General features: G+C 41.3%; 2 protein-coding genes and 2 non-coding genes across 20 annotated transcripts; 1 reads left to right on the top strand and 3 right to left on the bottom strand.

Moving 5' to 3' along the window:
* Positions 1–4,173: 4,173 nt before the first annotated feature.
* LOC125768842 (protein GDAP2 homolog) lies at positions 4,174–45,135 on the bottom strand. 11 transcript variants are annotated; one of them, XM_049437052.1, is made up of 15 exons: positions 45,112–45,135; positions 27,720–27,798; positions 27,157–27,416; positions 26,322–26,464; positions 26,006–26,138; positions 25,753–25,862; positions 25,446–25,685; positions 22,614–22,738; positions 21,489–21,586; positions 18,894–18,917; positions 11,609–11,767; positions 8,822–8,975; positions 8,595–8,734; positions 8,258–8,456; positions 4,174–8,184 (listed from the first exon to the last, which is right to left on the bottom strand). In XM_049437052.1, exons 2-15 carry the CDS (start codon positions 27,792–27,794, stop codon positions 8,128–8,130), a joined length of 1,917 nt encoding a protein of 638 aa, XP_049293009.1. In that variant the 5' UTR covers positions 27,795–27,798; positions 45,112–45,135; the 3' UTR covers positions 4,174–8,127. The 11 variants fall into 11 exon arrangements, with proteins under 11 accessions (XP_049293009.1, XP_049293010.1, XP_049293004.1 ...); XM_049437053.1 differs by lacking the exon at positions 45,112–45,135 and adding an exon at positions 44,963–45,052; XM_049437047.1 differs by lacking the exon at positions 45,112–45,135 and adding an exon at positions 32,672–32,712.
* A 3,504-nt stretch (positions 45,136–48,639) lies between these two features.
* On the bottom strand, positions 48,640–48,711 carry Trnae-cuc (transfer RNA glutamic acid (anticodon CUC)). The gene has a single exon. It is a non-coding gene; the product is annotated as a tRNA-Glu (tRNA).
* Positions 48,712–49,034: 323 nt separating this feature from the next.
* On the top strand, positions 49,035–49,107 carry Trnam-cau (transfer RNA methionine (anticodon CAU)). The gene has a single exon. It is a non-coding gene; the product is annotated as a tRNA-Met (tRNA).
* A 5,883-nt stretch (positions 49,108–54,990) lies between these two features.
* Positions 54,991–107,428, bottom strand: LOC125768844 (terminal nucleotidyltransferase 5C). 7 transcript variants are annotated; one of them, XM_049437065.1, is made up of 4 exons: positions 107,127–107,428; positions 103,860–104,796; positions 90,717–90,800; positions 54,991–64,225 (listed from the first exon to the last, which is right to left on the bottom strand). In XM_049437065.1, the coding sequence occupies exon 4, from the start codon at positions 64,181–64,183 to the stop codon at positions 62,306–62,308; it is 1,878 nt and encodes a 625-aa protein (XP_049293022.1). In that variant the 5' UTR covers positions 64,184–64,225; positions 90,717–90,800; positions 103,860–104,796; positions 107,127–107,428; the 3' UTR covers positions 54,991–62,305. The 7 variants fall into 7 exon arrangements, with proteins under 7 accessions (XP_049293022.1, XP_049293018.1, XP_049293017.1 ...); XM_049437061.1 differs by lacking the exon at positions 90,717–90,800 and having other exon boundaries at positions 106,849–107,428; XM_049437060.1 differs by lacking the exon at positions 90,717–90,800 and having other exon boundaries at positions 107,127–107,426.
* Between the last annotated feature and the right edge of the window lie 13,169 nt (positions 107,429–120,597).

Genomic DNA, 120,597 nt, shown 5'->3' with positions numbered 1-120,597 from the left:
ATGGAGACTATGCTCAATAAGAGTATCAATAAGAGTAAGCGGACGATGTACGACTATTTACTTTGGATATCGCACCAGCGAACTACGAGCGGACATCAACGGACATTATCGGTTATCAAACGACGTGGCATTCACTATGCTTGGGAAGAGCATGAAGCAGTTAAGTGCACTAGCAATGATGAACATAAAGAGTTTCGAGGATTGGATAACTGGAATCGCATAGCAGCTGACCCATCAAAAGATGGCAACAAAATTCAGCTACTGACGGAAGGACACCCGATCACCTAAACTCTCGAATCACTGCAGTATCTGAGAGTCGAACTCTGACACACACCGCATAGCAGTTGCCACCTGAAAACGGTCGGCATTAAGGATCATGAAGACAACCGTACAGTTGTCAAATAAGCCTGGTTCTAAGAAGATCACTCGTCAACATAATCTATAATCATCCTCTATGAGACCGCATTGTGGGTGAGAGGGATGCTACCCAGATAGATGCATCGCACTGCTATTCAAAGATCACATTGTGTGCTACGCTCCTGCATTAATGGAGGGGGAAATCCATTGGAATTACAAGTTCTAAGCTACAGGCGGATAGGATTGAGAGGCAAGTTGCGGAAATGTTGAAGCTTCGGCAGCAGCATTGGACAACGACAGTGAAACAACCGTCGACAGACGATAAGGCTAATACCACACTCCTTATTTTTGCAGGGCTAAAAATAAACAGCTCGATTTCTTTTTAAACCAGCATTTATCCTGAATGGGTCTCCAAATTGCGCAATCTGTACCAACGCCGCGGAAGATGTAAGAGGTGAGCTTCGACGACAACCGCAACAGAGTCAAACCTAACAGCAACTTAAGAGTAATCCTTCTCTGCAAAGAGTGCTTTTAGGTTCAGGTTGAACAAACGGATTAATGATTTTTAAGCTTTTCAAAGATGTAGAGAAAAATATAATATTTAGAGCAATAGCTATACCACCGTTCGTGGTTGTTCATCTTTTGGAGGTGTTCTCCTTGTTAGCAAGAAATAATTGTAAGTGCAGCTTAAATTCTTTAGGTTATTCCAATTTTATACTCATAATGATGACTATTGAATCAAAATGAACTTCCGAAAACTAGCGGAATTGTTCATTCCCGAGTCTCGGATGTTTCCCTTGGGCATCAAGTTGGAAAGAACACAAGATTAGCCGCCACTCTGCCACAGATCCTACAATTCTGATCTGCTGCAGATTATTCTCATCCTTGTCATTCTTACGTACCTCTGTTGGAATCCTGACTGGTTGCTACTTCACCTTCTACACAATCTGCAGCCAATGCGGGATCCTTTTTTATGATTTTTAACTGTATTTACCAGAAATGGGACAAATGGCCGATCTTGTAACATTAGGGGGCATATATTACCAGGCTACAAAATCCGGAGGCAGATGTGGCAAGGAGCCCGAGTACCGATGGAACGGGATCCAGCCAAGCTGCAGCACATCGTCGGCGAACTTTTTCCGGTGCAACCGCCCATGGAATGGCCCACGGCAACAGGATTGACGGACGAGGACACGGCACGGGATGCCGTTACCGAGGACGAGCTGGTGAGCATTGCAAAATCGCTCAATCCCCAGCGTGCCCCAGGAGACGACAACATTCCGAACGTGGCCTTGATTGCGGCGATGACGGCGTTTCCACGCGTCTTCATGAGAACGTTCCAGCATTACATCGATTCCGGCCACTTCCCCGTCGAATGGAAGAGGCAACGGCTAGTGCTGTTCTCGAAGGCCGGGAAACCACCCGGAGAATCATCGTCGTACCGGCCAATCTGCCTGCTGAGTGTTCTGGGAAAAGTATTGGAGCGACTCATACAGCGCAGACTTACGGAGCATCTGGATGCAACGGGCGGTCTCGCTGATGCCCAATACGGATTCAGGAAAGGACGCTCAACCATGGATGCCATCAACAGGGTGATTGCCAACGGAAGGGTTGCGCTCGACAAGAAGCGCAGGGGCGATCGACTGTGTGCGATGGTGACAATCGACGTGAAGAACGCCTTCAACACGGCCAACTGGACAGCGATCGGAGCAGCTCTGCAGCGAAGGAACACGCCACCGTACCTCCAGGCGTTGCTGCGGAACTACTTCACGAATCGCACGCTCCACTACGAAACGGATGAAGGAATGGTCTCGTTACCAGTATCGGCAGGTGTCCCGCAGGGTTCGGTTCTAGGGCCAACACTGTGGAATGTTATGTACGATGACCTTCTTCGTTTGGAGCTGTTCGGAAAGCGTGCGGACATTATAGGGTTTGCTGATGATGTGGCGTTCACCCTTATAGGGAGGGACCCGCAGGAAATCAGCAACCTTGCTACGAGGAATCTGGAGACGATCGAGCGTTGGATGGATGGAGTGGGATTGAAGCTGGCCCATCAAAAGACCGGCTACATGATCTTCTGCACTCATCACAACCCGCAGGTAGGTCAACTACGCGCGGGGGGACACACGATCGTATCCACTGAATCGCTCAAGTACCTGGGGGTCGAGCTCTGCCGCAAACAGCACCACGGTCGGCATTTGGAGAAGGTTTGCAGCAAGGCATCACGTATCACGAATGTCTTGACCGCTCTGATGCCGAATAAGTGTGGCCCAAAAAGCAGCAGAAGGAGACCCTTGGTTAACGTTGGGAATAGCATTGTCCGTTACGCGGCACCATCGTGGGGACGGACGCTTCTTCAGAAGGACGTTCACCGGACCACGGTTCAGAGGACGCACCGCACAGGAGTTCTTCGAGTGGCCAGTGCCTTCCAAACGGTCTCCTACGATGCCGCTTGCGTGGTCGCAAGCACTATCCCGTTAGTCCTTCTCCTAGAGGAGGACATCCGCTGCCACGACGAAAAGGTAGCGAGGGGAAGTCCAGGACCAGACATACGAAAGCGGCAAAGGGAAGAGACCATGGGACGCTGGCAACAACAATGGACAGCCGGAGCGGGGCAGCCGAGATCGCCGGGGATGAAGACGAGGAGAATTATCCCGGACATTATGTCCTGGGTAAATCGTAAGCACGGAGAAATTGATTTCTATCTCTCTCAACTCTTTACAGGGCATGGGTTTCTCCGGAGCTACTTCGTCGAAAAAGGCATCCTCGACGGCTCGCCAAACTGCCCGGTGTGTGAACACCAAGTGGAAGATGTCGACCACGTAATGTTCCACTGTCCACGGTTTGCTCGAACCCAACACGAGATGCAGCAGCAGAGCCACACCCGCTTGACGATAGAAAATCTTGCAGCGGAAATGTGTGCCAACAGCAACACATGGGAAGCAGTCCGGACCGCCGCAAGGACCATCTTCAGACACCTCCAAGTGAGATGGAATGAGGAAAGTCCACCTACGGCCAGACGGAGACGACAACAACGCCGGCGGAACACGGAACAAACGGGACAGCAACAGCTACCGCCGTAACCGCACCAAAGGATGACGACAACGGAAGCAGCAGCAGCAGCAACGAGTAACCAGAGCAGCAGCAGGAGCTAGACCCCACCGGAAGTAGCGGCTACGGACGGGCGGAATTAAGCAGCAGCAGCGGAAGGAAGGCACGAAGCAGCAGCAGCAGCTGAGACAACTAGGACGGATGACGCAGTAGCAGCATTGGAAAGCAGCAGCGCGTCAACAGGATGGGTGCATCGCACAAACGTTCCTGCATGGAGTACTACGCACATCAAGCGCATCGGCAGGGTTCGGATCAGGTCGAGGAGTGGTTTAGTTAGGGTCCCATCGGCTGCCGGGTCCGCTTCTCGGGCCCAGCGTCACGATGAATCCCACATAACCCATCTCGGAGGGATTGGTTTGTAGCCGCAAGCCGCCCTTCGAGGTGGGTACCTTTTGAAGGTTCCCTCCCCGTTAACAAAAAAAAAAAAAAAAAAAAAAAAAAAAAAAAAAAAAAAAAGGGGGCATATATTACAGGCGGTATTCAACATCGTAATTCCTTTTAAGTTTGGTAGCCTGGAGTTGGTGAGTGAAAAAATTATTCACCTATAAGTCATCCTTACCGACGATCCTAACAGCAGGAGTTCGTTTTGCGTATGGTAAATTGTTTGTTGAATATGAATGAAACTTTTTTCCTGCAGAATAAATATTTTTCACATCAAACTCGTCATCTTCATTCGGATAGTAGTAAACAAAAGGAAGAAAAACATTATTTTTCCAATCAACCAAATATTTAATTTCTCTGAATCACACTCTCAAATCTTAAAGTCTCCCATCTTATCCTTCTCCTCGTTCAATGTCCTGCCTGTGCAGGCATGAATTTTTAAAACGCATTCGTGCTTGAGCCTTGTTTGTTTGTGTTTAATATCCTGCAGCAGGAACGATTCAGATTTGTCGCCTTAATGCGTGGCTATAAAATAACACTTACTGTCCCCATTTCGGTGTTAAATTGAAACATGAAATTGAAAATTAAAAAACCGCTCACTAAGCGAACACGTGTCACGTGTGTATGTACATTGTCGATAAACCGTACCGTTTGTCCGCACTGTCCGTCACTGTCGCGTGTGTGACACCTCCGGTTTGGCCTAGTGTGCTGACAACAACAACATCAACAACAACCAAAATAACGAACTTAAGTATGTGTGCCTGTTCCGCGGGGGTAGGTTGAATGCCTGGGGAAGGATATCCTTGCATTGCTCTGCTGCCGTCTACAACAACTTCAAACACCGTTTGCACCGTAAACTAGCTACTGTTTCGCTCTGCGGTGAAATGTAATATTCATATCAGTGTGTATTTGCAGGGTCTATAGTGGTTTTGTGTTTGCTTTCTTTTTTGCACCTCCCTAAAGGAGCCGGGACATTGGTTCAACAGGTTAAATAATCTTTCTGTGTTCTGCGTTCCGCCCTTTCGTGCCATGATTTAAGCTACAAACGTTTAACTATAATAGTTGTTGTGACACGCATTGACGGATTCAACCCATGCAACTACCAACTTCGACTACTCCATCCGATTGGGATGACAAATTTGACTTCCGCTTGCTTAGTACAAAACAAAACAATCAATTGGTGTTTGCTTGGTTCAACTTTGCGATTAATATTTACGTTTGCTATCTGTGTTGCATCTATGTTCAACATTGTTAGTTCGTGTTAGGCTGGCGTAGGCGTTTGATTTGTCGTTCATTTGTTTTTTGTTTTTGCTACAGCGACGTCGAGGAACTTGTCTCGCGTTGAATTAACGTTTGAATTTGCTTAGCGCAATGTTTTTTGTTTTTTTTTTTATTATTTGTTGCATTTCATGTTTCTTATTCTCCATTGTGGGATACATTTTTTCTCCCGTCTTTCGTCTCATCTCCAAATCTTACAAACAGCATGGAATTAAAGTTTTTCGTTTCATGTTACTCTTGCTTTACCTAGCGCATTTACCACTACTTTGTTTCGCTACATAAGCCCTGAAGAAGAAAGGTTGTTGGTTTTTGTTATGTGACGCGATGCATTTGTATGATTGTACGTGGAATGAAGATTTTTTTTTTGTTATTTGTTGTTCATCTGAATTGGTTTTCCTGTTTAACGATGCTCTCTTAGCACGATAAATTTGTTAACCTTGAAGAAAAATTGGCACATTCAATGTACGGTTTCGAACAGGAATGATACACATTGCGTATAAATCCGCTTTAAAAAGCGGTTGGAAAAAGTTGAGTGCCAGAAGTTAGAAACAGTGCCACCATCAAGAAGATGTTGAATGTTACACTCTGTACAAAGCCATCGAAATTTTGCTTTTTTTCCTTCCTTTTGTTTTTGTATGGAGTAAAATAATCTCATGAGCAAACGTATCAACCCATATCAGAATATACTTATGCTTTAAATTTAGTCAAGGCATTTGCAGCAGATGTCCTGATGCGTCTGCTAAAGCTTATGGATTTTTTGTGTGTGATAATTGTTTTCAATTTTTAATGACGAACTCACTACGAAAGTTTGCCAGAAATGCTTTCAAAGCAATGGGAACAATCTAGTTAAATAATGTTTTATGTGTTTGTATGTGTGTAAATATAGAACAAAATCTCTTATACTTCTTGTCTGGGAAAATCAGGCCTAAATAGAGATAAAAACTAAACACACCATTTACAGGAGAAAGAGTATAGCAGTATTGTAATAATAATGTAACTTTACGCAAACAGTAACAGCCTACCAGCGGGGGTTGGTTTAGATTGCATTAGTTTGCTATACGATGCTTGCTGGGTGGTCGACCACACAGAGCCCCTTGCGTGCATCAACTTACTGTGATTATATGTCCCTAAAACTTTAACCGCGATAATTAACAGCATTTTCCTAGAATCGCCCATGTGGATTACGCCTGGATGTCAAACTAATATGCTAGCATTACTCATAAATCTGTATGTGTGTGTTTTTTTTTTCATTATACATTAGTGTAGGTATGTATATATGTATCAACTTGTCTATTGCTACTACGCGTTTGTTCTCTAGTCTCGCTATACTAATATACTCTTTGCTATAATACTTTTCCTCTGCACGTTACCGTACATTAGCGCTCTCTGGAATGAAGCGTACCATTCGCCATCGTACTGCTCCATTTCCCAAGCTCGATCCCCACATTTCCAGGTTGTTATTTTTTTCTTTTGCAATTTTAACAGTACGCAAAATATGTCTTTATATCTTATGATCTCGTTCACGATTTGTGTGAAGCTGTACGCTTACGTTTCATTACGCACTGACGCTACACCCAAAACCGACCGAAAGTGGATTTGAAAATCAAAAACAACGCAGCACTTACTACATTGTAGCCTAAAAGACTCCTCTAGTTTACATCCGTACGCTTTTCTTGTCGAAAGACACTCCGGGCGGGGCAAATGGAAACGATTATCTATAACACGTGGTCGTTTTCTCAAAAGCTCATGTTAAACGTAAAGTTTTAATATGCACAACTATCGTGTGCATTAAGATTGCTATACTTTAGTTCTTTTGTTTTGTGTGTGTTTGGGTTTTTTTTTGGAGTGAGTAACAGCGGGTTGCCCGTTTAGTAAAATGTAATTACAATTTGGCTTTCCATGCACAGCAAGCCTACGCATCTAAATCGAAAGTCAGTAAGTAAAGGAAGAGAACCTTCGAGGATAATAAATTCGTTTAACACTGCACGGGCGCACAACCGCAGTTGTTGTTTGCCTCTCCCTACTACGGCTTCGCACGGTCAATAACAACGATTCAGCTGGTTCTCATAATGAGAACATGGCTGAAACAAGTGTGTTTATCTACGGGTACATGGGTCCGGGTAACGGGTTCGTTTTCACACGCTACACATTGCTTCTCAATATATGGGCAGATGCTTACCATTGCATCCTCTACGCATCATCGACTGTGATTAATTTCGCTGCGTTTAGCGCGATGGGCGAAGGCTTCGGTTTCTATTTAGCATTGTATATGTACTGAGAGTATTGCGACACCTATGCACCAGTCCAGGTGTCGGCTAAGTGATAAATAGTGTGTACGTCTCTTAATAAACTTCCATTTTGTTGCCATTGGCTGCGCACGGTAAAACACTTTCATCGTGTAATGTTACAATAATAAAACAAAACATACCAGCACATCAGTTATCCCGTTTTGTTACAATGTAGCTTTTCTTCCGATACTAACAACATCTGCCTGTTTGCGAAGAGTTGCATTGTTTTTTTTTGTTGTTGTTTTATAAATCGATAAGGTTAGAAAGGTAAACGTTATTTACTGGTTTGATTTGATTCAATTTTTCTTACAGTGGTAACCGTTTTTGCGCGGACACACATTCACACATTCACAAAACACCTAACAATGGTTGGAAGGGAAGCAAAGATTTCGGTTTCAGTTCCTCCTATCATTAGTAATTAGTTTGTGATAGAACAGTATAATAAGTGGCTCATTGTAGTGATGCATTTCTCCCCAATCCCTGTTACCTTGAGATCGCTAGGAAAGGGAGGCCAATTGTTTCATATCGCCACTTTCATCGGGTGGGAAACGGTGGTACCGTCGTTAAATGCGCTCGGAGTTTTGTTCGGTTCGGTAAGTGTTTTCTCTTGGTGCAAAAAGGTGCATAAACGCCGTACACTTAATCGATTCATTAACAACCATGATCGGAAGGTGCACTACGGGAGAGGAGATTATTGACGTACGATGTTAGCTTAGGATGCTGGCGAGGATGTGTTTGTGATCGGTTGGAAGTAGTGTATGCCATTGGTCTGGAATTAGAAACGAATAGTAGATCGTCAATCTAATTTACAAGAGTTCAATATTTCCTATGACACTACTTACCGCCATATCATACTCGGTAATGTACGCAGGAATTTCGAGCTGATCCTTTGCGATGGCCGAGTACAGATGTTCAACGCCTGGGAGCGAATGCACCTTCGTCTTGATTGCCGGTGCCATAAACGTTGTAAACCACCAGGTCATCATCTTCGTCCAGAACGTGGGATGCACAACGTAAAAGGCTTTCAAATTTTTCTTGTACCTGGTAGAATCAGAGCACAAAAAACGGGATCACATTATGTACACACGGTTTATACTTTCGTTCTAGTTGATGCAATCGTTTCATTGCCGGAAATCAAATAACCCTTCAAATAACCGGTTGATGGTGACCTCCACTTACTTGTAGGGCAGTATACTGTAGACGTCCTTCAACCACTGCAGAGATAGGTAGTTGTTCGAGTTCGTCAACGTGTGGAAATAAGCGATCACGTAGTCGCCTTTAACGATCGGATCGAGCAAATGAATCAGGTAGAGCAGGGCCTGGGATGAACAAAACAAAAATCAATTTAGTAAGTTAGGAGAGTAAAATCAGCAACAACAAATATATTAAAGTTTTGTTAAACATACCTTCTCTAGGTCGATATTGTGAGCAGGGAACCATTTGCCGCAGAAAACTACCACGGGTCTACCGAGCCTGTCTACACCACTCTGATAGAGACAGCCGATGCCCGAAACTTCCGACAGATCTTCCGTTTTAGCGCGTCTCAACAGTCGTTCGTATCTGCAGAATCAATATATGTGCAATCGAAAGAAAGGAAGAAAAAACACACATTTAGTGATATGGTCGAACAGTACTATAAAGTAAAATTTCATAAATCAATGATAAAATGTTGAAACTATTCAATTTATTTTCAATTTTTGTTACTTGTTGTTGTTTTAATGAATGGAACTTTTTCTCCATTCACAGCTTTAGCATTAGCAACTTGGCAATTAAATTGCGCCGTTAATTTGCTGCTTGACTGTAATCATTACTGTTTATTTATAATCATTGCTGCTGCACAACACACGCCTCGAGCAATCAATTCCAAAGCTTTAGCGCTTTTTTTCTAATTGCAGTCGGGTGCAATAATAAGCGGTAGGCTCCCGTTCATCCCACCCGGGGGGTGTACTTACATAAACAATACTGTACGCCATCAAGAACAGGCTCTGTTTCTCTCGCCAGACTAGAATAAATCATCCATGGAAAGCTGTGGGTGACGCTCGAAATGTTCCAGTCCTGTACAAGGAATGCTTATTGCAGCCGCATATAAATGGTGCATTTCATCAGAACAAGCCTGTTTCAAGCTCAACCGTGCTTGGCGTAATTTAATCAATTACGTTGACCTATTTTGCAAACAGTACGATTCATCATCAACACAACCACCCGGTCGGGGATGGTGGAGAGTTGTTAGTGAGTGAGATAGATATTACAGCAAAACAACAACAAAAAACGCACATCGTCTAGAACATCCTCCAGGCAAATCCAGAATCCCCAAACACCGGAACGCTGCTCGTTGTTGGGTAATTTAATCACCGTATTCGTCCGAATGCGAATGCTTGCAAATAGTGGGAACTGTTTTCCATCCTTAGTGTAGCATAAACCTCGCTCGCTTCGCTCTAGCTCCCCAAAGGGCAACACTTGAGCGCCACTTCCTCTGCACAAATTCCACATGACAGCCATCATTTTCCTGTTTGCAAAACTAGATTTGTTGCTGTATTTTATATTTCACTTTTTAATGATTGCACCGCTGCAGCATTTGTTAAGATCGTCTACCCCGGGACCGGGTAGCGAAAAGCTTTGAAGGGTTTTCTGACAGTCACTATCATGGTGGTGACACAGGTGGAGGCGCGGACGTGAAGTGAAATAATTAGGCGAAACGTGACCACCGTGTTGTGTAGTGTATTGTTGTTGATACGCAAAAGGTGAAGGTTACAATGTAAGAAGACAACAAAAAAAGGACAACCTTTCTTATCTTCTCCGCTCCGCTCTACCGAGCCTGTCAGTTTCAATTTTGCATTGCATAACTCTTTGAACCTACGTACGTTCCGTACCCTGCTGAACTACCAACCCAAGCTCGGGCAGGAGCTGCTTTCCATTTCCAGGACAATCCCACCAGGAAGGATTCAATCGCAAGGAGCGCAACAGCACCGAACGGCTAACCGTGGGCCATGAAATAGCGATCGATTGCAAAACTTGCTTACTCACCCATTGGCCGTACGCGACCTTTTGGGGGCCGTCGACGTCGTTTGGTCTACGGTTCGGTCATCATTTAACCCAGGCACAAGCATCCGGTCGGCACCGGACCGGTACGGTATACAGTAGGCAGTAGTGACCGGATGTGTGGTTTCATGCTAAAACTCCACATCTACCTGCCACTTCCGTTCAAAACCTTGAATTGTAAGGGTTGTAAGCGGGTAGCAAGGATTCAGAGAAGAAGGGCAAGAATGGTTGTGAAAAACTAGTTTCCTCGTGTGCTGATGTTTTACTAGCCGACACGAAGCACAAACCGTCGTAGAATGTTTGCGCATTTGAATCACATTTTCAAAAGTGGACCCCCCGTGTGATGTCCGTGATTTCATTGTAAATTCAAACAAAAACATTATAATTTTACCCTAAAATCAGGCGTAGGTCACGCCCATTTTGCAGTGTCAACTTTAGCTGTCTATTTATTTAGGACTGAGGATGAAATTATTTCTAATATTTTTTTCTTTTAATCCAAAAAGGGGTTTTCGTAACGGTTACCATTACCCATGAACCATTTCGATACAAAAACTTGTCGTTTTAGTTTTAATTTTACGATTTAACACTTACTGATTTTTTTATTTTATTTAGCGCACAAGTTTGTACTGCGTTCTTATCTCAACAGCTGTCTGTATGAGCTAACGGTTGAGTAAGTGTTTGTATCACGCTAAACGTTGTCTACCAATAATCGTAAACTTGCTAATGAATTGATAATTGTTCACATTAGTCATCAGCCTTTTACTTTGTCATTGGTGACCAAGAGTAAACAAAGCTACAACATTCTACCGTTGCGCTAATGCGTGCGAACGAACTAATGTAAAGAAGAACTATTCTAAGCAAATGGTTTTTAGAAAAAATAAATAAAGTTTTACTTTTATATGCAAATAAAAGATAAAACTTAGGTAAACCTGTATGCTAAGAAAAAAGCCAAACATATATGCTAACAAACTTTCACAGAGAAACTTGACAAATCGGAAAAGCAAGTGAGAACACAAAAAAAGTGAAAAAATATAGAAAAAAAGTACATTCCATACAGAGGATAAAATGGAAATCAAAAGCCAAAAGCTAACAACAAAAAGGGAAACAGCGTTGCATAAAAAGCTACGGTTTGTTTGTAGTGCAGCAGTACTAACAGGTTCTCCTTTTGCCATTCGCTCTCATCGAGCGACGAGTGGTAGTGTTTCATCAGCTCGACGTACGTAAAGGAACCGTCTAGAATACGGGTCCGTTTGCCGACGTGCGTGGCCAGGACATGGCCGATCATCTCCGGACAATAGTTCTCTGTGGTCGTACTAGAAGAGAGAAGAAATCCGTCTCAGTAGTGCGGTAGGGCGAATATTTGGCGAATATGCGGATAAGGATGCATCGGCCAACGATGCTAGGAAGGGAAAGGGGGCTTTGAGGGGAGCGTCTTGGCTGTCGTTCCCATCCCGCTTCGCTACATCGCGCACATACCACGCAAATGGTGGCCTGAAATGTTAAAGGAATAGAAACATTAAAGCAATAAAGAAAAACGAACAAACGAAAATCAATAGAAAGCAAACCAGATGAAACGATCGCTGGCCTCAATCTAACAACGCGACCAAGAAGACAAATAGAGACATGCACTAATCACCTGAGTGTGTATCGATTTCAGAGCGAGGGATGAAACGTGCAAGTGAAAAACATTTTTTTTACATTTCACAAAACAAGTGACATCAAACCCTAGCAGGAACGCTTTTAAGGCGAGAAGAAATACTAAACAAAATACTACTAAAGATGAGATGATTTCGGCATCCATTTCCCTAAGCTTGACCTTGACATAGAAACGGAAGATGCAATAAGAATTGGCAGCTGGGGTAAATGACAGTGGGGAATAAAAAAGATAGTTGACAAGAAGGCAATTAATCTTTCCAGCGTATTGTACGCAATGACGAATTACCCTTGGAAAGTAAAATCGTTCGAGAATGGTAACATTTTTTTCACAACAATTGCATGTGAAAAGTACCTACAGGAAGCAACAGCTGCACTCCACAAACCACAACCAAGCCTCCCGTTGTCTGGTTTGGGGAGGTTGGACAAGCGCTAACCAATTTCAGCCTGTCGTCCTTCGACTGGAACACGCTCGGATCGCTCGCTTGAAGGACGTTTTACATGCTACCTCGTTGGAAGCGCCTCGCTGGGCCAAGAACTCCCGCCCAGTACATGATGCTGATTTATGTGGCTCACGTACACGATGGATGGACTTTTGCGTTACCATCGTGCCAACCTTCGCACGCTCTTTCTCTTGCCGCGTAATCATCGAACGCAATCGATCGATTAATGTTTCCGAAGTGGTCAGATAAGGGAACTCTCTTACGACAATACAACCAGATTGTGGTGTAATTGCGCAGTACGGTGGATCATTGTTGAATGATCCACTTTAAATTCGTTTTTATCGTTGTATGCACATTGCTTAATTTTTTTATCAGATTGTTAACCACTCCGGGTACATTAAACAAGGGGAAATTGTTGTTTGGATAGAAACATTTATAGCCCATGGCGAGTTTAATTTTTAAAGAAGCAGCTTAATGATTAAATAATGTTATCTCTTGTCTGCATCTTCAATTAATAGTGAGTAATATTTTTGTATCTTAGTTTAGTTTTATTCTAAATTTGTATAACTATTACATAAATGTTGATACGGTACTTAATTTTTTAAAATTTCTACAAGAAGTGTTTAAATTTAAGAAAAAATATAAAGACGGAAATTATATTCAGCAATTATAAACGGACGATCTCCAAACGGAAAATTGTCAAATCAAACGGTTGACAAATTGGTACAATGGAACGACGATTATTCGTGCAGGTACACGGTTCATATGCACAATTTATTTATTTTTATTTTTATACATACATATAAGTGTATACTGTGTGGAATTATTTTCCATCTGTCGTTGCAAAAAAAAAACTCTAATTTATAGTCGAACTTGAACAAATTTTATCATTCATAATGGCGGCCTTTATTCTGTCATTTCGTTCGTTCGGCAGAGTTCGAGCCTTTAGAACTGTTATTTGGTGGCATCCGAACAGTAGTACAAACTGTAGGAAAGCTTCTATTAAAGTGAATATGATGCAAAAGTCCAAATTAATGTTCATGTTTAATGATATCTTTATTTAGCATGTGTTGTTTTCAACAATTAAGTAAACACAATTCTCTCCTTTTCACCAGTTATGGCAATGTTTAACATTTCCGAAAGCTCACGAGTTTAGACGATAGTTCCCACCCGTGCCAAAACGAATTAATAGGGGGTTTTTCCAATCCAAAAGTGTCATACAATATAGGCTTTTGTCAAACGTAACAACTAATTATTGTTCTCTTTGCGATGATTATTTTTTGAAATCCCCCAACACGAGCTTATTTTCAGAACTTCCTCCATTGGTGCTGCTACAAGCCAGTTTTTGCAAACGTAAGGAAGCAGTAAAGACACGGGTAGGTCATGGTGAGATTTCACCGACACCTATACCTATCACGTTTCCGGTACACAATGCGTATGACGGTCGAAGCCTTCAAGTGGAACGCACCCAAAACCGTTGCTTGCATCCCCAAACGTGCCTCACAACGAGGAGAATGTCACGTTTGGCGTGAAAGGTGGCGGTAAAGCTAACCTACGACACACACAGACACATCGCATTGAGTGTGAGCAATATTTGTCTGGACCATTTTTGGAAGATTATTTTCATGCCCTTCCTTCACCAAAAATTGGGATCCACAAAATGGACTTAAAATTAGGGTTTTGCAGTAGTGCAAATGAGGCTTTGTGAGAGCGAATTTACAGGGATCAATAGGAAAGAAAGGGAAATTATAAAATTATTTTCAATTGCGCATTTTGCTGATTTTTTTCCCAACGCAGCAAAAACAGCCAATTACCTCGTGTTTTGTTGGTTGCTGTCCATTTAAACACAAATGGATGTTTTCCAACAGGTTTTGCAGACGATCTTGAACATTAGGGGGCATAAGGTGGTTGTGGCTGCAAAGGGTAATATGCTCCACTCGATCATTACCATGTTTAGACTAAAATGTTACATTTGGACACACTTTCGAGACTCGTGGCAAAACACATCGTTCGCAGCAGGGTTTGCCGGTTCGTTGGGCGCGCGCTCACGTCTTTTGCCAGTTCAGTTTGCGATGCCGTCGCCGTGAAGGTATTTAACATCGGCTGCCTAATTAGGAAATCGGGTTTATCGCACCACACCAACCAACAACAACAACAACCATTACTAAGCACACAGCAAATTCGATCATTCGTGTGTGTTTGCCTTTAAAATTGGCTCTGCGTAATCTGCGGGTGCCAAAAAGGGATTCGACAAATATTATAAAACTGCTCTCATAAAGTAGAAAAACTGTAACATCATAATAGGTGATAAACATTTTTTTACATCTCATTCGTATTTCTATAAATGATAGTGTACCATTGCAACTTTAATACCCTTAAAGCATTCCTCTCGGAGAAAACCGTCTCATGGTGGTGAGGTATGGCGATAATTCCAGTACACTGAAGGTCTTCGATCAAATCTCATTCCCCCCAAACATTTAAAGAAAGATTTTTCAATTACGTGACAAGTCCTAATTATCATAAAAACAGACAATAAATTAGGGGACTTTTAAGTCTGAAAGAGGAGTGAAAAAGCATTCCATTAAGTTTAAATACACCTGTAATATGTACAACTGTCCATTATAAATGGTGTTTTATTATTTGTGTTCCCTATTTTCGGTTATCCCCGTATCAGAGGGATCTTGAACACATTCTCGCAAAGCAAAAGAAACACACAAATTCAAAGCAGAACGTTGCACTGAATAATATAAAATTTATTCACGTACCTTTTTTTGAAGGCAACCGTTCTGCATGCTGGTTTGCTTACTTATAAGCCTTATCCCTTTTCGTAAGGGAAATGGTGAAAAAAAAAACCAAAATATGGATCACCGTATTCATTTTCATTTCCCAAAGTAATTTCACCACAACCAGTTTCCAACGGGTCTTGCCGATTTCTCTGGGCCACCGTATGGACCACACAAAGGGCGGTTGCCGATGTGCAGTGCAATGTATTATTAATATGTGTTACCTCGTGTTTTTTTTTTGTGTCGTTGACACAACCATTTGCAGATGATATTCAATATCCTAATGGATGTTTGCTGCGTTAGCTCCGCACATCGTCCGGTTTACCGCGTACCGCCACAATGAGTGAAGTACCAAACATGATTCATGAATATCAGCAAATAATGATACTGGGCCCTTCTCATCAGGACACGAAATGGGCGATATATTGCGTCTTGGGCGGTGGTGGGGGCGAAGCATAAAGAAAAGCATGACAAAAGCGACTCCAATCCGTACATACTCATGATGGGTGGCGCCTTCTAATCGGACGCTCGTACGAATCCACTTTCTTATCACAACTGCATTTTCCTTGCCTGGCGTCGTTTCGCCTCCGGTTGTACCGGTGTTAAGGAGAAAACATTCATAATCATTTGCCACTTCGATCGATCGGTTGCGTGAAGCTATTCGAACAGAAAAAACGGTTGGCTCGGGGCCATTGGTTGCACTAGAGTGTGCCCCATCAGAACTCGGGTTTATTCGATTCATTTCCAATGCCTCCAGAGAGGAAGCGCGATATAGATTGGCACTGATGCATAGGTTATTTTTAGACGCCAGAAAATTGTGTCTACCCCTGGTTTCCCTTGCGATGGTTCTTCCTGGAACCGGTACCCCCAACCCCAGCGTGTTTAGGAACAACTATTGGCTGTATCTTTGGTTTCGGTTCTCACCTTTCCTCCGGTGTTTCGATGTGTATTTGGTCCACCTGGATTTCGGGCGGTATGCTGATGGTCGCATCGCTCAGATCGATCGATTCCATTGTCACCATTTGGGCCATGTTTACAATAGCAAGGCGATGGTGATGAGATGGATAAATATAAAGAGGGATTTTTTCCTTACTCAGCAGAACTCTTTTTAACACCACAAATACACCTTTTTGCTAAAACAACTATTTCATACAGCACTCTGTTTATCGTTTATTCACTACACCCGATTGTTTTTACCGTGGTTAAGGAAACAGATTTTCCGGCCGGTAATTTCCCGCACAAAAGACCGATATTCCCGAGCCCCGAAAATTGCTCAATAATTGAACAGAGCAGAGCAGAAAACTGTTGTTCCGGCACGCAAGAAGATGTAGCTCTCGCTGCTGTATTTTATCCCAAAACAGATTTAGAATCTTTTGGTGAAAAGATTTAGCGGCAAACTGTTTCACTTTCGATTTTTCAAACACACTTTCGTCGGCTTCCGGCTTTAGGGGGAAACACAGTGAATGTACGCGCGTTGTTGGGATCGTTTGTTGTCGGGACACTGTTTTGCGTGGTAATGCACCGTAACGATTTTATGCTCGAAAATAGCAATTCACTCAAATGCCGGAAAAGCGTCGCCGTTGGTAAAGGGAAAACTGATACATTTCCTCTCTTCTTTCACTTTCAACTTTTCTCGCTCACTTCAGATTGCTATCGTGAAAACTACGAGCGTAATGAGAAACGCTGGCGCTCGCTCTCACTTCACACACGGGATGGGAAGGAAAATATCATCGTTTAAAAATAGAATTTTCCTCCTGATCAGCGGGAAAAATCCGGCTGCGGTTGAACAACGGTAGCGCACGGGAGGCAAACAAAAAGAAAAAAAAAATCCGAAAGGAAACAAAAAACGACGACCAGCACTGTTTTGCAAGGACGATGAGATGGTGAAAATCGATGAACGTTTCCCACACGCAATGGTCACACTTTGTTTCACTGTGGCGTTACAGTAGATGTGGTATGATATGTTTGCTGCTAATCGCTGCAATTCCGGTCGTCTCGGGCACGATCATGGAAGAAAAAACACGCGAAAATATTCCACCAAAGCACACAGCAAGCTTCTTAGAGCGGTGGGCAACAGAATGTAACCGCAACCGAAATCACGAGACCAAACGAAGATGCGAAACACACCATAAACGGTATTGAATGTTTCGAGCGCAACTAAAGCTCTCGCCACTACTGCGCCAAACCGGAGGAAAAACTTAATTTCAACTGTTGAAAAGTCGAGTGTCGTTCGTTAACTGACAGCACACACCGTACATGCGATACTAGAAACTGGGGGTTTGCCCATGATCGTCGTTACACCACAGACACCAAATGTTACAAGTTGGCGCTCTCTGGTGAGTGGAAACGCGTGACCCAAGTGTAGTGCCCTCGCTTTCGCACAACAACCCAAATACTAACATATGATTTTGTGTGTACTGTGGTTGCGTTTTCGCTTCTCTCTCTCTCTCTCTCTCTCTTGCTTAAGCCGCCAACATTGAAACGCCAACAGAGAGTAATCGAATCCCATCGAGTTTTGATGTCTTGTTTGTGAGAGAAATCATCTTGTTCACTTCTACTCACTCATTAGTGAGCGGTGAGGTGTACTACCATTGTTTCTCACCATGGAAGGTGTGCTTTTCCTTTTTTATCAGGACATGCATTGAACATATTTGTTCGCTTTTCACCCTTGAACGATGACGTCAGAAAAAGCTTTATGAGAACTGTTCTATTCGTTACACACTGTACCATTTCCCTTCAATCATCTTTCGTATTGTTTTCAAACCATTTTTAAACATTAAAGAAAAAAAAGGTTAACAATATTTCATTTTAAATGTAATCAGTGGTAGCGATTGTATAAGTATGTGCAAAACTGTAAAGCCAATTAAAAAAGCAAATACGAGTTATGAGATATAATAGTGAGTTTTTTTTGCTACATGTTTTTGGTAACGAGATAGAAGAAAATCAGACCAAACATAATAAAAAAACAAACAAACAACAGGAACACAATGTAGGAAACAATCAAATGGATTCAAATGTAACCAGGAAAAAGCAACATTATAAAGCGAGTAGAAAAAATGATGTATAAAGGGCGTTAGCAGAGCAATAATTAGCGACATATTTGGCAAAGATGGAGCTGGCACAAAACGGGAACTCAGGCTAATGAGGCACAGTCACTGTTTGCGTCATGCATCTCGAGAATGGTTCGACGTGAATCGAATACACGGGAAAACAATAAAAAATATTCAAATTTAAAAAAACAAATAGTAACCGCATTCAAATGATGTAATTTTCGATATAATTTGAGCGTCAATGCTAAAACTAATTATTTACTTTGGGACACAAAACAAAACCAAATAGAAACAAATAGGAATAGGGAAACAATTCCATACGACTAACGCTACTGCAAATAGGTGGCCAAACGTTAAAGCTAACTGTCGTGGCTCGTTTACAGCGAGCAAAACACGGTAAAATACGTATGGTTAACTTTACTGCTCTAGGAAGTTATAAAAGTAATAATATACTCGTCATTAGGAGAGAGAGAGAGAGATAAATGGAGGAAAAATTTTGCAAATACTCACTCGCAATCCACCAACAAAGGTGAACTAAACATTGAAGATGTTGGGTGAAAAGTTTGGGAAAAGAAATGAAAAGTGAATTAGTGTGGCCGAAATTGTTGTTTTTCTCTACTATCGTTTGGCAGGCGTACATGTGTATATTATGTTTACAATTTAATAATGAAACTATTTTTCCCGCCAGTTTTTCAAACCAATACATATTATGATGAAAGTTAGTTTTGTAAAAAAAAAACAGTACAGCAAATACTAGCAATACGAAGGATTTAGCGAGCAAGACCGTACAACGAATCAAGGGGAATTGTATGTGAAATTGCACTACACTCAGTGCGACACTTGGTTATCTCTTCCGCTTTGTTAAGATCTCGTTCGCAAACAAATAGCTGCAGCGGTTGTTTCGAATTTATGAACGGAGCAGAGAGAAAAAAAAATAACCCAAACACATTATATGAGCCGAAAGTTTAGCTAGTGACCACACGCGGGTACCAAATGACGCAGGTTTTATGATTATGAGGTATAATCTGAATACTACTGCAGAATGATAACCGTCATATTGCAGATGGATTGGTTGCGAGAGATGATACGGTGGTGTCGCGATTAAATACGTTTTCGGGTCGTAAGCAGTGAGGGATGCTGCATCGTTGCTTTTAAAAAAGTTGAATTCTTTGCCATGTGCTAAATAAGAGATCATACTCTTACAGCTTCGTTTTATCTTTCTACGACAACAATCATTGTCATGCTTGTTGAATTTGAACGAAATACATCACCACATGGGAGTTGTCTATTTGTTTTGGGGAGTTTTGTTTTTGGTTTATCTGAGACGAAATGTTATTTTGCTCTTCTCATAAATCACTTCCATTATTTTTATGTATTTATATATTATATTATACCATGTCGCATGATGCTTTCTTCTACCCAACCCGAAAAAATGATGCGCAATTGAAAGTGGAGGGCAGTTAGAGCCTGCGATATATTTGGCTAAACATTTACGTTACGGGTAGTTCGGTTGTACTACTGAACAGAAAACATGATAATGGGAACCATGACTCAACTAGAACTCCATAAATAGTCGTTACTGGCAACTAAACTATCCTTGAAGAAACATAACCAATGACGTGAGTAACGATAATTAACAGCAACAAGCAAAATGTTGTCGAACGATGACGCAAAGGAAGCGGGTTCATCGATTTCAACATCATGCCCAGCCCTTTTGTGCGGGTGTTACTTATTTTTAACGGAAATACATACTAACGTTCTCACTAACATACAATGCAATGCTTTGAATGTGTCCTAAAAATATCACAACAATATTCTACCCTTCAATTCGTGGATAAGGATTTTACCCGAAATTGAGGTACTGTCTGGGCTGGTTGATTTTATTTTTTCGGTGAAGGATACCGATAAGGGATGAATGGTTCTAGGTCATTCTGGATGAGTGAAAAAAAAACTGATACTATTTATAACATAACAGCGAATCCTAACAAACCGGAAGCGATTCTTGTTCCACCTATGAAAGTTTGCGTCAGAAACTACGTGTTCCATTCTCGCTACACACTGCGTCAGGTGTCAGGGAACGGCGTCATAAGGTTAGAACAACTTATCTTTCTGCTGCCTTTTGTTCGAATCCGTCTCTTCTACTACTAAAGATATTATACTGCACGAACTCGAACTTTCACGCCAACCAACGTAAAGGAAAGGGTCTTGACTGCCGCTACGAGACATGTATAGAGAATAAAATTCAATTATCGACGCAAACACACAGACACATCATACGACATAGCAATGATACTCCAAGCGATCAATGAACATCGATTGAACCATTTCTTTACTGGTCACGAAAGCGGGTCATCCAGAACATTGTCCAGAACAAATCAAAATACTACAGAGTGCACGACGATATGGATTGCATTTGGTGACCATTGTGGATGCAAAGGGTGTGTGTAGGTTAATAATTTAATGCACTAACGGCGAGGCACTCCAATGCGTTTTTATCGGCCTGTCTTGTACAATGTTCCAGTAGGGCAATCAACAAAGCACATGGCCATGGCTTGACCTTGCAGAAGAACCAATGTCTCCTTTTCAAGTATCGTTTAACTCGCAGCACTTATGTAATGACAAAACCCCTATAGGCTCATTAAAAACATATCCTAAAAGCTCATCAAAGGATAATGAAAAGCACACACGCAGCTTAGAGCAATCGACACAGTTGGCGGTGCAGCATATTTGGAAGCTTTCGCGCTAGAGCTTCAAACGGGTTGGCGATAGAAGCTTTGTAGATAAACGCACGCGCCCTACCATGATGGAAGCTCTCGCATATCAAATTAAAAGCTTACGGTGACGGTTCTTATCAGTTCGTTTCGTATTTTAAAGCTAAGCGACATGACAACTGTATCAGAGAAAGCGAAATCTAATTATTCCGTACATATCTTTAACTATATCGGCTTTACGTCCGCAAGGTGCTAGTATACTTCACAGCAGAATACAGTAAATAAAACTTGGCATAAACGAATCGTTCTACAAAGCAATGTAACTGCTGGATAATATAAATCGCTGAACAATTTAAGCAAGGAAACAACGCTAAAGATAGACAAGCTCACTTACCTTTCCTGATGCTCTATTCCTTCCAAGCCATCGTCAAGCACACTTTCATAGACCATACGTGGCCGATCGCCTAACAGACGTTGCCGATCTAAATCTCCCTGTAAGCGAAATAAATTATATTAGTATAAGTCTGTACACGTTGAAAGTAGTAGAATAGAAAGTAGTAGTTGGAATTGAATGCATTTGCTATTGAAAGATCAAATAAAAAAACGTGAAGTTGCCTAGGAGGTACTTTTGCAAGAAATGTAATAAAAGAAAAAAATATTCTTCATTGCAGTTTAATTATCAACAATTTTAAGGATTTGTTTTCATAACAGAACAAAAAGTGTGTTGAAAACTCGACATATACTTGTGAAGTAAGTTTCACATGATCGAATGTTAACTTCACACCACATTGTGAGAAATTAAATGAACTCGAATAGTCTAATTTATTCGTTCTTGAGAAAATTTTTCAAGTCTTTTAAAAAGAAATCGAACGAACGAACTCAAAATTCTTATAGTCTATTTTAAACACATGATTCTAGTAAATAAATGTTACTAAATAAACAATTATCCTAATTCTACGCCTACCAGAAATAAAAGCGTTAACTATCTGCACCTCTAAACCAGGAAAGAAAATTGATCGAAATTCGATAGATTGTACAACATTTAAACTCTAATTCAAAACTTAATTTTGTTCTTGTTAACAAAACCTATTAATTTATCAACAAAATACCGTACTTACTTAGTACTATGAAAAATAGGACTAAAAGCCGCACTTGAATTTTTTCAAGTAGCTGTAACTGTAATTCCAAGTACGTCACAACTGTTTGATGTGGGATTTGAAATGCTGACACTTGTGAAAGGATTCAACAGGTAAATATAGCAATGTAACAGGTAAAACAGAATCTTATCGCTACAGTACGAGCAAATATTGTTCCATGTTGCAGAAGATAGTATAACATTTATCCATTTGGACTTGCTTACTGCGTTACATACAATGCAGGCTTTCTCTATCAATCCTACAATACTGTTCAATTGCTTGTACAAGCCTTCATTTTAAAGGATACAGGTAGCTTGATAATTGAAAAATCGTATCGAAATTTGAATTATTCTTAATACTAACTATACTAAATCATATATTACCTGCATTTGTGTGAAGGAATGAGCTGCACCGGATAGTGGAGCTGCCAGGCTAAGGTTAATATTGCTATACTCCACGTCGGACCCCATTTCCAGATCGTGTGGGCTCGTGTCAGAATCGTCATCGGCTGAAATCGAACGAAATACATTAGCAACGTAAATAAGGATCCATCAAATAACACCAGCAAACGTTACAGGAAAATTCAAACGAATCGTTTATCATTCTGATGACGAAGTTGATGTTCAAGTCTTTTTGCAATTTTGCCGTTTCCGCTCACTACTGATGTCGTTTTGGGTGGCTATTGGGGACAGCAGCAGTCGTAATTTGATAAGAGTAATACTACATTTGTCCACCATCGGAGAACAACACTGAAACCGCGCACTCTGTAAACGGACTAAGGCAGTAAGGCGAGATACGATAACAACAACAACGGCCTCGATGCTGCCAACAACGTCTAAAACAACACGGGAAAAAGTTTCCTTACACGCACCGCCACCTGCTCGGGAGTCAGTGCCAGCGACAAGTGACACAGCGATCGTTCATCTCACCAGCGAATTGATAGCAGACGCCAAAAGAAGAATGCGTTTGCTTCCGCAGAGAGCAAAGATCGCTCAGCATCTCTAGATCTTGTTGCTCTCTCGTGCTCCGGTATATGATGAGCAATACAGTGAGAAGGATCGGTGAGAAATAACATTACTAACATAACATGCTGGGAATGCAGCTATTTTCCACGCAATAATGATAGATTTTTTTTCCAAATTTAATAATCACAACGGTAAACACAAAGAAAACAAGAATTAAACTTCATATCTTTACGTTAAGATCTCAAGCTAACAGCAAAATCAAGCCAAGAAAATGAATCCATGATAACGTGCTTTGCAAATTGCCTAACCATAGGCGCAATCGATGTGTTACCCATTTCAAAGATTTATCGTACGCTGTTTTAACTGTTTTCATGTTCAAAGATTTGTTTCTTTTATCTAATGAATAATTAAACTTAATCGTGAATAATTAAACTATCGAGGGCGGCCCGATGGTACATGTGATAAACGGCGCCAGTCCACACGGCCGGACCGGGTTCAAATCCCATCCGGACCGTCCCCCGTAGCAAGGACTGACTATCCGGCTACGTGGTAAAAATAAGTCTAGTAAGCCAGAAATGGCCGGCGTGACCTGTAAGGTCGTTAAAAGCCAAGAAGAGAGAAATTAAACTTAATATGCAATATTCGATAATGTCTAAAATAATATAGAAAAATAAGAATAAATAGAACCTCCTTAAGATTTCGAGTTGGAAGTATTACAGGACGGAAGTAGATCATGAAACATGATTAATGGGAAATAAACAGTGGCGGATTAAATGGTAAGCAACTTTAGCGGCTGCGGGGGCCTCGTGCCTCGGGGGCCACCCAAGTGTATAAAATTAAAACTATTTTTTCAAGCCAATCACGTTACAGAGACCTCGTTTGTTTTCTCGCATACCGTCCCCAGAAGTGTAATTACACCACCGGAAGAAAATCAAATTGCAACAAGTGTTACAACAAGTGTTAATAACGTTCAAAGTATCTTTTTAGTTACAATCATTTTGTTCCGTAGCAATATGAAGAAGCAACAAGATATTACTCTTCAAGGCATTCACCGACGGATGCAAACATTTGATACGAAGGCATGATATCAGCAAGATAGAAATATAAGGTAAGTCAACACATGCTTATCTTAATAGTTCATCATCAATTCTTGCAGAATAGAGGCAAACGTTCCTAAACGCAAATATTCTTATGTAAAGATATTATGAATGGTGCTATATCATTGAAACCGGATCTTCACCTTCATCTGAATGTGTGTTTATGGTCAAACATTCGCTGTACATATGCATCATGATTACATCAATAGGTTAAATTAATAAAATTACTTTTCGTGATTTGTAAACTCCATTTAATATCATGTAGTGGGAAGCCGATTAGATAAAATTTAAAATGAAAAACAATTACCTATTGCATTAAATGTTCCTCTCCGACAAAAGTAACCTCTTCCTTAATACATCCACAGTATGCCTCTTTCTCTTCGAAAGACTAGCGCTACATAAAAGCACACTGCGTAAATGATTAACTCTTGTCCCGAGCAGCACAACAATGTATTGCATCGATTGCCAGCACAAAGCGTCATATGTCAACCGTAGTCCCGTGTGGTCTTTGGCTATCAACGACGAGCATATGAGTTTTCACACAGTGATGATCGAAAAGTGATAAGAAACCCTTCCCGCTAATGGTTCTAATGGTGAAGTAGTTTCTCTACCCTTTCAGTAACAAATCATGACACATGGACGTATGGTAATGTTTCATGGAGTGTTCTAGACAACAGCAACAACAAAACATAACATCCACGACAGCTTATAAAAAGGGTTAGAACTCATCACTGCTTTACGTATTACGACAGCGATACACCAGGTAATCGGTTTCAATGTTTACCTTTACCATAATGTGTAATTATTCGTACAAGCAATGGCCAAGATCCTTCGACACGTGGCACATTTTGTCTACCTTTCTGTTGATGAAAAAACTGCCACTAAATGATCATTATCCTTACAGACGCTTAAGTGTTCCGGACCAAGAATCGATTTACTATGTGACAATTATGTTAAACAAATGTTTGATGTAATTTTCACAAAAGAACAAGCGTTGTTCTTCAACCATGGAACAGTATTCATAAAGTTACAAAAATTCACCGTTCCAACGTTCCGACGATATGCACCGCACATCATCGATGAAACGATTCGTTTAATCAACTCGATTGTTGCAGGGACACAATGAAATTCGAAGCGACACTGTCGTACGTACCTTCTATCATGACGGAATGCTGTGGGTTGTGAATGATGCGAATTTGACGATCAGCTAGCTGCGGTTCACCATACAGTCCCCCGATGTCCTTCGGCAGTTGCCACAAAGCACTTCGTTCCTCGAACGAATCGCGCGGAAAGTACAGCGGTGCTAGTACCTCGTAGATACTGCGTGCATTAGATTCAAGGCAAACTATCACAATCTCGGCACGGTATTGCTCCAGAAAACGACGTACGGTCCCTAGAAGAAGCAAACATTTCGCTGCTTTAACATGATACACGGAAGGGTACGGTTCTGTTATACTTACTCAATGCTATGTGAGCAGCAGTGTCTGGTGGGAAGTCGCGCTGCACCGAGCTAATATCACATAGGGCTACAGTTCTTAATCCTAGTTCCCTTGCTTTGTACAACACGTTACTGTAAAAAAAAAAAACAGACCGCACGAAGAAGAAAACAAATTCCCGTTAGATTGGAAATTCAAGTCTACCGATCGTCCCGGTCGCCCACAACCATATTGCCGTGGTTGTGCCGCCATTGTAAATGGGTTTTTTTTTCTTTACCGATAACAAGCATGCAGCGTCGCTTCCGATGCTGTCCTGTACTTCTCACTGTATATGGGACCGACGGTGTGAATAATGTACTTCGATGGTAAGAAAAATCCTGGCGTAACACGAACTTCCCCAGTTTTACATCCTATTCCGATAGTGGAGGCAAGAAGAAAAGAAGCGTAACGTTAGACATGTTAGACGAAAATACTTTGTCCACATCGTTAGCGGGCGGCGTAGTCACTAGGAAATGTATACAATTCAATTAAACCCTGCCGACGGATCGGTTAGGTCGATCTCTCGGTAATAACACCGTTGAAGCCATACTTACTTCTTACGTCGTGAACGATGGCCGAAGTAAGTGCAGCACCGGCACGGCCGAAAATTTTCTTCGATACACGATTCTTTTCCGTCAACGTTTCATCCGTGCTATTGGTTATTGCATCGACTTTGAGCTGCGAGATATCACCCTCCCTGAAAAGGAATAGATTCAAAACGCGGAAATTAATCTACTAGCCACTAGAAGATCGATGCCGAATGTTTCGAGGGCAACTGCATCGGTTTTGTCAGGGTTTGGACCGCCTAACAAACCCCTTGTTGCTTGGACGTGACCCTATCCGTAAGTATTCTGACGTGCCGTGCAGCAACGTCAAGTTAGGTACCAAAAACCGATAATGTTACGTGCACTGTACGGCTCATCAAAAGCTGGTGAGCACTCAATGACTTTAACCATTTGGTACGTATCCCGTCCTTAAACTCCCGCCACAAACCAAAAAAGAAAAGTGAGCAAAAATCAATACCTGCCAATCTTGTTTGAATATGTTCCGTTTCAATTGCAAACCAAACCGGAAATGGGATGAGCGAGAAAAATGAATAACACACACACATACACCAGGGGCCCACTCACCTGGAGGGGTTCGGGCACTATGTTTTGGTCCTCTAACCCAAATGAAGGTTATTATTATTCCAAGGACACGTGCATACTATCGTACTTTTAAAAGAAGGCACTGTGCAGCACTAAATTCGACACAAAACGTCGCTTCAGTTTAAACAATACTCCCGGAACCTGGTCGGGTACCTCGGTGTACATTGTTGCAACTAGAAAATGCACCGCAACAGCAAACGTATCGATTCCAAAGAGCCCAGATTTTGCTTAGACAACGTACCAGATTACGAAACGGCTGTTGATCTGCGCATCGCACGGAAACGGACAGACGGGGTGTTTCGGACCGGCTTCAAAGTTCGCTGCAAATTGGCTGTAATCGGTCGGACGTGGACGGGGCTGACCACGGTCGTCTTCCGACTGTTCGCCCCAACGCTTCAGACTGCCTAAGGTGACAAAGTGCTGCTGCTGCTGCTGCTGTTGCTGCTGCTGCTGGTGTTGCTGGTGGCGTGGTTGGTTCGGCAGTCCTCGCGATTCTTGCGTCTATGGTTCATTCATTCCGGGCGGAAGGATGAGTTAGAAGAAATACAAGAAAAACAAGAACAGAATAGAGTGCAAGTTGGTGATGAAGCCTTATAAAGAGCGGGTGCCCGCTAAGCTTATAGTGCAACGCTCAACAGTAGGTCACGTTTGACCGTTGATGTTGAGACGCAAAGTTCGTCCACCGTGCCGATCCATCCTTATCCCACACCCCACAAACAGGTAACGAAAAACCAAAAAAAAAAGAAGTGACCTGTCGTACGAGTTGAACTGAAACTTTATGACAAAAACCAGTGTAATATTTACTTGCGTTAGATGCTTCGCGATTCCTCCTAGTGATGTTTCAATGCTTTCATTGTAGATGTCGGACACTAGTCTCATCGCTCTGCGCGGACACGGTCCCCAGGTATGCGAGGACCCCCCAAGAAATGAGTGAGTGTGGTGAGGTGGTGGCGACCGTTGACGATGAACGTCCGGAGGAAGAAAATGAGTCGAATGTTGGAATGGAATGAAACGAACGCGAAGAACAAAGAGAAAACGACACACATAATGTAGCGAACTGTTTTAGCATCAATTGGGTAGCTGTATGTACAATGAAGGGATGAAAGGCTAAGAAGGTGGGTGATTTCATCTAATTGTGGGTGGTAAAATTGGCGATTTTTTTTTGGGTGACATCCCTTAAAAGCTCTTTAATGGAATTGAATACACAACAAGATGCTACATGATGTTGGAACGCTCCTGTAGCCATCTTCTCGAAAAGGTGGTTATGGGTTTTCCGTATTCCCCCCCGTCCAGTACACCGTACGGATGTGGGGAACTGACGGAAGTTGTGCTATTAAATATTTATCGAATATATGTATAGATATTACAGATGCTTTCGTGCTTTTGTACTTTCGTGCGGTGGCCCGCCGTTTGCCGTTCCTGTGCCGTGTTTGAAGAAGCATTGTGCAGTGAAGTACGCAATATCTTAAGAACCCTTATAAGTCTTAATACAGAACCGACAGGGAGAGAGAGAGAGAGTGGGTCTTAGATACGTTTCAACGTGAAACTACACCAGCTGGAACTGTGTGTGTGTGTGGATCTGGATGTGGTTTGACCTGGTTCATCTCCGCTGGAATTTCACAGATGAATTGTCACTCTTCCTGATTTTGTTCTTCCGTGTTTAAAGAAGCAAAAGCTTATAAAAATGCGTTCGGTATGTATCGGGCGCATAACGATGCGTACGTATGTGCATGTGTCAAATGGTGATGCTGTTGCGATTCTTTGCCTATTAGTGGAGTTCCGATGACGCAAATTGGTCGACCGACACATCACGAGCTGCTAATTCGCGTATGTACAGTAGCGAACGAAACGTTAAACCAGAAGCAGATGAAGATTAAAGATTAAGATTTTCATAAAAGTGCATTAAATATGTACGATATGAAACACTCTGCCAATAGCTTTTTTGTTCTAGGTTCTACATTCTACACATAATTCATATTTAAACATAATTTAATCAATTTTCTACACGAAACGATCTCCACAGTATAATCGTATAATATTAAATGAGCTTTAAAATTTCAAAACATTAAATTAATCTCATTTTACTGATAATAAAATCTAACTCCCGATAGTAAGCAACCTTGATAGAAATTTACTTTTCTTTTACTTATAAGAGAGACTTGATCAAGGAGTTAATTTTGAATAGATTTACGATCTTCATCGGGTATAATTTTTTTTATAAAATCCAAATTTAACGAAATACACAGACATGAAGTTTGCTATTGTCGTGTACCAATATCTATATTTTAAACACCCTCGACCCGATACGCTTGTTTGCTTCTTTGCCTAAATCCGTGCGAGAAATTTAATAGGATGTGCAGCTCATTATCATAGAGCCACGATTTGCAAACAACCTTGATCCAATTAATGCAGGAAAAATTCGAAAGAATGGCGATAATTATTTCCCCAATTTAGAATTGTGAACGGTAAGTTTGGTTAAATTTACGTTAAAAGCTTCTTAGCAAGCATTTTCTAATGAGGCGTTTACGGGGAATTTGCTAAAAAAAACTCGTTTTTCTGTGACTTTTTCTATTTTGCTTTGCACTTTAGAATCAGAAACCGGTATGTTGATCAGAACTGCGGCTGGCTCTGCCTGTGTGTTTGTGTGTTGCTCGATCGCTTTAGGTATTTTGAATGATTTTTCCTAATGAATTGATCACACGACAAAACCGTTTAATTGAAACTAGTTTTAATGCGACCCACTCATTTCCCATTTAGTGGTCCACTTTATTATCTATCTAACTGTGTCTAATCAACCAGCAAACAAATGAATCTGTATCCCCCACGTTTTACCGCTTGGAAGGTAATTTTCCATCCCTTTATGCATTTGTATGCGCGAATGCATCGTTGTTTTGTATGTGTCTCGCGCATATCTGCGTCATATCAATTTGTTTGATCGAACTCACGGCGACATCCGACCGCCATCATGCATCACCGAGATTATACGCCACCACGGTCGGTTGGCTGTGGTGCTGCTGGCACATCGAAACCGTGGCCGCGTCCGATCGTTTGCGCCGTTACTATAGTGTGCGTAGAGCGTGTTTTGGACTGTACTACACCTTCATACGGTGACGAGAACAAAGCATGCGACGACGACAACGCGTTAAGCCGTCTGCACACACCAATAATCCACAACCATATAGCGACGGGGATCACAGCAAGCGCTAGGTGCTGTGCAGAACCGGCCACCCCACTCGGTATGACTAATCCAATACACAACCAAACAACCGTACCGATGTGGGGGTGATGCGTGATGCGATCTAAATGGTAATGAGCAATAACGTCATTTTACTGGCAAGTCCCCCACAGCTTAAACATCGCATTGATCACACTGTTTTGGCAAACATGCGCACTTCGTACCGTTTACTCCGATGGGTGATTTCGATCGCTGCGTCGTCACACGGCGGAAAGGGTAGGGCCCTATCGTATCGAGGCCCTTTTTTTGTTGCTCTGTCTATCGATAACAAATAAACTGAATCACCACACCACACGAGGACAAGAGGTTTTACACGAAAAACCGACTACAATTCACAACGTAACACCGACAACGTTTGGGTAATGTTTAATGCTTTTGCACAGATTTCACGGCACAACACAATCGATCTTAAACCGCGGAATTGCGAAACACATCAGACACACAGCTGTTAGCAAAAACAATGCAAAAGGGATGGCCCGTTACGCGCACTGTACGGTTGATAGGTTGTAGGGAAACTGGCGAAAAAGCAAAACGAAAACCGATTCCGTACGGTGTTACAGGTCGGCCCGTGCTAGACGTTGTCATCGGCTTCTGCACCTATCACAACTACTAGCAATGCTTTGTTGACTGCTGCGTTGCGACCGGTTGTCGAAGTGTGCCACACACTACACCGCACACACTGCATCGCGATCGCAAACTGTGAATTCTGCCCGCAAGTCAGAGCTGTCAAATGGGAGCATATTTGTTTCAGCAAATAAAAAGAAGGAAAGTGAAAGTTGTGCATATCATAACGGCGAAGAATGCCTACTTAGTTTATTTAATACACAAATATCGACTTGCTCTGGAGTTTATAAATTAATCTAACATTTTACGTTTTCATGAAAAGGATTCACACTAATGAAAAAAAAAATATTTCAAATTTTTTACATTAACATGTAGTTATTACACATTTTTTTACAAAATAACTTTGTATGGGTTTGACGCCCCTAATCACCTCACAAAAGGCGAAGCGGCATGGCGACACAACTACGCATCGAAGGCGTTCGAGCTTTGACCCACCACGCGCAAACGATGTCGCTATACCTACCCACGGCTCATTTTATATCGCACACTATCGCACAAGCCTACTTCGATAGACAGAGAGCCGTGGCGGTGCTGGGTGCTCTTTTTTTCTATATACCTATTCTCTCTTGCGCTTTATTGCGCTCTTGTTTCTTTCTCTCCTATAATCGGTGTAGTTATATGTTTTCTGGCCGCGTGGACAGTGTAAAATGATAACGAAAACAACGCCCCAACACATGCACCAGCAACCATGCAGCGATGCACTGATCTTGGCCAATGAAATTCCGGTCGAACGCACTGGGGGACTTTCTTCGCTTCAGTGAAAGGAAGCATAGAAAGTACTTAAAGGGAAAAGTTTTATCTGAAGTAACTAGAATAACTTTTTATACGTTTGTTTAGTCAATTAATTATGTTAATTAAGTATTTAGGGCTCGGTGGTGAATGTGATAAACGGCACCGGTTCTACACGACAGGAGCGGGTATCAAATCCCATCCGGACCGTTCCCCCCACAGCAAGGTTTGACTATCCGGCTACGTGATAAAAGTAAGTCTAGTAAGCCTCAAACGGTTAGCATGACCTCAGAGTTCTTTAAACCAAGAAGAAGAAGAAGTCAATTAATATTGTTAATTTGTTGAAGTCAAAATTTAAATCTAATTTAGGAAATGTAAATACTCTTAACATAAAACTCTTATAAATGAACAAGCTGAAAATGTTTACAACATTAAAAGCAAAAGATAAAAGAGAAAACATAGAAAAGACTACTGTTGGGAAAAGTTATTGTAAACTGAATTGTTCCATGTGAACAGGTGGTTAAGGAACACTTAAAATATTTTACAAAAGTTCTTCAAAACTTTGTAAGTGTAATTAAAATATCGATTTATTAATAAAAAAGTTTAAAATATTTTAATAGTAATCACTAAATTGAGGGTTAACAGTTGAAGCTTTTTTGAATATACTTTTAAACTATTATAACAAAGAAATAACGCTAATAAGTTTTTAACTAAGTGATGGATGATTTAACTTAGTGTTACTAATAAAAGCATATTTCAAATTTGAATTAAACATAACAAAAACAAATACATGTCTGCGTCTATTAACCACAATAATGCTTCAATAATAATTTAACTGCCTATAAATGTGTATCAATATGGCTAGATATTTTACAGCTGTTACGATACGTTATAAAAGTTCTCGTTTGCCAGTTTGGCTTAGAACTAGCAGCACAAGTGTTGCGACATAAGCGATGTTTCAATTCAGATGAAATATGTGACCGCGCGCGCGTGTGTGTCTGTGTGTGAATGCGAGTGTTTTTGGGGTGTATGTGAGCCAGGTACGGAAATTGGGGTGCCTAAGCCATTAAAATTAGCTTGTGCCATTTATAAACGTTCACGTGACGCTGCGAGATGGGATGCCTGCCAGCAGGAAGAGATGGCCTACAGCCTACTAGATGCTACTCACTGATATCCAACGTCACGATGGACCATATTGCGCTGGCCAGCAGGTACGTGATACTTCAGTCTCATGCTCTGTGTGTCTGTGATGGTCTGAAACCGATCCACGCGGTCCACGCCTTCCCGGGAAGGATATTTTAGCTATAAAACCGGACCGCGAGGCGTTTTAACAGCTTGTATCGAACTCCGTTTGCTAAAATTAAATATCAGTTAATTAGCGAGCAGAACTGATTGCGTATCACCGGAGATGAGCAACGGTTTCTGTTGTATCCGTGCGTTTGATGAGAGTGGCCACTGTCAGCTAGCAGGAAAGGAAGTTCTTCATTGACTTGGGGTAGTGTTTTTTTTGTTATCCTGTTTTGATACTGAAGTTGAAGCTACTGAGTGGTAAGTGTTTATATGATTTTTTTTGTATGATAACACAACTAAATATACTCGCCCCCGGGACCATTTAATCGTCAGTTCTGAACAGTACTACATCATAATTCCATACCATAAAATATAAAACTTGGTTTAAAATGTAAATTACAATGAGTGTCTTTCCTTATTCTTGACAGCATTCACATTCTTAAGCAAATACACATTAAATCTTATTAAACTTATTTAACTCCACTTTGTTGGATAAGAAAATCGATCATGCTGTCGCTTCTGTGGCAGCTTACAATAATTCACCAAAGTTCCTGCAGAGTGTTTCAACGCGGTACACATCTTCCTCCGAACAATTTATGGCCAACTCTACTTTTCTCTACTTATTGTCGTTGGTTTGCCGCACCTGATCCAACTCTGGAGTGTGTAACCTTCTTGACCTCAGAAGCAAGGCGCACGGACAACATGGCAAGAAGGTTTGGTCGATAATAACAATATTAAAATTCTTCATTGCTATCCATTGCTCGACCACCTTGAGGCGAAATGGGTGGACCACCGACAAGTTGGTTGTAGCACAAACCCGTTGGTGCAAAATCTTATTTTTCTCGCGTGCCCAACTATAACCACTAACGGTCGGGGTTTTGGCTTCAATGCAAAAAACCCCTTTCAGGTGAACCTGTATAGCTTCCGATTTAGAAAGACCGCAAACATTCACATCACCGTTTTTGGGGAATGAGTTGTGCTTAACATTTAATTACATGTCCGACCACCTTAAAGTGCGTTATTGCGTGTAAATTTGTGTAGAAAAAAGTGTAGCGAAAAACCGAAGAAAACCCGGAATACCTAAATTGCTTGGCAATGAATTTGAATTATTTCTTGCATGTCTTTGATGGGACTTAAGACAAAGAAAGACTTTGCGCTAGTGCATAAGGTTTAAATACTGACAGAAAGATACTTATTTTTAATTATGTTTTTAGATAGACTGGAAATAAGGAAATAAAAAATGAAAATTGGTAACATTATTAAAATTTGTTCCATAACCCATTCAAACCACTAGAGTCCGATGGGATTAAATTAGAAACAAATAAATAAATGAATTCAGAATGTTTCATTTTCTTTTCATTAATTTTGTATTTCAAAGTTGTATTTCTTTAAAAACAGAAATTCGTATTTAAAAGCAGCGGATTTTCGTCTCTCAGCAAAATATTTAAAGACTAAATTTAAAAAAAGGAGAAGAAGAAAGAAGTAGAAAGAACTGTGGCTTTAAATAACTGACCCAAAAATTTTGTAAATTTAAATTGTAAATTTTGTAAATAAAAGCAAAATTATGTTTATATGTGAGTGTATTATTTTGTAAATTGATCTAAAGATGATGCATTGTAGACAATAAAAAATAGGTTGTAAAAAATCAAGTCTTTCTACAACCTAATCAATTTTTTTTTATCTATTTCAAGATTTGTTTGATTATCTGATAGAAGTTCTCTAATTTTCCTATAACACATAAAATAATATCTACCATTAGCCGTCTTACCCTGCTTCAGGTGTTCTTTAAACCACCCACGATTGAATGCTATTAAAGAGCAAGATTCGAAGCCACCTTGAAGGTTCTATAAACTGGCCTATTTGTAATTCCTATTCTGTTACGTCCTCATTGTTCAGAGTGGCAAATTGGGCCTTTAAGCAATTCGGATGTCAAGGCTGTCTGATTGACCAGGCAATAAACTTAACTATTACGAGGTCTTTTCAGGTCTTATTAAGCTTTTTCAATTATAACTTTTTTTGGCAAAAGCCGAACCAATCCCTTAAATTTCATCTACACTATTTTTTTATTCCATCCCACAATATTTAATAAACACAATACCTGTGGCAAACATTTCGCACGTCAAATCTTCAACATTAGAAACAAAAAGGTTAACATATTTAATCGTTATATGAATACCCCCACAGGAATTTAGTGGCTTAGAAATAGGTCAAACAAATTCATATTTGCTGAAGGACATTAGAAAACAAAGGGTTCGGTCCACGCCGCCTGTTTTAGAATTGGTTTCGTGAACATGCAATCATTACATTATTTGCTCGCTTTAATTATAAGTCTTGCTGCCTGCAATTAAACCACTACTTCGCACACTGCATTAGACGGCGAATTGCCTCCATGGGCCGTTTTTAAAGAGTGTTGAATTTTCCCGGTACCGTCACGTGATTTATGCAAAGTAATTGAACGACACCGACAAACCTGCAAACCTGGAAAGCTCTAAGAACAAAGTGTCATTGCAAACCATTGCAAACAGACTTCAGGGTGGATGGATTTCTGCAGTGGTAAGAGAGAATAGAATCAGAAAAAAGTGCCACCAGAGGAAAATGGAGCATAAATTGTGTAAGGATTACTGTGACATTTTCCAGCGGCTATAGGAAACGTGGCACTAACTAAAACACTGACAAGTTCATGAGTAGTTTTTATGGTGATTGTAATCATTCTCTTTTTCATCACCCATTTTTGAATTCCTACCTTCATGGTGCTTCATGTCTTGCGAAGAAACAAACGAATAAGCAAAATCGAAATCACTCAGTGTAAAATTCGATCGATAAATAGTTACATTCCGCCCCTGCTAGGGAACCGTGTCACCCTTTCGTTCTTTTTGTCCCAAGATGTTTGTCTCATGACGCGCCTCAAGAGGTGAAATTTTATCACAACCTCGACACATGTTTTTTTTTGCACATTATACTGTACAGTAATGTGAAACCTCCCACGTCACCAGATTAGGTGTGTGTTTGATATCTGTTAAACACTCCCCATGGATTGTGGATAAGGTTTCGATCGGAAAAGAAATCTTTGTCCTTGTGAACAACATTCTTTACAGCGTTCTTGTTGTGGGTGGGAAAGAGTTCGCAAGTTGGCCACCCAACCCAAACTCAACACAAGACAACTGCACCCCTATCGATTTGTGGTGCTCGTGTTCCTTTCGTCGACTTACCATTTTCGCTGCAGCGTACATGACGCGTTAATGTCAACGTTTTGCGGTAAGCTATCACTCTTGGTGCAGTAGTTCCTATTACCCGTCCAATGGTGGCAGGATGTCGTACGGTGAAAGAAAGAAGCCGGATGTAACAAATCACCGGAACTGTGTCACAAGGACGCACACTTATGGATAAGGATTTGTAGAACGAGGCAACGATGCAATCGGTGAAAAGATGTTGAAGTAGAAAGCAGATTATTATGCTAATAGCTTTCACACGCATCAAGCTGGGCGCACAGACACACACACACAATCCGTCTTCGAGTGACAAGCACTTATTAAAGGGGAAAGTTAATTGTGTGTAATTTTTTATGTCCTCTCTTCACCACGAAGCGTTTCAGTGCGAAAAATGCTCCCGATGGACTTTTTACCGCCTGTAGGGGTGAGCTGTGACTGATGATGCAGCTGCAGGTACGATGCACCTGAGCAGGGTAGCCGTGTACCGAGTAGTGATAATGCATGCAAAAATATGATAAGCAGTTTAAACAAGGGCTTGCGCTCGAGAAGCCTTGGGGTTGGTTGGGTGAAAAACTGTACTAATAAGTTGGTTTGTTTATTTGCGACCGACCTGTTGCCAAGGTTTGCTCACCTTGAACGACATTAGGTAGTAGAAAGGGATTTATAATTTATATAAAATAGTATGTTTTTTATGACTTCTAACTTGATGATAGGGGCGGCCCGGTGGTGCATGTGATAAACGGCGCCCGTCCACACGGCAGGACCGGGTTCAAATCCCATCCGGACCGTCCCCCCGTACCAAAGACTAGACTATTCGGCTACGTGATAAAATAAATCTAGTAAGCCAGAAATGGCCGGCATGACCTGTAAGGTCGTTAAAGCCAAGAAGAGAGAACTTGACGATTGCTAACGTTTGTACGATATCTTTTTTAAAAAAATACATTTCGGCAATTTCAGCAACGGTTTTCGCTGCTTTAGCCATCCGTCATTTAGTCAATAATTTAAAATCTCAATATTTCTTAGGTACTAGATTGCCATATTTCAATAACATCTTTCAAAATACTTTTAAAGTTTTTACAACACGATGGTTTTTGACGAAAGGCAAATTTAAACGCTATTGGCTGAAATTTGAAAGCTTCTACCGACAACTCCCTCTCAATATGAGAACCATTTTAACAAGTAAATTTCTCATAACGAACAAATCAAAATTGTACAAAAAATTTCAATCGTAACGAACAAATGTTGCTTTATGAGCCTAAATTCCGGGAACAGTTTTCTTTGCTGTTCAAAGCCGAAGTTGAAATATTGAAGAAACTATGACCTGCTATGCAATGGTCAGAAGCTGATCAAATCATTCTAACAATAAATTGTAACATTGGCTAATAATTTATAGATGGAATTTTTAAAAAGACCTTCCAACAGTCTGCCATCATCCCATCTCCCAAGAATTTTAAACTGTTACTTATGTCAAGGAAAAAGTTTCTCCAAAATAAAATTTACAAATTCTCAATCAACCAAGGATATTCTGAAGTCATTGAAAACATGAAATGTTGTTTGCTTATATGTTATTAAACAAAATCCTGACGATATTGTGACTCGACTACATGAGTGACGAGTGAACGGCGTATATCCTTCGTAAAACATATTATTTCTTTTTTCGTCAATACAATAACAAAACATTTGACCTTCACAAAAATACATTAGCTACATTGATTAAGCATAAATTTAAAAAACCATATTTTTACAACTTAAATGTTTTATTGTTTCGGTGTTGAACTATTTTTGCAAGTTTCATATAAATCGTATAGAAAATCTCACAACTATTTTTTCGTACAACGATTCAAACAATGGAAAGGATTAAACTCGTTCTAAGAAACTTGACTGTACATTCAATTGGAAAAAACTACTCATCAAAATACGGTAAGTTAAGCATACAAGGCTTCTGTTTGTTTCATGTGTTTATCAACTGTGTCATGTCAATCTTCTGCTGACAAAGTAGTCCATTACTATCGGGGTATCTGTTTAGATTAAATTCCCACTCATGATCACATGTGATTTGTTATGCTGATTGCTTAGCACAACATTATTCTCCAGGATGGCTGGACCTGTCGTTTCCGGGGATAAATTGACTTTATCCGTAACAGAAAATCGAATGGAATGGATTGAACAAAATGGTGCAAATATTATAACATAGCTAAAATTGCTTAAACGTTGTACGTAAGGAATTAAATAAGATTTTATATAAATATATTGTACGATGTATGGAAGATATACATGCATGTTTTATAAAAGAAAATTAAACTGTTTTGTAAGTAATGATACTCATCATCACACTTAATTATTACTCGCCTCGTCGAGGAATAATGCTTGAAAGGATTGTACTGGTGAAACAGATAGATTTACAATTACTGAATAATTTCTGGTTTCGTTGTTCGTACAATTAAATTATATACATATATAACGAACTTCAATATATCCCATTTCGAAATCTACCACTGAATCAAATAAAATTTGAATAGAAAAGCCAAATATTTTACAATTCTGTTTTAGAGATATACTAAAATAAATAAATAATAAAACATTTAAAAAAAACTTAATAATTCTTCATCTTTATTTATGCAAATATGACGACTTTTCATTTATTTGCGCAGAAAATCAAAAGATTGCCCTGTTTGAGAATTCATTTTAGAACATAAGATTCTGATGCGACCAAAGAAATATTTCGAATGTCTTATTTCCATAGTATTGTTTCGAACCCAAAAACGCACTTCAATTGTTATCAAATCAATCCATATCATCCATTGCATCCGATGGGAATGGAATATTAATTGCAAACATCCTAAACTTCCCTAGCTCACTGCAAAAAGTTACCGAACTGTAATTGTTTGCCGTACCATGTAAACGTTATTTTTGCTGCAGAGCAGATTGAGTTATTGCAAACGCCAATGTTTATCTAGCATCGCAAAGAAATAGTAAAAAGTACCATCAGAACCCGCCCTGCCAGTCGTGCGAAACGAAAATGTTTATCGAATAGAAATGTCAAGCACACAAACGGTACCATTTCTCATGCATTGGCCGGAATGCAGAATCCGAAATAAGCTGAAATGGGTAAAGCTCTGCCGAACTTACGGTACAACAACATGGGATGGTCGGAGCTGCAATCATATTTTCCTATCTCTCGTATTCGATCAACATCCTATTCCATTTATTTTAAACAAAAAGCTACCTTCCTGCTATAGCTTCAACCCTGTCTGTGCAGACACATATACATGCGGGATAGTACAGAGCAGAGGTTGGCCTAATTTATCATTCGCTGTTCGTCATTTTGTACAAATCGGTTGTGTAACGAACCAGGGAGAGCTTTTGCTCCGTTGAGTAGGCTTCACTCGTTTCTTTTTTTACCATTGCAAGGCTAAACTCTTTCACTGGTTGGACGGAAAAGGCTCTACAAATACGAATATGGACCTCACATTGATGGCTGTTGGTGGAAGAAGAAGAGGAAGAAGAGTACAAAAAAACGACAAACATAAAGCAAAGAAAACCAACCGTCCTGATGGCGACGTTCTGCTTCATCAAATACAACAGAATTGTACACAAGCATGCGTGCGCGAATGTAAAAAAGGACACTCGCTAAAAGCCGCACCGTCCGGCTCCGGCATGTCTGAGAAGACAACCCAGCATCCATTTGCTTGGATGGTACCGAATGAACCGAGCAGCCTTACGCTTCCCATCCAGCGAAAAACTCAATCTCACTCCCGTCGATACCATTATCGTCTATGTGTATGCATTTTAAATGATGGCCCACAGGAAGATAATCTGTGCCAAACGATGGATGGCGGGACCAAAATCAGAACAGTGGATGTGTATGCTACTTCCTCCACACGATCCATTTATCTTACAGTCTGGTGAAGAACCATTTTGGGATGGTACGGTACGGTTTTCCGATGTAAAGAAGGTGTCCCTGGCGAAAAATCAACGAGACTGAAGATGAGAACTTGTAAACGATTATGTGACCATTATAGGAATTGTATAAATGTGATTCGAGGTATATCGACGAAAGTGAGCATGTTAAAAGGTTTTTGCTTTTCAAGTTATTAACAATGATGTATTTTATTACCATGCTTTAACAGAAGTTTAATTATTACATTCATTATTTCCTTTTAGATGTATTTTTTCATTTTTGCATTGCTATACATTTTCATGATATGGTAATTTCCATTTTAAGTTTCTTTATATTGTTGTTATTAATATTACTATGTTTAATAATGTAATTTCATAAAATCTTGTTCATTTTGTTTTTCTTGTTAAGCTTTTCTTTGAATAAATTATTTAAAAATGTGAATAGGATTCAATAGGATACAATAATATGTAAAAACCATTTATTATAAAACCATTATCACATCTATTATGACAAACGAATTTGGCAACCTAACTTTGTCACACATACCAACATACCATGCACGATAAACAGATTCCCAGAATAGTGATCAAAGCGAACGTGACCTTTTCCCTTTCGAACCGAACAGCCGAACAGTTCCTTTATATTTTTATTATTTTTTTGTTTTCTCTTCACCACGCCACGTTTTGCGGCATGCAGCGATTGTGAGGGTTTTTTTTTTGCTTTTCGAGTGCCATTTGCTTCTTCTGCTTCCTTTAACGTCTAATTTCTCTCATTCTGCTCCCATCGCACAAATGTGGTGGACTTGTTTCCATTCAGCAAAAATATCTTTACACAAAAAAAGCTTTCACTCACAACAACAACAACAAAAAACCCCGAACGAAACAAGCACCAATAGCACAAAAGATAGCGCACGGCCACCGAGGCACACTTCTACCAATGCAAAAAATAGGTGGTCTGGTGTCCTTCCATGTACTCCCACACACAGAGAAATTGTTCCCTGCATACTCTTTTCATTTCACATTCCCACACCGGGAAAAAGCTCCCGCCTGGAGGGAGGAAAGAACACAAAAAAATACATTGACATACACCAAAACGAAACAAAAGCCTCCAGGATGGAACATGGGTGGAAAAAGAGGGAGAAAGTAGAATCAGAGGAACAGGTATAACAGCTAGCAGGGAGCTAAAATTGTTTCTGTTTGCTGTCAGAATGAGCACTGCACACAAAACGCTCACACAGACACAGACACACGATTGCTGCACACGTACACCCACGTTCGGCATAAGGCGCCTCCATCGATGGAGGCGCCCAGTACGTGATGGATTATTTCAAGGACTGTACTGAATGAAGGTAGAAACCACATGTTCGCTTTTGCGCGGCGTTGTGTTTGTGTGCAGGTGGTAAGCACACGGTACATTCATCATACAAATACAGCATTTTTTCTTCTCCAAACGAAGCGCTCCAAAAGCGCTTCTATTGACAGTTTGTTTCATGCGTAGGCGACCACTAAGCGAAGGATGAGCAATGGCGAGGATGAGAGAGCAGCGAGTGAATGAGAGTTTCCAATTTGTAACTTTAGCAACTTTATTTCTATGCAATGTGAGAGACTGGTGGAGGTAGAGAGCGCAAATGAAGGAGAGTCATTGTGTTGGGTAAAAGTTTACAATTATAGCAGCACATTGAAGGGGACAATTTAGAAACATGATCAAATCGGTGTTCTGCCAGGATAATAGGCCCTTTTGTTTACACTCGGCGTGCTACACGTACCAATAATCATACCAAAACATTACATAGCCCAAAAATAGATTCAACTTCAAGCTTAATAAACACCATTTTTTCATACTGTTGACATAAAATTAATCCACTCAGACCTCCTAACAACCTCCTAGCCATTTAAACAGTTTGCCCTTAAAACGAGATTTCAATCGAGTACTGAACCGGATCGAACCATTTCAGGGACGTAAAAAATCTAAATATGGATCGTTTTTCATTTGTTTTTTTTTGTTTGCAAGGGTTTTGGTTTTTATCTGAAGCTTTATAAATAACTTGAATTCACGATAAGTGGAACGTTGCATTCAATAAAATAAACAAATTTGTTTGCCTTTTTTTATAACGCTTCACCTGCTAATCCATTCACAAAGGACATTTGGTTGCCCTTCACAACCGGGGTCACAGTTAAGCAAAGAGAAATATGGACTGAATTAGAAGTTGATTTGTTTTATGCTTAACAATATTTAATGCATAGCATAATATTTTTAGGTTTTGATAAACAGATTTAATTTTTTTTTGGTAAAGTAATTTGTTTCATTTTTCTGTTAGAAATTTGTATTATTTAATAGTACACACCTATTTCTGTAGTCCTATACTGATGGCTAAGGCTATTATAAACAATTTATTTGAAGGAAAGATTATATCCTTTTTGTATCATTCTTCCACACCATTTTATCTCGAAAAATATTTGTTTGTAGATATATTATTTATAATTGTTTTTGTAGATAGAACTCATTGAAATAGCTAAATATGATAATAAAAAACAAAACATTTAAAAAAACAAACTGTTGACACTAAATTCACTTTAGTAATTAACAAGAACTAAAATTCGAATTTCGAGCAATTGGCTGCTAAAATTTGTGTATGTATTACATAGACAAATAAAGGTGGAAAAAAAATATTTGTTTCTCAAATTACATAACCTAAATTTCAAACGACAGTTTTGTTGATAAACTTTGTTTGTCAAAAAGGTTTCTTTGTTCTTTGTTCTGCTTTGCAATTATAATGGTGCTTAGGCTTTGTGATAAGGTGGGTTGGGATGGGTAATACATTAAACTGAAAGCGTACCCTGGAGCTACGTTGATAAATAATGTCGAATAAGCTAACATATCGAAGGTCTGGTATATGATTACACCCTAAAGGATTGTTATGATGAATACACAAATTGTTTTAGATAAAGCTTCTTTGTAATAGTGCAATAGAAGCACTACTTATTTGTCAAGCATTTAATTGGGATTGTTTGTATAAAAAAATTATTTATTACAATTCTGTACCTCATTTTTCATCATTTTTATCCCCAACTGTTTCGTCTACTCATACGAATTAAATCAGCAAAAATGCATAACAAATTAGAACTTGAATTCAATTAAAATCTTTAAATAAACAATATCCTTCAAGCAGCAAACCTTGGGCATAGCACTAAAACATTAGCTTTTCCAGCAATCGATCCCAAAGTCCTGCCCGCAACATGGCCAGGATGAATAATTGCCCAAAATTCAATGCTAAGCATCACCACCTCTTCTTCACACGCTGAAACGAAACGCTGGATGTTGTTCACCTGATGTTTTGATGTGGTATCGATTTTTGCCCCGTCATTGGTGGACGGGCTTGCGTAACGAGCCCATCGAGGCGAACAATTATAGGCGTTTTGTTTGGCACTGGCATGCCAGCGACAGTCGCCCGAAACTGGAAAGACCTGCCTTTAAGACCCAGCCAATTTTGAGGGGGGTGTGTTCACCGTGTGTTCGTAGACGTTACACACAAACACACACAGGGAACCATCATCATCATCTGTTGCACGGAACACGCATCCCTAAAACGGCGTTTGTGTATTTCGAATGTGTTACAAAAAAAATGTAGCACCATCGTAACACTTACCATACGTACCATCAAGTACAGAGCAACTTCAAAGTATTGAAAGTTCTGTTCGTTTAAAGAAAAACGTTCCATTCGGTTTCGTTACAAACGATGATTATGGTTCTCTCTGGTATGCTGGTTTGCTTTAATATAACCTAGTCCTAATGCGTCCTACATAAGCTCTCGCTCTCTCTCTCTCTCTTTCTCTTTCTCTCTCTTGCTCCTTTTCTCTCTATCACTTCATGCCAATGTGGTAAGAAGAGTAGTAAAAGGTAGGCAACACTAGGAAAGCACTTGCGTCCATAGTCGGGAGCGCGAACTCTCCGATAAGGTTTGTGTCCTTTGGCAGAAGAATTGCTCCCTTCAGAACGGCACTCGTGGAAGCACTACCGAAACAATGATGGCAGTCATGATTGACGCTGATGACGATGGTAATGATCATGTTTAGCAAGAGTATAAATGTCACACAAAGAAAACAAAAACCAGCCACGAAGAACATCAAAGCCAAATGGCAACCAACTTCAATTGAAAAGCACGTTAAAGAAAAACAAGGTGGAAGCAAAAGCCCCGATGAAACGTTTGGTGAAAACATCGAACGATTATCGCCACGTAACGAACGTTTGGTAATACTTTTCTCACGATTTGACACAGGCACAGCACACCAAAAAAAAAAAAAGGAACGCACGCACCGTAAGGAAGGTTATTCAATTTCCATCCATCCATCCGTCGTGGACGTACATTGTTTGCGAAGTTCTTTTTTGTTTGTTTGTTTCTTCCTGTTCTTCTTACTTAGCATCAAACACGGCACGTTTGTTCACAGTGGCCTAATTTTAAATTCGATCGTATTCTCTTCTCACGTTTAATAGTTTTGCTGTTACTGCCTCTTCACGGGGACGTGATGCTCAATTTTATTGTTTCCAAAAAGGAAAAAGGAATAAATGTTTTGCGTGGAAAATCAATTGATGTTTTTCGCTCTGACTTTAACGGGGGGATTGAGTTTCCCTGTGTTTCCCTGTCCTTCCACTGTACGTAGGAGTTGAAAGAAGCTTTTTTTTCTTTACAGAGCAGCATTTGGGGAATGGCGAATGTAAAGAAGAGCTGACTTTGGTCGTAGGAAAAAAAACAACCCTTAACGAGAGGGAGATCCCATTTTCTGTAACCCTACTACACTGCACTTTGCCATACGCGCACGGCACAGGAAGGAATTTTTGCTAATTACAAACTCTTCCCGTCAGTCCCGAACTTGACAGATGATGGATTAATTTTGCAAACCATAGCGACCACTCCCCCCTCCTCACCCTCAAAAACACTAGCATTATGAACCCCAAAGATGATGGTTTTATTTTTTTGTTGCTTATCTCTCATTTTTGTTTGCTTGCTTGGATGGGAAAATCGAACAGGAAAGCTTTTCGAGGAAAGCTGTCACTCACTCACACTCGGAACGCACAAGCTCGCACGCACGCACTCACAAACACGTACACACACACACACGCTGTCTCGGCCCTGCTGCGTTTGTGGGTGATGAAGGAGGGTGCGGTTACGGTGTTGGTGTTGTTTTTTTTTTCTTTCTCGTGATTCCTTACACTGGGCACTTGCTAGCACTGGCTTCCGTTTCGCACGACGGCCACTGAACGACTCACACGAGCGAGAATGCGTCGTACCGAAGATTCCTATCGCCAGGACATTCAGGGCTGCTGTGAAGCGTACGTGGGAGCGCCGTCGATGTGAAAACTCTCTCCCACGTTGCTCTCGGGCGGACGTAGTGGGCGATTGAATGGAAGGATGCCCTTTACCGTGGAAATGAGGAAATTTTTTGGACAAAAAGCGTCAGAAACTGTGGTTGGCGAACTGGCCATTCAATTTTGTCAAGGATGTTCTAACATTTTTCGGACAGTCTATTCAAATATTTTACAAAAAAAGGTTTTGGTGCGAATGTTTTGACATGTTCTACATATGCCCCGTCGCAGCTAGGAACAAATATAAAAATCAAGTAATTCCGTAGGGGAAATTTATACAATTGCACAAATTTGATACGAGCAGCATTAATAGTTTTTTTTTTAATTTTTAAAAACACAGAAACAAAAAAGGATATACGAAACTGCTCAATTGTAGTAAAATTATTAACAAAATTTGTATTCTGTTTTTTTAAAATTAGGTATAACGAATACATGCATAATAACTTTCCAGTGTAATCTTCTTCTTCTATAAAATTCTATAAAATACCAGAAATACCGATATAATATAGAAGAAGAAGAAATTGATTTTATAATGAATATCATTTTGAACAAGAATGGTAATACCTAGGCAATTTAAAAAAATTCAATTGATCAACGATTTTCTCTAATCACCACACGGACCAAAATTGAACATTCAAACTGTTTTCTAGAAAACTTTAATTACAAAACGCATATTTAAGGGCAAAGCTAGGTTTGTCGGGTAAGCTAGTTATTTATATAACTATATATTTATTTCTATTTATAAAACAATGCATTCAAATTAAAAAATTTTAAATCATACATTTTCAAACTGTCATTGCGATGACCGAATGACATACCGCGGTTCCATTTTGAACACGCACTGTGGTATGTCCATAATCCATTTATTTTTTTTGAAATTTTGTTTTTAATTTTTCTTAACTGTTTGATTACATAAAATGTAAAAATTAATTCCAGAAAATTAAATACAGTATCTACAACAGCAAAATCTTATTGCATTAATTATACTTTGTGTAACCTAGTGGTAGAAAAGAAATTAAAAATTACGAAATCAAAAATTTGTTATTGTTGAATCACTTTGTAATTCTTGGTTACAAAGCATACACTTTTCTTGATTCATTAAGAACGTAGAATAAAAAAAGTCTCTTGGACATTTTATTAGCTACTGCACAGTTGCTTCGAAAAAACAAAAAAAAAACAGACTAGGTATAACAAAAGGAGTAGACTATTTAAAAGTGTGACAATGTAAAATTGCTCACAGAACAAAAAATTTAATATTTGTGAGCAAAGTCTTTACATAAATGAATTACAATATTTTTCATAATATAAAAAATCTCCTTCAATTAATATTATTGTAGGATAGCGCAATGTATGTTTTTTTTACAATTTCATTCGCTTTAAATTTTGCTACATTTGGGTGCATACTTTGCCATTATATAAAAGCTTCCAAAAACAAAGAAAGCAGCAAATTCATTGCGTTTTGTTGCAATGTATAGTAGTGTCCTGTCACTCATCAACTACCACTAGCATATTTGGGTTATTGACCGATCACTGCAGATCAACAAAGGAACGATCGTCTGTTAAACCGCACGCTGTTGTTATTTTATGCTTTAAAGCTAAGTGCATAATGTTTTCCTCAAACTTACAACGCATCGAAACCCTCCAGTCCTCTGGTCTGTGGTAATATTTGCTTTATTATTCAAATGAACATTCAGTGCATTGTTCCATGCGGTTCCACCGTTTAGCAGACATTGAACTTGAACTTGTCGACAAAATGTCCAAAAACTGGTATTCCTGGTTGGAAACGCTTCACTCCCACACCCATATGTTCCATTCAGCCAATTTTGGCCTTCGACCCTTTCATTTTCATGTTTGGGAAGCTTTTAGTATGTTTATTGTTTTTGGGGCGTCTCATTTCCGAAGTGACGTTCGCTTTTTTGTTTTTCGTTTTCCGACCCGTGCACACAGTTCTATGGTACACCCATTTGCTCGAGCCGAGGGTGGAAAATGTGTCCGTCGTAAGGCTAACACCAAAAACAATGCTCATAATTAGTGTTGCCATGTTGCGGAAGGCTAGCTTGGCAGGGCTTTTTCGCCGGCTGCCCGTGTAAGCGTACAATTATGCGGAGAATCATTGGGCTGGAGACAACCGTACCGAACAAAAGGAAAAGGTTCAAACGCAAAACACAATGAATGAGTGTGATTGTTGCACGGTAAAACATTGACCCCGCATGTCATAAGGTGGCGTCAGACTTTTTTCGGTTTTTTGTGTAAATCTTTTTTCAAATGCTGTAAATGAGGAGTGAGGGTTTTGTTCATGTTTCTTGCCCCAAAAGCTTATCAACGGGTCACAATCTTTAGTTGCAATGATAGAAATGTTACGAAATTATTACCGTAAGTGTAGTTTGTAAACGTACAGCGCATTTCGGGTGGTTAATTTTAATGTTTTAAGAGCTCTATGGTTTACGGTCGATCAGTCGATCGCGTTCGGCATTCAAAAGTAATTTATTTTAGTGTTTAATTGTAGCTTCCTATCGAAAATAATAACTCATACCGAAATAAAATTTATCCACTAACTTTAAATTAAACCAATAATTATTTAGGTCGATTTTATAATCTTTCTAACAATCTCGTTTCTAAATTCGTTTATCGGAAAATTAAAAAAATAAAGAGATTGATTCTAGTTTTAACTATTTTTCAAATAGGTTAAATAGATTAAAAATGGTAGTATACAATTACAAACAAGGTTTCCTACTCAATTGTGTACAAAGTGAAGACTTTTAGTATGTTTTTTGTATGTTCGAATAAATTGAATATTTTATATTTTATTGAATATTATAAAATTGCCAATAAATTAATTTACAGCATTACCCCTTAAGATGCAAACTCATCGCCATGTGAAAACGCATTTATTCTCAATACAATGTTTGGTAAATTCAGATTTTTTCGAAAACTGAAGTGTTTGACAAATATTCTAAACATTTACTAGTATTTGTCACGTTTTTTCTAAATTGATTTCCTTTTATTTCGCAGCCAACATCCGGAAAAGTTTTCTGAAAATATTACAACAGAGAAAAGACCTCTGTTGTAAATATGAACTAGATTCAAGTGACTTTTGATATTTTTTTTTCAAACCATTTGTTTAAACTGTTGTATACGTCAGGCAACGTAAACTTCTTTTTTACAGCGCTTCCCTCAAAATCCTGTGTAAAAATCAATGTTTTCGTTAATACAAAATTCAGAAACTATTGCATGTTTCCATATTTTTGGTAGGAAAAATGTCCTATCCTGTATATGAGTTGATTTCCATATCAAAACATTTTAAAATGCCGGGTTTTCTTCGAATTCCTGATTCTGTATGATAGATCTATCTACCTTTGTCTAAAAAACTGATCTTTCCCGTACCGGGAATCGAACCCGGGCCTTCCGGGTGAGAGCCGGATATCCTAACCACTAGACAATACGGGATGTTATTTCCCTTACTTTCTACACAATTCAAAACGTTTAAATAACATTTACTACCTCTTATCATCTAAATCACGCCACGGTGTCTTAAGGTGAACTGCGATTGAGTAAGTAAGTTGAACGATCAAGCGATCGAGCGAGCACATATCACCGTCGAGAAGGTTTCGACGGTTTCTAATTATAAACTAGCGCCCGAACATTTGTTTACGAACTGCCGTAAATAAACCGGGAACTTGAGAGTTTTAAATTTAATTAGTGCAAAGGAAGAAAGGTTCTGTGACGGACGGTGCAGCGCTGATTGCAATGCAGAACGGGAAATATGCATCGCCTCGATAGCGCAGTAGGTAGCGCGTAAGTCTCATAATCTTAAGGTCGTGAGTTCGATCCTCACTCGGGGCAGCTATGAAAGCATATACAATGTTTTTATATATTACCATATTGTTATACATTTTGTGAACATTTGTGTTACATCAATTACCTCTCGTTCTTTAATAAAAACATTACTTGTTCTTTTCTTATTTGTATTCCTGTGTATCTTTGTTTTTAATCCTTTTGGACTGATGTGAATGATTCACGACAATTAATGAGGTGTAGTCAAGTCAATCTCAAGAAACGATATTGTATATGGAAGGAGAACGGTGGTATTTAAATTATTAATATTAAACACCAAAAAAAACCAATTGGTAGGACCGTTTTTGTATCACAAAGAATCGACTATATCGCAAGTTCCATCTATAAGGCATTATTGGCTCTCGAGAACGAAACTGTGGACACGACGACCCTGCTAAACGTTTCACGTTCCATCACCAGCGGTACCATCCAGTGCCCTTTGTTTGCCCCATCCAAAATGCCGTCCCACCCTATATAGCCCCTTAACAACTGGTGCAAGACACGGATTAAACTGCATTCCCTTTGGTGCCTAGTCGCCCATCCCCCAAAAGGTTGACTGGGCTCGGATAACAGTTGCCGTCAAGGTCTTCCTGTCCGGACCGTCGCTCTGCATTTGGACTACATTTCACCACTGCAAAAATAGCCCCTCGCGAGGATCGGATGGGTTGGGAAGCGAAAAGGAGCGAACACAACAACGCCACAAAAACACAGTAAATGCAACGCCGTGACACAAAGAGGGCCTCCCGAGCATTTACACTGACCAATCGGATGCACTGGCGGACACACTTGCACGTCAACCCACCGGTTGGGAGAAGTGGAGGTTGGGTTTCGTCCGTGCGAAGGAAGTCTTGCGATATCCGTTCTCTTTTGTCCGCCCTCTGGGTACGCAACCGGTGTGGTGGGATCCGCTGGGGCGTGTGGACGTTAGTTGACTAGGCCTCTGCGCGAACCGTAGTCTGAACGATGCCTTTCACTTCTCGACATCGATGGATGTCCGCCCCGCGCAACATTCCATTCGCAACTCCGCCATCCATCCGGTTGGGCCTTTTAGTGCTCGGCGTGAGAGAAGGGCAGAACAAGCCACCCTCTGGGACCGCGCCCATCATACCCACCGATGCTGGTGTTGACGGTAACGAACAAACAAGGGTACATACACACACGCACATAAAATTGCCACCCCGTACTGACCCGTACGCGTCAGACACTGTGGATCAAGATGCTGAAGAGATTGTTAATTACACGCACGCAGCCATTCGATAAGATCACGCACGCAGCCAACATGCGCAGAAGCTCAAGAATGGTCAGTTGAGATGTTTATTTCGGATCTACGCTCCAGCTGAACCAACTAGTACGTGTTACAATGTGAGAAACACATCTCACATCAACTGTCTGCAAAAGTATTTTGCAAAAAAAGTGTTCAAAATAAAGACAAATAAAAGAAACTCGTAGCATACTTTTCGACAAAGACACTACTCAAAACAAAACAGGAAAAACAACACCACTAGCTCAAGGTGATTACAAATGGACAGAAGCAAGAGCCCGGCCCATACAAAATAGAACAAAAAAGAGCATAGAAACTTGGTCCAAAAAAAAAACAACAAACGAACGAAACAACGCACCAACATGACGGTAACCGGCAACACGAAGGAAACGTACAATGCGTAGCCGTACCGAATTCTCATTGCCATTTTGTATTTGCGATTCTTTGCGCTTCACCTTATGTACCAACAGCAACGCTACCGGTCGGTGCTGGTGGTGGTTGTCTCTTCCTTCTCTCCCTTCTTAATTCGTTGCCCTACGCTTGCAACCCATTTTCCTGTCCGTGTCCCTACGCAGTGGTACCTCCGGGATGTCGACCTGCGATCACGCCATCACTAGCTGACCTTTTGGCAAGACGAAAATGATCGCGTTACTTTCCATCCATGGAGTTGGTTGTGGTTCCCTTCGCAGACAGCGCAGTTTTGTGTTTTCCTTTCTTACCACACCATTCAACGGTTTCGTTTGCTTTGTATGGCTTTTGCGATGCTGTTCGAACTGGGGTGCCGTGTTTAACCCGTACAGTTTTCGCGACTGTACCTTTTCCGATGGAGCTTTCCGTTTGGTTTCTTTTATGATTTACAGCCTGTCGAACTAATATGCGTTGGGTTAGCATCAAAATCATCACCGAGTTGTTCAACAAGTGGAGTAATTAACCCTTGAAGGGGTAATTAATAGAAAATGTTGTACTAATGAAACAGACGCTAAAATTGAAGGTTCCATAAAGGCTTTACAGGTTGGGTAGTTCGGTGTCATTCTAATGACATATAGACCAAACTCACTGGTGGCAGTTCAGACGGTTCCTCTGTGATCCTTCCAAATACAGTGTGTAAAATAACTATATTGTCATTTGTTTTTTTGGGAATAAAAATAAAAGTTAAAGGTACAGATAGAAACAATATCTTACGAAATTAGAATGAAAACAGGTAGGGAAAAGCAGGTAAATACAACTTAACATTAATTTAAAAAATTATTGATTTACAAATCCTGTGAACATCAACTGTGTGCAAACAATATTTAACATCAATTAATTATAAAAAAAATCTCTTGATACTTTCTATTTTTAATTAAAATTTGAAGTTTGGGAAAGACGGACACCTGATATAGAAAAGATGGATTTGTAACTTGTTGTACTTATAAGGGTAAGATGGACACCTATAGAAATAGAATTGAAATTATAGAAGTTGATATTGTTTTAGCATTATGCATTTCCCGGTACATTGTTAACAAAAATTGTTATGATTATGATTATTAAATTACTCATCCCCACGACAACAAGCGATACCAAATTGGGTGAACTTGTTGAATGGATAATGCAAGCTAGGTGGAGCTAGAAACCTCACATTTTCTAATTCCAAAAGATGTTCCCCTATTACCTCTTCTTGATTTTCTTCTCAGTGTTTGTTTAAAACTGCTGTTTTCACCGTAGTTCCATTCCATTTTATACACAAATGTTCCGCTATCTAGTAGGGAGGCTGTCGTCGAGGGACGCTGTCATTTATATATAAAACCAAGATGACCAAAGAATGAATTACTCGCTAGCTCTGAGAGACCCGAAGGATATCAGAGCAGTGGCCTAAAAATTCACCGGAAACATCTCATCTAAAGCGTGTCGATAAAGTGACGATCTCTCAGGGTCCTTAATCTTCCATTGTTAGTGGTCCTTGACTGTTCCAAAAGTAATATGATGTTTAACATAGATTAACCAAAAATCGATAACGTAAGCAAATTGGTTCTTTAGCTTCTGTGTCCGTCTTTCCCTACTATATTTATTGATGTTCATCTTTTCCACTTGGTGCTAGTTGTTTAAAGAACCAAAATTCCAATATTTTTACTGGACTATATTGGAACATTACGTGTAGAACACTTAATTTTTCCAGTAATCGAATATCTATCTTCTTGGCTAAACGACCTTACAGGTCACGCCGGCCATTTCTGGCTTACTAGACTTATTTTTACAACGTAGCCGGATAGTCAGTCCTTGCTACGGGGGAACGGTCCGGATGGGATTTGAACCCGGTCCGGCCGTGTGGACTGGCGCCGTTTATCACATGCACCACCGGGCCGCCCCAGTAATCGAATATGTAGTTTCTAATTCAACATTCGTTTAGGACAGTTTTTTTCTGAGTTGCACGGATAATCCGACAACTGGATAAATTTCACTCGGAAAATCGATGTTTCACTATCCTTTTAGTCTAGTAAGTCTAGTAAGCCAGTTAGGGTTCCATCGGCTGCCGGGTCCGCTTCATGGGCCCAGCGTCACGATGAATCCCACATAACCCATCTCGAAGGGGTTGGTTTGTAGCCGCAAGCCGCCCTCAGAGGTGGGTACCTTTTGAAGGTTCCCTCCCCGTTAACCAAAAAAAACAGTCTAGTAAGCCAGAAATGGCCGGCGTGACCTGCAAGGTCGTTAAAGCCAAGAAGAAGAACTATACTTTTAAGGAGCCTTGATTAACGTCAATACATGTTTGTACAATTTTAATCTGATCGCAGACGTGAATGAACCTAAGCGTATACTAAGCAAATTTCTACTAGGATATTTAGTGGATGTGTACATATAGTATTGTGTTCATTGTTGTTTATACCTTGGACGTAGTTAGTAAATTTCGATATTAAAACGAATATTGGTATTATTTTTTGTCTGCATTAAAATCGAAGTACTGGCTTCATGAAACTGGTAAATGATGGCATTTTTTAGGTACTACTTACGATCCAACTACAGTTCTTGCGAACAGCTACGCTCGCTTCTAATGCTGAAAAACAGAGAATGTGCGAAGTAGCCGCGGGCTATAGAAAAAATCTGAAATCGGAAAAAAATTGTGCTATCTACGTTTTTTTTATTTTTAACATTCAGCTCTAGCCTTTGATCGTTTAGGAATGGTATAAGGAGAATTTGCCTTCTTTCATCACTTTATCTGAGGGGAATTTGAACCCGTTGGACTTCAGCATTCGGGGATACATTCTAGGAAGATAGAGGGCATTGCATAAAGCATTCCAGTTTGAGACGCATTCAGGAAACGTTTGGTAACTTGGAACTTGGGATTGAAACTTCGCCATACAAAGGCGATCCCGGATCATTCGGATCATTCGGATCATATCGCCATACAAAGGGGATCCCAAATCATTTGATCGCCTATTATTGGATCGGATCAGTTCTTTTAGCCATGGATCAGATCAGATCAACTGATTGACCACCTTCAAATTCACAAATGTATTTTTTTTTATTCTCTTCTGCTTTATAGATCTCCACTTTTATCAATCTCTTCAACCTTTTCTCAAATTCTCAAAAAAATAGAATATTTTACTGTATGTTCAGTGGTTTCGACAACAGGTTGATACCCGTTGATTCGACCACCCAGCGAAACGATGTAGTTACTTTATTCTGGATAAACATTTTCAAAATCCTGTATGTTTACTGGACATGTATGTTTTATTGGACATATTGCTCTTTATGTCTTCATATGTCTTTACAAATGTCATCATACTTTGATGGCAGAATATATGAAACGAAATGAACAGTGATTAGCTTCATCTGTTTCCAACATTACTGATAAGTGTCTGATTACTGTGTCTAATAAGACTGTAACACTAATAATACATAGTTGAACCAGTATAAACCATATTTGGACTCTACATATTTCTACATAATGCCATTTTCCTCTTTCAGCATCTAAGGGTTAACCGCCCGTACGTTTGCTCCACTGATCGAGTGTCGGCTACCATTGTAGGTCAGTTGGCCCCTGTAGTAGCATTCCCTCTGCTGGCTCTACAACCGACTTCAATCATGTCTTGGCCTTTCGTTCCATTCTTTGCTTTCGTTTTGAGCCTTTCCTTTTCGACTCATCATCCATGGGGAAACGGATCGACGGAAAAGGAAAACAAAATAAAAACCTTGGCGTTAGTTGCATAATGGAGCAAAGTTTTACCAGCACCAGTTGTGGCGTGCGATTACGTTGCATTACTTTTATTTCCCTTTAACCTTCATTTCGTTTGTTGTTGCAGTGTATGAGGAACACAGAAGAACAAGGGTGAAACAAATGTAAAACAACGATCTAATATTGCCTAGATAAATATTATTCATCTCACTGTAGTTCATTGTGAACAATTATGATAATAATATTAGTAATAAAACATTTTACAATTACTTTTTGAACAAATAAACATTCATTCGGGACTCCCTTTTCAGGAGGATAAAATTGCAGAATTTCTTGAACAACAGTACATTAACAAAAAAAAAAAGAATCAAGGAAAAGTTGTTTTATATTTATTAACACTATGAAAAAATAAATAAATTATTTTCCTCCAGTCATCACATCCCGAAACATATAAGGCAATAATCATAACACATAAGCATAATCAGTTTTGTTTTGTTTATCGTTTTTATTGGTATTTTTCAGAAAAAAAACTAATCTTTATTTCTCTATTTCAAATAGTAATAATAGTAAATTAAATTATGTTTAATATAATGACACATGCTTCATGTTCTTCCTTCTCTACGCCCTTCGCACGATACGCAGTACTATCTGCCGCACTTACGCCATTCACTCGTTCACCCTTTCCATCCAATCCCATAATGCTTGTATTGTTTTACATTTTGTCTGGCTCGTCAAGATTCTATTCCCAACTTCGCCGTCTGTTCTGTTACGTTGTGTTTCTCTCCATCCGACACGGTGGCATCGGCGGAAGTGCATCGGTGCGCGGTTGCGTGGGATAAGAGGGGGTGATTTTCTGAAGAGAGGGAACAATGGGGGTAGGATGGTAGGTGGGGGTATCTAAGTGAGATGTCTTTTGCGTTTAATTGTTCAGAAAGAAAAGCAATTCATAGGTGATAAAATCAAAAGACTTAAAGCGACAAACCTTTCTTGTTTGCGCAAGCTTTTCATTGCATGATGCACATCCGCTTCCGCTTGCTCATTCGAAGAACATTTTCTTTCTTTCTCTCTCTCTGTTTCTCTCTCTCTCTCTAAATCTCAATCTCTATCAGTAGAGAAATGAAACACGCACACATACGATACAATATTGCATCAATAATTACGTTTACAGCACGCGCGTTCACAATTTACAAGCTTCACGAGCGAATATCATCCCATCTCTTGTGTGTCCACCCCTAAAGCTTTCCACCCTTCATTTCCGCTCTTTTGTCGCGATTGCTATGTTTGTGTGTACATGTGTCTGTGTCTCTCTGTGTGATGCACATGTGTGCACTTACACGATTGTTTGTTGGCTTCTGTTGAGTGTTTGACCATTGATCACTTAGCGCTTTAATGCATCAAAGGGTGTAAGATTGACTCCTTTTTCGTTTCGTTTTACATCGCTGCCATGGTTTTTTGTTGTGTTTTATCTCTCTTTCTCTTCTTCTCTCTTTCTCTTCTTCTCTCTTTCTCTCTCTTCCTTTCGCTCTCATTAAACATATACACTGTTGTTAACAATCGTCCTCGAACCAACTGCATAACATGGAGGAACGTTTGTACCTCCACCAAACCGGACAAAACTCTTCTGCCACCCCCCATCGCGTCATTGCGCCAAGGGGTAAGAAAAAAAAAGGAAAACGCGTGCCCTTAAATCGCAATACGGATGCTTTACTCTTATGGTATCTACTGCTTAGCTATATATGTATATATTATATTTCTAGTTTGTAATAACTTCACAAGTTCATGTATTTTTTCACATTTTCACACAGTTTTGAATGTACTTTTTTTGCTTGCATTTTGTTTGCAATATAGTTTGTTTTGTTTTTGTTTGTTTGTTTTTTTTTGTTTGTGTGTAAGGTTTTTATCTTCACATCATATAACGAACGCGTTGACACAAAATCTAACACGATCAATGTCCTTGCCTCTGCTTTTTGTTTATTATTTGTTTTTTTTTGTTGCTTTGTATGTTTGTTTGTCATACGTATTTCACTTTCGTATAGATTATCGACATTCATTTAATGTAGTAGAAGGTATTATTATGTGTTTTTTTGTTGTTTTGTTTCAGTTTCTTCATAAAAGCTCCTAACCGACAGATGGTATGGAGACTTTCTTTTACAAGTTTGTTTGATCTTCCGTTTATAGATATTTTCTATTTACCATCTCGATATTTCCTTCTATTTCCTTTGCCACTGATTTAAATTTTGTCGATGCAATGTTTATGTTTCTCTCTCTCTCTCTCTCTCTCTCTCTCTCTCTCTGTTTGTGTGTGTATTGGTTCCATTTGTTGTGTTCAACTCGCACTGCACCAATTTTCCACTTCTGATGTCACTTCTGTTGCAGTTTGAAGGTGTGTCTGCATTATACAAAAAAACCTAAAACCCACCGCTGATTAGTGCCGTTTCGTGGACTTGTAGTAGTATTAGTAGTAATGGAAGTTACAAACTAAAAAACCAAAGGAATGCAAAAATGTGTGTTTGTCTCATCTCGCTGTCTCATCTTGTGGTGGTGCTGGGTTTACCGTTTCCCAATCTCGGACAGTTCCCTTGCCACGAATCCAGCATGTGTCGTTCTCCTTCTCGAGCTAAACCGTATTCTGTCGGAAGTAAAACAAGGTAAAACAAGGAAGTGAATCACATCCGGAGGATAAAATCAGTCGTCGTTCCATTAACCACGTCACCGTATTGGATGAAGAATCGGGTGTTTTATTAAAAGAAAAAGAACCCGTTCTTAGTGGCGTTGCCCTATCGCACACGCTGGTAGGACGAACCGGGGTATAATTCGTTCAACGCCAATCAACCGATAGGAAAAACATGGATTGTGTTGAGTCAGTAATTTAGATTGAAGTTCGTAGCCGTTTTGTTCAGGTTGGTTGCGGTGTTACACCGTGCTTTGGGTTTCCCATGCGGTTTTAACAAGAAGAAAGAAAAGCATAGGAAATCCAATCATCGATCCTCTTAACTCAGGATGGGGACATATCATTAGAGAACCGTTTTGATACAGTATTCACATTATTAGTCGTGATTTAACAAAAAAAAACACGAGATAGTTCATCGATATGGAGCCAATCCTTCTTTTCTTCCCTTTATGCTTTCCCTTTGCCTATACGGATGGAAAATGGATACTAAAATCCTAATCAAGGACAACGATTGGAGAGCATCTGAGTTGGTGTGTAGATTAACATTTAATCCTAACAATTAATCAACATTGTATCATAAGCTAACAAAACAGCATGGTAAAAAGGTTCTTAGGGCAATAACCTTGTGATTGTATTATGATTTTACTTGAACCTCTGTGCATTCTGCAGCGAACAAGCCAAACAAAAAATACAACCATTGGACGTAGTGTGACAAGAATACGGTATTCCATTTCCCTCCTATTATTAGCAGTCGCTATGATCGCTCGGATGTGAGTTGCAGGTGAGTACTAGTAGTAGTAGAAGTAGTAGTAGTAGTGGTAGCTCGCTCTATCTATCTCATCTCACGTCTCAGGTGTTTCTTTCTCGCCCCGAACAGGGATACGGAGAAAGTTGTTGCGGTTCCCTAAATTTGGCAAGACATCGATTTATTCTTACGCATTCGTTGCGCGAAAGAGCTTTGTTTTGGATAAATCGTATAATGTATAGGTAGTAGTTCATTGTATGGATTTTTTTGTTTGTTTTTCTTGTTTTTGTTTTTGTTTAAACACTATTTTATGTTAATTATGTCGTTTGTTTTTGTTTTCTTTTACCCTTGTAGTGACTTTATCTTTTATATATGCTGTTGAAATAGTTTCCACACTTGCGTATTGTGTTGTTCTGTGTTTACTGTGATTTTACTTGTTTTGTTATTACTTTTGATTGTTGTATTTTCTTGTGGGTTTTTTCGTATCTGTTTTTTCTTCGCTTTTTTGCTATTATTATTACTGTTTTATTAACGTAGTGGTTTCTCTTTTCCTCCCTTTCTGTTTGCTTCATATCGGCATGGCTGTTGGAAAGTTTGTTGTTGCTGTGTTTGCTGCTGGAACTTCTCCTGGCTAACATGCAGCGGTGACCATTTTTACGCATATCATTCACGTTCATCGAACGAATAGTCGAACTTCAGTTCACTAGTATACAGTTTGCCACACCTGCACCTGATGCAGAGAGCAAAATCCTTCCCTTCTCGTTGTACGGCCGTGGATCAGGCCAGCTTTGCCATTATTTCAGCATTTGTTAAGTAAAATATGTAGCATCTTCTCTTTTTGTTTCATTTTTTTATATGCAACGGTTCTGAAATCTCGTCCCAACCTGCTGATGGGTTTTGTCCGCTCCCGGGAGAGCCTCTCTCGACGCCACACTTCCGGAAGTCACGAGCCACAGTCATTAAACATTTGGACAAATATTTAGTTTAAAAGCATATGCATTAACCATGAGCGTCGTGTTCCTCCTATCGCCGATGTTATCACCTACCAACATCTCAACAGTCTATCGGGTTTCTTGCGTTTACAGTAGTAGCTTTTCAGCTTTTCGTTTGTGAACCATGATCACTTCTACCGAACATTGTTGTGTTATTAGTATGGTTGTTGTTGTTGCAACATTATGCTTATCATCTGTTCGAAATACTCTTCCTTACTCGTTCTGCTTTCCACATCTGTCTACCTTTTTTGTTTTGTTTTGCTTGTTCTATTCTGTTAACGCTTCAGCTCACCTTGAACTTTGTAGACATTTTAAGCCCGAATTTCACTCACGTTCCCGTTAAACATTCGTTACGCATCGCTGGTATCTATAGCATCTTAAAAACAAATTGTGAGGAGGAATAAACACAGCCATGTCTCAGTAATTAGATTTTTTTGTTTTGTTTTGTTTCTCATCCTGATGTTCTGTTTCTTCGCTAGCATCTCTTTACTCCAGCGTTTGCCATATAATTTTCCGCCTTTGTTTATCTTTATGTATATATACGTCGCTTCACATCGCTAAATGTATCGATCGTTCGATCTTGAATCTGCTCTATCTCAACTCCCCAACTAGCCCGATCCATCCATCTCCTTTCATGCGCTTCCCATGATGGCCCATGGGATGGCTTCCGGTAAATAAACGAAGCCAGTGCTTCAAACATTCAATCCAAAATATATATTCATATATGTATTGTATAGATCCGTCGCTCTCTATCGGTCGGTATCGGGTGTGCTCATCTCTTCCGCTTTCCGTTCCGGCACGTTTGTTTAAAGTGAAGTTTAAGAGACGCTTAACGCGTGCAAAATGGTTTGTGTGAGATCCTTGTGTTGCGTCTTCGGTGCATGTCCTACTAACTTTTGTCTTCATTTGTCTTGCCTATTAACATGGGCGTTACAAAATGATATTGATTGATTCCGGTGTTTGATTTTCTGTTTTGGTGCCTTGCCATGCCCGTTAATAAATTGAGCACACCCACCCCTCAATATCCTTGCGTGTTTGATGCGTGTTTTAGTGACAATTTAACATCGCTTTGTTTGTTTGTTTTTGTTTTTCTTACTTAAACAGCAGTCTTCAAATACATGGTTTTTTTCTTTACAAATTATTTACAACATTTGCCGGATGCACACCCGACGGGGGGTGGTGTCGTTCCAGCGGGATCAGTTAAAATGTTGCCCTGTTTTCCTTCTATCCTATCGGGAACGGGCGGATAAAACGTTTTGCTAAGTACACGCATATCTGTGCTTTTTCCATGTCGTGTCCTTCGTGGCACAAAACAACAGAAACGTCCGTTTGGCGGGGGGTTTTTATTGTTGTATATTCTGGGACCTGGGGATGTTTGTTTGGTGAGATAGACAGGCCATGGTACAACAGCACCAAGAGAGCACGAGGATAATTCGATCTTTAATCATCTGGCGCCTTGACGCTTCCTGGTGATGTGTTGATCCCGACCCAGCGGTTGTTAAGCAAGCAAGCGCAGACGAGAACAAAAAAAAACAACAACAAGAAAACTACATATTTAATGAAAAGACTAGCACACCGGAAATAGACACTACACAAACTCACGCATGCACGGACATACACACCATCAGTTACATCGAAATGAACACGTTCCCGCGCAAGTGCCTTTGTGGGATGAATTGCTTGTTATCGTTAAGTGGTTTGCCCGGTTCGATTGTCTCCCGTGTTCGCGTGTGCCCCTGTACACAAACAAATGCACACCAAACTGTTCTCTGCTTTCGCGCTTTGCGTTAAAATCACAGTGACCATAACTACCCCCTTCTCACCGAACGGTTATTTTCTCCCTCAGAAACAAATCGGGGAAATCCCGAAAAAAAATTAATATATAAGCAAGGATTGGTGTTTGTAATTGAAGAACCACAAAGAACCCCAACTATTACACACACGCCCACATACATTGCAAACGCCAACAACACTAGAGCGTCAGTATATTGACACGACATTGCCTCCAGCTGATAGTTCTGGAGAGGTTTTGTAAATGAAAAAATAAAACAATAAATCACATTACCTTAAGAACAGGGTGGCAAAATACACTACTCTAAAGGTGGAAAAATTAAATTAACAAAACATGTTTTGTCCACGTGCGAAAACCGATAACCTGGGTGGGAGAATCGTTTGCGAATCTGTTGTTGTGTTTTTGTTTTGTTTTTGGTGTATTTTTATGATCTTGTTTTTCGTTCATTTTTTAATTATTGTTCGCTTGCCTGATTGATGCATTTTCGTAAAATACTTCAAATTTATATTTTCACTGTTTGTTTTCCCTTTAATTATACAGATATTTGAAATTTGCACGCTACGCAATATAATTCTTTCTTGTACTACAAGTGTTTTTTCATCTTCTTTTTAAGTGTTCTTCCTTTCCCTCTTTCATCCTTTTTCCACTAGATCTTATGACTTTTTGTTTTTTTTTTGTTGTGTTTGCATCTTAATTTTCTCCATTAGCTTTCATTTAATCTTCGGTAAATATTGTTAAAACTTTTGCCATCGCCACTGACTTTTTTACGCTTTTTGTGTGTTGGGTTTTTAGTTTTCCTCATATGAGTCGGCTGGGCGGTACCGAACGATGGCGTTCAAGACGCAATTGCAGCACTGCAAGCACGCATTGAATCGTTACTGTGAACCTGCGACCCCAACCGTTACACGTGTGACCATACATTAACATCGATAAGGGATGGTATTTCATCAGAATGTAAAACAGAGAGACCAACAAAAAAAAAAAACATTGGGAAAATTCGCTTCCCTTGCGACCTGTAATGCATCCTTGTCTAGTGATTTGTATTGGTGTGGCTTACGCATGTTCTCTCGGATTCTTTTTTCGCTCTTCACAGCCACAGCCACCGCAAGGACGTAGCAACTTACGCTATTATAATGATCATCGCTCGACACCATCTTCCAGCAACAGTCCCGGTTGACACGGGTAGTAATAGTAGCAGTGATCCCCAGCAACAGCATACACGTATGACGGTGTAGGTGAGGCTGACGACAGAGATGCTGCTGCTGTTGGTTGCAAATCGGCCGCAGACAACGAGAGGGTTGGGATTGGGATGGGTTGCTGTCTTCCGGAGGATATCGCATCGTTCACCATGCACGGCTGTGGGAGTAGTGGTGCTGAAAGACGACCCGCGACTGTACACGCGAACGGACACTCCTGTGTGATGGGTTCGACTGCTGTTGACGGGTTGACTGCTAGTAGCGATGGAGACGGCGAAGGTGCTGGCTGGGAGGATGGTAGGGATGGTGATGTTTCGGCGGCTAACTCCGGCGAATGGTCGGTGCCTGCAATGCTGATAATGCTACTCGGGCCTGCCACCGACGGCAGCGGGCTGACCAATCACGTCGTTATCCAGCTGTTACACGTACACTGGGTGTAGGGAATGAGCGGTGCGTAGTAGATTCCGTTCGCGTACAGCAGTCCCGGTTGCGGTGCCAGCGCAATTGTCTGCGTCTGGGTGATCGCGGCCGACTGTTGCGTCTGTTGCTGCGACTGCTGCTGGGATTGTACTTGCTGTGCCGAGGTCGGACACGATGGAGATGCTTGCTGTGTTTGTTGCTGCTGCTGCTGTTGGGACTGTGCCTGGTGTTGATGGTGATGATGGTGGTTGGGCGAATGGGCCATCAGTGTGGGCGATTGCGGGGAGAGCTGCTGTGGTGACAGCGACAGATGAGACATTTGCGTCTGGAGCTGAAGCGTTGTATGCTGTTGCTGCTGAGTGTGAGCGACCGCTGACTGTACATTGCCCGGTGCGGTGGCCGTGCTTATCAAACCGGCCGAATGTTGCTGTTGCTGCTGCTGATCACGGTAGAAGATTTCCAGGGCAAGGGATTCAATTAGCATGAGCGTTTGGCGACGCTCGTGCCCCATCAAACACACGGTTGACTGTTCTACTACCTCGAATAAATGCATCAGGTACTGGTGCTGCAGGTGTTCCTCGCCCTCGTCGAAGAAATGGTTCTTCAAGTACGACTCCAGCTTGCTGCGCTGCTGCCCAATGTCCGGGAAGTCGATGAAGAACCGCGAGCACATGTACCGCTCGAGCGTCTTGATGCGCTGCGGATCAACCGGCATGTAGTTTCGCACCAGCAGGTTACAGTATTTGAGCAGACCGCCACCACGGATCTCCTCCGGTTGGCGCGTCGAGATCAGCTTCTTCTGCAGATGGTAGAGCGCCTCCTGGAAGTCACCGTACACCGACTCACCCACCACGGTCGGATAGAAGTTCTCGGTAATCATCGGCATCTCGGCACAGTCGTAAAACAGTAGCAGCGAATCGAGCACGATCTGGAACGAGTCGACGCTAAACTCAAACTGCCGACGCATCGTGTCGACAAACTTCAGCTCCACATTCTTGTGACCGGGCGAGTTGCCGAGCGAGATGAGACTCCAGCGATCGCCATCACTGTTCACCTTCACCATCTTGCCGACGTACGCTTCCTTCAGCGAGCACTGCGTTATCTTGCGCTTCACCACACCCTCCGGCATTAGGTCGAGCAGCGAGGACAGTACGGCTGACTTGACGCGATCGTAACTTCGGCTTGTGCTGAAGTCGACGGCAAAGATCAGATCGAGATCGTTGTATGGCTGCGGCTCGGACGCCAACACATGACTAGCTGCTCCGCCGTTCAGACGAATGTCCTTTACCGTCATACCAGCACCACCGGCGACCACCTCAGTTTCGAGCTTTTCGCGCACAATGTTCACCAGATCCTTCAGCTTTACCTCGAGCGTTGGGAAGTTTCCGCGGCCGTGTATCGAGACCGGTTCGTTCATGACGTCGTTCAGCTTCATCACCTGCTCGAAGGACAGCACCGCCAACCGTTGGGCGGTAATGTCCAGATGCTCGTAGGATGCACCCGTCTCCGAACCGGCCGATGAGATACAGGACGAGGACGATGAGGTTGAGGAAGCGGACGACGATGACGACGAACCGGACGAAGCCGACAGGGATGCGGCCGTAGACGATGAGGACGAGTACGCCGATGAGATGGAGCTGTTAGAACGGGGCGATGGCGGTGGCGATACGGAACCACCCTCCGAATGGGCGTAGCTCATCGTGGCATAGTTGAACGTGGCCACCGGGTATGCGTGTGGATTGGTATAGAGCGTCGTGGTTGTCGTTGCTCCGGCACCGGCACCATGCCGGCTAGTGGCATTCGAGCAGTTGTTGCCGTAACTGTTCTGCTGATGCGTCTGTACATGATAACTGTCCATGATCCGTTGGGAGTAAGAGTCGGGAACTTTTAAAGTTCCGCACTGCAATGAAAGTGAAACACAAGCAGGATGAATAAAATGTTAATAAAATGCCTTCATTAGAATGAGAGAGATAGAAAGCGCAAACAACATGTACGCAACCAAAGTCAAGTACCACACAGTGCAGGTTATCGTACAAACAAAGAACGAAAAAAGATCCCACAAACTCTTTAAACAGTTGAATGCACGGGGTGATGAAGGGCAAAACAAATTAGCTGACGTAAGGCTTGCTGACCACGTTGCACTACCACATTACTTGCATAAACCCAGCAAGAACCTGTTAATTGTATCACAATTAGCTTACTACACACATCGAATTACTGTGCGCATCTTCTAGCAGTATCGCTTCACAGAAATATAAAATTCTTTAGCCCAAAAACTATCTCTTCACTACTAGCACTAACTCCAACGTTTAAGTTGCTTAGTGACAATAGTGAGCTAGGCAAGCCGAAACACGTCACATATGGTCGGGATTATATATCTACACAAACACACATCACCTAACCACTTTATCGCGGTTTAGTTCCTTCCGGTAATTTCTCAACCAGCTGCAACAAACAACATGACGTCGTACACACGTTTCGGCCACACGATCGTCACATATATTGTACGTAGGTACGTAAGCATATTACACGAACACACACACGCATGGAGACATGCGCCTGGCCAAACGGTTATCATTACCCATTTAAACCAAATCGGACCAAACGGAAAAAAGTTCATGTGTCAGGCTTTATAATTCAATTGCTTACATTGCTTATGCGCATTCGTTCGCCTTTACACAATTCTTTTTTCCCCCTTTCTCGTATGCACTTGAACTTCTTTTTCACTTTTTTTTTGGGATGTTTATCTACACGTCTTCTGGCTTCAAAAGATTTCGCTTTGCAGTTGCTTTCATTATTCACTACTAAATATTCTAGTAGCTAGCTTTATCACTCCATATTCGATCTTTGCGAAATTTTGCTCTAGTTGTTCACCTTAATACATCCTTTGGATGATTGATTTAATATACAATGTGAACTGATTTCCAAAACTAGCTCACACCATACCGTCAGAAAATTGTACACTTCGCTTTCATACCTGCGGATATGATCGATCGGTACTGTTTTGACCGGTCACCGTGACACTTCCGTTGCGTCTGCAGCTAAAACGATCAGTATCGAACGTACGCGGATACACGTGAATCAGTTCCGGTCGCGTTGTACGACACACAGGGGCACACACCAAAGGTCACTTTCCACGTGTGAATAAGGTACACTAGAACATAAGCAGCATCAAAAAAGGCTAGACTGGCCACTCGACTCGTTTGACACTGTGCGTAATAGTAGCAGAAAAGAATAACGATAAAGAAGAAAACGGTGTCTGGAATGGAGAGTTCGCGAAACGCACCACCTCGCGTCGTCGTTCGAAACGACACTGAGCGCTCCGCTTGTCGGCGTGGTTCGCGTTGGTGGTCGACATTGCAATTTAACCAAATGCTAAAGCACAGGGACCAAAGGCAGGAAAGGGGTTCCAATCGTCCGGGGGTCTGTCGCTACTCCCGAAGAATGTAGAGTGAACACACAACCACACAACCAATCCACCCCGCAGTACCCCCCCAAACGGGAGGGGTGATTTAGGTGGTTGTAACGTAGAGTGATCGGCGGCACTTGTTTCCTCCTCTTGAACTTCCCTCTCTACCCTTCAACGAACGTACGCTCGAAATAGGTTCTCTTCGACTTTTACACATAGGCCGCTCACCACGATGGTGGAACTCGCGAGTGATCGTAAAGCTAACTCCCCCCAAACCGACCAGACCTAGCGTTACAATGATGGAGACAAAAATCCCCTAAAACGCACCATCCATCCGATACTACTACACCGGCAGAACGGTCGATTTTTTCAGTGCTGCACAACAAAACAACGTCGCCACTTGTCGCGCGCACCATACCGTCTCGTTCGGTCACCATTTTAGCGGACACCCCGAGCAACACCTCCACCACTTGCCCTTCCCTTCCCTTTCTTGCACGAGCGGTGTCTCCCGTCAACCTGATAATTGCGTCTCGTGAGCGCACCGCGGCCATCAAAGATCTTGTTTTTCTGCGTGTGTGTGTTTGTTGTTGTTTTTTGCCTCTTATTTAGCCAATTCCTACTGTACTCCTCCACATTTCGAACGTACCGAACACCCCTTCAACCCGGACCCAACTATTAATGCTATGCTTTGATGGCGGTATTGTTGTGTCGCTTAGTATATTGTTCGCTTAGTTTGGGTACTTTTTTGTTTTGTCTGTTTTGTTTTTGTCCTGGCCCATGTCTTCCCCACCGTACCTTTACGCTAATGTGAACCCACCATCCAAGATGTATCATCTCTTTTGCAATATATTTAATGTTTTTTTTCCCGTTTGCACGATAATTCAGAAAACATGTTCACAATCAAGACAGCATAAATAGGAATCGGGGGAAAAATAAACGATGATATATCGACAAAAAAAGGAACTAAAATTAGTTTTACTATATGCGTACCATCCTGGCTGGTACCTGTTACGTGTAACTCATCTGAGGGTAGTGTTGTTGTCGTTGTATAGTGTTACTCTGTGGAGATGTCCCACTACCATTTTCCGGGGCCTACAGCGTCGAGAAAAAAAGCACCGTAACACTGATGTTGCTGGTGTGTGCTAAAACGGACCATTACTCATCAATTAGACAGTTTCGACCGCAAGGCACAGTTGTTGACGCGTTTCCCGGTTTGTTGCATGAGTTTCGGGCGACCAGAAACGTGCTAATTTGCGTGCAGAAATAACCTCTCCTGTACTCGGACGCGTTTCATTTACAAGCAGCGAAGTTTATTACTCAATACAGTTGATTCAAGTTTGATCAACTGAACAGCGCTATGTACGGGATGGAGAAATTTGACGAATTACTTAAATTGAGATTTAAATTCAGCTTCAGTCATAATTGGCAAGGACAAGTGTTTCAAAAATGACTTTGCTTGCTTTTTCATAGTCTAGATTGTTTTCAAGGAATTTAGCGACGAAAACCAGTGACAACAACCAAAAAAACAAACTCCTCCACTTATCAACACGCAGAAGCGTGCAGATTTTTTCTAAGAATTCTCAACATTGCGAGATAAAATAATCGGATAGTAACCCCCTAGTGCGAGAGTTTGTACAGCTTATGCGTCTCAGGTCGCTGCTGTCCCAACAGCAAAGTGTTTTCGACGAATGATGCTGTTTGAACAGCAGAACAGCTTTTTCGTGATGTATTTAAACACGCTCAAGCCCACAGATGTGAGCACTAGTTCCCCAACTATAGCGAATTTAATTCCCAGTTCAATCAAACCGCTATTTAAATCATAAGTTTGTTTGCTACATTTTTGTTTGTAAAATTTGCTTAAAATACACATTGAAATTGAATGCAAAAACAAATAAAAAAATCCTTCCACGGAGACTGAAATGGAGCAATCAACAGTAATGTAATCGATTAATAAAACTCTTCAAGGGTGCAACAACACAAACATCTAAAACGTAGCCGTGTGTTATAAAATACAAGAAAAGAAATACAGGTACCCCTCGTCTCTGACATAATACCGGTGTAGATATGCAAAACGTTGTCAGTTGACGATGGTGACGGTGGGTTCACCTGCGATACCCGCACACCATTTGTCGAAGGATTGGCTTTCAATTGGAATTGCATGCAAAACTGTACCGAAGCAGTGCCGATTGTAGCACACACAGTCGAAACCTGAGTAGAATAGTAGGCCTCACGTCACCAGACGTAAATACGGTTTCTTGGTGCAGAGGCCGTCCGTCGGATCGTTGTCTGGCGGTAAGTTACAGCACTGCGCCCCGTCAACAGTATCCTGGAGGTCGTGCGCCAGTACTCGCGTATCTGGTGCAGTTATACCCACCCCAAGAGGGGTCTTTTTGCATTTTAATTCGACCTCCAGTGCAACGTCCTCGGGACCCGTATCGATGCAGCAACAAACAAATAAACGAAACAAAAAACACATCCCCCATGCGAATATACTGGAGTATGCTTTAGACTTGGGAACTCTCACTGGTAATAAGTTTTGTTTTTTTTTGTAGAACCCATCAGTGATGATGGAACGCTCGGAAAGATCTTATCTCTATTTGCGTCCGAAACGGATGTACTTATGTGCTCAAGGATCTGAAAGTCGTCGCAAGTTTTCGGTGTATCGTTAGAAGTAACTAAGATGCAACACTAGATCCAAGACAAGATCAAGAGATCTCCGCGACGGACGTCACACGCAGGGCCGCTCCCAAGGGCTTCGCTGCAGAGATCGGTAGCGATCTCGGAATAGTGTGTTATACGGCAGTGTGTTGTACACCAAAAAACTGCGTGAGACGTACGTGCACGAACGAACGAAACCGAGCGGTAGACCTTGGCGTGTGATGGTAACCGAGCGCTTGGACCATTAGGACAATTCGAGGCCTTTTTGGACGGTTTGGCGCGGTGACGGTGTTTCGATCGTGCGATGAGTGGGGAGAGTTTTTTCGGGTGATTACCACGACATCCCTACATCCCTGCGTCCACCATAGGAGCTGTAAACACTAGGTCAATGTCAGGAGCGAAGCAAGACGGGCGCTCACTTATTCGCATGAATGAAGCAGGAACCGTTTTGCCGGATTTTGGCCACATCTTTGACGGTGGTTTTATTTTCGAACCATGCACCAAACAGCGATCGGAAGTGGAGCACTAAACGAGACGGATCCGGTTGCGAAGGTTGCAAACTAGGAAGAATGCGCGAGATGATCTATGAAAATTAGCGAAGATATTTTTGTATTTGTAAGTTTGTGTTCGGCGAGGACTGTTCCAATAAAGCTAAACTAGATTGGACCTCAAATTGAACGTAAATTGAATTGCTACACGTCGTCTTCGCATCTGAGACCTTCTTGAGTAAAGAACTTCAGCAATATGTACATATGATCAGCAAAGCCACGTTCAGGTTCGTTTAAAGTCTCGTTAAAAAAAACTGCTGTGTGTGAGTGTGTGTTGTACCCTCCGGGCGAAACGTGACCAGATAAAAAAAACCCGGATGTTATAATAAGTGATTCCATCGATCCGGTTGCATAAGCTTGTCAAGAACCAAGCCTCCTTAAAATCGAACCTGGATTCCATGAAACAAGGCACCAGTTTAATTTTAGTTTATGCCTCTACTTCTCAAACACTGTGACTGGGTACGAAGCAACACGTCATTCCAACCCAAGGAGCGTATGTGACCTAGTGAAGCTTTTAACCTACCCCTAGAGGGAAGCATAGGCAGATCGGCCGGGGCGGATTGGGGAAGGTTAGGGGAAAACCCAATCAAATGCGTGAAGGTTGCCTTCGGACCGGACTTAACCGCGTTAACCATTGCGAACCGGTGCAAGTACCGCGGCCAAATCAAACCAGTTCCGCCGTTCGTAGGAGCCGAATCGAGTGTCCGATCGAGTTTGTTTCGACGGGTGATGGGAGCGTTCGCCACACCGCATTGCCCACACTTCTTGGCAGTTCGATAAATTCAGGTGAAAGATTAATAATAACAAACATATTACGACACATAAAAAAACATGCTCCAAACGCTCGAAGGTCGGCGGCCCCGGATCGACAAATATGTGTGGCGGTGTGGCGTTCTAATCTATAACCTATATTTTTTATCCACTCACTTGGCCCGACCTCGAGTAGAGCCTTGCAGGGGCCCTGTTTAGCCGTGCTGGTACCCAGCCAGGAAGGAAAAAAGTAGAGTTCCCCCGGATTGAACGGTAGAGTGGGGGGGGGGGGGGGAGAGGGAGAGATGGAGGTAGAAAGAAAATTAATAACAGTTTGGACGCGCATAGGCGAATTTACACCCATCGTTAAGGATAGGGGAGCAAAGCGCACAGCTGCAGGACATTATGCAATTATTAGTGTACCAGGCAGGGGCGATCGGTCAAAATCGCGTGGTGATCTATAGACAAGGTTGAGCAAGGGCAAAATAATTTATCGATCTTGTAGCCTGTGAGGCGCTATGGGTTATGAGGTTTCTTGACGAGCTTTGCTGTAAAGTGTGCGATATATTTTTCTTCTACTTTAATAACTGCCAATCGAGATTTGTAAACATGGCATTAGAGACAATGTTAAGAAAGTGGAAATAATTTCAACGCAAGGCGGTAAAACGCTGTGGCTGTACCTTTTAATGAAATGTGTTTTGTTTTCACTGGGAAAATATTAAAACAAATTTGCAAACCATGCCCTCCCCACCCCCCATCCCTCAGGGCTCAGCCATCACCAGCAATATGACCTCGATTTTTTTAAATGTTTCTTTCTACACGAAAGGCCTAATTGGTCAAGCAGCAATCGCAAATCTACACAAACAGTGGTAGCCTACATTTAAGGGCAAGTCATGCCAGTTCGGAAGCACGCAGCAACTACATAAAAGGAACCGGCACAGCGGCCACAACGTTGAACAGACCCGCTTGCATGTCTTTTCGTAGGATGCATCAGTAGAAAATCTGTTAAAGAACGCGAACAAAGGGAAGCAAAAGAAGGAACGAAAAAATAGTGCAAACGAAAGTGGATGCAGTAGTAAATGGAATTAACTACTCCCAATTGGACGAGTAGCAGTGCCCACCCCTGATACTTGGGCTGGGAACCTAAACACATAACCGCCCTGGATAGCCTTGATGTTTAGTGGTTTGCATTGCAGCCAACCGAAGCCAGCGACGCAGAACGAAATTGAAAGAAAAAGCAAGATAACCGAACCGGTGCCAGATTCAAGGTCTTGTCTCGGTTCATGTCACTAATTGCACTCTTTTTTTTTTTTGTTTCGTACGAACTTCACAGATCAATAAAAGTGCGATTGAACAGGTACAGCGTACGAGGGAAGCTCTAAAGTAATGGTAGAATGATGCGAAATATTGGCAATCCAAAGAGTTATAATTATTTCTACGAAATAATAGGCTCTGTGGTTTAGTGGTAGCCATGAGGGATCTTCGCATGACAAGAAAATCATCTATTTTTTATCTATCACTAATCTCCTGAGTTTCGTACACCAAAAAATATTGAGAATATTGTTCACATATTGAGCTAAAATATGCGGTGCCGTGACCAGGATACGTAAAATTCAAAACTCAAATAATATTTAATTGCTAGATTCTCTATGTCTGGTAAATCAACGTTAAAACAAACTCTCAAATATTGTTTCCATCTTTTAACGCGAGAATATACTTTACGTATCCTGGTCACGGCACCATACATTCTTGCGCTGTAATAGTCAACTCCACGGAAGAAGTATCATTTGTTTCATAGGGTATTTCTTCATTTAAAAATTTTCCTCGTCAACTAATAAAAATTCTGTTGCTCAACGTTTTCACATATGTATATCAAATACTTGGGATTCTTATGAAATACTTACATAATAATATAGAGCTTCTTGCACAGTGGAAACAGATATGGTAGCTATCAGCTAAATACCTACAAAACGAACCACAAAATTTAAATAAAACACTCAACACGGTAAACGGTAATGAACGATAAACGCTAGCAATCTGCTTGTTACAGGATACGAAAGCAGACACAGTTCGACTGTACTATGACACAACGGTTCGATAATTACTGTCACTGCACGCTTATCAATTCGCCCGTAAAACGGCATGTTCGATGTAGCAAATGAGCCTGTTCGTTCACTCTCAAATATTCAATCTTCCTGTCACACGATGATAGAAAAGGCTTCCATCGTCAAGAAACCAGCAGCCTGGCGGTGTAAAGTAATGTAACGGCTGTAGCTTGTTTGTCGGGCACTACATGTCCAACGACACTTTTCCGATGCGAGCGTCGCAAACATTGGCGTTCTTGCACCGATCGGACGATAAAATCGCCCGTCTGCCTTTAATAAATACGCGGTGACGGTGTACGACAAGGAATGTGTTTTATCGAAAAGGTAGTTATACTAACGATGATAAAATCTAGCAACGCAGCCAATGCGCAAAAAGTTTAAAGATGGACACAGATAGTGTAGGCCAAGTGTATGTACTCCCTTCCCATAGTTTTATTTTGCACTTTATTTACAAGTATTGTATATGCTACTCAATTCTGCTTCTTGCATCATTTTTTATTTTTCAGCAAAAATTGTGATTTTTTCCTTTTTGTTTTATTTTCGGTTCTTAGATTTATTAGCACCTTGTTATGTGCGCCTCGTAAAATTCCTTCCCACTTTTTTACTGAATGGTGATGTGTTTTTTGTTTTTAGTTTTGAAAATCAATTAACCCATTAACCATTAAGGAAATCAATGTATGGCGATAAAAACAAATGCGTTGGATGATTGCTTCAAACAGCAAAACAAGTCATAATCTTCACCAACAGCTTATGAAAAGTTATAAAACACGAGCAGAGGATTATGGTGGGGGAGAGTGAGAGCTATTGTTTTAACTGGCCTTTTTTATCACCTGCGCGCATTTTTATCAACAATCATCCGATGTTGATTAAAAACGTAGGAAGTTTGGTTCGGAATTTCCCACGATTGAATCGCAGGCGAAATGTAATGAAATTATGTACATATTTCTTTTACACGATGGTGCTGTAAATAAGCTTTTTGTTTAAATAAAAATCCAATTTTTATACTTTCTTTTACCATAATTTTTCCTTGCAATTAATATTTGACACATTGTAAGAAAAATTCTCAAATGATGACGCACAAGTTGATGAAAAAATCAAATAATCATAAATAGACAAATGCACCTTGATTTATGTTAAATTATTACGTACTTTCTGATGCGCACAACAACAAAACATTGCTCGTTAACAACGACTGCCGAATAATTGAATGTGTCCATTTTGTTCGAAAAATATCGGAAATGATGTTACGAATCGGTAGTTTGCGTTCGACTTTGCCCAAATCGTAAACGTGGCTCCAGTTCACCAAAGTGCAGGTCAGCTACACACGGTATAGCGCTTAAAAGGTGAAAAACACCCATTAAAATATCGCTTCCTCACGCGTTCTCGCTGCAACTCGTTAATTGCACCGACGAGGGGCCGAAACCATACGTGCCGCAAATCAATATTGACAGAGCAACCAAATAACTACCCCGCAGCTCGTGTGTGCTCTTCTGCAGTCGTACTCGGTGAAAGTGCGGAAAAGTACAAGCGAGGAAAAGGCTCATCGTCGGAACACGTGAACCGCAACAGTGTCGGTACGCGACCCGGGAGCGTGACACGCGCGGACGCCGTGGCGGAAACGTGCGCTCTACCCATGCTTTCTCGCTCATCAACAACGTTTCGTTCCGTTCCGAGTATGTGTAAGGGACAACGGGAGACAAGGGGCGCAATATTCGCATGTCCCGCTTTCAATTAACTTTGTATACTGCCCTTAGATACAGAAGCCCAACCTTTGCCAAGCAGCGAGATTCAATCAAGTACCGAATTCGGCACGCAAATGTTAGAACCCTATCGGAGGTGCTTATTAGTGGCAGCAAAGTTGCAAATAATAAACTAGAACATGCTGCTCTATTCTGCTTCTTCACACTGGCATGCAGCTGTCGATCGGATAATGCAACTATATAGGAAACGCATAGCAATAAAATATACCATAATGTTGCGTGCACACGGAATGCAAAGTGCGATTGGATCTGACACTTAATGTCAGGCCACCACGAGAACTCGTTCCAACACGATCGGATTGAACTCGCGTTCATCTGCCTGCAAGCAAACCAACCGAAGAGGAAGCGTAAAATTTGACCACAATCAACCAACCAGCCTATTAACATTTAATGTGGCAAGAACTTTTTTTCTTTTGCTATTGTGGAATATGTGGTCGTGTCATGTTTTACGGCTTGTTGAGATAAATCCGATATCATGGTGTACGATACATACGAGCATTGTAATGCTCTATACGAGAATATGCGCCAGCTTTAAAAAGGTGTGCCATTCTCTGAATGTCCCAAATATTACATCCCAAGCTCCTCACGACGAAGATACCGACGGGTATAAATGAGATTTCATCTTCTGTCCGTTGAGTGACTTTTCACCCAAACAAGCGAGGGGAGTTGCAATTCTGCGCATGTTTGCCTCAAAAGCAGCATGTCCGCCAACAGCCATCAATCACAATATTTCCGTTCAAGGCCAACACACTTCGGAGACATGGATCTGATAAGGATCTGAAGCATTTCGCTGTGGTTGAACTTACGGCGTCAATCAAACCGTACATAGAAACAAACAGGATATCTTCACCTTCACCAAACTCTACATCAACGAGGAGCAATAGTCGAAAAAGTTTAGTAAATGAAATCAAGCAGCTGACGAACGATCAGCAGCCCTCTCTCTAACAGGCAAATAAAAAAAGTGTCCTGCTCAGCTTTGGTTCCACTTTGTAGTGGCTTCAATGCTAATATGCGAAGGTGGTTGTTGGTACGTGCAAGCTCACTTCACACACGGTTCGGGCCCAATTATTATCCAATTAGCTAATTATTGATTCCACTCTCGGCGCACATTACACATCAACCACCTGTCCGCAGGCCACAGCTTTGCGCACATTCAACATGCAGCCCTAGTGCGGTCGTAAAAGACACGTTTGATGGAAATTACGGCTCGGCTAAGCCATAATGCCGATCGCGCTAGTTAAACAATGTGTGCGGCTTTGGTCTTTTCTTCTGTAAATAAAATGGACATCAGAGTACACCCCCCGCCCTCGGATTGTATCGGTTGACCGTGGAGAAGGCCCTTTCGGTGGGCTACGTAAGGTTATGAAATGGTGTTTGCTGTTACATTTTATACTGCAATCCGTTCGCGCCACCTCAGTATCGGGATCAAAGACGATTATTTTCTAACAAACGTGGGCGTTTTTATCTCCAGGGCGGCATTACGATTGATAACTGCAGCAAGTGTGTTGCCAGTGGATATGATTTTACTGCTCGTCAATCAACGACCCCGGATTGTTCTGATGAATCATTTGTGCAAAGTTGCGTTGCTCTGGAGCGATGCAAGATTCTCTATTTCCTTCTTTCGTAAAGCACATCTAAAAGGAACCATTGCGAAATAACCGTATCTCTAATCCAGTTGAAACAAACATGAGTTGAAGAAAGTAAAAATTGTCATAGATAATAAATGAAAACTACATCAACCCTTTTATTATCTTCCCCACTCATGCAAAATGGAGAATGGACACAAAACCCCTAAATGGTGTGCACCAGTTAAAATGACCAGTTGAAAAAAAAACACACACACACAACTAGCAACTAATAATTGTATACACCTTACAAAGCAGAAATGTCGAATGCCCACACACACACACATTGTGTGGAGCTGTTTATGTAGGTGAACTATGGAACTAATTGCAGTTTACTTACTGCACCGTAATCGTCTCAAACACAACGAAAGCGTGTGGAAGCCATGACGTATATTGTAGTTGATTTAAATTCTCAGCAAATTCATTAAATTCAGTGCAAAATCTCTATCCACTGTTTAATATTTAATTGTTACTTAATTTTGGATACACATTTTGGATACAATTTTGGATTCACAGGATATGCATTACAAACTGATGGAGCAAATCCATCATAAAATGTTTTACTGGTTTTTACACAATCAGTTACTATGTACATGGTAAAATTCAATGCGGCTGTGGCTTCGACGCAAAAAAAAATCAACGAAACATTAGTCCATAATTAGATCACGTTGAAGCTGCCTTAATTTCTCTAATTTCTAAGTAATGTAAAATTAGGGATAAAAAATTTAATTTTTGATTAAATTAAAATTAATTATTGTTTACAAGATAAAATCTAATGAATGAATGCGAATCAAGTTCAATAGAATGTGGCACATTGCTTTTTTTTAAACATAACCACTTAGTAAACACTTTAAGAGAAAGTCATTTGAAGCACCTAAACCAGTAAAGAAAATTGAACAAACAAACATAACAAACCATTCGCGGCGTGTGTCAGTGTGTCGGTACTACAGTGGATTAAATGCACTTAGCGCTAGATAAGTACTGCACTGTCGTGTAATTGGTTCCGATTGTTAGCGGATGGATCGCGCAAAGTCGTAAAGCATCCGGTGGCAAGTGTGTCGAAACATGTGCCATTCACTCATCGGTTTTCATGCCATTTGCCGTAATGTGCAGCACAGCTCGAGCCATTCTAACAGCAACAATAATGGGTTATTAAAGAGTGACCCTTCCTTGCCACGGTACGGAGCATTTTCCTACCGAACTCGAGGCCAGTGCACTCCGGTGCAGAAGAATGCGACAAATCTGCTATATATTTTCGACAGTTTGCCGAGGCAACCTTCACGGTTGACTTTATCGGTGTAGCGACGGATTAGAACCGGAACCTAAAGCAGAACTAAATGTCAGAGATCCGGTTTATTGGATGGCAAAAACTAAGTGGCTTTCAAATAACCCGCTGTAATGCAAATGAATCGTTTTGTAGCATTTAATGAAAAACCTGTTTCTATATTTGGAAGAAGCTCATCGATCGCTAATTGAAACGAATGCCTTCGATCGTTGGGATGCGGTTTTTTTACGCCCGCACATAAAATGCGCACATAAAATGCAAATTCTTGCCTGTGAGAAGTCAAAATTATTCATCTGTTCCGCGTAGATATTCTCTCCCATTTGTTTGAATGTTGCTAAACTTGACAAAAGCAATTTGTTGTTCTTGCATAAAATATGCCCAGGATTAAACGACCGAAATCTTTAAATATCGCTGAAGAATATTTATATGTATGCAATCGGTACTGCTAAGCTGGATTTTCTAATCAATCCAGCTGTGGGACACACGACACAGTGCCGGTGCATTGTGTTGCTAACCACGGTTACTCATTGCGTGACCAACAACATCCCCCAACTCTTCTTTCATCCCTTAATAACTCCGCATTCTCTCCGTGCTTCTCAGACGAACAGAAGAAGGGCAGACGCCAAGCTACGTTGAGCCCAAGCGCGAATGGATAGAGCGATTTCTCTTGGCATGCACTTTGCTTCTCCAGTGTTCGGTACCGACCCGTCCACTTATTAACAGTCTCGCAACAACCGTTGAAATGTTGCAAACGATAAAGCACGAAACGGTGGAATCGAATACCGCTGATTTGCCTCCTGGTTGGCCCTTCCGGTGAATGCCGCGTGAAAAGCACCCACCCGGTTCACTTCCTACCGCGATATAACCCAACCATAGCGTAGAGAGACGAACCGCACTAGCACTAGCTTAAGGATGGTCACGTTTTATATTTCTTATTCTCTCTTCCTAACCGTGTCTCTCCTTCACACGCAATGTGGCAGGACAATCGAAACAAGGGTTTCAGCAGAGATACAGTATTATTATTTATCACCCTCGTTCACCATCCGCGTGTGCGTTCGGTGTGGTGTGGGAAAGATTTCCGCCTGCCCAGGAATGAGCATTTTCCGGTGCACAACATCACGTGAATGCTGAAGGAATGCTTAAATGTGCACCATTGGCTGTGTGGCCACACCAGCCAGCTCGTAATCTGGTTAAGGCTGTTGCGTTCTTTGCAGACCCCGAGCTGGTTTGGCCTTTGCGGCATTGTCGCTTTATTTCGATTAGTTCCTCCTGTTTGGGGCTTGTATCATTTGGCTTCTTTGCGAGCTGAAAAAAAATCAACCAAACAAACAAATGATACAAATAACCAAGGAGCACGAGCGTATCTAAATGACGTCGTAGGTACGTTGACGTATTTTTGCAGCCACGTTTCAACACAAAGAGCCTTTTGATCAATTTGTTTACGCCATGAAACAAAATTAGCTCATTCAAAGCTGGAAAATGTCGCTGCCAGTTTTGCAAAGTTGTTTTTGTTCTGTTTTTTTCAATATGAACGTCAGGAGATATTAAAATATAATTTTGGGGAAATTATTGACTTATATTGTTAACTGGGTAGTTAAGCTAAGCAAGTACTCTAACTGTCACTATACCATCAGACCTACTCATCTCGACAGCTGTACTTTTTAAGTTTCGTTTTTAACATAAACATTACAATTACTTGTCTCAGAAAGAATGTTATGTCGACAAAGTGAACCCACTCAATCGCAACTTGCCCTCTTATCCAGATTATTTAATGACTCTTCACTTTCACTATCCGATCTTATGGTTCTTTACACAGTTTTGTGATATAAGTGAGCAGTAAACTCTCCATTCACCAAAAGCCCCAGCATGGCTCTGTTGGTAGATTGGAGGGGAAAAATAATCCAATCAACCAACTCACCATCGGAATGCCCCGTTGGTTCTCCAAATCTGCGCCGATGGGGCACCGCACAAAACGATCCGCAGAAACTCATTATGTGATCTTACCTAACGCCCAAGATATGAAAGCCATCATCAGGCCACCAATTTCGCAGACGATTTACTGAAGATCCACACGGATAAAGCTTGTCCAGGTACGATGCAAAACGAAACGGTTTCGGTTTTGGAAGCCCTTGCATAACACGTTGAACGATCTTAAGCATTTCAGTTACAAAGCCTAGTCGGGAATTAGAAAGAGGTCTTTGAACGAACGAAAAGTTGTAAACAAACTCACATCAGACAGACTCTCACCAACAGTCGTCTGGGTAAGAGCGCAATGGGAGATTTCTGTAGTTCCAAAACCGTTTCGGACAGTTTCCACCGCACACTAAACAGTTCGCCGACCCATCAATCGGGAGCCCTTAGAGTGTCACACTACCGCCCACTGTACATTATTCACGCGCAAACGACAAAGGGTCACTGAACCGTAGGAGTCGGGTGTAAAAGTGAGAAATAATCGCATAATTTATTACCGACCACCTTTAGGGCCGGGCCAGAAATAATCAGCCGTCCGCACGGTAAAGCTATGGCACAACGTGCTAGTGCCAGATGTTACCCTGAAGTAAATATAAAAAGACCCAACAACCATTACCCAAACCCAAGCAAACCGGTAATGTCCGGACCCTGGGTCACAAGCAACCGGTCGTCAGGATAACTTCCACCCACGCGTTACCGGTAACATTTCGCCACAGGGAGATGAAAAAGCAAACTAAAAAAAAGTATAGTAAACCGGTCTTGTCAGCCATCACTGGCCCCTTGTCGGGTTCGGTTGGGACTTTGCATCCGGTCCGGGTGGCAGAGGCGCAGCTTTATCGTAAACTTGACAGTGAAAACTGTGCACTGCCTGAGGCCCCTCCCGAGGAGAGGGTATCGGACCGGAAACCTGTTTGCTCCGTATATTTTTTTTGCTTCGTTCCTTTACAATCCGCCTTAGCACGGCTGACCGTGAGGTTTATGATTACGTGAGCTAGAAACACGCCTCGGTGACAAAGCCAGCAAGGGTGAAAAGAAGGAGAGTGTGATATAGAGAGCGGGAGGAAAAACTGGACTGCTGCAGAATGTGCACGATTCGTGGCAGGATATTTCGTGGGTGGCTTTAGATTAAATGTCACGCTTGCGATGAGATAATTTCATTGCACGGCAATCGACATTGGGGTTGGTTCACGATTAATTGGCGTGGCGTGAAGGGCAATGCCTTTCCTAATTCGGGGAAATGTTTGCTTTTCGTTGAAATAAAACAGACAAAAGCATCCAAACAAAAATGGCGGTGTAAAATGGCTAAAACAAATTACAGCAATAACCATCCGCAATTTATCTAAATTACCTTCGCAACAACGGTGTTGGACATGAATATTTTGTACAATTAGTTGTTTCCCTTCACCTACGAGTAATTTGAAACAATTTAATCTCAAGAATATTTCTTCAAAAATATTATCTATAAAATACTTTTCAGTACTAAGGTTTGCTTCTAGCAGCACCAGCAAAGATATAACTTTCATTAAAATTTGTTGTCATGCTAAAATAAACCACATCACCACGTACCCAACAAGCTTCAACCACTGTGACCGCTGGTTATTCGCACAAATACACAAATATATTACGATAAGCCATTAGCCGCAGATTAGCTCCGAGAGCACCGACAGTGCGCCCTATGTGTTCATAAATATTTTCACCAGCACGCAGCAGTTAGTCTTTCCCAGGTTCCCGATCCACATTCCACCAAGCCAGCCGATTATTACATTTAGAAAATCATCATGATTAATTCGATTAATGGACGGCTCAACAACGACTTATACCACTACACCCACCACCATCGAGTGTGGCCCCATCCGTGCGGGAGAGATGGTGGCGAACGTGTATAAAAAAGTCATCACCGTTTGGTCGCTACAAATGACAATGGCGACGATGTTACCGCCATCGCGTACCGGAGTTCACGGATGAGAAAAACAGCTGACCGGCATATGGTGGCGTGTAGCTAAGCTGCGCGTTACGTAAGCGATCGGCAACAGCACGAACGAATGCAACGACGACAGTTATATAGGAGACAATCGAAGACGTTACTCGCGATAGATGCAACAGATGAATGGTCCGCACATGGAAACGGCCGAGTGTTTAGAAACACTGTTGTAGCGGTAGAATCTTTTTAACATCTATATGTTTCAATAGACAATTTTAAAACTATTTTTTTGTCAATTTAAAATAAAATTAACAATATAATTTAATCTCTTGGTGCAGCTTTATTATAGGGTAACTAATAATATATTGCTTTCTTAACAATAATTCCATCCGAATTCTATTCTTCGATATCCGAAACTGACTACACAGCTACATGTACAAAAAAAATTAAGGAAAGTTAGAAATGACATACCAAGAGCTTTAGTAGAACAAAAAAGTTGAAGAATGACTAAGTTCACCTGAAATTGTTCGGAACCAAAACTGGGACCAAAATTGGACAAAATCCACATCACATCGGTTTACTTTGGCTAGAAAACCTGTTACCAGGCCTTCATGTTGATCACATGACCTCCGAAATTATCCGAAATTTGAATTTCTGACAACTTTCTCCAAATGAAGAGTTTTGGCAAGCGAAGGTCAACACTTGACATTAGCAAAGTGCTTGGAGCACACGGAGCGCTTGGATAGTTAAGTGGTATCGGCAACTGACTTCACACAACAGAACTGGTACCAAATCCCATTACACAAAAGTTTACTTTCCAGTAACGGACATATAAGTATGCGTAGTTTATTAAGGCAAAATGAAAAAATAAGTATTATTCATGCGAAGTGGCAGATCATTCGTTTGTCTGGACTAAAAGACTAACTACAATGAAAATAATAATTTCTTTAAAATTTCATTGAATACGGCAAATTCAACGGCTGCAATTGTTTTCTGCTACACTGTAAACGTCTAACACGTGCACTAAGCTGATTAGTTTTCGTACGAGCTGCTTGTTGAATTTGAAGCACACGCTTAGTCACAAACTTCATCCCCAGTCATTGCTCAAATTACAAACATTTCCAGTAATCCACTCCAAATCAGAGTGAAGCAAACTAATGCAATAACAACATGACGATCAGCACCATCGTCATCATCATCATCATCACCCATTCATGTCGCGATCTTTCCCAGTGGAAGGTTAGGCTTAATGCTTGTTTTGTGCAATAGATGAAATTATTGTACGAAAGCAGCCGGGAACGAGGCTCGGTCTGTTCACCCGATGATGTGTGAATTTTATGCGCGTTTAGTGGAATCGCACGTGGCAATTGGTGACCGCGAGCGTTTAATGGACGAACCAATGGCGAGGGAGCGTACGGTCTGGATACCGACCGGTGTGCGGTGGATAATCAAGCATGTCAACATGCTTCCATGCGATTGAACATAAAACCACTGCACGGCGTAAACTTTGGACACAATGCGAACGATATTGCCACAGTATGACCAGCACTGTTCATCGTTCGTCGTTCGTTGTCGTCGTCGTCACCGTGTCGGACTTTACGACGCTTTACGACCACAGCTTCTCTTTCATCAGCTCAACACTTTTCGACACATCCTACCCACTACTTCTCCCCGTTCCTCCTTCACCAGATGGGAAAGGAGGTTTTGTGTAAAGCGTAAACCGTCATTGAATCGTAAGGGAACGCTTTCGACCCGAATGGATTAAACAGCGCCATTGGTGGGCGCCGTAGAAATTATGGAACCGCTGGATTTTCACCGCATACCGCTGCGGCAACAGCCGGAGTTGCATAACTGCACAACCGTTGCATGCACCGCTAATGCACCGCACAGCAGCAGCGCACACAGTAGCACGTTTCGTTGCCTGGGCTCGCGCTGATCTGGTGCATTCAACTCGCCCCATCCGAAGGCCTACTGACCCAAACAATAAATGCACTACACACCGATTGTCCGATTGCCCGATTTCCTTTCGCCAGTTCTCTCCAAAAACACCCTCCCCCCCCCCCCCCCCCCCTCATCTCTCTCCCTCGCTGTCTGGGCGCCATTACTCAGTTAACATTGCCCACTTACACATTGGTGTGTTTTTGTCTGTGTTGCCGGTTCCAGCAAGACTGCAACCGGGAGGAGGACTTTTGATGGTCGAAGAAAGACGACGACGACCAGGACATACTGGGCAGTTCGAGCGAGAACAGCAACAGCAGTACCAGTCAGCTGCAGTTTTGCAGAAGACAGAGTTGCCACACGGTGCACAATTTTCAATTAAGATAATAAGCGCGCCCCAATTAGTGCGCGGTTCGCAATCTTGTCGGGGCGAGTAAATTGCACACCTACCGAAACGCACACACCTCTCCCCCGTTTTTCGATGCGGCACCACCTCGGTCAGATGGCTTGTCATCGCACTTCCGTTCCTTTGGGTCCACTGTTGATGGTGTAATGCGCCATTTTTCAAGGCGAAAATCGATCGGCACGTTGAACTCCTTTTTTGTGGTTGTTGGTTTCGCTTTTTTTTCGGTACCCTTTTTGGTGTGGTTTTTATAGCTGAAAATTCCTCAATGCTTAACCCGATCTAAAACGGTAGCAATTTTTTTTATTGAGAACAACGCACAAAATGGCACTCTCAGTCATTTATTTTAATCAGAGCACCATTAGGTTACCTTTGGAAGAATGCAACGTTATTTATTTATTTTTTCTTTGCCCAAATTGTTTTGTATACGATGGCATTTTTTGTTAATTTTTTTTTGTGAATTAAATAAATAATTCCCTTTTCGATATGATAAATATACAACGGATATTAAAAAGAATTATCTTTACGTATTTTTAAATTCGCGTGCTCTGAGGATGCTAGTCCTGATATTTCCATTACTTCTATCGAACGTTTCGTGTGTTATTGAATGTACAAAACAACTTTCCATGATGCAAAATTAAACTGCATTTGAAAGTGAACCTCCACCGCAATCGCAAGCTTTTTGCATCGAAAGTAAGATCGCTGCATTGCCGCAATTCGGCAATAGGTTGGCTTTTTTTTTCTCCCGTTGTTGTTTCTCTAACACAACGCACGGGCTTCAAAGGCAAAATGGTGTTTTCGGTCGATTTCCAACGCCTGAAAACGCGATTTCCACACTTTCGCAACCGAAAACAAAGGCGAACGCCAGCCCAATTTCGCTCGCCGGTGTAGATCGATTGTGGTGGAAAAGGAAATGAGGTGGTCAGTATTTTTTTTGGTTTTTTATTCATCGCTCGCCTCCCCCAAAAAAAAGAGCTCGCCGCGCACACACGCATCCAATCGAGCGTACTAAAATCGAGCTTGTGCAATGCGAAACCACCGGCGAGAGCGCCGAATAAAATTGCCAAATTTATGTTTTTTAAACATGTTTTACGCGTGTGTGCGTGTGTGCTTGCTTTTCGTACTAGTAAACTGTTCACAAACAAAAACTAGTTGCGCTAACTAAACCCGTTTCCAAAAAAACTGACACACGAACCCAAGTGGCTTATTGGAATGAGGCAATTTGGTGATCAGAGACGCATACCATACGTTCACTATTCGGTTTAAATATCTCTTGCAGCAGTTAGGCAGAAGCAATGGGTAAGCTTGACCGAAACGAATCGGTCAGAGGCTGGCGTCGATTATTTTTGACAGTTTCATGCCAACGAAATGTAACCATTCAACGGTCCGACTGGCACACAAGCAGCAATACCACTGGACGAACGAAATGTAGCACAACTGATTGATTTTTTAACCTGTATTTAGCTGATGATTGTTTATTGATAGCTTTTTGTTGTGTTTGAATACCTCGCACGTTACACATAAAAATGATCGCAATTGGAATTTTTAAAAGGGGTGGTTAGACCACCAAAAAGCATATCCCGAAAGTGTAAAGCAATATCTGCTGACAAACAATAGAAATGAGGAAAAAATTGTTATTTTTATCATCGTTTTTACGTTTTAAAAGTCGTAGCTCCGAGAATCGCTTCTAGTTCATGTTTTTGTTAATTGTTTTATAAAGCCTTTGACCCAGGAAGATACATTCGTCGGTACCCAGTACATTGTAAGCAAAAACAAACACATTTCAATAAACTTACGTGAAAATTTCAATTCGTGTAAATCAATTTAAAAAAAATTTAAATAAAAATATAAATGTAATAAAAAATTAAGAAATAAGAAATAGGTTATACGCATTATTTATCGCAAGCTATTGCAATATGGTAATAAACATATTTATCAGAATGAAGCTCAACACTTTTTGAAGTCATAAAGAACGGACTGGATGTATTGCTCTAAACTCGAAATTTATTATATCTAAATGAAATAAATACTTATGAAATGTTTGTATGTTTAGACAGTATAAATTCTTCTCCATCAAGCCTATTTTAAAAACAAGCTTTTCCCAGAATGTAGCTTATCGGGAGAGAACATTATTGACCTTAAATTCTGATCAATCTTTGAAACCAATCAATAGGCCTTTTTCAAACATTTCTTCATTGTGATATGACAACCCATCCGGTGTAAAAGTCATTTGAGTTCTATTTTTCATGTTCTGTAGTTTAGATACATGATACACAAAAATATGATTTTTTTTAAGTCTTGTCATTTAAGTCGGCGATAGAAATGCATAAATGTTATTGTGAAATGTTTTAGTAGAAAATATGACACATTAAAGTGGTTTTTTCAACGCTTTAAAACTTACTTTTAGAACGTATAATACCATTAACACATCATGGAGCATGTAAAGCAACGAATTCTATCCGGTGCTTAATCAACACGCACCATAAAAACATTAACCACCAATGGAGGCGCCAAGTGGTTTGTGTTCTAATCCGATTCTAAATGCACGCGGCACAGCACGTGACCATTGCCTACTGCACTTGCCTACAAAAAAGGGCACACTTTTATAAGTAATCAGTGTTCCACACAGTGTTAGCTACGTTCACGGGTTGCTCGGAAACAGAGGCACTTACAACGCAAGTAACTTTGGACCCGAACAAACAAACAAAACAACATTAAATGTTTCTGCTTGAAACGACATAAAAGAATCAACCCATCATTGCGACGCCAAGGTACGTTATGCAAACGGTCCACAATAATTAGCCCTTTTGGATGGTGTACGCCACGCCACAACCAACTGACTGGGAGATACTTTCCGGTTTGCGTTCCATACCAACGCCACCAAACGGGCGGCCACAGAAAACATACCCGGGCCCAGCGGTTCGAAAAGTGATCGGTAAGAAATTCCTTTCCGCTAGAGTGCACGCCACACCAGAAGTGGCTAACCTTGATGTCTTCCGATCGTGAGTGTCGTGCCGATCCGACCATTTGGTTGATCCGTCCACCTTACAAGTTCTTCTCATTCAACTTTAACGTTTCTCGCATGCCTTTCCCTTTTCCTCCGCTTTGGCCATAGAATTACGAATCATCAGTTAGCGTGGTGTGGCTTGGTGAGCCCTGCGTACACTTTGCAAGCTAGATTATTGCTAGGGTAGGAGAATAACTCAAACCCCCTTGGTGAATGGATCTCAGCTGCAGTGCGCAAAAGAATTTTCCACCCTTGTTGTTCACGTACGCAACCGAAACCAAGGCTCACCTTGAAGACAACTTTGACGCTCACCACATTAGAAGCGTCTCACCCCTACTGCAATGGTTTTTGGCTAGTCAAATATTAATGGCAAATTGTTTTGTACTCCTTGGTACGGGTGGGGAAAATCACAACTATTGTTCATCGAACTTTGCCACCAAACAAACCACCCACCGGTATCAGCTCATAAAGTTGTGGTGAGAAAACAAAATGGCTAACTATTCGTTTGAAAATCCAATTCTTGGCAGAGTAATAAACTATGTAGAACCACTTCTCCAACAATCTATTAAAACGCATACTAAAATGCATCTTTCAAATCTATCTATCTTTAATCAAGTATGTCCTTGAAAATGTTTCCTCCCACAGCCATATTTTTGTAAGTGACTTTCGATGAGAAGACTACTCAAATTGTTCCATGATCTCATCGAACGTAGATACCGTTTCAATGCACATCGACCGATACTCGGCCAAATCAACCCACTCGGTCCGTCTATTGCACAATATCAGCAAACCGGAAGGCCTCCGCCACCATCTCGTTCCATTCCATCACCAACCCTACTCACTAAGGATGACTCCATCATGTCACCAATTATTGGCAGTTAATTGATAAGCAGAAAACAAAAACGAAATAGAGAACAAGGCTTTTGTTGATTGATAATTTCTTTTGATGGTGCCCGATCGTCGTATTGCCTACCACGCACCTATCATGGAAGATGTGAACCCAAGATGGAAAAGCCGTCCATTCCATTGCATTATTTTTCTGTCTCGCTCTGTCCCTAATTTCCTCTTCCGAACTGGGGCTCGAGAAGACGAGCAAGTAAACAAATTGTCTCCTTTCGAAACACTTTTTTTTGTTTTTAAAACTGTTTCTGGTTGCAAGAAGTTGCCACCGCCGGAAAGCCTCAAACATAATGTCTGGGAAAAAAATGAGACAGCAGTTGGCTGTGTTTGCTGTGTTGGGCAAGACAGAAAACTTAAGCAAAAACAAGAAAAAAGCAAGACTGATATCTCCAGAAGCATCAGGATGGAAGTACACTGAAAGCTGTTTTTTCGCTCCTCCGTCCCACCAACAACGTCAATGCCGCTTATCGACACTCCATTATCGGTGGGCAGTGGGGTGTGGTTGGCGTAATTAATGAACGATGCCCGTTGTTGAACTTGATATACCCGGCACTCGCACGTCGACACTCTGTTGTGGCGCTCTGGCGAAAGTTTATCAAACATGTCATTATAGACCAAAAAAAAACAAAACGCACAACGCAATTTCCCTCAATGAAGGCCCAATGGTGATGCATTCTTTTTCGAATTTCATATCATTTTTGTGTGGATAATGTTACCTGTACATGAAATGTAACACCAATTAAAAGAATGAATTCTCGTTCGTGACGTACTTACCCATCTCAAGCGAGTTCTTTAATATCATTCGAATATCCGATGAAAAGACTGTTGTTCATACTTTGTTTCGTAACCACGGACTACTGTCAGTGCCAGGAAATTGAAACTCTTCTTTGGAAAAGATTTAATTGTAATTATCCACAATTACTACACATTCGGCAATGCGTTCCTCACAGTCTAATGGTTTGGAGTTCGCAATTAAATCCTTTCCACAACCTCGCAGACAAAAAATAACAACCTGAAACCACCGAACAAAAGCCTACGATCGATTGTTAAGGCCAGCGTGATGGCGAACGGAACGCAAACCAGTGAGAAGGATAGTGCGGAAGATCCTTAACGAAGCCATTTATCAATTGCTGATTTATGCGCACACTTTTTGCAATCTCCTTACCGGCATCTGTTACGAATTTCCTCACCTTACCGTGTCGGTGTCGCGGGTTGACATTTTCGTGTGCGCACCGGGAACCATTAGAGGCAAAGGGTTATGATACGAAGCGGTATCTTTCCAACTCAATTATCAAGACTTTTCAAATGCTCCGAACGCTTCAAGGTTATGCAAAGGTCAATGGATGATGTAGGGCGGCCTAGGTCCATCAACGGGATACGCGTCGGCATCGTTACCATGCGAGGGCGATTGGACGCGCGCGCGTATGTGTATGAAATTCCATGAATACGCACCGACATATCACAGCCTAATCCCCCCATTAGAGGGCATTACAGGTAAATCTTCCATTGTGGTATGATTTCACAAGCGATGAAAACTGCTCTCAATGCCGTTCTCAAATGAAATTGAAAACTCGCCACATAATAGACACCCGCTGTACGCGGTCGTTCTTGCACGCGATGAGATTACACGTGTGGAAACAGTGGCTCGCAAGACACGCCATCTATACGACATATGTACTGAGCCATATTTGATCAGTTGCAGTCGCACTGTTTGACGTTGCACCATGGAATCGTCTGTTTTCTTTTCCTTTTCTGAGATGATGTGTGCTTCTTGCACGTTCTGTACGAAAACATCTTATTTGTTTGAATGAAAATTCGGTCCCGTCAAACGAAAATGGTTCATTGTGGACAAAAGTGTTAACGCTAGAATTAAGCATTTTGTTACTGATTTTTTTATTGCTGATATTTTTTAACATATCATACGATTGGTTGCTAAGCTGAACAAACTGGGTAGACATCGACTCGGCTGGCTTACCCCCCGACTTGGACGGACGGGATGATCATTTGTAATGTAAATGACTTGTTTACAATACATGTCTTCCCTTTGCTGTCGCGTGCATTGATTGGAACTTTTGCACAGAAACCATATGTGCAAATGTTATAGCTCGAATGCTACTGTCTACTGTCAGCAGCCAATCCAGCCCTTTCTGTTCTTTAGAGGTTTTGTACAATAAAGGAAGAAACAAAAAAACACACACACACGCACGCACGCACGCATATAAACAACAAAACAAAAAGATTATGTTCAATTCGATTACTTTAATGTTGTGCTACCGGTTGGAAGGAGTTGTTCACCGGGACGAACGCGTAGAACGACGCATTTGAAGATCAAGCGTCCATAATGGATACGTGTGATTGGTTAAATGTGTAAGCGGCACGTTGCTAACGTGCTTAACCCAACGCTTTGAAGAATGTAACATTGCTGTGCGTATGGACAAAACTCAGTCGGCACTCTTCTATGCACTCTGTCTATGTCAATCTGAAGCAATCGGAATTGTGTAATAAATTGTTATTTTGGCAATGTTAGATTTTTTTGTAATTTTTACAATACCAGGACTTTGTTCAAAAACAAAAAGAAACTCCAGCTCTGAAAATTCCAATCGATCTTTCGAGTCGGTTCCATAGATTCTTTAAATTCCTGGAGATTTCATCAGAAACCTACATTCACTCAGAATTCCGAGTAAATTGATAATCTTTGAGCACATCTTTGAGATCTTTTTGAACATGATCCGGAACAAATATTCTGAGCAAATTAAGTTTGATGTAGTTCTCGAAAATATTGAAGTAATTCAGGGAAATTCTTAACACACTAAAAACGATTCAAAAACTCTGAAGAAAGTATTTGGAGCACGAAGAAATAGTCCAACATGTTTAAAGCAATGGTGTAGAATTGGATGAATCAGTAATAGGCAGGGTAGACAACTGCTTCAAATAATGCTCTTAATTTGCTATTATTGGAGATACTGAATAAAAAAGTAATCAAGCCATCAATATACATGATTCATCGTTATAGCGAAATGGATTTTCTTTAGAATTTATATTGACGATTCAATATCGAAAAATAACAATAACATAACGTGTTCTCTTTATAAATGCTTGTTTAACCTTCGCCAATCCACGATTGGATCAATCTTCTTAAAGGTCATCGGTTTTGAACGATTCTCGTTAAAATATAAATCGCCTCTGGTAAAACATTGTTGCCACATTCGTGTCGTTTCTTGGACAGTAACCGTATCGCTCATGGGCGGGCATCGTATGTTTTTCGTAAACAAAGCGCAACCACTCACTTCGTGTGCCTTAAAAGCTTGGATCGTTTAGATCACGATTTGATGACAATCCAGCTGTGTGTACTGGTTTAGCTTGTGTTTATTCTTGCCCATTTCACTTTTACCCATCCAATCCACCGAAGTACTCGAGACGACTAGAGCGCTCGAATGTTACAAATAAATTTCCAATTCCCGCTACTACACCCACTACCCCTCCCCGGCCCCATTCCAAAAGATTAAAATTAAAAATATTAAAAATACCCACAAGCTGTACAAGCCATCATCCAAAACCGTCCCGAGCAGCAGCATCAGCAGGTTGACGAGTTTGGCGTTGCTTTCTCGAGCTAACCACCAGCCCAATTGTCAAGGTCGGCGGGAAGAAAACAAAAGCCAACCAACCACAAACTGAGAAAGGGGGTGAAATCGCTGTAATATCGGCGTCGCTCTGCACCCTTCCGTGACAACCGCGACACCTATCGGGAATTCCGTATACGCTATTGCGCAATACGCTCATCAAGTGTGTTTGTGTGTCTGCATGCTGCAACGCACCGCGCTGAACGATCTGAACGAGCCGTCCTCGTTTGGCGGTGTGATTTCGTCAGGTGCAAAAGTGAAAGTAGTCAAGCGGCCTTCGTCGTCCAGTCTTGATTCAACGCCACCATCCATACACCCTTCCACCCGCCCTTAGCTGCATTCCATTTGAACCAGTTTGAGTGTGATTGAAAACATCTGTTCCCAAAATGTAAAGGATTGCGTTGGGATGCTTTTGGTTTGTCAACTTTACACTGAATGATTAAGCTTATCCAATAAATATCACTGTCATAATAAAATAGCATAACTTTTACCACTATTTATGATGCTTTGGTAGCAATGATCGTTTCCTTCTCCTAAACAGTCCATGCAATCAGTGTAAAACAATCAATTCTTACCTGTAACGAGATGGGAAAAATATAACAATTATTAATATAACTAATTTACGGAAAAGTAATAGCGTAATGACATCAGATTTAATGTTTTAATCGTATTTTTATATAACAAACGTATCATTATTAGAATCCCAGTGCAAACGTCTTCCATATGTTATAGTGCAAAATCATTCTCCTCGCCTAAAAGGTATTTTTTCAACCTATTTTTTACGGCTTTCGCTACCGGTCACTATCGATTAGATGTTCCGAGAAACTGACAATAAATACAAACATCACTACCAAACATAACTTCTTGGTCAACACGGACTACACCACCACCTCCGTGCCAGCACCACCAACTTCTAAATGCCTAAAACGTGTTATTTTCAGAACATAAACACTCGGTAAGAAACGGAAGAAATTCAGCACGAATGATTCACCGTTACGGCCGCGTAAACCAACAACGAAGCTTGTAAAAGCGTCAAATTTTCGTACCATATGGTAGCAGGGCCACAAATTAAACCGATTCCAATATCCGCAAATGTCTGTACGTTCACTTCCACCGAGTTTTCACTTTCCGTTCCGAAGACGCAATTTTTCCACGTTGTCGTTCTGCGGCAGTATGGCACAGTGGCAGGCGCAACGTGTTCTTGTCGGTTTTGCTTTTCACTGCAGCGCACAACACCAACTTGAACCGTTCGGGAGGGTGAATTTTTCCTTGGCCGCCCACACAGTTACCAAAATGCGAACGATTGGTCCGATGAGACTTGCGCGCCTAACCGTACCCGCCGCGTGAGATTCGCGGGTGAAAGAGCGAATGAGATCTAAATACGCAGATCGCTCACTCTCGAAATTGCTAGAATCTGGTGGGGTTTTGCTTATGCGGGATAGAAATTTTGTTTCCGATCACTTCCGCTCCCAACTGAGCGACCGAAGAAAATGCGTCGGAAAATGAGTGACTCCACGGTTGAGCGTGAGTGTGTGGCTTCTCTGAACATATTTTGCACAACGCTATATGGAGTAATTTCTCTCGTGCTCGCAAATTAGGAGAAATGTGCAATCAAACAAGCAAAACAATGCCAACGAATGAAGCACGCACACCAAAAAAAACACATCCTTCCATATTGAAAATTCTGCGTTTTTCCAGTTAACCTGTTGAGCAACATAAAGTTCGATCAACTGTAATTTTGATTGGAATGAACAATGGTGAAGTAATACTTCTAAAATCGAAAAATTATTACATTTACTCTATAACAGTACATAATCCTTGAGTGTTGGAATAATGAAGGGAACTTAAACTTTTGATGATTCGAACCAATCATTTTCTGTACAATTTTGCAGCCCTTACGTCAAAGTACAGCGTTTAAGATAAAACTATAAATTAATCGTGGGGAAAAAATATGCTACATGACAACGGCCGACATACCGGTAGCTAAGCAATTAACCAAACAGGATCATAAAAAAAGAATCGTTCCGGAACTCCTCCTGTTATGATGCCTATAACGACTTTAGCTCATGCAAAGGGGCAATCCGTTAGCACCCAGGGCGAGTTCAGTACACGCCTTCAAATCCAGCAGCGCCCAGATTACATTATTGACCTGCATTGGGCCGTGTACACGCTATGTCTGGACACGATGGAGCCCCATTGGACGACCATCGAGGTAAGCAACAAGTGCAATTCTGCACGTACGGAATATCGATGGCGCCATTATTGCTGCGGAAGGAAAAGCTTAGCGAGCGCAAAGGGTTTTCAAAAAACCAGCACCAACTACGAGGTTACTTCCTTAGTGCAGGTACAATGTGACACACGTCGACACATCGAAGAAGGAAAAGAAAATTGTTCACCGAGGGCAAAGCAAGAGAGCACACCGCATATGCTTTTCGCAACACGTGACCCATCTTGCCGTTGAGAAATTCCATACTCACGGCCTAGAAAACGTGTGCGCTCTAAAATTGCGTTCACCTGCAAACGAATGCGAAACTGTCCAAATTTTCCCAAACACACGCATTTCTTTTTTGTTTCGCAGCAAAACTTTTCCGAATTAAGCCATCAAAAGCTTACGATACTGTCACGTCAAGCCAGCTGTATACCATAAATCGGTGCCAAGCGAATGCTCCAATCTGGACGTGGAACGACAGGAGGGCGGTTGGTGGGTGGGTGGGAAACATGCTGTCTTCCTCCCCGCACTATTGATCGACACACCGCACCACCCCGCCGTCAGTTAGACGCTGCTGTTTGGCGTGACTGGAGCCGCCGGCTCGTGATTCGGTCGGAAAAACCTTTTTACATCCATTTTCCATCATACGCCGTGCTTTAGTGGTACAGCCGCTGCGGCTTGGTTGGTTTTGTGTAGTTGTGCTGCGGTGACCCAGCACTCATTGTGGACCATACGGACGCGTGTGTGTATGTATGTACTTGGGCGCCAATTTAATTATAAATGTCTGGTGTCACATATGGAGCACAAAACGGATAGGCAGAAGAGAAAAAATATAATTCACAAACACAGCAACTAGGCTATTGCTACTGGAGTAGAAACACGACAAATCTAACCAATTGCTGTAGCGTACAGTTTGTACGTCACATCAAGCAAAGTTGTCAGGGCACACTCATTTTATTTGACGTTTCATTAATTTTTATTATCATTTTTTAATTGTGGAAAAAAAATGACAATACTTGAAACAATGCTTACATATTACACATTTGTATTAAATTCCACATGTAGAGAAATCATATTGAGAAATCATATAAGGATTATATAACTAATTAAAATGTTATCACATTGCAATTAATGATTATGATTTAAATTTCTTTTTTCTCCAAATGTTCCTTCCCCAAAACGTTCGTAAAGCTCAGAATCTACCAAAACAAACATCTGATAGTTTGACCTTTGCCTAGCCCCGAAGGCATATCCTTCGGTTGATGCTCACAAGCGGAAAGACTACTAGCAGCTGGCGAATAGAGAGAGAGCGCGAGAGTGAGAGAGAGAGAAAGTAAGAAAAAGGCAGACGGAGTGCATCATGATAGCCCTGGCCATTTCAAGGATTCTCTTCTTCTCGGGGGCACAGCGGCGAAAAGTTGCCGAGCAAGATTTGGTCGCGTGAAAGATGACGATTGACGTTTGGTCAACGGTTTGTTGTTAGCAACAGTGGCCATTTGCTCAAATCAATAGACGAGATTTTTTTGTGTTGGTGTTTCGTTGGTTAGTCGCAGTGTGTAAAAAAATAAAGTAAAAGACTATCATAAAACCATTGTCAGCATCAGCTTCCTTTCGTATGTTCATTCCTTTAGATGTGTTTTCTTTTCAACACCAACAAAAAAAACAAACTATGCACCGGGCCATGGTTCAAACCGGTGGTGGTAATAGGAAGAGGATTCAATAAGATGGTTGACTAGCGGACAGGCGGAAACGGGGAACAACGACGAAGGACAGCAGCCTTTCGCGCAATGTTTGAGGATAAAAATAGAATCCGCGCTTATTTCTGTACCACGATGTTTTCGACCGGTGTGCGACACGACAGGGCTCGGGATGGCGAATTCTGCCACATTCGCCAGTGGATAGGATGAATGTGAGGGCGAGGAAGGGTGGGATGTGCCGGCGGAGAAGCTATTAACCGGTAGAGCCAATCCTCGAAAATGACTGCCATCTCATGCCAGCCAACCGAAAGCAAATCAAGGTATCGATCGACATGTGTAATTGTCCGACTCCATCTTGGGTTTTCCTCGCTCACTCGCTCTCGTTCAGTCCCTTCAGAATGGTGCAAGGTGATTCAACGTCGGTGCTGTAAAGCGCACCACATCGTACGAAACAACGAAGCAACAACAAAAAACCAACACGCATGAGTGTTTCGACGTCAAATTCCTTTCCTACTTGGCAAGAAACAGGTACTGCACCGGTTAGGATGGCAGCGATCGGCTGTCATCAACTACGCGCATGGTTCCTTGTCTGCCTCAAGCGTGACTGGTATCTGGTGGTTGAGAACGGAAGCAGTTTGATATGGCTAAAAAACACTACCAAAGGGTGAAGCTGTTGGAAAACTTTTCAAATTTTTCCAACTCATCAACAACACCATCCACCGTTTTGACAGTTTCTAAAGCACCGAAACACACAGGCTATGGCGCCGAGAAAAAACAGTTTTATCCACCAATTCAGAAAATTTAGGAAACCTGCAACAGCCACATAACACGCCAACGGAATGGTTTTAATTTCGGTGTCAAAGTGTATGTCTTGCCGTACGGTGATTGCCTTGTTTTATTTTCCTTTGATTGGTCGACTACTAAAATTTCAATTCCTAGCTGCATCGCGTTGTAATGCCTCACACATCCCTTCGCACCCCTCTCGCATTCGCCCAATCTGCACGATGCAAAGCCATCCCAAGTAATGGTGGTTATTTTCGGTCGCGAACGAACGGAACTGACCGTTCCCTCGATGCAATCATACAGGGTACGGAAAGGTAAACAAATACCGGCCGGTTTTTTCGTTTTCCCGTTCATGGTTTCTCATCACGAAGATGTGAAGGGAAAAAATAACACGAGCGACAACCTGTCGCCGACAAATAACGATACATTGCTGTCTAGAGCTGAACGATCCTAGGGTGAGTTTTCCTTTTTAGGGCATCGGTGACACATCAACACCACGTTCACACGAACAAACAAGTCACGGGGAAGCAGAGCAGTTATTAAAATTGGTAATGAGATTGAATTTTAATTTGCATACACAGAACGTGCCTACAATTGATGGTAATGTAAGTTTTGGCTATTTGTTTCCAGTACATTTATTGATATTTTAATCTAATCCTTAACTTATTTAATTTCATTTTTTTTCTTGTTATGACGATACAAACGTATTTAGTAATAAAAAATTATTGAAAGACCTTTTGTAACATTGTAACTCAATCTAAATTAAATACAGAGTGGCTTTCGCAAAGACAAATAAAAGGTAAGATATGGAGGACAAGAAAGAAAATAATAAAAGGATTATGATGAATAAACTAGAAGAAGCAAGGACTGACTATCCAGCTACGTGGGAAAATAAATCTAATAAGCCAGAAATGGCCCGCATGACCTTATAAGGGTCGTTAAGCCAATAAGAGATTGCATTTTTTACAGTAAAATGAAGAGATGTAATAACAAAAGCTCTATTCTTAAAAGACATCAATAGCAACCATAAAAAATATCTTAACTTCATCATGATATCAAACGTTCAATTAAAAATTAAATATTATTTAAACATTCAACGAAACTCTCGATCAATGGTGATACACCAGAGAGATAATCGCACCGAACACCAAATAATTGCATTTGTACGTCGGTTTCACATTGATACGGTCAATAAATAGGGTACAGCATGAAGGTCAACGTCCCTTTCGGACACTATCAACAGTGCACCTCCGATCGACGGTTGATTTATCAATATTGTGCACTTCGCGGTACGGCACACGCATGTAAAATCGGTCGGCTGCGAGCCCTTCAGCACTTATCAGCTCCAAAACAAGATCGACACGATTCAGACATCCACCAAAGCGCTCTGCGGAATTCGATGGAAAATACCCATGGAATTGCTACTCACGTTTAGGTAAATAATAATTCATTCAAGAAAAAAAGTACTGCACTCATAGTGTAGCACCCATCACCCTCATCGTGTATATGGCCCCCTGTAAAGGCCAAGGGCCTCCGGTAACGCGTCAACAGTAGCCAGAAAACCCGCAATACCGTCGGGGGAGCCTTATCGTACGCTCTAATCGGGATTACGCGCGCAAGAAAATACACAAACCGACACCAAGCGGCAAGTGTTTAGCGTTCGCGAATTCGCTGTAAATCGCGGCCATAAACCACTAGCAGAAAGCAGAAGGGTAAGGAACGGGTGCTGCCTCACATTTGTTTCGTTTGTTGTTTGGTTGTTGTTGGATTTTTTTTTTTGCTTTTCTGTTTTCATGCTCCACCCCGTCTTTGTAAGCAAGCTGATAAGGGACTAGGCGAAATGCGATCACCTCGACTATCGACGAAAGTCAACAACGGATGATACTGGAGGAGGTCTACTTCACCCACCCAGTGCTTCTGCTTGTTCCCTTTGCACTCTATGTTGGTTATCAAATCGTTTGTTTTCGGTTATGTTAATGTTGCGGTCAGGTGCTTTTAGCTGGCCGTTGCTGATAACGCTGATGGTAGTTGCTTTACGCTTCTAATCAGCAGCTATTGTGAAGTGGCTTCTCAAAGTCAAGGCTTATGGCTGTTTATTTATTTTTTTAAAGGCAGTATAAAATAACAAGCTACTAAAAATGGGTCATATTTAAACTGAAATTAGTCTAGTCAGGTGGTTGTAAATGTGATTGCGTAAGCAGCATTTGCAGATGTTTATGAATTAGTTTTCTTTTTGAAGCGTAGATTTTAACTGTTACAGTATCTCATTTGTGTTTTTTTGTTATTCCCAATTACATTCCCTGATTACAATTAATCTAGTGATAAATATTCTTCTAATAAAATTTAAAAACAATTTTCTATTTAAAAAAAACTTAGCTTAATCTTACAACAAAAAAAAAGAATGTATTACTACGAACTGACTTACATCATTTAAACAGTTTCAAATGCATCGTACGATGCCTCATGCCAAACATTTGCATAATGTTGCAGCGTAATACAATGTAACACAATACCAAAAAGGCAAAAACAAAAAAACAAAACACCAACAACGAAAGGCGGTTTGTGTCGGAATTCTTACGCCAGCGTGGCACTAATCCGCCGCTGATGGACCATAACGGATTGATCGTGTAACGCGCATGGTATTAAATCGATACATTACTTTCACTTGCCAATTGCAGTGAGAAAGCATTGTACCATCGATGAAGTGACCACATCAAACGGTTTGTTTTCTTGGTTTGAATATTGTCGTAAACGATGACGTTTGTAACTCGTATTTATTCATTCAATGGCAAAATGAAATACAAAATACACGTACACCACACGGATCTCACCAGCAGAAATTCGTGCAACGTAACTGGCTTCCAAAACTGTACTCGATTCCAATATTTGCATGAAACTACGCGGTGGGTTCCTTGTACATACACATCTTTAGCAATTCCGTGCACATGTTTGTCATTTTTTGGAACCGATGATTTCACTTTCCACCGATCGTGGGACATTGAGAGCTAAATGTTGTTGAAAAATAAATACACATAAGCACTTTGGAAGGCAGTGTTGTACGCGATGGAGGACAAGTAAGAAACATTCAATATGCTGGTTGTGCAGAGAGTAGACAACCACCAAACCAGTGGAAAAGGTAGTTGAGATAGTTTGAGGAAGGGCTGGCTAAGCAAAAAAAAAAAAACTACACACCAAACTCACATTCCAAACCGCATACATGCATGCACAACGAAGCAGTGCCAATGCTTGAGTTTTTCTTGCATAATTTGCTACCAATCGTAATGGACAATGTGGCGCATGTATGCATTTTTTTGCTTCTTCTTCTTTTCCCTCCACCTAACTCCCCACATACTCCATTTACTGCCGCAAATGGGACGTGAGCTTCGGTTTCAAGTTTGTTTACTTTCATTAACATCTTCAAGGTCTCAAAGAGTGAGAATAAGATTGTTACCTTTTGTTTTAGTCCCCCACACAAATGTTTATGATGTGCTGTAAAATGTGCATTTCTTGTTCTGTATGGTGTTCCAAATTTTGTTTAGCACAAATCGTTTTATATCGTCACGATAACGTGCACCATGCAACCATTCCGCGATGAAGTACGAAGCGTGCAGTAATTAAAATGATAGATGGCAGTTATTGTTTGTTTGTTTCTTTTTTCATCCTTCCCGTTTAAAAACACCCCGTTAAATGCAGTTTTTTTATTTTTCTCTTTTACTTTTGTTGTGCATGCGAAACTGGGAAAGCACCACTTGCATCAGCGAAAAACGCACGAACTCTGTCCCCGATAAACACTGTGCTAAGAACACGTGTTTCGGGTCACATTTCACACCTGCAACCGTGTGTTATCACTCCTCCGCACGATTATTCGGATATTGAAACGGAAAATGCAACTGCGATCAAGCAAACAAAACAATAAAAGACAAAAAATGCATGAAAATACACTCCACAAAGTAGAGGATTGAAATAACGACAAAAAAACGACTCATCGTACAATCGCAATATCCCACCATTCCATCGATTCGATTAATTAATGCCTGCCAGATCATATGCTCACAGTGCACACACAGTGTATTTTTCCCAGCACAAACACAACCCCGGCCCCCATACGGTACACCCTTTTGTAAAACTGGCGTGGGAGCATTCAACCTACCTACCATAAATCCCTCTCCACTATCAATCAATCTCTGACCTGAACCGCACACAAACATCTACTAGAATGCGATAACAATCTCTGAATCGAATAAGAGTTCAACATACAGACGATAATACAAACAAAAAAATTACAATCACTCACACACACACACACACAGAACGCGCAATCCAATCAGCAGCGTGTACAAAACCTAATGGTAACCGCTAGTGGTGGAGCGGCTCGTGGTTGTGAATAAAACACCATTTGCAAATATGGCCACGGGGATCATGTTAATTAACGACAATCATACAACCCGACTGTCGAGATGCAGCAGCCTTCCTTGTTCTTCTCCTATCGGACCCTAGAACACTCTAACGCTGACGAAGTTCATCCCATACGCAGGCATGCAAATAATGCGAACGCGCTCACAAAACGCAAACGAGTGCGCGATGTGCAGGAATAAGATCAAGGTCACCGTGGAGCAGCTACAGCCAAACAGTGGGGCACTATTACACATCAATAAACGGTTTGCCTGTGTCCCATCGAAAGAGTTGCCTAATGAGAGGGTATGAACGACGAGGAGAGGCAGAGAAGAATAGAAGGGTCCATGAAGGTGAGAAACTGATGAGGATTTAGAGAATATTGGAGAAATTTGGAAGCAAATTGACGATTTTTTTTTTAGAATTAACGAACCCTCTGTAGGTCTGTTAGCCTAGCAATCTGTCAATTCTCGGTGAAGATTCTCGAAAGACTTGTCCAATAGAAAACTAAATTACAAGAAGAGTATATTTGATTGAAAGGGGTTTGGAGGAGGAGGGAAATTGATACGCGTTTTAACAAGATTGGAGAAATTTAGAAAGAGAATTTTAAGGAGCAGTAATTAGCTTTCTTCTTTTTGACTTGCTAGTCTCTACTACGTTTCTGTCAATCAATGAGAACAGCAATTGATGGACATTCTTGAAGAAATTTGGAGGTCAAAATTTAAGAGTAGTAGTTAGCTTTCCGTATTCATGTTAGTCATACATGAATTAATGATCCTAGGATTCAGCCATACTAACTTTTTTATACCTCTACATCGTCAAATCAGTTAGTTATCGAGGAAGATCCCCAAAAGAGTTACCAATTGGAGGAACAAACGACGAGAAGAGCAGACAAAAATTGAGCAGTTCCGAATAGTTTTTCGGCAAGGCTAGCCAGATAACCAATCATTAATCACGAGAGACTTAGGTCGAGATGAGTATACATCCTTGATCGATGTACTAGACCAAGCATCAAAGCACTATACGATGTCATGAACATCTTAAGTTCGAATTCCTTAAAAAAAATTTTATATCATGAAAGTAATCAGTGTATAAAATACAGGAAAACCTTCTAATCTCAATTAAATCATGTTAGCGAAATTCTGCACTGCATACTATCAAACCTCAACTTTGCGCCATACTGTACCACCTTCGGATCGTGAAAGGATACTTATGAAGCCCTCTATTTTACACTTATTTTAACACATACATACTCTACTACGCATACATAAAGACAAAACAGGTGCTCGAAGTGAAACATCCCCTTCTCCCCCAATTAAGTTCACGTGCAAAAGGGTTACCCTTACTTTACCGCGACTTACTTGTCCACCTCGATGCCGCTTGTGCCCTTGTCTCTGTTAGCGGAAGTCACCCGAAGCGCATTGTAACGCTAACGGCAAGGCTGTTATTACCAATGCCGATGCAATCACTGCCATCCCATGTACCAAAAAGCACATCCGACCCCTTACTCTGCCCGTCTGCCCGCCCAGGGTTTGAACGTGTCTCTTTTTCTGACGCGTTATTTATTTGCAGTTATTCAACCTTATCTAACGTTTCCCTTTTGCCATCCTGTTGCCGATCGTTACAGCAACACTCATTCGCAGACAGCGAAGACAAACATCTTTTCCCTTCGCTGATCTGTTTTCTCTCAGGACGGTTGTACGAACGCCACTTTTCCTGCGTTTCTGCCAAAAAGCCACGGAAAGGAAAGTGGAATGCTGGTGGTGTGACACTGCTATGCCGAGCTGTTTTTAGAACAAACGCCTGTTGAGTAGTATTTATGTCAGACGATGGTATAGCGCGATCCGTCACCTCAGTGTGCGCCACGTCACAGACCTGTTATGAGTGCGACGCTGTACTAACGTTCCCTGCCTGTGTCCGTGCTGGGCTGTTTACGCGTGACAGTAGACAGTCGCTAAACTGATGATCAGGTCGATTTATTAACATTGATCGCCAACCGGAAAGTTTTTGTGTTGAAAACATGCGTCGATGGAGTATCAGCGTTCCGAGAATTATTATCACGTTGATTGGATCCCATTAACCGATCGCAAATGCACTTCTCCCATCAACGGCTCATACCATTCACACGCTATCAATCTTTCACAATATTTAAATAAACGCAAAACATTCTTGTATCAGTTGCATTCCTTCTGTTTCTTTTTCGAGGGACATTTCCCGAAATCTGCTTTGTTCGTTACCTTGGACATAACCGACTTTCGATCTGCTCCGTCTGTGCGGTATCTGGGTTTTTTGCTAGCAGATGCTGGTAATTATAGAACCACTAGAAGCCGGCGTCGTCGTGGCAAACATTTGTCCCAACCCACGCACCACAACACAGTGCCACATTCATTAGGTGCAAATTTTTTTTTTGTCATGCTGTTTTCTACCTTTTTCCGCCAGACCAACCAGATAGATTGTGTGCGTCAAGAGTTCATCGCGGACCACCTGCACGGACAGCCCTGTTCATTGTTTTACCAGGATAATCAACAATCAAACTAACTTTGACTGGTTAGTCTGGATTGCTACACCGGAGGAAGTCAACTTGCTCCACGAATTCTTCCTACCGTGACGATAATTAACGTGCCTTGTTAGCATTATTATGCACCAATTTAGCTTCATTTGCAGCGAAACAGGTAATGCAAAAAAAAGCTTCGCAAAAATTTCATTCATGTTCCGACACATGAGCTAACTACTAAAACAACCTGTTACAACGCTATTAATGCGACTAATATAATACGACAACGATAATGCTTCACCGGTAACAGCAACAACAAGCTGACCTCAACCTAATTGCGCCATCTACAATCACCCACGCAAAACCAAGGCTGATAACGAGCTTGGCACATTGCATACGCACCTTTGCCACTCGCCAGATTAGGAAAGTGTACGATTTTCCCCATTTTTTTTTATTTTTCGCAACATTACTCGACACTTTGGTGCGAAAACAATCGGGCGGTACGGCGTTCCGTCTTCCAGGGACATGAGATAGTGCGTCACCATCAACCATCACGTCGCGTTCTCTGCAAGGATGGGAAGGGAATGCACGATGAAGGAACCAAGTTGGCCGCTTTTTAATGCGTTTCGTCAGTGAAATTTTGCCGGGTTTGCACGCACGCCGGCGCTTGGGTTGATAGGGTTTTTACCAGCGAAATTGTTGCACGTTAGCCAACTACCATAGAGATCCAAAAACGGGGTTGATTGCTTTCAGTGTACACATCGGAGCGGCACTATCAGTTACATACAAGTGCTGGCCACATTTGGCGAAAAAGGGTGCTCCGGCCAGTGCAAATGAATAGGACGAAGCGGAGAGAAAGCTGTTGCCTTCTCGTTTGCCCACGCAGCACCACTGAACGGGATGCGTTGTAGCTTTTAATGGCTCACTGAGCCGGCTGAATTTAAGCAATTGTTGTATGAAGATAGTGTGCGCGAACGATGCCACTCGTCCACCCCACACACCCACTTCGCTACTACTTATTTTTGCCACTTTTCCGGCTCATTTTCCCCCGTCGTGTAATTTCTTCTTATCCCCAGGCTCACCAGCTGTCCAAACACGTACGGGATTCCTTTTTAGTTTTTCCTTTTTGCGCTTACTGCAACGTACCGTTGTATTTGTGGGGCTTTTTTTCTTGTTTTGTTTGCTGCACATCACTTCGAAAGAGTTTTCTTTCGTTTGATCTGTTTTATTTGCTTCTTTTACTTCTTATTTATGCTCTTTACTCTCTACGTCAACACGCCAATAACGCGGTTGCGTATGAGCACGCGGTCACGCGCATTCGCGCTGGATTGCTAGCGCGCGCTCGTGCGCTTGCATCCCAAAGAGAGCACGTGTTGCGTTGCGTTTTTCTTTTCTATTTTCTATTTCTTCTGTACTTAGCCAGCCTTGCGCATGTTTCCAATCCGATAGCGGAAAACTTGGTTGCTGGAGAAAATGATCCTGCACATCGATTGGAGATTCGCCGAAAAAACGCATAGGAAGGACGGAAAGTAAATACAACCTTGGTGGCGTTCTTCCCCTAGCATGTGCACTCCCCTGCCCACCGTAACCATTTTTAATGTAGATTTTGCACGGAGAGATTATTGCACTAATATTGCGATATAATAACGCTGTAAGAAAATCTTTTTTTTGGGGTTTATGAAAAATAATAATTTGTATAAGTTTACATAATATTCATTTATCATTAACAGCTTCTATCGTAAAGCGAAAACTTAATTTCTTTTAATTTTTGTACATAAATGCAACTAGATGAAAGAAAAAATAACTATTAAATAGAAAATTAAGTATAAAATATTGTACTAATCGTTCAGCTAATGCTAATTTGTCATGGAAAAAGCCTACAAATCAATTTTAAACACAAAATACACACTACACGTGTTGCGCTTTTCAACCATATGGAAGCAGTCGTTGTTTGTACGTATGTGTGTATTTCGGTCCCGAAACACTACTACCCTACTACGCACAACGGGATAATAATCTTAACGCACCAAGTGCACTACCAGGCTACATACACACATACCTTCTCATTATAGGGATTTATCCAAGCAGATATCATGAAAACCAATTTTCCGCTGATCCACCACACGGGAAAAATGAATAGAGTGCGACGGGGGCTGTTAGCCGTCTACTACTGTGTATGGCACACGTACACGTACACAGACACACACGCGCGCACACACGCGACACAGGGAACACGCACCAAGCAATCTGCTATTATACGCCGTGCACACAACGGTTCGGTACACACGCAAATAAAAAAGCGCGCACGCACACAGTGCAGCTTCCGCAACTATTGGCCGATTAGCGTGTGTAGGTGGCTGCTACTATTTGCTGCAGTTTTCACTCGCGAATTCTAAACCGGTTGCTTCTTCTTCTTCGCTCTGTTTTCTTTCTTCCTTCGCTTTCGTTACTCCAGACCTGCTGCTTATGCTGCTGCACAGGGTAACACGTGCCGTTGCACTTGCACTTGCGGATATCCGTAGCGGCACGCAACAATAACCAAAATTAAAGAAATAAAATAAACGCCAAATTGGGAAGGCGACGACCCACCGTGGCGGGTACAACGCGACAGCACGGCAGGGGACTATGCTTATGGCCGTTGGGTTTCGTTTACGCGCACGTTCACTTTGTTACCCGGTCGGTTTTGCTTAACAGTTGATCACCCGGATCATACGACGATCGATCGGCGTTTGTGCCGTAACGAGTGAGACACTCGTACTATTCGAATGATCGATGTGTGTTGAGTCCCGGCTTTTTAAGGAACGGGCACTTGGGTCTAGGGATGATGTGTCCTTGCTCGTTCTCACTACACACACGTGACACTTCTGTTGCTACTGTTACTATCTACTACCACACCACTGCTGGATGTATTGCACCTTTGCAGCTGATCGTCAGAAGGCAAACGAACGGTTGTCACACCACTGCTTGCCGGTCGGCTTATCCACTGGAATCTGAAACTGCAACAGGGAAAAGTTGTTAGATTGGCAACTAAGATAGGACAGGGTAGGTAAACGGAAAGTTGAGAAAAGTCTACAACACCACGTACGTCAACAGACAAAGTCCTTTTTAAATCTACTAAGCACAGCGTAGCACAATTAACTCACATTATTTCATTATTTCCTATTTTTAATTTCCCTTCCTAATGGAGAATCTTTAGAAGCGGTCAAGAGAACTTAGAGAAATATGCGCAGCAATGTCCGAAAATATCAATCAACTAAACTATCAACACGTATACACAACATTCCCACGAAAACTTTACTTTACTAGCTTACTTTGATTGATATTATATTGCGTGCATGATTTGATGCACTGGCAGCAAAGGACGCGAACGACCTGCGTGTGTGTGTGCTTAAATTGAGAGAACAATAAAAAGAGAGCGTACGAGAAAGCCATTAAAAGTTAGGCACAAAATATGTAGTACGGAAGAATCAATTTAGTAATGGCATTTCACGTTTTGACGCCTCTGATGCGGCGACATTGAAGCGTAAAACTAATTCTACCAAAATCATGCTGTTGCGATACACGACTAAACTTATCCACGATGGCCGATCAATAACGACGGTACACGGGTGAGTGCGTATATGTGATTTTTTTGTTGCGTTCCCGGCTACTAAAACAGGTGACAACATTTTTCTAGACACTGGCACACAAGGGTTCAATGAACGTCACTACTAAAACGGATGATCAATTTTGCAGTTGTGTTATTTAAAAATTTCGAGCATGTGGTTGTGTACATTTTTGCTCACTCGCCGCTCCACAATAAACGCCTGGCGGATTGCGAAGCCACCTTGCAAGAGCAATCTGCAGCTTACTTGACCTCTTCCTTATACTGGGGTCACGTATGACCCGAGGTGGGTATCCGTATTTTTCGAACGCACGTACACTAAAACGTTCCGTTTCAGTTTTTTCCATACTATCTCACAGCATTCTCTTCCATTCTCTCGCTTTCTTCTTTTACCACGTTTGTTTTATGCGTGCTACTTCACCAGGGGGTAAAAGATCGATTGGTTGTTTCATATTTCCCTAGTTCGCGATTTTCAACAGTAAGCCACCTTTCGCTAATCAACAATCGCGGAACGATGTTTGGTAAAACGCAATTAAATGGAAGTGTTTTTTGTGTATTGATGTGATTCGCAGTCGTATCAGTCTCATTTTGGATTGATCCTTTTTCTATCAGCAAATTGTATTAAAAAAAGTTGTGTGTAATACATATTTAAAACATTGTACACCAACCATTACACTAATACACTTATTACCATTTATTTTAAGGCATTCATCAAACAGTTCTTTTAAAATCTTTCAGCTAAATTAATGTAAAAAAGACATCTTAATAGAACACTTGCAAAATGATAGCGGTCACTTCAAATCAACATCATTGAGCGTGTATGAGGGTGTGAAAGCGGAAAGGTTAAAGGCACGCGAGTTCAAACCCCGGCCACACTCTCACACAAACCACAAACACACACGCACACTAAACTAAACGCACTAAAACGCACTTTTTATTACGCATTCACCTGAGATACGATAAATGTTCTAGTCAAGTGTATACTACTTTAGAATTAAACTAAATATTAACGGATGCTGCAACGGACGACACGGGAATAGGTGAGTAGAAGCACAAGGACATATGGTAGGCAACAATTGCAACAACAACGATAAAGCCAAAAGCAGGGAGACCACCGAATATTCGTAATTTCAGAACATTGGCACAGGGATATAATATATAACGACGCACACATACACACACAGATGGTAGCTATCTACAGACGAGGCAATATGTAAAATGGGCTACTATAGTAAAGGTAGAGGCTCGGTAAGGGACACTTTAAAACGGTACGGTTCCGACACGGTACGCACAACGGGGTCAATTCAAGGAGATTATTTTATTTAGCTCGAAGCAAGAATTTGGCGTTCGATTTTCTGCTGCCTGCTGCATGCGTATACTGCCTTCGGTGAAGGAAAAGGTTTTGTTAGTTGCTACTGATGGGCACAATGTGCGATGCGCGTACCGTTGCGAATACTGCCTTCACCTGCCCTGGTAGTGCAATAGTCTGCCGTTGGTGTTGCTGTTGCTTTTTTGCTTCCACAAACGGTCTATCGCGTTTGCCGAGATGGTTTAATCGTTTTTTTTATTTCCCTCTGTTCTATTTAACTCCCACACACCCTAGCCATTTACTCTGTTCTGATATTTCACTTTTCAGCGCTTGACCTCTATCACCCACCAACCAACCCCAAAAATTCGCTGTTGGCTTAACTATATATCTATTTTCACCACATGGATACACACTGTTGCTTCGATTTGCTGATGCTGGGTGATGCTACTGCTGCCCTGCTAGCTTTCTTGGCGTATGTGATACTCCTCTGCACTTTTTTTTTGCTTCACTTCTGTCGATAAAACGCGACTGTCGGGTTCCCTCTACACACAACCAATAGCGCTCTCGACGACAACTAAATACTGACTGATTCAAAAAATACTAAACGCTGCTGGCGAACGTGCGAGCACTGACCGTCGGTGAGCTAAAGTCGCTGAGACACGCAAAACCACTCACCGGCCACTCAGCCGCTGAGAGCCTACAAGGGAGATAGATTTCGGGCGCACTATGCTGCACGTGGATGCTAAAGGGGGAACTATGAAAGCAGTGGATCGTAGTTGTGAAGCAAAATAATGCAATTATTTTTTTTCAAGAAACCATAAGTGATTGTTTACATTTTCTCTGTTACGATCTTTTGATCTTCATAATTTTAATTAGTCGACTTACACTTCTACGTTAAAATTTCGTTAAAGTCATTTTTGACTAGTTACTGCAAAGTTTTCCTGTTACGCAGAGTTTCTTACGCAGAGAAGTTACAAAGTATTCACATAGTGTTGATTTTAAAATTTTGAAGGTTTCGGGAGTTAGTTTTATGCGATTTTCATGTTTTTACAGATCAATTTTTAAATGCTTCCAACACACTCTTCATTATTACCATTGCAAAAATTAATCTTGATAATAAAAATTACAAACTGTACATACGAAATAAACATCGAAATATTAGCATCACATCACAACACATTAGCAATGTGTTAATTAGCATTTGATCCTATAATAAGAATAAATATTTTTTTTTTATTTTTTCCATAAAGACAACTTTTATATTTTCATATGATTTATAACCAACGTATTAAACGATATTAGATTTTTTTTTGCTCGGTTAGAAACGATATTCGACTTGCGAATAAAATAAAACAGTTCTGCGAATTTCTCGGGAATGCTTCAACCACGCTACTCGAGAAACGACTAATAAAATAACGATAACTAAATATTTTAATTCCAGAATTCATTCTTTTTTTAAATGCCAAACCGTTGACAGCCTTTCTTAAAACCAGTTCACACCTTGAAATTACAATCAAACAAATGTCTATCCTCAAATACAACTAGCTCTTAATATGTTTTTAAGCACCCTCCTGGACTATAAAAGATTAACATTTTTACACGATAATATTATTGATTGTGATCCTCCACAGTACCACAGTGCACTGAAACCGAACAGAGAGCCCCACAAACGCCAACTCGCGCGTTACACTGATGGTTGTGATGGTGGTAATGCTATCCAAAACATACAAAAATAACATACATGCGAACAGTACCACTCGCCCAACGAAGGAGAGTCACTCAGAACGAACCACTCGGGGGAAGATTTGAACTCGTCCAATCCAAATCCGGTTCAGTGGTGGAGACCAAAAAACAAGGAAAAATAAAAACAAAACAAAAAGCAACGCAATTCAAGCAGTGTTCTAAACTTTCCATTTTGTTGCCATATCTTTGAACCACTACCAACACGGCCGGAAAGGTTTCACTCTTGTTTGCGATCCAACGGCACTTGAGCTTGAAATCGAAACAAACAACAGAACAGTCGGACTAAATTAGCAACGAAGCAATAGTGCAGGACAGCAGAAAAGACATCTATCTTATCGCGCCCGCTCATTAGAGTGCCACCAGCGCGTTATCAGGCAGATGTAGATTTTTGGACATTTGACGCTGCCGATCACTAAACTTTTTTTTTGTTTTTAAAGTTTCATCGCAGAAACTTACTATAAATACCTTACTTTTATTTTAAGTAAACGCTACAGTTTTTGCTATTTCGATCGAGCAATAAATAACCACTGATAGTATATAGAGCGAAACAAAGAAAGAAAACACAAAATCTTCGCCCGTGCAGATTCCGACTGCACCGAGGAAACAAAGAAGCAAACAAAGTTTCGCATGGAAATCAGCTGAATTTAAGTGGCTCATTATCAAAGTTCATCATCTTTCTGGCGTTTTGTTTACCCACTGCAGGGAGAACAGCACCAGAAAGAAATACAGATCGAACCTAAACGGGTCTGAACGATGCTGATAGAAAAACCGGTTGCAAACCCCACGGCTTCACGATGGCCCTTCTTTAAACAATCTACCCGCATCGCAGGAAACAAACCAATAAAACGCCGCATATGCGAGAAAGAAGTATACCTGCGAAGCGATTTGGAAAGCCAAGATGGCCTATACAGACCACACCAACGGTCAGTGCACGGACGCGGATTAGCGTGCGCGTGATTCTGGATGCTGGTTGTTATGCTGCGGTCTATACCGAACGATGTGGCGTACAGGAATGGGAGGAGGAATACGGGTGCAGCAGGAAATTGATCAGCTTTCTTCCCCCGCCCGATCGTGCGTGCGTGATCACACACATCCCGCATCTAACAAAAGTGTTTGATTTCTGCCAAAAAAACCGGTCCTTCAAACCGGGCCACAAATCATTCTTTGCTTGTTTGTCGTTGTATTTGCGCTTCGACGTTTACGATTGAGTGTGGCTTTTATTTGACCTTTTGCCTTGTTCTAAAACCGATCCGTTCGAACGCACCGGGCGAAGAAAAACAAGCGAAAGGTCTTAGAAAGAAATAAAGCAATGCTTTAAAAAAGGCCATAATCAACCGAACCATTCCAGTTGATGACATTTGGCCACTGATCTGATCCGAATGGTGTTCGGTGAGAAAGGGGTTTTGCAGGAAGGGGCGCAAAACATTGTAACGAATACCCCCAACGGATGCGCACACTCTGAAATACTTTGCCTCCAAGGGTGCAGGATGGTGATAGTAATAGTCACGAAAATTAATCAACACCAAAACGGCCAGCTAAACGAAACGAGCAAACCACGCAAGAAAAGAATGATAAGAAAACCGCGCACTGATAACACGGCACCGGCTGATTGTGTTGGTTTGCGGTGCATTTGTGGTACCAACGTTAATAACCCTCCAATGGTTCATGATAAGGTTTTTGCCAAAGAAGAGTCTGGCCACCCTCCTACCGGTCAATTGTGCGACCCCACGAACAAAGCAACGCGCAGATGTTAAGCTGTCTGAATATTCTGAAGTAGATAGAAGGGATCGTAATCCCGCAGGAACGAACGAATCGATTGATATCGTGGGTAAAAGTTGCTTCATCGAAAGGTGTAGATTTTTGGTGAAAACACTAAACAGTGTCCCACCCTTGCACACAGATGCTGCACGAATGGCCCTGTTTTGTGACCCTGTTTTGCGTGCTCGGAAAATCCCTCCCGGGAGAGAGAAATTATTCGATTTAGTATTTCCTGCGGAGGTACCACGGATGCGAAACATTTTCGTTGATGTATATTTTAATTCAACTTTTTTTTTCTTCCACCTTGTTCTTCTATCTATAGCTGATGGGGCTGGTTTACTGTTTTTGGGATATCGAAAAGGTATCGAATGAGAAATTTTATTTATATTCTTTATATTAGCGCGACTAGTTTATCTTCTTTTGGTGTCTTTCTCTGTGCTGCCTAGCGAGGGGAAGAAAAAGGTAGCATGCGAAATATGGCACATCAGGCACGATTGGGAACATTTAGGTCAATGGCCCACAGAGCATAAATCGGTGACCATTCGACTAAAGAAGTCCGAAATGGTTCATAATTAAGTTTTGTGACCAATAAAATGGGCCCGGTCAGGTTTTGACTTTCTTGCGAAAAATATGTACATATATGACAAGTTGCGAGGGTTTATTTACAAATTTATTTATTTATAAAAACTACTCTATATTTTGAAGTATTGCAGTTTATCATATAAAATATTTTGTTAAAAATATAAAAAATAGCTTCCTTTTCTAATCATCATTTTTATTAGCAAAATTACTCCTTATTGTTGGTATTAAAACAAAATCCACCAAGCGCAATGAATAGCCATTTTTTAGATTGCCGTAAATACGTTAGCAAATTTCACCCTCCCCACCCAGTAACATCGATCCGCTTGACAGGACGCAAACAAAAAAAAAACAAAAAAAGCACGCCAGCGATCCTCCACATCATGATCGTCCGTGGACCTTTATCTCCCCCGCCCTGTGACTGGGCATGTTTTCAAAACAAAAACAGAACTCCCTCCAAAAATCACCATCAAAACAAACCCAAAATAAAAAGAAAATATCTACCGAAGGCTAAGAAACGAACGCACCCCAATCCGTCTTTACCCTCGCATACATCAAGCCGGATCGGTTGCTTCGGCCATGAGGGGTTGGCTTTCGTCTCACTTGAAAAACTTGTCTCCCCTGAGCTCCGCTCCTCTGATCTCAGTGATCTTCTTTTTCGGTACACGCTGAACTTTTGGGGAACAAGCTTTTTGAAGAAGAAGACGTCGTACCCGTAAAGAGCCTTTCTTTTCCATTGAGCCATACACACCAATACATGTGCTTTTTTCCGGGGGTGGTTTAGTTGCGTTTGGGGGTACGAGACACTGCTTCAAACGGAAGGGGCCGGGATCGTACGGAGTTTCGTGTTTGATTGGCCTACGGCACGGCATCCCGCTGGTGGGCAATGTGTGAAGAACTTTACAAACCGAAGAGCGGTGTAAAGCGTTCTTGATATTATTTCATTTGCGATTCGGCTCCACGTCCCGTGGACCACCTTCTTCTGCTTGGCCTATCGGCAGACCGATCTGGATGTGGCGAGGGTGGCCGTACGGTGGGTCGTTTGACGTTCACTTTCAAAGCCTTCAGCCACACACTCGAACCCAACCATCGGTCACAGAAGTCACGCGGCAGCGTTGCGAGTTACCACAGCCCGCGACTCTAGCGACGGCGTCCATTGCCGCTCTGCCGTTCACTTTACGCCATTTGAAAGCCACACAGCACACCGCCATGATGCAGCTAGGGAACGAAGGGAACGGAGGGATCGGTTCGCGGTCACACGGAGGGGGGTAAGGTGGTGAAGATTACATTATGGCATTTCGTTCTCGCACCCGTTGCCTCAAACCTTTGCCAATTCCTCTTCTGCCTACTCACTCGGGCTCGGGGAGCAGCAGCTCGATACAACAAGTTGTTTTCGTCCGCCTTCATCACTCGTTGTGCCTCCCCCATAATTCTCACATACAAAACACACACACACACACACACACATGTATATAACTATAGCCACACTATGAGGCACAAAATAAAAAAAAATCAACATGCTCCCCACCAACGAATTCAACTAATATCATCTACCCTCGTGGAACCCACTCACGAAGATGGAACTCACATGACCACTCACCGAAATCATATGTTCGTCGTTCGACGGTTGACGTTCAATCTTCGATGCGTCGTCTCGCGTACCGAGTTCTGGTGTGTTGCGCCCCGAGAATGGCCTGGAAAGATCGAGAACCTACATCGCGTATAATGCCACGTACCATCGCTGTTATCTGTCCAAAAATCAACTCCAGAGAGTGTGCGAAAGCACGAGCGAGAGAAATTCGGGAGTGATACGGCTATGACTGCAATCTAGCATCACAGCACAGAAAACACTTCACATGCAGAAATGGCTGAATTTCTCGCGAGTATCTCCGAATCGCGAATCGATTCCCGTAGTTTCCATCTTCGCACCCACACCTACCTAACCCGGTTGATGCGCTCCTTCCCCAAATCACTCGTACATCAGCTTTTGCCAACTCAAATATCAACCACTTCGCAACGGAGAAACGAAACATCCTTTGTGACCTTTCCCAAATTACTTCTAACAAAACAAAAAACATGCCTTACCTGCTTCGGATGTTGCCGGATAAGCAAGAGCAGGTTTAGAACACAATAAACTAAAGCAAAGCAAAGTGGGCCCATGAACGATTCCAAAGCAGGAACAAAAACAGCAGCAGCAGCACAATATTGAATCGATTTTGATATTTCTCGGATGAAGTGAAATATTCTTGTTTCGACTACCGGCAACAACAAAACCCCCCATTCTATTGGCTAATGTCATCTCATGCCAGCGCTAACATATGGTAACATCTCACAGCATCTCGATATCGATCTTTTGCGGGTGCACTGTATCAAATCGATGTGCAAATGGGTGCAGACTTAATGTTAATGCAGTTTGTCTCCTCACATAATAGCATCATCATCGGAGACACTTCAATAAATAGTTTTCAAGCGACATCGCTACCGTTTTACGACTCAACTTTGCTGCCACAATAACTTTTAAAGCTGTTGCGTGCGGGATGCACCATACAGCTAGCTGCTTTTATAGTCGGCGATAAAATCACGTATGTCATTTCCCGTACCGTCCAGGTCATCGGGATACGCTAACGGCATTGACCCGGATTCCATTGTTCGTTTTCCCGCCCCCTGCCACCCTCCCCCCCCCCCTCCCCCGTGCCGTTCGACGGTATCCTTCCTACGTCTGAGTGCTACCACCAACAACAGGCGACAGAATTGCAGTGTAGATTGTATAACTTTTCCCCGGCATAACGGCCCCGAACATTGGTAAGAGCTTTTAGCACTTTCAGCTTTGGTGCATCCAAAAGCTAGTCGAAACTGCAGACTATCCTCCTTACAATAGGCAACAAGTGTGCCAGTGTGTGTTCGCATGTTTATATGCACCAATCAATCGAAACGGATATGTAGAGTGCAGTGGATGCAGTGGATCCGATCCGCCGAGCCCGGGAGCTTTATTTTTTTTAATTCCACGGGGCACGTTTGCAGGAAGTTGCACTGAGTATGATAAAGTTTACTTTGTACGGGAAAGGTTTGCACAGGTTAGGCATACACACGATGAGGTATACAAAGTAAACGAGAGTTTATATATGCTCGAACAACTCGTTCTTTCTGCGTTTCCCGGAAAGGTGTCGGCCTTTTCAGATACAGCACTGCTGTTTGCCTGCTTCATTTGTACCCTTTTTTTACGCGGAATAGCAACAAAAGAGGTTTTCCAGAAACTGATGAGAAATGTTCTGCATTTTCACGGAATTTTAAGGATTTTTGGCTATTGATGAAATCTGTATAAACAGTTCATTGCGTTTTTAGAACGATTAGTACAATCAATCATATTTAAATAGATTAGATGAATAGAAGTTTTCGCAAAATGGTGTCGAATTGTGTGGAAAAGCATCTGAACAGCCCTAGCGGCTAAGTATAAATGAGTTCGTGGGACTGGTCAAAAAGAAGATTCAGTAAGGCGTAACTTTAGAACACACTTGATCTGGGTTGAAATCTCCACTAGGATTAGTGGTCGCAAAACGCGTGAACAACTTTGATGAACTTTTACTTTTTTTTTTTTTTTTATTCGCTTAATTTCAGCAAAAAGCGAATTGGGATTTTATCAAATTAATTCGAAGATATGCGAATTCTCACACTAAATATATATTTTCCCCGTGAGTGGCATTTTAAGTCAAGGAAAACCGCTTGCCATAACAACCACAAACAAAACCCAAACAACGGAAGAAGATCCATTCATAAATAAAGTATGACGAAGAGGTTCAAACCATTTGTTTTAGATCATTTTTATTTTTTCGCTTTTTTATAACCATTTAATATTTTTATACATTTTTGCTTTTGTATACAAATCCTTACTCTCATTGTCTTGTATCTTGGTATTTTAGTAGGTATTTCAGTTGGACCAACTGCTAATATCATGAACTAACTATATGGCTATCAAAGTCAAAATCAAAATCAAAATAACTCCAAGGTGCATTTACTTATTATGTCCCTAATAGATCATTAAGTCAAAATATAGATAAATGGAGAAGAGTGAAACAACAAAAATGTTGTGGAAAATGATGCTACATGGAAATTTAATGTTGTTAACTAATTTCTATTTCCATTCCAATTCTCATGTATTTGTCTTATCAATGTTGGCCTTTTTATAGTTTTATTTCTAACAAACGAATGTTATTTAAACCTTTTGACTTGCTGTTTTAATCCTCGAGTGAGATGCATGATTTTTTGAAATCAAAATTAGTAGTGCTGTGTCGAATTCTCGGGATATAAATATGTTTTTCGCAGCAGTAGAACCTGTATTATTTCATTTCCTTAAGTTCATACAAACGTAACCCAGAATGAAAACAAGTAAAAGGCTTCATAAACCGTTAAACCTGATTTCCTTGTAGACCAACCCCTTGTGGGCCCATTACATGAACGTTATTACACAATATAATGGTTAAATTCGTAATAGTAAGAATCTAACGGAGCGTTACTACATCCACCTTCTCTGGAATTACCAGCTCAGAGGCGGTTGGTGGCGTTCCTGCAAGCTTGTCTACAGCCAGCACGCTCAACTCCAAGAATCTGGGCTTGGCTCTCTAACAAAAACAAGCGGGGACGGTTCGTCTTGCCTTTTCTCACGTCCCGCTCTTGTCAAGGGCTCGTCTGCAAAGGCTTGCAGCACCGTCCCATTCCCGCACCCGTATCCGTGAAGGTGAGCTTCCTCGCCAAAAAGGAGTCACACTATGTACGTGTGAGGGACTGTGCCGCATAGAGATTATCGGAACGGTTAGTTATGCCCAAGGACCGAAGTGATAGTTGCAGTCCAATCAACGCCAGCCATACCGGCAACGAGCGTCGCGCGCACAATCTAGCGCAGAAACAGGTCGAAAATGTTCTGCAAGACAAATAGCAGAAGCGAATGGAGAGAAGAAAAAAAAGAGCACGAAACAAGACGCGAAGAAAAATAACAAAACCAAACCAAAGCCCCAACAAACGAATGTCCGCACAAGCGGTTCCCTCTCTAGACCCGCCCAAGAAGGTCGATAAAATCGAAAGCTGTTTAGCCGTGCGGTTTGGCCAGGCAGCAGCTGATCACCTTGCTATCGAGCACGGGTGTATCATGCCGAGCGCGATTACTACACGAAACGATTCTTAAGTGGTGCTAATGATCGTATCGATCCGAGCCACATTAGCATGCGCTAGCGCACGCCACGTGCACCGAAGCATGAGCCCTTTACGAGCGGGTTTTAATCTAATTCTTCACTGTGGAGAGATTTTTTATATAACACGTCCACAAAGCGTAAAGCATTGCGTAGGCTGAGTGCGTTCCAACAAAAAAATGATAATTCAGATTCGAGTCGCTAATTGCTGTTGTATCATTTTGAACAACTATCATTCACGCTGGCACATGCTTCATCTTGTTTCAGTTTTCATTACAAGTGGCTTTAGATTAGAAAAAAATTAGAAAAAATGTGGCGATTAGAAAAAAATAAGGTAAGAAACCTATAGACATAAAGAAAATAAATAGAGATTGTGTATATTACAATTAACTGAAAAAAAATTAAAACTCCTTATTAATTAACTCTCTATCTGTAAAGTAATGAAAATAATACATACAACACTATTTGCTGTAAAAGCATAGTGAAGAAGAAGTCTACGGTGGTAAACTAAATCAGTCTAAGCAGAAAATCACGGTTTCTTCCACAAAAGCACACAATTTAAAAACTGCAGTTTTTGTATAAGAATTATTTTTATAAAATCTCGATTTTAAATATCTCGGATTACATCTGCGAATAAGAACACCAAAGTAGTATCTATCGAGCCATCGTATTGAAGGTAGAACTCATCATCATCATCAAAGGAAAAGAACATGGTTGTATAAGACCCAGTCAATATTAGACGAAAAAAGAACACAATACTTTGACAAATATAAAAAAAGGAAAATATACGAGAAAGAGACAACTTTACGCCGAGAAGAGCAAGCGGTACAAAGAGAAGCAGAATATATTTAAAACAAAGCATGAATATTTACAAAGGGATTGAATTTAATCATGTATGATGGAAAAACTGTAATATCCAAAAAACAAACAATCAAACATTTAAAAACAATTTGGGAACTAAAAAATATACAAACTGAAAACACTACTCTACTGTTCATGGACTAGTCTCTGACCATGTTACAATCTGACATCATGGAAATGTAAAACTATGAATATAAAATAAAATATATATAAAATAAAACTATAACGAAATATAAACTATAAAAACAATGAAGAAGAAACAGAGAAACGGATCAAAATTTTTTAACAATTTTAACATAAGTATAAATATCAAATGAACTAATTCTTAATTCCTTGTACTAAATACAACGCACCATTCAATAATTCCCACTTAACAGTGCTCTTCCTAGCAAAAAGACATCCATGCTCAGTACATCCCTAAGTAACGTCAGCATCAAACTCTAGACGATCAGCGATACGTGATAAGATCGATCGATTGTGCACCGATTTTTCGAATCGAATTCTCGATTTTCGAACCCCCAACCCATCAGTCGATGGTGGTTCGACTGTCGCCTGACGCTTTGACTGACGGACCTACATTAAGCTGGAGGACACCATCTTAGGCAACCGGCACCATCACCATCGTCAGTGTATACGAAAAAGAGCAACCAATTGGAATGATAATCGTGAGCTTGCGCGCTAGGACTTTCGATAAACGATTTAGATTGATGGCCGATTGCGACAAGCGCGAATGGAGAGTGCTAATTTATTGAACTGATGTGCAAACGATGATTGCCCCGTTTGCAACGCCATCGCGCGCGGAATTGTATCGAGAGCGACATATCGCGTTGGCTCCATACATCGTGCGCTTTATGGGGTTTACTTTCGGTTACGGATTGACTTACTGTGAGGCTCCTGGTGCAGCGAAACTGTAGCTACTAGCTCGCCGACTATTCACAGGTGTACAGTTGCAAACTCCTTTTGACAGCTTTGCGGTCAGGGATGTGGCATGGCCAGCCACTTGCACTTAGTCCCGTTGGTTTTGTGCTCCAATTCCATTCCAACACGCCGCCCTCATTGCCCAACAATCTTCTGGTACATTGATTTGCATGAATGTCAATACGGGTCGGTCCTGCTGCTGTCATGCGTTGAGTAATTTCCCATACTTTATCATTTTAAAGGAAAGGAATATTGACGTTAGATGTCTGCTCTCGAATTCGACACGTTGCATGGCGTTCTACAACACCGGCACCGCGTACGTAGCGGATCTTGATGAAATCCGATACATGACAGCTACACGATTCGACATGATACTCGGCATCATCGTTTAGCCTTTGGCAGCAGCCATCACACCACACGACTAGATGAACGAAGGTGAACTCATAACCGGCAGTCATATTACGGCTCCGTCGTCGTTCTCCCTCTCATTCTCTCTTGACCATACATCCCTGACAAGACGACATCACCCGCAGGGAGCTCACAGATACGGATGTTCTCAGATTCAGATCCGGTTCTGCATCGCGAGCAATCCACCTTCGAGGACGTGTGTCTTATGGAAGCGATCGATTGTCATTGTTGCCGGTAGCGAGCTATGAGTGATCGAACGAATGGCTAAAGATGACGGCTTGTTGCTATGGGCGATGCAACCAATGAGATGCACTTCGGTGATGGAACACAAACGTAAACATAAATATAGATAATCGGGTTTACTGTATGCAGCGATGATTTGGATGCAGCCTGTATTTCACATCACAAGTCTGTAATCACTGCAGTCAAAATATAGCATCATCAGCAGCGTGTTCTTTTTCTGTACTGAAACAAAGAAGAAGTATTACATATTGTGAATATTGACAAAAACCGCATATGACTTATCAAACTCTCTTAAGGGAAAATACACGGACAGCATGTTCGGACAGCAAAATCGTACTTTTTAACCGTAAACCGATTTTAACTGTAAACCGATTAGCTAGAAATGTTTTTCAATTATTTTGCACACAATGTGCATAAGTACTAGAAATTATCGTAAGCTTATTATTATTATTGAGTTGAGTTATCTTTGTTAAGTTGTGAAATTCAAAATCCACTTTGAAAAGTAATATGTTTAAGGTATTTTTAAAACAATTGAACTCCGATGGTTTTTGACAAGCCTCCAGTGTTTGCCGAAAAGTACATTTTTTTCACAGTGTTCCGAAGAAAGTTTTGTTAAATATATTAATACAATCTGTTGTTTTTCGGAAGTACTCAAATTCGAAAAAATGCTCATTTTCGAGCTTCTAAATATTTATTTCTTTTTCTTGGCTTAACGGCCTCTCTGCGATCATGCCAGCCATTTCTGTCACATACACCATTAGACTGCCGATATACAGGATATTCGGGAAAAATTTGACTCTATTACAGGTGATTATATTTATCGATAAGTTAGAGGTACTAACACACGCGACACTTCATTTAAAAGATTGAATCAATGTATATGCATATATAAGGAGTTTGAAAGGTTAGAAGACTGGAACGCACCTGAATCATGAAGTAAATGGCAGTAAATGGCATAATAAGGATATTTTGATGCTGCCCAATATTCCCGGAAAAAAATAATTGTCGAGAAAACTCTACGACTTCACCATTCCACATGTTTGACCTTTAGATTCCCCAGACCTTAACCCCATTGATTGATTTATATGTGGTGCAGTTGAAAAAGATACCAATTAAACTTCGAGTAATACAAAAAGATAGATAATTGATAAACTTAAATCATATATCAGGTTTTTGGTGGTAATGGTGATTATTTTGAGAGAACATTGTTGATAGTATTGTAATTCACTCTGTATATGATTTGGTTTCTTCAATATACTTAATACATTATAGATACTAGAAAAGATATTATTTTTCCTTATGAAACTGTCAAATTTATCCCGAACATTCTCTATTATTATTATTTTTTTATTCAGGTAGAACGGCCTGGCCGTATTGATAATATCCTCTATTATAATGTGTATACATCTTCTAAAAATTTAGAATACACCGTTTATTTATTTATCTACGTACATGAAATGATCGTCCAGCACATACAAGGCTGCGGCAAACTTAAATTAAAACTGATCCAAATCAGGTGAAACAATTTTAAATACTACCACAGGGTGCATATTTTGATTGCGTATCTTTCCTCTAGTCGAAGCAGACACAAAACAAATAATGTCCAAAAATAAAGCATCTATTATATGCCAACACATATATCACGCACACACGACACGAGAAACCACGAATGGATTCAGGAAATCTCAAAAGCTCTGGAGATAAGCAGACATGTAAAAGTCCTCACGAAACATTGCTTCCATCCCCAGAAATACCGACTAGTGACAGCGAAAACACCTGCAGAGAAAAAAAAGCAAATGTGTCCGGTGTGGTAATGGAGGAGCTTTTCCATTCAACTTTCGTACGGAAAGCATCCCACCAATGTTCCCGGCATATCAGCAACATGTTGCCACCCACACATCAACGATGACGTCACTGACCGTTGAGATCCTACCGGAGTCTGCGCTTCGTGGAAGTCTCCAGACACACACACACACGAGCACGCACAAACGAAGAAGACACTCGTTGGCAATTGCGACTCTGCACCTTTTTTTTTTGGAGGATACGTATCTTCTTTGCCTGAAGGTTGAACCAAGCACAATTTATTGCGTGTTAGGAAACGAGCACGTCGTCGTGTTCAGCATTCGGAGCATGGCACGCGGAAGGCTCGGAGATGATGAACGGCATTTCATTAGAATATTATTGAGAGCGGTTT

This window comes from Anopheles funestus, chromosome 3RL, assembly GCF_943734845.2.
Source record: "Anopheles funestus chromosome 3RL, idAnoFuneDA-416_04, whole genome shotgun sequence".
In the NCBI taxonomy this organism is placed as follows: domain Eukaryota; kingdom Metazoa; phylum Arthropoda; class Insecta; order Diptera; family Culicidae; genus Anopheles; species Anopheles funestus.
Note: the sequence above shows the minus strand (reverse complement) of the source record. Positions and strands in the feature narration are given on the sequence as shown.

What these genes read in the sequence shown, in the direction of transcription:
- LOC125768842 (XM_049437049.1), bottom strand. Translation starts at nt 30,735, where the DNA reads ATGACAACGTCTAGCACGGGCCGACCTGTAACACC. An exon ending in AACAGCCGTTTCGTAATCTG is followed by an intron (nt 26,465 to 27,156) that starts GTACGTTGTCTA and finishes ATTCCTTTTCAG; the next exon opens with GGAGGGTGATATCTCGCAGC. An exon ending in GGAATAGAGCATCAGGAAAG is followed by an intron (nt 18,918 to 21,488) that starts GTAAGTGAGCTT and finishes TTCAATGTTTAG; the next exon opens with TTCACCTTTGTTGGTGGATT.
- LOC125768844 (XM_049437061.1), bottom strand. Translation starts at nt 103,895, where the DNA reads ATGATATCTGCTTGGATAAATCCCTATAATGAGAAG. An exon ending in TAAATCCCTATAATGAGAAG is followed by an intron (nt 64,226 to 103,859) that starts GTATGTGTGTAT and finishes CTTTCATTGCAG; the next exon opens with TGCGGAACTTTAAAAGTTCC.